General features: G+C 34.5%; 3 protein-coding genes and 2 long non-coding RNA genes across 6 annotated transcripts; 1 reads left to right on the top strand and 4 right to left on the bottom strand.

Moving 5' to 3' along the window:
* The first annotated feature begins 436 nt into the window (after positions 1 to 436).
* LOC128234088 (uncharacterized) lies at positions 437 to 4181 on the top strand. Its single transcript, XR_008260868.1, has 4 exons — positions 437 to 572; positions 2299 to 2392; positions 3349 to 3433; positions 4009 to 4181. It is a non-coding gene; the product is annotated as an uncharacterized LOC128234088 (long non-coding RNA).
* A 35910-nt stretch (positions 4182 to 40091) lies between these two features.
* LOC128235642 (uncharacterized) lies at positions 40092 to 44234 on the bottom strand. Its single transcript, XM_052950446.1, has one exon. It carries the CDS (start codon positions 44232 to 44234, stop codon positions 40092 to 40094), a length of 4143 nt encoding a protein of 1380 aa, XP_052806406.1.
* Positions 44235 to 59756: 15522 nt separating this feature from the next.
* On the bottom strand, positions 59757 to 60859 carry LOC128234087 (uncharacterized). The gene is made up of 2 exons (XM_052948080.1): positions 60477 to 60859; positions 59757 to 60312 (listed from the first exon to the last, which is right to left on the bottom strand). The coding sequence occupies exon 2, from the start codon at positions 60237 to 60239 to the stop codon at positions 59925 to 59927; it is 315 nt and encodes a 104-aa protein (XP_052804040.1). The 5' UTR covers positions 60240 to 60312; positions 60477 to 60859; the 3' UTR covers positions 59757 to 59924.
* A 7742-nt stretch (positions 60860 to 68601) lies between these two features.
* On the bottom strand, positions 68602 to 124844 carry LOC128234083 (uncharacterized). 2 transcript variants are annotated; one of them, XM_052948076.1, is made up of 10 exons: positions 124783 to 124844; positions 89758 to 89836; positions 89197 to 89239; positions 81373 to 81696; positions 79875 to 79990; positions 77718 to 77958; positions 76560 to 76640; positions 73298 to 73377; positions 70394 to 70469; positions 68602 to 69756 (listed from the first exon to the last, which is right to left on the bottom strand). In XM_052948076.1, the coding sequence occupies exons 3-10, from the start codon at positions 89234 to 89236 to the stop codon at positions 69722 to 69724; spliced, it is 993 nt and encodes a 330-aa protein (XP_052804036.1). In that variant the 5' UTR covers positions 89237 to 89239; positions 89758 to 89836; positions 124783 to 124844; the 3' UTR covers positions 68602 to 69721. The 2 variants fall into 2 exon arrangements, with proteins under 2 accessions (XP_052804036.1, XP_052804035.1); XM_052948075.1 differs by lacking the exon at positions 124783 to 124844 and adding an exon at positions 103454 to 103586.
* LOC128234091 (uncharacterized) lies at positions 85215 to 89189 on the bottom strand. The gene is made up of 3 exons (XR_008260873.1): positions 87199 to 89189; positions 85984 to 86960; positions 85215 to 85853 (listed from the first exon to the last, which is right to left on the bottom strand). It is a non-coding gene; the product is annotated as an uncharacterized LOC128234091 (long non-coding RNA).
* Positions 124845 to 144179: the final 19335 nt, after the last annotated feature.

Here is a 144179-nt window from a genome sequence, read left to right as displayed (position 1 = left end):
GCATTTAAAGGGTAGTGCTTGGAAAAGTGGTGTACTCAGTACTGGTTTAACCCAGGAAACCTGTACCCCGTGTATCGGTGCTTTACACCGAGCGCGTAAAAGACCCAAGGGGTCTCTTCGAAAAAGAGCTAGGGTATCGCACCCGGACTTCCTTGTATCCCACCACTGTCTCTTCAGCGTGCTGTCCCTTCAGCAAATACAAAGGACCCTGTTGGAAATAAGTGCTTGCACTTTCACGGGTTATCCTTGACCACAAGGTCTAAAGAAATACATACATACAATGTATATTCATTTCAAACTGCTGAGGTGGTCAAACCATTTTCCAGGCTTAAAAATCTAAAATATACACAATGCTGTTTTACATATTAAAATAGTTTAGTACAGGTTAATTGTTAGTCTGGAGATCCTTCCCCTAACACTATCGTTATCGGGTCAGGCACATTCGGAGCTCCTCGGCCATTTTTTTAAAAAACAACGTTGTTTTCGATTAAATGTCCGAGAAGTTCCGAATGGGTCAGGCAAAGACCAATAATGGCGGCGCCCTGTGAACACAACAACAACGACACTATAAGGTTACCATTTATTTAACTTTTGTTGATCTAGCTAATAAATCAACGGCATTTGAACACTCTTAATATATAGAAAATAATGGCACGTTCTACTTTTGGTGATCACGTTTGGAAAGAAATATTTTGACAAAAGTGAAGTTAACGTAATTCGGACGTTGTGTATTTTCGGATGTTTGTCAATGGGAAATGAATGCCGTATTTGACTTCACCTTCTCTTATAAAGACTGATGGTTAAAATGGGAAGTTTGAATGAATAATGGAACAAGTGAATAGAATTATAACACTGTATTTATTGCATGATTTTGTTTGGTCACTTAAAAAATAAATGGAGATGTTGCTAGTTCTGGCTTCCATAACTTTAATGTTGATATTTATTTTTTTGATGTTTACAACACATTAAAGTTATGGCGTAACCCCCATAGTAAAGTCAACCAGAATCAATTGAGTGTGATGATGCAATGCAATCACATGACCATGATGACGTCGTTGGATTCTATTTACAGTATCGGATTCACATTGTTCATTGAGTTAAATCCAATTGAAGTAAGGCTGAAAATACCTTTTGATAAGTAAAAACAATTGATTTATTCCAAATTTGTTATTAGTTATTCACTAATTATTCGAAATAGAAAAATAACAGCAAAATAAACACTACATTTGTGAGTTCAAATGTAGGTCAAATGGGTATTTTCTGAAAATCTTGGTGTCACGTGATTAAATTTGAACACAACTATGACCTAGTTAAGGAATGCTTGTAAAAGGATTAATTAAAATGCTAATTCAACTATCTTTAAAGAGTTTTTTGGTGTTGAAAATGTGTTTGTGAACTACATTTTACTTCATTTACCTGAGGATACAGTTATTTTGTATGTACAATGCATACAAGTGAAATAACAGCGTGACATAAAAATGTCACGAATTCTGGTAGGGTTTGGATATAGTCCAAATAATTGTACGTTGACGGATTTTTTTAGATTTTTGATATGGCAAATCCTTCACGTACAAATTGTTTAGTATCAAAAGTGGGTAGTTGTTCCGATCAGGATTCCGGGTTAAAGCATATAGCGTCTATATAATATCATAAAAACAAGAAATATTACCAGATAATGTTATTTTACATAATTTCCGTACACAAAAAATAAATATCCAACTTATAATTATGAGTTTGACGGCTTTTCTTCATTTCATTCTGTCAAAACATAACGATATATACATGAAGGGCACCTGCAAGGCTTCAGGGCACAGTTTTAAATCGCTCGGAACATTTCGGGCATGGCCGAGTTGTTACGATTGTATAACGAGGTCTTTCTCGAAGCTTTGTCGGAGGAGGCCGAGTTCTTACGATTGTAACGAGTTGTCCCCCTTCGCATAATTGTTGTCAGTGTCAGTCAACTTTCGTTTTGTTGGAAAGGTAAACAACTTGTTTTAATGCATGAAATGCTTGTTTAGTGCAAAATAACATTTCACTTACATGGTAAAATATGAAAATAACTCTTTATGATCAATTTCAACCATAAAATACTTCACTTAAGAGAATTTCAATATTTTTAAAACACCCCCGTTTTTTGCACATTCCCGTTTAGACGTTAGGGATTGGAAGAATCCCGTATAACACGTCTAATATTTTAGACTAGGTTTGGATACGGCGTTCTCTTCAGCGAACAAACCCAAAAAGGTAATATATAATGTGTTCGCTGAAGTTCTTTAGCTAAGATGTTGCATGTTTTAGATTTCACAAGTTTCCTGTTCTGATGTTGGAAGGCGTTTCCTGCTCATTGACATACATTAGGACAAAAATGGTGGTGCCCAATGGCCACTTTAAGGTTACCATTTATTTTATTTTTATTTTCACATGCACCAGTCAATTGTAACCAGGAATAGCCGGGGAACTGGGCCGTGTTTTTACCTTCCAGGTGGTCTTGCAGTGCCGGGGGTTGAATGCGCTTGTTTTGTTTTTCCTAAATATAGTGGGGAATGGACCTTACCTAGGGTTCCTTGGGTGCAGGGGCATTTGGCGGGGAATTTTACGATCAGTTTGTCTCCGCAGGGATGGTATTTTACCAGGGCCTGGCTGAACGTCAAAGTCCCCGCTATTCCCCGGACCTGGGGAGGCCATGGTTACAATTGGCTGGTGCATTATAATTAAACAATGGTATTTGAACACTTTTTATATTAGGAAAAAATGGCACAATTAATTTTTAGTGATTTCATGACTAGACAGAAACAAGAGCCATGTGATTGTGATTTAGGACTAGTAACAATTCCCCCATCTTTATATATCAGCCTGGGAATAATTTTGCCCTTTTGGAAATGATAAGGACCATAGTGCTGTGGCAAACAACACACCCTGCCCCTGTGATCATTTCATTGACCTGGTTTGGTTTAAATTCCCTCTGGATTAATGTCAATATAAAACAGTTCAATGTTTATTTGTTAAGTGTATTAGTGGCAATGGAGAGGTTAACTAATCATACTCTGAATCAGAGCATCCCGAGTTCGACCCCCACCTGGAGTTTTGTTGATAATAGTTCTGGTTATAACCAATAAATGGTTCTTCATTACATACTCAAAGCAGATTTTAAATCTACACATAGGTTCATTGCTAAAAACCACAGTTACCTAGTATTTAGACAGGTTTAGCTTTACTTAACTATCTCATTTGATCAATTGCAATTATAAGGATAGTATGAAATATTAAAAAATGCAACATTTAGGAACAAAGTATTGCTTATTTCGTGCATCGTAACATACTTAAACACATTTCTTATATTATTCACAGACCAAGAGATCAACCTAGGGACCAAATCGCTGGAATGGGATAGTTTTGATACCTCGTCTGGCCAAAACTGTAGTCCAAATACCAGGTAACTGAGCTAAAAGGTTCTACAGAGCTTAATGCTGCGTATGTTACACATTCTTGACCATCATTGATAATTGTGATCTACATAAACTTGTGTCTATATTTTAAATGCAGTTAAATAAATCTAGATACAGAAGGAATCATATAGAACTGTCTGGTGTCGTAATGCACCTTTTACTGATTTCTGAGCACAAATGGAGACTAGATACAACAGGATGATTTAGTTTTCTTGTTTTATTTTAAGGATTATTATAGGACCAGCAGATCTTTTAAGAACTGAACACATTACAGATAAACATGCTTAAAACTATTAGTTAAAATTATTTTCATTTCTCAATTTTTAATCCAGTTCCATGTTGGGGGAAATATTGTCACTCGAGGTTTTATTTGCAACAGAAAACTTTTATGTCACACCAACCTGCTCAGCAGATGATATTAGGATTTTATTTTTAGATCTCGAGATAAGTATCAGCAAAGGTAATTATGAGAAAAACAATGTTTTTACAATGCAGATTGTTATGGAGATGAATTAACATCAAAATATATGTTTACTCAGATTTGAAGCTATTTTTGTTTCAGTTTACGTGTGCCAAGTTCCGAGAGCTCAGTCAGTGAGGCTATGACCATTCCGATCCAGGATAAAATGTAAGATGACCTTCGCAACTGATGTGGCCGAGCAGACACAAAGACACAGACTCAATCTATTTATCTTACAATGTAAAAATTGTTGTCAATAAAAAGCCTTAATCCTTGTTTTGTCTTGTTGTTTGGTAAAGGTAGTTATATCTTCAGTCATCCTGAAGATATATTTGGCCATAGCATTCTGTAGTTGGCCAAGCTTAATGTGTTTATGGTTACCTTTCTCTTCCTTTAACCTCAAGATCTCAAATAAGGAGTCATCTAGTATCCATGGCCAATCTCATTACCAAGTGCGAGTACCAAGTTAGGCTTGAGCATTTATAATTTTATTATTTCAGCCTTCACAAGCGTTGGTCTACTGACAGAATGACCAACATGTGCAAAGTAATGCACAACAACTTGGTCAAACTTGGGCAAAAATATAAAAATAACAAGATGAGGTCACTGACCTTGACAAAATATGCCCATCCTTATTTTATTTCACCAGGTTTGGTGATTAGCGATGTGAAGGAAAATTTAAAGGGTAGACACTTTGAGGATTTTTTTTGCCAATTCAATGGTCATTTCTCTTAGAGTTGGGAATCAGACAGAAAAAATACTATCGATAATTGGTTATTGAAAACGATCAATGATCGGTTATTAATCGATTTTAATTATCTTTGCTCATCATATTTAAGGCAAACAGATACAGTACATGCATCAGTTTTAAGCACCAATGTTCCCTTACAATATTGTTTGTAGATTTCTTTATATAAATAACATTATTTATTCTGAAAGCAACTATCTTTTAGAGTTTAAAAGTAACAATTACAATACAGAACATGAGACCACAGACTCTAATTATTGTCTTTCATTTAGTAGTGTATACATGATGATGTGTAAAATAAACACAAAGAAAGATAACAATTTCTTTTTAAATTAAAATCAGTCAGTATCAAATACAACAAGCAGTTGAATATTCTATATGTTTTACAAGAACAGTTTCTGTTTTACAGGATAAGTTTCTTTCAGAAAAAAACACTAAATTCTTATATGGTTAGAAGTAAACGGTAACTTGTTTTAACAAGAGCTGTCACAGTATGTGACGAATGCCCCCGAATATGACATTGACCTATGAACAAGGTCAGTACATGAAAAGTTGATCTTGCCTTTATATGTCAAATACATATGGCAAGTCATTTTAAATTGCCTCTGAACATAAAAAATACCACCCATATTTGACAACCTACACTCTTATGACCCTGTATTCAGCATTCCATTGTGAATAAACACTAAGTGTATCTTTCACCTTAGAGATAGGGACATGGGTCTTGCACGCAACACGTCGTCTTGGTATTTTGAACACATGTGGCAAGTTATTTTAAAATCTGTCCATACAAGAAAAAGTTACAGCCCGGACAAGACAACCTATACTCTATGTGTTATATGCAGCATTGTGAATAAACACCTAAGTGTGACATTGACCATAGAGGTCTTGCCTGGGACACGTCCTCTTGATATGTCGAACACATGTGGCAAGTTATTTTAAAATATGTCCATACAAGAGAAAGTTACAGCCCGGACCATGACAACCTAGACTCTATGTCCATATACCCAGCATTTCATTGTGAATAAACACCTGAGTGTGTGCTTGACCTTAGAGGGAGCGACACAGGTCTTGCACGTGACACGTCGTCTTGGTTTGTGGAACACATGTGGCAAGTTATTTTAAAATCTGTCCATACAAGAGAAAGTTACAGCCCTGACGCGACAACCTATACTCCATATCCTTGTATGCAGCAGTCCATTGTGAATAAACTCCTAAGTGTGACCTTGACCTTAGAGGTAGGAACAGAGGTCTATCACGCGACACGTGTCTTGGTATGTGGAACACATGTGGCAAGTTATTTTAAAATATGTCCATACAAGGGAAAGTTACAGCCCGGACACGACAACCTATATTCTATGTCCTTATATGCAGCACTTCATTGTGAATAAACACTAAGTTTGACCTTGACCTTAGAGTAAGGGACACGGGTCTTCCACGTGACACGTTGTCTTGGTATGTGGGACACATGTGGCAAGTTATTTTAAAATCTGTCCATACAAGGGAAAGTTACAGCCCGGACACGACAACCTATACTCTATGTCCTTATATGCAGCACTCCATTGTGAATAAACACTAAGGGTGACCTTGACCTTAGAGGTAGGGACACAGGTCTTGCACGCGACACATTGTCTTGGTATGTGGAACACATGTGGCAAGTTATTTTATAATCTGTCCATACAAGGGAAAGTTACAGCCCGGACACGACAACCTATGCTCTATGTCCTTATATGCAGCACTCCATTGTGAATAAACACTAAGTGTGACCTTGACCTTAGAGGTATGACCACGGGTCTTGCACACGACACGTCGTCTTGGTATGTGAAACACATGTGGCAAGTTATTTTAAAATCTGTCCATACAAGGGAAAGTTACAGCCCGGACACAAGTTATTGAGCCGGACACACGGACGGACGGACGGACGGTGCGATTTTAATATGCCCACATTCGGGAGCATAAAAAGAAAAAAAAATTGTAATAAGTTACCCTAGTGACTTATTGACTTGATACGAGTATGAGTACATAACATAGCAAGACCTTAACATTTCAACATAAACAAGCATTAACCAGAAATAAGAAAATTTGTTGGTAGCGGTTACGTCCCATGTTTCTATATTCCTCCGAAACCCATGTTGGGTATCATATTCTAAATTTAAACATTTATCTGCCGCCATGTCATTTATGTTCTTTTTATATACCTCATTTGCCATATATTATGGTATGAGAGAATAATCATTGTTTGACTTGACTTGATTTGACTAAAATCGATTGTTCAAATTTCACTACCGATTGTCGCCGACGTAGGCCTTTCCGATCACTTGTCCATTATAATCGATCAGTGGCACAACACTAATTTCTCTGGAGGGACAGGGGTGACATGGCTTGTTATCAATGATGAAAGCTTACACACCCAGATAGAAAACTCTTATGACAAATGGAAATAAACGGACACACTTGTCAATAAGAATGTTTAAATCAGGTGATGCAAGTCATTAAGCAGCAAACTTCTTCCAACATCAGAACTGGGAAATCTGAAACATAAAACATTATTTTTGTTATGCAACTAAACAAATCATGCAATAAATACAGTGGTATATTTAAACTTTATGGTTCCATTATTCATTTGAATTTCCCATTTTAACCATCACAGAGAAGTTGAAGTCAAATAAGCCTATAAGGCATTCATTTCCAATTGACAAACATCCGAAAATAAACAACGTCCGAATTACGTTAACTTCACTTTTGTCAAAATATTTCTTTCCAGACATGTGATCACCAAAAATCGAGTGTACCATTATATTCTACATATAAAGAGTGTTCAAATGCCGTTGTTATATTAACTTGATCAACAAAAGTAAATTAAATGGTAACCTTATAGTGTGTTGTTGTTGTTTGTGTGGTGGTGGTGGTATATCGAATTATGGCTTTGTTGTCGCCTATGATCTCGATGTGCTATCGACTTCATTCGTCGTTATCGTCTCGGTGCTATGAATCTCTGTGTTTCTAAACTCTTTACTTTTGTAGAAAAACGGAAAGTTGCCAATAAGTTTAATTGTTGATATTCTTATTTTGTTCTTTCAGGCGTTAATTAAAGTCTGTTTGTATCTCGCAGGAAGTCACACAAAGAAGTCACCAAATCTTGCTTTGCTCCAATAGAAATGTCATGTACTTTCCCTGCCAGTACTCCTATTGTGATGACTGAGCACGAAACATAGAGAATTTCTTCCGTCCGCTGTTGTAGCTTTTTTCTGGCATCTGAGTACTTTAAGCAATGGAAAATGTAGTGATCTGCTGTTTCTGGCAGTTTACATGTGTCACATCAGTTGTCTGTATGTTCCGGAGTGATTTTGGCCCAGTGATCTTTGAGGCGCGTATGTCCGCTCAGAAGCTGATTGATTACACTATACATTTTTCTGTTGTTTTCACCGACACAAATTCTTTTCCCTGGCTCAATGGAAACATCATGTATGGCAACAGATTTTTCTTTGTGGTGGTATTGTCGCGGCCATTTTTCCTCCCTAATTTTGCATTTCATCATTTGTCTCACTGTTTTTCCTTCTATTTTTTTTTTCTTTGGCTAGCTTTGTAGCATCTATCACTCCTACTTTTGCTTGTTGGTCTGCAAGTTCGTTGCCCCTGATGTTTTGGTGTCCAGGTATCCAATGCACTTGCAAAATGTTCTCTTTTTCATCAATATTGGATAGATGTGATTTAATGTCAAGTACAGTTTCAATGTTATTCGTGGGTAGCTCAGTAGAAGTGAAAGCTGTGTGAATTGCGCTCTGGCAGTCGGTGAATATTTGTATTGACCTGTTTTTTATCCCAAGTGAGACTAAGAACTGCAGCGCTATTTCTATACCGACAAGTTCTCCTGTGTAGTTGTTGCTGTGAGTTGAGACACCCTTGTTTAGTGTCCTGTTGTTGTTGTTTTGTCGAATTTTTGGCTTGTTGTCGATTTTGTTCTCTTTGTACTTCGACGAATTTATTCGCCGTTATAATCACATAGATTATTGGCCTTTGTCTGATGTACTGTATGGAATATCAGTAAGCAGGGAACCAGACTAGTTAACTGTCAGATAACTGTAATAATTAGTTTTAAGTAAACTCAATCTGTTTTGTTTACCTTGTTATGTTTATAGTAGGAATCATTTATTTGTACTGTAAATGCTTGTATGATATTCAGTATTAGGTGAATTAATATACTTGTGTTTGTTATTATGAGTTTTTTCAAACATTAAAATATTAAATTTGCTTTGCATTGCCTTAACCTTACTTGTTATGCACCTTAATAATCTAATTGGTGTAGTCAAAGTCATAGTATGTCATATAAAATGAATTTTGCCTTTGACTCTTACTCTTTACCTTAAGAAAAAAATGTACTGCATTAGCAGTTTCTTTAGTTGATAACTTAACTAGAGCCCGTCTAAGGCAGTGCCTTATTTTAAATTATGGAGTTATGTAACCTCATTGAGTGATGGTCCTGAACAACTGTGTGAAGTATTAAGTCAATTGAACTAAGAGTATAGAAGTTATTAATAAATATCCCAACCTGCCCTAAAACTTAAACCTAAGTTCCATAGTCAATCAGGGGCCATACTTTGTATTAAGGGTAATATGGAGTTATCTAACCTCATTGTGTGATGGTCATGAACAACTATGTGAAGTATTAAGGCAATTGAATGAAGGGGACTCCTAAGTGAAAATCCCAACTTGCCCTAAAACTTTAACCGGACGCTGACGCTGAGGCTGGCGAGTAGTGTAGCCCTCCTAATTCTTCAAAGAGTCGAGCTAAAAACTATATTCCAAGGCTTATCATAGAACAAAAAATAATTGCAAATTTGCTCAAATATCAGGCACCCATTCATCTCATATTATAAGAAAGATAAGTGTACCTATTTCAGTCCCTGGTTGATCAATGAGAGCTTCCACATTATCAACATCCACATCATCAGCATCCACATCAGCATCCACATCATCAGCATCCACATCAGCATCCACATCATCATCATCCACATCCACATCATCAGCATCCACATCCACATCATCAGCATCCACATCAGCATCCACATCATCAGCATCCACATCAGCATCCACATCATCAGCATCCACATCAGCATCCACATCATCATCATCCACATCCACATCATCAGCATCCACATCAACATCCACATCATCAGCATCCACATCAGCATCCACATCATCATCATCCACATCATCAGCATCCACATCATAAGTATCCACATCATGGCACTGTCCAGCTGCAATACAAAAACATCACATCACTGAAAAGTGACAGAAGCATCAAAAACAGACCAAGACTATACATTATGGTATTTACCATGGAAGAAAAACTACTGAATACAGTGCAGTGTGAATGACCTCCAACTGAGGACAATTCCAGCACAAACACCTCCAATTTAGGACAAGTTAATACCTTTGGACAACACATAAAACGATTTCTTAAGAGTCTCTAGTATCTTATTCCTTTAACTCTAGGCACTTCAAACAGTTGTGTATCTTAAGACAGGAGGCACCTCTACTGCAAGTATTTTATAGAAAACCCACTGACGACCAATATCAAAACACTGCAACTTTTAATTAAGAAAAAAACTATATTCCTAGGCTTATACTAGAACAAAAAATAATTGCAATTTTACTCCTATATCAGGCACCCATTCATCTTATATTATAAGAAAGATAAGTGTGCCTATTTCAGTCCCTGGTTGATCAATGGAGGCATCCACATTATCAACATCCACATCATCAGCATCCACATCGTAAGTTTCCACATCATCAGTATGAACAGTATCCACATCATGGCACTATCCAGCTGCAATACAATATAGTGTGACACTATTTTTGAAGCGTATCATAGAACAAAAAATCTTCAATCACTTATGCTTTCTTAAACCAGCAGACAATTCAATATAATTTAACAGAGCAAGGAGTTTACCAATTGCACTGAAGGCAAATACAAACTTTCTAGTAATTTTAATTGCAAACAAAACATGTACCGTACATTATACCAAAGAATTACTCTTTGTTTAAAATAAAAATTTACCTGTTTCTCCTAATAAATGTCCACTGTTGTCACCATAATGATAGAGGATCTGATCCCCTATACCTATAGTTCCGTTGGCAAACAGACATATATGAGGAAAACCTTGGAAAACCAACAGCTTTTGTTTGCTGTAACAGTAACTGCTAAGGGATCTGTCTTTTGCATCATTGATGAATCGACCCAACCTGTCTGTCTGAAAGGCATCAGTCCTAAAAAAATAAATAAGTATGGTTGTTTTCTTAACGTGAACTTGAATAGAATACTCAGATACTCATATCACAAAGTGATGTACATTGTATGTAAAACAAACCATTGGTTAGCATCTTATGCTTGTGCTGACCACATCACGAAGATATGTATACTATACATATTATAAAACAAACAAGAGCTGTCACAGAGTCAGCATGCTCGACTATTCGCCACTTTTCAGTGTAATGATTGAAAAGTTTTGGCGAAACATGCATGGATCCCTGTTAGATTTCAATGCAATACATGATGTGCTGAGATATTAACATAAATGTGGTTAACTTTACAAAAACTTTATCGTAAGTTCTAAGTAAAAAAAGGTGCATTATATTGTAGAAAAAACTTGATACAGTGACCTCCTCCTGTACACAGGTTGAGATCTTGATGGTGAACAAGCGTGCAAAGTTTTAAAGCCATAAGTCGATGGACTTTGAAATTATCTAAGGTGGTACGCAAACTTTAACGTAAATTCTAAGTCGAAAAAAGGGCATAATTCTGTCAAAAGGCTTGATAGAGTTACCTCCTCCTGTGTACAGGTTTGGGGCATGATGGTGAACAAGTGTGCAAAGTTTCAAAGCCAGATGACATTTGAATTGGGAAATATTTGAGGTGGTACGCAAACTTTAACGTAAACTTTAAGTCGTAAAAAGGGCATAATTATGTCTAAATGCTTGATACAGTGACCTCCTCCTGTGTACAGGTTGGGGGCATGATGGTAAACAAGCGTTCGAAGTTTCAAAGCCAGATGTCAATGGACTTTGAAAATAATTGAGGTGGTATGCAAACTTCACTGTAAATTCTAAGAAGAAAAATGGGCATAATTTTGTCAAAATGCTTGATAGAGTTACCTCCTCCTGTGTACAGGTTGGGGGCATGATGGTGAACAAGCATGCAAAGTTTCAAAGCAAGATGTCAATGGTCTTTGAAAATATTTGAGGTGGTACGCAAACTTTAACGTAAATTCTAAGAAAAAGAAGGGGCATAATTTTGTCAAAATGCTTGTTAGAGTTACCTCCTCTGGTGTACAGGTTGGGGGCATGATGGTAAACAAGCCTGCAAGGTTTCAAATCCAGATGTCAATGGACTTTGAAAATATTTGAGGTGGTACGCAAACTTTAACATAAATTCTAAGTCGAAAAAGGGGCATAATTCTGTTAAAATGCTTGATACAGTGAACTCCTCCTGTATACAGGTTAGGGGCATGATGGTGAACAAGCGTGCAAAGTTTCAAAGCCAGATGTTTACCGACTTTGAAAATATTTGAGGTGGTACGCAAACTTTAACGTTAATTTTAAGTCGAAAAAGGGGCATAATTTTGTCAAAATGCTTGATAGAGTTACCTCCTCTGGTGTACAGGTTGGGGCATGATGGTGAACAAGCCTGCAAAGTTTCAAAGCCAGATATCAATGGAGTTTGAAAATATTTGAAGTGGTACGCAAACTTTACTGTAAATTCTTAGAAGAAAAAGGGGCATAATATTGTCAAAATGCTTGATAGAGTTACCTCCTCCTGTTTACAGGTTGGGGGCATGATTGTAAACAAGTGTGCAAAGTTTCAAAGCCATATGTCAATGGACTTTGAAAATATTTGAGGTGGTACGCAAACTTTAACATAAGTGGTTACGCCGACGCCGACGCTCGGGTTACTAGGATAGCTCTCATTATTCTTCGAATAGTCGAGCTTAAAAAACATTGGTTAACACCTTATGCTGGGGCATGAACTATAACTTTCTGCGAACAAAGTTATGTCCTCTTATACAAGTAAAATAGGTGAGCACAAATTCAGTGCTGCCTTTCAAGTGATTTTGTTCCAAAATTAAGACCCATTCCCCACTTGAAAGAGTATACGTATTTTCCCCAATTCTGCGACAAAATTTTCCTTTAGGTTGTCCTATTTATGAAAAAACTTTTGATGAAATCAGGTAAGAATTGGCCAAGAAAAAAACTTTGTCTGCAATAAAATAATAAATTATGCCTCCACCAGATTATGTGAATGCAAATGTTTATATAGCACATCACTTACATTTATTTCTACTACGATAATAATGATATTTTGCATTTTTTTATCAATTATGCCCCCTTGTTTTAAACAGTATTCATTAGCAATTGGTTCCTATTATACAATCAATTATTGGTTACAATCAATTGATTAGATATCGGCTGTAATTGGACAGCCGTTGCTATTTATATACAGTTTAACTGTTATGCATAATAGTAAGTCACTGTAAGTTGAATTTTATGAATTATATCGGATATACATGGTAAAGACTGATTTAGACTCTCAGATTAATTTTTTTAAAGAAATAAAACATATAGATTATATCATATCTTGCTTTTAACCGGCTATTGGTAACATTCAATTTTATTTGGAGTTTTTTATAAAGATAAATTTAAACAAAATGTATGCGGTTAAATATGACGTTATTTTGGACTTCTGCTACATTAACAATAAATCTGACTGAAAAACAACCATGAATCTGCTACATTAACAATAAATCTGTCAGAAAAGCACCATGAATCTGCTGCATTAACAATAAATCTGACTGAAAAACAACCATGTATCTGCTGCATTAAACAATAATTCTGACAGAAAAACACCATGAATCTGCTACATTAACAATAAATCTGACTGAAAAAAACCCATACATGTCTATCTGCTGCATTAAACAATAATTCTGACTGAAAAACACCATGAATCTGCTTCATTTACAATAAATCTGACTGAAAAACAAACATGTATCTGCTACATTAACAATAAATCTGACTGAAAAACAACCATGTATCTGCTACATTAACAATAAATCTGACTGAAAAACACCATGAATCTGCTACATTAACAATAATTCTGACAGAAAAACACCATGAATCTGCTTCATTAACAATAAATCTGAATGAAAAACACCATGAATCTGCTTCATTAACAATAAATCTGACTGAAAAACACCATGTATCTGCTGCATTAACAATAAATCTGACTGAAAAACAACCATGTATCTGCTACATTAACAATAAATCTGACTGAAAAACACCATGAATCTGCTACATAAACAACAAATCTGACTGAAAAACAACCATGTATCTGCTACATTAACAATAATTCTGACAGAAAAACACCATGAATCTGCTACATTAACAATAAATCTGACTGAAAAACAACCATGTATCTGCTGCATTAAACAATAATTCTGACAGAAAAACACCATGAATCTGCTACATTAACAATAAATCTGACTGAAAAAACCCATGTCTATCTGCTACATTAACAAAAATTCTGACAGAAAAACACCATGAATCTGCTACATTAACAATAAATCTGACTGAAAAACACCATGAATCTGCTACATTACCAATAAATCTGACTGAAAAACACCCATGTATCTGCTACATTTTCAATAAATCTGACTGAAAAACACCATGAATCTGCTGCATTAACAATAACTCTGACTGAAAAACACCATGAATCTGCTGCATTAACAATAAATCTGACTGAAAAACACCATGAATCTGCTGCATTAACAATAAATCTGACTGAAAAACACCATGAATCTGCTACATTAACAATAAATCTGACTGAAAAACACCATGAATCTATTGCATTAACAATAACTCAGACTGAAAAACACCATGAATCTGCTGCATTAACAATACATCTGACTGAAAAACACCATGAATCTGCTGCATTAACAATAAATCTGACTGAAAAACACCATGAATCTATTGCATTAACAATAAATTTGACTGAAAAACACCATGAATCTGCTGCATTAACAATACATCTGACTGAAAAACACCATGAATCTGCTACATTAACAATAAATCTGACTGAAAAACACCAGGGATCTAATGCATTTACAATAAATCTGATTGAAAAACAACCATGTATCTGCTACATTAACAATAAATCTGACTGAAAAACACCATGAATCTGCTACATTAACAATAAATCTGACTGAAAAACGAACATGTATCTGCTGCATTAACAACAAATCTGACTGAAAAACACCATGAATCTGCTATATTAACAACAAATCTGACTGAAAAACATCATGAATCTGCTGCATTAATAATAAATCTGACTGAAAAACACCATGAATCTGCTGCATTAACAATAAATCTGACTGAAAAACACCATGAATCTACTGCATTAACAATAAATCTGACTGGAAAACACCATGAATCTGCTGCATTAATAATAAATCTGACTGGAAAACACCATGAATCTGCTGCATTAATAATAAATCTGACTGGAAAACACCATGAATCTACTGCATTAACAATAAATCTGACTGAAAAACACCATGAATCTGCTTCATTATCAATAAATCTGACTGAAAAACACCATGAATCTGCTACATTAACAATAAATCTGACTGAAAAACAAACATGTATCTGCTGCATTAACAATAAATCTGACTGAAAAACACCATGAATCTGCTGCATTAACAATAAATCTGACTGAAAAACATCATGAATCTGCTGCATTAATAATAAATCTGACTGGAAAACACCATGAATCTGCTACATTAACAATAAATCTGACTGGAAAAGCACCATGAATCTGCTACATTAACAATAAATCTGACTGAAAAACACCATGAATCGGCTAAATTAACAATAAATCTGATTGAAAAACAAACATGTATCCGCTGCATGAACAATAAATCTGTCGGAAAAGCACCATGAATCTGCTGCATTAACAATAAATCTGACTGAAAAACATCATGAATCTGCTGCATTAATAATAAATCTGACTGGAAAACACCATGAATCGGCTAAATTAACAATAAATCTGATTGAAAAACAAACATGTATCCGCTGCATGAACAATAAACTGGAAAACACCATGAATCTGCTGCATTAACAATAAATCTGACTGAAAAACATCATGAATCTGCTGCATTAATAATAAATCTGACTGGAAAACACCATGAATCTGCTACATTAACAATAAATCTGACTGAAAAACACCATGAATCTGCTGCATTAACAATAAATCTGACTGAAAAACACCATGAATCTGCTGCATTAACAATAAATCTGACAGAAAAACACCATGAATCTGCTGCATTAACAATAAATCTGACTGAAAAACACCATGAATCTACTGCATTAACAATAAATCTGACTGAAAAACACCATGAATCGGCTACATTAACAATAAATCTGACTGAAAAACACCATGAATCTGCTGCATTAATAATAAATCTGACTGGAAAACACCATGAATCTACTGCATTAACAATAAATCTGACTGAAAAACAAACATGTATCTGCTGCATTAACAATAAATCTGACTGGAAAACACCATGAATCTGCTACATTAACAATAAATCTGACTGGAAAAGCACCATGAATCTGCTACATTAACAATAAATCTGACTGAAAAACACCATGAATCGGCTAAATTAACAATAAATCTGACTTAAAAACAAACATGTATCTGCTGCATTAACAATAAATCTGACTGAAAAACACCATGAATCTGCTGCATTAACAATAAATCTGACTGAAAAACACCATGAATCTACTGCATTAACAATAAATCTGACTGAAAAACAAACATGTATCTGCTACATTAACAATAAATCTGACTGAAAAACAACCTACCAAAATGTAAAAGACTATGTTCGAACCCGTGCCGCCAAAATTGAAGTCCAGCGTCTTACTCACTGAGCTACAAAGTCTTATTCTGATCGGGTTAATCTATACACCTACCTCGGTAATATCACGTGATAACACCGACTAGCCAATCACGCATTTAAGGAATGAATTCTACCTGGTAGACCTAACCAGTAATCTTTTTTAATGGAAAAATACGAAATAACTGCTAAACTTAAAGAAATTGTAAACTATGTGGTTCTTCAGTTAGTAAGTTTCAATGCATCGTACACATCGATGCCAAGTTTATGTCAGTTTTCGACAATTTTCTTTTTTTTTTCGCTATTTTATCATACGTGAGACAACCCCTTTAAGGTTAACCCTAGAAAGTTTAGGTTAGTCACTCTACTCTAAACAGCATAATTTTGCATTCACAGTCACCTTAACATAAAAAAACCTAATCGGATCAGGATTCTTTGTCGGGTAGGGTTTGGTTGTATCACAATTTTTTTAAGCCTGGATCAAAGTGATTGCGTCTTGAAAACCTATTCAAATCATATAGTAGTTTATTTTTCAGAGCGCTACGAGTTTGCTAACAGGAGAAGTCGTACCAACACAAACTCGCACCAATACGAAATCGTGCAATATACGGACAGGTCGCCCCACATATATATTATACAGGCGGTATGGGTAGATTCATAAAGGTAGCTTGTCATATAGACTTTATATTAATTTACCATCATAAATTCTTAATCAATAAAATACCTTTAAAAACGATATCCAATAAATATTGTAAAATTTGACAGAAATAATATGTACTATATAATCCATATGCGGGGCAACTTCTCTATATATATGGTGAGACTTCATAGTAGTACTAGTTTGTGTTGGTACGACGGCTTTTGCATGAAGTTCATGCATGATTGTTAGCTACAAGCATGGTTGTATGCTAGTCGGGGTTCGAATTTAGACTTGCATACTCGCAAAATGCGAGCGACATTTGCAAATTGCAAGTGACTTTAATTAAATCTCGCAAAAGTCTGCGAGCGGCTTTTTCTAGACAACAAAATGTTAAAAGGAAAGTAGAATAAACATAAACTTAACTTCGCTACGTAGTCGAGTGTAAACAACCTATAAGTGGCATGTTTACACTACCAGTAAAGAGAAGACAGTACGGAGTCACGCCGAGTTTTATCTCGAATCTTTCCTGGATGCTCCGAGGCGTGCGTAATACAAAGCGAATACAAATGACGTAAACACCTAGCTCACTCATTGGCTAAATTTAGTGCTTTCGCGCACTATATGTTAACCCCAGGACTTCTAAAATTTTGGAACCGCAATCGGTCTGGACCCAGCCACGGTCTGGATCCGGCGACCCCCACCACCCCCCCCCCCCAAAAAAAAAAGAAAAGAAAAAGAAAGGCCTGTTCAAAAGTCCGAATATTTAGAAATGTCATACATTTTCGCGACGTCTTTTCCGTCAATATTTTTTCGCGATATCGCAATTCCTAAGAGGGTTCTAGAGCCGCATAGCCGATTCAGATAGTCATTGATACAAGCTTAATTCAAATGAGATTCTCATCAAGTTCTGCGGCGTTTCTAATAAGAACAATTGCGATCGTAAATAACTGTGGCTGTCGGGAAGCGGTCAGACGACAAAATGTGAAACAGTATTATGTTTTATTTGCTTAATGCATTTACAGTGGGTCATCATTCAACTGATACTCTTGAATAATAATATCAATCTAGATTTATAATCGGGACTTCAAGCTATAAGTGTGATATCGACAACAATTTTTTCATTACTGCGAATTAAAATGACGTAAGCGGCGCACTCAGCTTCCAGACTATGTAGTTAATCAAGCGTGTCGCTGTTGATATCCGATATATGACTAGGTTCGGATTAACAATGACATATGCAATTTAAAAGAACAATTTAAATTTAACAGTTTGGTAATCAACAAACGGATATATCATGTAATGATCGACGACAACATAGCATATTCATATTGCCATGTGAAAATATGGACCGATTTTAACACTTCATCAGGATAGCTGCAAGCACTTAATTAACACATAGTTTATTAATTGTGTCTTCTGCCAATACCAAAACACGTGATTGGACCGATTGCAAGCGTCTGCTAATTAACAGATAGGCTTTAGAGTGTTCAGCGTGGCGGAAAAAGCAGCTGGTCGCATCAGTCTCATGGTAACTAAGACACTTTTATGACCTATTGGGGGTTGTTTTGAATGTGTGAATGACCCGCAAATGTTTGTGTATTACAATTTCTACAACTTTGACTGACTTAGTCGTTTTGGACCGAAATTCTAAAAAAAATGAGAAAATTTGGGACCGATTTTTTTACACTTTTTTTAAACTGTAATCGGTCTGGCTTGGCCAAAATCGGTCCAGACCGGCAAATTGCTGGTTTTAAGAAGTCCTGGTAAACCCTATCAACCTTTGAATATATCTGCTCAACTGTCAAAGTGAATAGACTTCGATATATTCTATATTCCAAAGCATCCACGCTACATTTACTGTTGCTTTATTTATTCTAAATTTATAATGTTATTGTTTTTAATACTTATAGACTTAATCAGTTAATGAAATATGTAGCGTGCTCGCCGAATGGGTATTACCTGATGGCGAGGGTAAATATACCCCCCTCAAAGTTAACAATGTCAAATTATTGGACAGCTTTGTTATCAAAAAGCGGCCAGCATCTGATGAGTCATCTGTACCCCTCAAAAAGAATCTAAGCCATCAACAAGTTCTAGTAGACAAGTCACTCAAGATTGATACTTTTTATATTCATAATATGTCTTAGGTGTAAATATCTACTTTAATTAGACAATATTATAAGGGAATAAAGAATATAATAAAATTGCAAGTTGATTTTTCATTTTGCGAGTTGCCTCAAAGTTAAATTCGAACCCTGCTAGTCTAAATAAATAGACGTTATACGGGATTCTTCCAATACCTAACGTCTTAACGGGTTTGTGCAAAATCAGGGTTTTTTTGAAACGTATTGTTTTTTTGTTGTTTTTTTAAGATACAGCTGTACTGCTTAACATAGACGTCCTCAGCCGAGTGCCCATCTGTCACTGGGTGTTTCGCCCCTTATCTCGGTGGGGCAGGTAGTGGTGATCCGTCACTACCTCGTCTATGTTGGCTTCCAAGTCGGTTCACTGCGTCGTAGCCAGAGCCAACTGGACGCCCTCTCTGCAGCTCTCCCAAGAGCGTGGACGGCAGTCTTTCTGACTCGTCCCTTGATGCCCACAGCTCCCAGCATTTTCCACACTGACTGTGATGGAAAGCCTCTGCATCCAACTTCCACTGGAAAGATCCATGTCTTCCAAACCCTCTCTCTACAAGTGTTTTATTTAGAGAAGAATTTTATGTTTGAAATAGATAAAAAAGGTTTATATTAATATTTTATCATGTAAGTGCAAAGATATTTTGCACAAAACAAGCATTAAATTGCAATAAAAGAAACTTGACTGACAGACTACAATTATGCCAAGCTTAACAACTCGGCCAACTCCGGCAAGCTTCGAGATAGACCTCATAAATGCAATCGTAACAACTTTGCCATGGGCGAAGTGTTCCAATTATTTTAAAACTGTAAACCACAGCCTTGCAGGTGCCCTTCTATATATTGTTATGTTTTGACAGTATGAAATGAAGAAAAACATATCAAACTCATAATAATCTGTTGGATATCTATTTTTTGTGTATGGAACTAATATAAGATTACAATATCTGGTAATATTTCTTGTTTTCATAATATTTTATAGATGCAATATGCTTTAATCCTAGCCACAATAATGCGTGTATAGGGAACTTTTTTAAACATTTGGATTTTCATTTTGTTCCCTAAACGCCACAAGTCGACTGATTTATACCAATGTAAAAATTATTCTTCAATTAAAACTCCACAATATTTAACAATGCATTGTTAAATTAAAACACAAAGGTTGCACATGAATTATTTTAAGACAATACCTTTCTCTTATTACACTTAAGTGTTTCATGAAACCAGTCATCGAAATTAGACTTTTGGATGAACAAGCCTGAATAAAACTTAAACTATTGCTTGGTATTAATTTTTTTAACAAGAATTCAGAATTTTAACAAGCCTGGAAGACATTTTTCCAATGCAGGGGTTGCTAATTCATATTGATCTGTCAACAAAGCATCGCCAATTTTAACTACCTCGCAGGTTTCCTTTATCTTTCCGCTCAATATACTTAGCGCTGGGCTCTGTCATTCTTGGCTAGGAAAACAACAGTTGGGATATGGATGCCAAGAGTCCCAAAACAAAAATCGTCTCTGAAGACTCTGAAGCGAACATTCATCAACTTCATCAACGTACAATAATTTGGACTAAGTTGTATGCTTTAATGCACTGCTTTTGTAGATACATTATATAAGCTTTAATAACTTAAACCATTCAAAACTAACAACTGGCGAATAGCTGGTGTTTAAACATAACAGCTGACCAACTTAAATCTTGTTTTGTTCATTATTACACAGGGTTCTCAATAAGTTTCGGTTGAGCCGTCTCAAATAGTAAAGTAACCGACCAGCTTCTACTTTTTCTACTGAAAATTCATTTAGTTTTCCAAATTTGAACCGGCCCTGTTGCCATTTGAAATGTCCATTTTGGCCGGCAGCCGGTTCTTATTGAGAACACTGTTACAAGGATACATTGAACGTCTCCGAAAACTCGTCGTGTTGACATATAATAATTCTTTAAATTTGCTTTAAATTAGCATAAAAAATTGAAATAAATTTCTCATTAAAAGAAAGGTATATAGTTACTTATATTAACAGCTAATGGGCACTTCATAATTGTAGAAACCATCACTATATCTTCATGTTAATGAAATTTTCCGTTTCCAGGTCAGACATTGCGAAAACATATGACACTCTCAAAATTGGCTACCAGACAAATCGGCCCCTTACAAAATCGGCCCCTAGTTAAAACGGTTACCTTGTCGGCCCCTTACCAAATTGGCCCCATCCTGTAGACGTTTCGGCCCCTGATTACGGAGACGTTTCGGCGCTTATTTTTATTTCTAGATACAAGACCAAAAAACGTAAAATTTCAATTATTAACATACTGTACCAGTATATAGCTTTACAGTACAGTATATACTTGAACACAGATATACATCTGAACAATGACATTTATTCATTTGATATTTTTTTATAAAAATAAGTCTTTAAACTTCAAAAAATATTGAAATAATCTTTAAATGATACATGTTGCTAATATTTACAAGAGGTAAAATGATATGTGTTTAATATCAAGTCCACAGTCTAAAACTGTATCAAGCACCTATCGCCATCCGTAGATGGCACCAACATTTCTTAAAAACTCCTTAGTTAACTCTTTCCTTGCTTTGAAGTAATCTTCTATGGAGATGCTGTTTAAGATGGATAATAATTAATGAAAAAAACACACGAAATCTGATAATTATAAGCCTGTTTTTATTTTCGAGACAGACGGTCAAGATTATGGCGAATCGTCACATTCCACATGCGTTGGAATTTGTGACTCTTTCAAGTTAATTCGTTTACACTCAGGTCACAAAAAAGGCCAAAAAGAACACAGCAACTAAACTCATTATTTTGTATGCATTTTTATATTTAAAATCAAAAGGGTACCTACTTCTTTTAACTAGATTTTTTTTAATTCTAGTCACAGTGTGAAACTTTGATTTGTGTTGAATGTACTACACAAATTGAAATAAGGGTATATTTTATGACAATAGTATACCTCAAATAAGTTCATAATAAATTGATGGTTGAAACGTAAAGGCATACGGAAAAGCAGTTTACCATATTTAATCATTCGAATTTGAAGTTGGCCACGTAGCTTTTAATTTAATCATGTATTATCTTAGATTTATTGATAAGAATCTGAAAATTAAACTTCAACTAAACTGTACATCAGATTCTATCACGTTATTATTATTATTTGTAATAATAAAATAAAAACTACGAAAGAACCCCGCAAATATATATCTTTCAATTTTGATAATACCATGTCAGACACGCGTGTGTTTTATAATCATAAAGTACCGGTTTTATAATGTACCGATGCAATTATGACGACAGCACGTGCCAATGTGAATCATAATTTTTTTAACTTGCCATCAATTAAGCTATAGATCAGATTAAATAATTAACTGTAAGTTATTATTATTATTCATAACGGTAAAACAAAACCCACGAAAAAAAACGCTAATAGACATCTTTCAATACATGATAAATTAAGAGTAGCACAGCAAAACGTTTTAAAGAAATGGTACCTGTCTTGGGGGGGGGAGCTTATTTACCCTCGCCATCGGGTTATACCTATTCGGCGAGCACGCTACGTTTTTCTGTATTTCTACAGATTTAATAACATTTATAACATCTCGTCTTTAATCGTAGCGTGGGTGCTTTGGACTGTATATATATACTCATACACAATATGTACAAACTCTGGTTAAAAATTCAATATTTTAATAATGTCTTAAAAATCTACCACATGTATACGCATTAAAATCGAACACTTCAAATACATCATAGAAATTATACTATATTTTTTTTCTATACAAACATTTTAGGCTCAGCCTACATTTTAAAAATATGTCTAAATTTTAAAATTCTTTACAATAGCCAGTGTTTATATACAACGTATCCTTGGCATTATAACAACTAGCTAGTGAGATTTTTTTTGTAATTGACAGATTTCTCACTAGTTAGTTTCCTAAACCAGGGAGGCGGTATGTGCTGGTTTGCACTGAGGACTATGCCTCAGTGCGTTTGTCTGGATTTTATTATATATATATATATATATATATATATATATATATATATATATATATATATATATTATTTTTTTGAGTGATTTCTTTTTTTCTTGTTTATAATACAACAGCGATATTCAATAAAAAATAAAATAAAGAAAAGTATGTTTTACATGTAAATATAAGTGTCCAACTGTTGTTGTTGTTGTTTTGTTTTTGTTTGTTTGTTATTGGACTAGTATCGCTGTGTAACCAGGCAAACCAGGATGAAGAATATAACCATTCCCAACTTAAGACTCCATCCTATGTTGTAACAATATGTGAAAGCGTTGCCAAGGATTGATTAAATTATGAAATAAAATAGAGATTGGTTGATCCTCCAGGGTGTATTTAAAATATCGCTATTAATATTAAAACCGTTTCCGAATGGTAGTTTAATACTGGCATAAACAAAGACTTTACTAATAGCCCGGCAGATTAAGTCAATATTAAGAAAAATCGTTCAGTTTGTGATACAAACATCAACATTTGCATCTAGGTATTCCTATAAAGTTACTTGTTCGGAAAAACCCGTTAGCCACCTTTGTTTTACAAAATGCGGCCAATTTCAAGATGGCCGCCAATCCCGATTTACAGAAATTATTCTTAATACAAACGTTGACCAAACAGTTATATCTTAATGATTTTTGTTTGTGATACAATCATCAAAATTTGCATTAGTATTCCTATTAGGTTACTTGTTTGGAAAAACCCGTTAGCCATTTTTTTTCAAAATGGCGGCCATTTTCAAGATGGCCGCCAATATCGACTGAAAGAAATTATTCTTAATCCAAAAAATGACCAAATAGTTCTATCATAATGCATTTGGGTTGAAACAGTACATTTGCGTTTATAGAGAAACAAAATCATATAAAACTTTTTTGAAGCTCTTACTATCTCTTACGACAAAGCACAAACAGGGCGCACTGGTAAAACCACTGCCGTCAAACTCAACATGTAGTTTAAAGTCAGCTAAATAATCTCTAGTAAAGCTAAGTGTCCCAGATGCTAAATAACAAGCCCCATACATGTAGTCTTATTAAATGCAGGACCAGTAAGATAATGATTAATACAATGAAAACTACAGCGACAAGCCCAGTAGTTGAACGTTCAAAAATGAACTCTTTTATAGGGACAGGCAAACACCCAACCGACAATGAACTATAGACACAAACATATAAACACCATATACACAAATACAAATTCAAACACCAAAAACAAACTAACACCATATGAACAAATACAAACACCAGAAACAAGCCATACTATATTAACATTGGCCGTCAAATGATTGGAGAACCTTCCTGGAACGGCCAGTGAAACAAAAGTTCACTGGAACTCGAGTCTAACTTGTTGGTATGGACAAAACCTCACTGTTGTCTCATCATCATGTATGAGAAATTACTTAATTAAATATAAAAGCCTCATAGAGCACGCATCAACTTGAAAACAATATAGAATAATGCTAAAAACAACAACATATACACTGATGAATAAATTTCAAGTACTCAGCGACCAGATACCAACATCGTCTGTCAACGAAGCAATCAAACCGTAACAACAGTGCTAGCTCTTAAGAGATACTATAAAGTAATTCAAAGCCAACTATCTGACATAGCTCGCTTTAACAAGGTTATGAATGTTGTCTTTGTCTTTATTTAGTCATATAATGAAAGAATCATTGTACAAACAAGGTGGAAAAACACAATCTACGCATTAGCAAAACAGTGTCATTGGCCTGAAAAGAAAGGTGAAGACAAGTTTGGCATTATGTCGTGGGTCTGCATATTGAGCTGGTGGCATTTCAGTCCACTGGAACCATCAAATTTTGGGATGGATAGGAGCCGTTGATGAGGCACGGACTACTTCCTCAGGACAGCAAAATGGTTTCTTTCTGCTTCAAGTTTCAATAGGACACGGCAAATGCATCAAGTTACAGCTAGCACTCCCTTTAAGCTACTTAAAGCCTACGTACAATGTCAGTGAGTGTTCAGGGGCCAATGAACATATGTACCGTTGACTGCTGTAAAAGGCGCAAAACTGAATGTCCACTATATCAATTTAGAAATCTAATGTTGACAATGGAATTAATAATCTTGTCCCTGGTCTGATCATTCCGTGAAGCAGATTTTACTTTATACTACCAATTGTGCGTGCAGATACCACTCTCTTTTGCAAACAACAATGTGAACTATGAGTGATGGCTCCCAAAACATCTCAGACACATGATGTAGCTTGAGCATGCACATCCTCAGCTAGCTGCAGAATTCCATAACAGAATATCTGTTGTTCAAAAATCTAATCGTCAATTTTTAGCGTAAGCTATTGACCAAGCTCATGAGAAAGCTAGTGATGTTATCGAAGGTGATGGTGGGGCCATTGTTGTGACTGAAGACCCATCCGAACTATGACGGTGGATGGTGCCATGGTGCTGGAGCCGAAGTCAGTCACTTGGTTGCTCAGTATGAATTGTCATTTGAAGGCAAGGATGCAAATAAAAATACCAGACATTAAGAACAGAAAGAACATATACAAAAGGCCTTCTTTGATAAAGTACAGAAGCTGTACACTAAACTGATATGGGCAATGCTACTACTGGGGAGAATAAGGATTTTTTTAGACTGGATACAACACGTTTTGCACATCTTAAAGCTACTGAAATGGTTGCTTCTCATTATGCTCAAGGTAAAACCCGCTTTAATAAGTTCCTCAAAGTGATGGATACAGTGCCAAACAAGAAGAAAACGACAAAATACTTTCGACAAAAGCCAGAGCCGTTAGCTGAGGATTAATTGAGAAAAATCTTGTTAAGGACGAATGTCGTCTGTTTTCTACACTTATTCTGCCTGTCCAGAGAATGTGACAGTTTTTTCTTCAGCATGAGAATTAGTATTTTATCGCTGCACTGACTGATAATGATAATCTCCATAGCTGCCTGAAATCGCAACCTGGGTCAATTCTAGGGGCTGTTGTCATCATGTTTTCCAAATCGACTTAGTATGCATCACTAGAAGTAGTCTCAAAAGTACAGGCACGTAGTTGTACTTACGCGGGATAGATATTTTGTTTGACGTAAACTGGTCCTCTACTTTAAAATCTGAAACACGAACAATGCGAGGCATAGGAGCTAGACGCAGAGTGACTGGCAAAGAAAGTCCTACAATATTGGCGTAGCGTCTTGAGAGATAACATGCAACAAGACTGAGCTATTTAACTTTCTGGTGGATAAATTTGTGAAGATATGTCCAAATAATAGTTAACAGTTATTGTCACTCAAGATGATGGTGTTGTCTGCAATCAGTCAATAAGTCTTGAAGGACACAAACATTGCAAGAGGAAGCAGACACATGAATCTTCTTGCATGCAAAACACACAACAACAGACGGTTACCAGACCATTATGATTAAAGCCAGCTACCGAGACGTTCTTGCCATTGCGGTCAATGTTATGCCAATTCTACAGCTTCTTGATGTAGAAAAGCTGCGGTATGCATTTGGTAAAGAATAATACTTGAGGTTCCATACATGATTTAATTGTGTCAATTGGCCCAGAAATCCAACGGCCTTCTATTTTTCCATACTTTTATTGAATGTGATGTCGTATCTGCATTCTGTGACAAGGGAAATAGAGTGCATGACAAACATGGAATGTATGTTTCTACTGTTTTTATAAAACTGGCCAACAATTGACAAATAGGATCATAATATTCATGAAAAGTTTGTGATAGTTCTAGCGCCACTGATAGTATTGACGAAGCAAGACTGACATTGTTTGCTCAAAAACAAAGGCCATATGAATCAATTCCTCTAATGCAAGAAGCTTTTATTCAACATGTTAAGCGTGCTGCATACTAAGCAAGTTGCATAGGTGCCTATCAACTATATGTCAAATGGAACTTGAAAGCCCTGCTGACAAGGGCTGGAAAAAGCACTGTGATATATGGCAAATCTTTTGGACAGCACTTCCACCAAGTGGAAGTGTTATCGATTTAGACTCCCGCTTACAGCTCTGTGTCAATACAAATGTGCAGGCTTGAATGTATTCAAAGCCAGGACTTGGTCGTAAATAAAAAAGAGAAAATAAGAAAGAAAAAGCTGAAAAAAAATGAAAAAAAACTTATATTTTATTAGTAAAACACATAAAACCATAAATACAAAAAAATACAAAAATATACATCACTACATGGGAAATCAATATTTAATTTTTTGTAAATCTTATTTTTTTTAAATATGAGTTAAATAAATAATTTCTGATCAAAACCCGTTTAGTTTGGCCATGCATGTCAAGCTAAATAATAAAATAATATAAACAGTAATGATTAACTTGAATTTTGAAAAAAATAGCGGCCATTTTTTATTGTACGTGGCTAACGGGATTTTTCGAATAACTAGATCCAAAAGAGTCTCCATGTCAATTTTGGTGCTTGTACTACAATGTGAACGATTTGTTCACTAATCTGCCGGGCTATAGCTATAAGAAAGAAAACGATCCTTTTCAGGGCCACTGTTAAAATATTATATAATAATTTAAAATGTTATACACATTATTTACACAAAAAAGGATTCTCACCCCGGAGGAACGGTAAATTGATACTATACAGAGGCTGGTGAATTATTAAAACAACATATAAACAAACTCCCCGAAACCTTCTTCCCATAAATGTGTGGGGTTTAATACTTGAAAAATAAAAATATAATTAAATGTGAATGCTTGTGCTATTCTACAGGGGTGGCTCCGTTCAGTATTACTATTTTTCCCACCCTGTTTTTAGAAACGATTTAATATATATACTTGAATTAAGACGTTGTTTATATTACTCAAATCTTCTTTAATCAACTGTAAAGAACATTAACCAGTTAAAGACACTTATTCATTTACACGTCTTTGAATGTCTTTTTCACACCCACAACACCAACAGTTTCCCGAAGAATGCATCATTCAAAGACAAATTTTCTTTGAAGTCTTTATTGATCAATTAATATTTCACAGTCACAAAATACATTCTTACATTTTTTAACCTTTTTTTTATTAAAAATAAGGGTTTAAATTTAGACGTTTATGATTTTTTTTATCAATCTTATCAATGTATTTCATGAACATTTGTCTATTTGTGCATTTATAGATCTCATTTACAACTTCTTTTGAAATAAAATTTGACAAATTATATGTTTTCTTTATATTCTAAATAAAAAATAAAATAAAATTTAGGGGCCGAAATGTCTCTGTTGAAAATCAGTAAGGGGCCGAAACGTCTCTAGTCAATTTAATTAAGGGGACGAAATGGCAGGGCCGAAACGACTTAGGGGCCGATTTGGTAAGGGGCCGGTTTTTCTCGCTCCCTCAAAATTCAATTAAAGTAAACAGCGTCTGGTCATTATCGTATCATACTGATAAGATAACACCTTTATATATATATTTTACGATAAAATTTTGTTATAAAGTAAATTAACAATTGAATAAAGATGTTTCACTTACTTGATGATGCGTGTAAACGCCAATCGAGACCATTGAGGTGTGAACAAAAAAAAGGCAAAAAATGGCATTTAACGTACGGTCACGCACTTCCCAAACACTTGACCCTTCTGACCTCCAACTGAGGACAGTCCATTTTTATGATTTTATTTTTCGTTTCAAGTCATAAAACGAACTTTGAGACTACCTTAAAAAATGCCAAATGAGACCGTCGTCAGTTGGCGGTATTGGTCTCAATCGTTGCTGTTATTTTTGAGGATTGTCCTCACTCACTCACTCACTCACTCACTCACTCACTCACTCACTCACTCACTCACTCACTCACTCACTCACTCACTCACTCACTCACTCACTCACTCACTCACTCACTCACTCACTCACTCACTCACTCACTCACTCACTCACTCACTCACTCACTCACTCACTCACTCACTCACTCACTCACTCACTCACTCACTCACTCACTCACTCACTCACTCACTCACTCACTCACTCACTCACTCACTCACTCACTCACTCACTCACTCACTCACTCACTCACTCACTCACTCACTCACTCACTCACTCACTCACTCACTCACTCACTCACTCACTCACTCACTCACTCACTCACTCACTCACTCACTCACTCACTCACTCACTCACTCACTCACTCACTCACTCACTCACTCACTCACTCACTCACTCACTCACTCACTCACTCACTCACTCACTTATTTATTTATTTATAATTATTAGATTTTCTCGTGCGCTTGGTGGTCGTAACACTTACGACTACAAAACTTTAACACTTACCGTTCGGAACGAAATTTTGGTACGCCGCTTTCAGAAACGCTTGTACGCTTGCAGAAAGTGTTTTGATAGCAGAAAATTGAAATAAGAAACGTTCGATTTGTGGACAGTTTTACACACAATGTTATCCAATCATAGATATACCTGTTGAATAACAGCTCGTTGGATGATAATATTTATTCAACAGTCTTGATAAAGCATTTGTTATTTTTAAGTAACGAAACTAGACAAGAACATTATCAATAGACCTCGTAAATAGTAGTAAGGATTTACGAATATGTCATGAGGCCGCCGGCGATTTTCACCATTTTCAATCCTGGTAACGAAGGTACTTAACAATAAGGACATGGATTGTGTTGATACATTGTATGTGAATGGAATGCAATACAACTTGTTATGATGTGCTTTTATTGTTAACAAAATAACGAAAATAAATATTTGATGCGGTAAACATAGCTCATCACTTCTTATTAAGATTTTGACTAATCACAAAACAAGTCAACATAAATGGTTAAATGTTTTGCATGTCAGCTGACATTTCAGCTAATGCCAACTTATTTAATCTGTAAGCTAATAAAATCACTCTCGAATCTGTTTCCAAAGTAAATAACCATTACTGGTGTTTTTTGTTTTGAGGACATACCCATGGTGGGGCATGAACCCACAACCTTGGACGGGATGCGGACACCTTATCCACTAGACCACTTCGAGGGATGAATGCGAAAAGGTTCTAAGTGACATTAAATGAAGAAGAAGAGGAAACTTTTTTATTTCACCCCTCTTCTTGTACCCCTTGAACATTTCAAAGTGCCAGATTACACCAATTTAAAGCTGCATTCTTGCAAATCGACTGTATTAATTTGGCTAAATCCAGAACTGCATTATCATACACATTTTCAAAAAAGCACAACCATATACCTCAACAGCATTTACATACGAACAAGCCAGGAATTCAGAGTTGATGCATTTTGTTGAAGCCTTGTTACCATACTGCCATCTGAAAATAACTTACAAAAACAATGTCTGCCATCCATGGGCACAGCGAAAATGTCAGCATTTTTCAACTTTTCCTGCAACACCACCACTTGATCTTAAAGAATTAACATTGAATGAAAGGTGTGATTGTTGGCGTGTTAGAACCGATAATCGCAGGCTCACTAGCATGATGCTCTATTAGTTAGAGAGCTATGTTAGTAAACCGGTAACCAATTGTGCCAACACCGAAGCTGATTGTCACCGACACCTATAACAGTATTGAAGGTTAAATGTATTTAACAAAATATGTCACTTCTAGTCACAGGTTATATTTGGAGAAGAGAAATATTTTAGCACGGACAAATAAACCATATGTCCGGTTAAATACATCTAATTATAAATAATAAAATTTGTAAGTATACTGAATTAAAAAAAAGTTTAAAATAATATCAATCTATTTACAGTCAGATTAAAGATGCACTCTTACTTTAAATTAAGATGTACCATAATTGTTTTAATTTACCAAAAATGATAATTAAATATCGAAAATAACGGTTCTTATGAAGGATACCGTGTTCAATTTGAAAGAAAGGTGCAGAAAACACTGTATTTCTACCTTATGAGACGATAGTAGATTGCACTCTTTTAGCGCGCCAATCATTTGCTATTTTTGTGTTTTCAGCTATTAAATACACGATTACACTATTGTTATCAGTCATAAATATTTTCAATAAATGTAATTAGTTAAAGGTTTATCACTCAAAATATATGTTTGTGATATATGTGTATGAATTGAATTCGAATAAGAGTGTCACTTTAAAGGGACTGTGTCACAGATTGGCACCAAAAAAAGTTTTTATCTGTAACGAATCTCAGGACAATTATCTAATAGAATGTGTTACGCTTTGATATCATAATTGTAAAAAAAGTACCAAAATGTAAAAAAAAATGTCGGATACCTGGTTCGAACCCGCATCGCCCAAATTGAAGTCCAGCGTCTTACTCACTGAGCTACAAAGGCTTATTCTAACCGGGTAACATAATTAAGCTATACACCTACCTCGGTAATATCACGTTATAACACCGACCAGCCAATCACGCATAATAAATGAATTCTACCTGGTAGACATACCCAGTAATCTTTTTTAATGGAAAGATACAAAATAACTGCTAAACTTAAATAAATTGTAAACTATGTGGTACTTCAGTTAGTAAGTGTCAATGCATTGTACACATCGATGCCAAGTTTATGTCAGTTTTCGACGAAAAAAAAAATCTCGCTATTTTATTATACGTGAGACAGCCCCTTTAAGGCTTATTTGTATTTCAATGAATTAAATAAAGACTTCCTGTTGTTTACACTGGCCACTGAATAATGGAGAAAATAATTTTATTATATAAGCGTCTATCAAGCTAACAGACTTACCCCTTCCACTGAAATTTATTGACATTTCCATTAAGTGCCTTTTTGCACCCTTTATATATTTATATAAACATTTCAAGCATAAAAACACAGACACACAAATATGTGGTAATTGTTAACCCATCATTTTGTATTTGGTAAAAAATATAGCATCGTTGTTTGAACACCTTGTTCGGCCATGGTGAAGGTCAATTATGTTGGTAAATGGCCGAGGTGTAATGACAAGTACATTTTATGGCGTCAAAACAAATGAATGGCTAAATTTTTGTGATTTTAGCGAAATGCTTTACAGGCGGCCAATTAATAAATAGATTTATCGGAAATTCTTTCTTGTAAAATAACTGAAAGGTTGGCTTTATATTTAGTTTTGCTGCATATCTGGACAAGCAGATGTTGAATACAACAAAAAGGTATATGCATAGAATGTATAAGCAATGTTCAAGTATTTGGTGATACTTCAGAGGCTATGGTTATATTTTACTTTGTTAACAAGCAATTTCATACTTTTAAATGGGCTAAGTTCATGCATGGGAGTGAGCTGGCAAGAAATGCTTGATTATTTATAGGTGTTTAAATTTCGTAATTTACGTCAGGGTGCCTTATATATGTTTTGAAGCTCAAAGAATTATTTACGATTCAAGATTCTTAGATATTCGTTCATATTACCATAATCAAATTTTGAAGAGCCCAACCTGTGTAACAAATGCATCCCATGCCAAATATTTGATACTAATGCCTAATCTGACTGTTGGAAAATTCTAAAAAAATTCTAATACATTTTAGACTTCCTGACGGCGATATTTGTTTCTAATAGTTTCATGATTCCAGACTATCTTAAAACACTTGAAATTGATAGATCAATCCTTTTAATAACATACATTATAAACCCACGCCGCTTTGTAGACAACTTTGATCATTATATAAAAATCTCCGTTTTGCCCTCAGTCATTTATTTTTCGTTCATAACAATAACTAGAACATGTACAATTTAAATGTAAAATGTAAGCAGATAGCAGAAGTTAAGTGCATTCTGAAACAATATAATGATTACTAGAGTTATTTCCCTTGAAATAGCATGACGTTCAACAGCATAGAGAAGCGATTGAAAGTTCACTCATGATTGGCATGGTACTGTAGTTTCATGCCAGGCCCAGAATGTAAAGAAAGCGATAGCTTTATTTTGCTAACGAAGAGCTTATTTAAATACACAAGGTTAAGGCATAAGAGAAAACTCGAGAAACAACACGGACAGATCACACTCACACCAAATAAACCTGTATTAAAAATATTTATGAACAATACCAAGCGGTGACTGTTAATTATGTACGTAAATGAATTATTGACGTAGATATGTCGAAGCTTATTGAAAAGGTTTCACGGAAAACACAAATGACCGGTTTTGAGGGATTTCATTAAGAATATGGAATATTTTATGTTGTTCATGCATAGACAAAAAACTAAAGAAAAAAACTTTTGTTTCATATGAGAGGTATTCAATAAAAGATGAGACTTAGGCGCTAAAACATGCTAAAATATTCCACAGTTAGTTACGTTGACGTTTAAATGGACTTAATTAGCACCCGCAAACATTAGCTATCTTTAGCGATTGTTAGCCTTAACTGAACAAAGGGCTGCCTAAATGGAAATGGCGGCGATGATCTTCGAACTGCGGAGGTATAGCACTAGTTGTGCTATAGGAACACGTACGAGCCCTCCTTACTGAATCAAAAGACGGTTCGCGTTAAAAAAAATAGAATAAGTTGATATTTGGCGCGAAAAATGGAAGTAACGTAAGTTTCATTTAATGAGTGTCGCGGCTTTTTGTATATGTTATACAAGCAAAGAACATAGGTTGAACTTTGTACAAATCATAGAAAAGCACCGAAACTTTAACGTTAAACATGAACGTTTATGGTACTTTTTGTTTAAAAATTAACAAATTGTATATGATAAAGAGCATATCAAAGGAGAAATGTAAATGAATTTGAGTTAATTTGTATTTAAATATTGTCACATTAATAGTTTAATGGTGTGCAGAATAGTTATTAATGCGATTTAAGAGCAGCCAGACAACCCAAGCCTAAACTGTCAATCGCGCATGCTATCTATGAAAAAAGCCAACCGTACCAAGTCGAGTAGACCGACAAAATATGACCTATAGAAATAAACGCTGTATTCCCGTCAAATCTGCTCTACATCATATGGCGCTCCAGTAAATGGGGTTAATCCTCGATTGTCATTGGTCCACAAATAAGTGTGAACACCAAATCTTTAGTGCTATCATTAACTAGTTTAAAAAGAATGTAAAGAAAGATATGGTAACTTATACCAAGTCACTCTCGTTGACACCGGAGTACCCGACGAAAACTTTTTTTCCGGCCTGGTGACCACTACCCAAACTCAAAGTGTTTCAATCTAAAGGTTTATGTCTATTGTTTTGGGTAGAATGAATTTTAAAGCAAAGCTATTATTTTGTTTCATTTTTGGCTATCAGGTAATACGGTTTTGAAAGCGTCAAAGAGGTCTAGTTCATGAAATTTGAAATCAAATATAGCGAGAAACATTCAAAGGTATGCTCTTGCTTTTGTTTGTTTCGAATATTGAGCTGCGTCTCAATCGTTTTAAATATAATATAGATAAGAAAACCATCGCACACGACCATTCCTTTGCCAGTTTTATGGAACCTTAAGCTTAAGTGTGTGTAATAACATTCAAACAAATATTTAGAAACCATGTTAAAATGCCCTAAATATGTTGCACGAATTTAAAGTAATTTTAACAGTGATCTACGTTAAAGCCAATTCGGCTATAGGCTCTTTCTTAAAACACTAACACATACTGATTGAAACTGAGTGACTTTATCGTAAAAATATGCCTAATCTTGTTTATGACATTTGTCTTCTATCAACCTCATTACCTACTTTTTGACCCGTCATTCTAACGCATTTGGTGACTTTCTAAAATCTAATTGGCTTACCTCATAAAATTTACGATGGTACAAAACTGTGTACTCCGTCGCAAATTTATATTCAGAATCATTAATTAGCAGGAAATTAATATCCACCGTTGCTTTGTTTAATTTTGAAATCGTTTTTTCAAACGTGCACATCTCCTTAAAGCTATATGTCCATTATCTAAATTATATTAATAAGTCTTAGATTACTATTTTCCTCGATACTAAGTTATGTCTCACTGAAATATTTCCGTTTCGATTGATATAAATATTCTAGTTTTTGTCCATGTTCCGAGTTTTTAATTATATCACTTCAACCAAAAATTGTTCAGGAGAGTTGATCATTACCTCTAGCCATATTCTTTGTTTATTTATTGTCGATACATACTAGATAGGCAGATGTAGCTAAAAATTTAATAGTTATATGAAAAAATACAAAAAAGACAAGTAGTCTTGTTTGTATAGACATATAATCTGTATACTTGTAATTGTTTGAAAAGACGCTTTTGAATTGATTGTTTATTGGAAATAAAAGTTATATGTGTGATGCAAGAATTGAAGTTGATTTTCTCGAAAACAAGGTAACCTCATTTAGACCCCAAAACTCCAAACGCTTCACATATATTAAAATCACCCTCGGATGGAAATAAGGGGTATATTTATTTAGAAATACTCATTACCATCGCAATATCAAATCGATCAGTCAAGTTTAAGAAAATCTGTATTATATAAGAATAATATAAGAAAGAAAAAAAAATACGTAAAAATGTGATGATTGTGGCTTTCTGATTGTTTTCTGAACGATATTATTAAATATTGCTATCGATAATTGCAATATTAAACGCGAAACACATACACAAATCTTCAGCATATTGCGTTTTAGTTTTCAGAACCAATCCTTATTTTTTACATTTGAAGTACAAATCATGCGTTCTTATTACTTTGTAAAAATAGATTTAATTGAAGGCACCAATAACAGCTTAACGTCACATATTATTAAAGTAAAGTGCGAATTTATTCTAGCATATGTTGCTGTCTACACGTAGTGGTATCCCGTGGTTGTTCGTTACATACGCGCATTTATGAATGTCATAGCTCCCTGCATGTAAGTGGTTAATAGTTTCATTTTGCATATTGCATACATGAGTTTTGTCCTTATGCGCTAGATGCTATCCGTTCAAAACAACACTACTTCTATGTTCGACATAAGATTACGATAGTTAGACACGACACCCTAACCAGTTTAATATATTTCCTTACTAAAGAATATGTGACCAGTAATAAAAAGTTGATTATTTTGTACGAAACCTGACCTGTTGCCAGTAGTCAACCAATTTCTCAATTAACCAATTTTAGGTGTCCTTTTTAATATTAATAAACTTCGCCAAAACCTCGACTAATTGAAATAGCTACATTGGCTACTAGTCAATTGTTAATTATTATTCATCGATAGACAAACGTTAAAGCATTGACACAGTCAACAATGCGGTCAGGTTGGCCATCTCATTGTTGCTAATTGTTACCAACCCGAAATATGACAGAAATCATGTCAGTGGTGAACAATAACATTTTTTTGTAAAACAAATACGTATTTATACAGTTTTGAATTCGTTATGAATAATTAAAAAATCCAAATATCTGTTATTTAAATAAGTATATATATATAATGAACCAGAAGAAGATATAATATATGCACCCGATCACTGACATTGTTTAACATCTAATGCAATAACGTGTCTTTGATATTGGCATGACACATTTTGAAATACATAAGATCTTTAAGTGATTTTTATTCAAAGCTAAACGTTAAAGGTTTGCATTCGTTTAACTACGAACTAATTGTATCTATTTTTTTATCTTAAGCTTTGTTTCAATTTTTCTGAAAGTTGTCTTAAAATCTTTTTACTTGACGTTCTTCAACAATAGTCACATCTTTCTTCATAGTGAAATGACCGATCGAAAACGTCTCGAACATGTTTGTGCACGTAACACCAAGTTTATGAATGTATTGCTCACTTATGTCAAAACTGAGTCGCCAAATATGTCACCAGTGATCGTGGAAACAGGTTAAAATATTCGGAAAAAAAATCATTTTATACAAAATGTTTTGTCAAAGGTTTGTCAACTATTTTTCGTAAAATAAATCATTAAGAGTTTCGAATTATTGTTTTTGTAATAAAATGTGCCTTTTAAAGTAATGAAAAAAGTGTGCAGACGGAACAAAGGTTTTTCTGTTCTTAAAATTGCATGTGAGTATTCCAATTATGTTAGAATTATTTTTGCCTCAGAGAGTTTGTCGAATGTTTCATTTATCAATTCATATCAATTAATTGATATCGATGTTTTGTTTGTGTCTCATCTTAATTTATAACATCTTATTTAGAGCATCAACCATATTTCATATACATTTTATCTTCTTTGATTGTAACCCACTTTTAACACTTGGTGTCATAATTAACTGGTATGATAGTAAGATGAATATGGGAGTGATCCTTTAATTAAATAAGTTTAGGTTATGGCGTATTTGCTTATTAAAAGAAAACTTTCAGCTCATCACAACCATGAGACAATCAAGCAAATTATATAATAAATGTAGTTAAAATTATTTGTGTTTTTAATTCAATTACGCCCATTACAAATGTTTTGTGTTTCGCCCATACCCTTGAAATTTGTCCGTGAAACAACATGAGTGCATAATTTTATATTTCATGGTTTGTCATTTCAACACATCTTGTCTCTACCATATTGTTTCGTCTCTCTATGTGTATGTGAAATAATTGTTCACTTAAATATGTTGTGTTTTTAAATTAACATATGTAGGTTGTTATGTTTTTGTTGGCGTGTTTTCTTCAAAAACAAATTTATGGGCGCGTGTTTCTTGTATAACAGGTATGGTGTTGTGGTTGACATGGAAATATATGCATAAATTGAAAATTAATTAAAACACTTAAATACCCCTCCTATAACTGAATACGAATCTTCAATAGGAATAACTTTAAACCAATTTAAATCCTTGTATTCCGTGTCTATTACCTTGGGGGGGGGGTCTCAATAGACAACATTGAATATAATAAATTGCAATGCATACATTTTATGTTTGTGGCACTGTTAGGCTTTGCAATTAATACATTTTGGAATAAGTGAGGGATTGGTACCTGGATAAAAACCCACCAATGCGGCAAAACTAATATGTATCGACATCCCACACGAAGCGATTCTTTAAACAAGGTCAATTCCATTCATATAGTGTCGGCTTATGCAGGCGTAGGTCGGTAACAATTAATGATGTATGCCAGTTACGTGAAAAACATGTAAATCAATCATGAATTGTTTGTATATCTGTTAAATCGTAGCGCATACACTGAAAGCTGGGAACCAAATCTCAAACATAGCTGTCGTGAACGACTGTTATACTAGACTGATCATAGGGCTTGCTAAATAATCAGTCTGAGAGCTGCCCTTAATATGGACGCGAACTAACATAGCACTCTGCAAAAGGAGCCCTCGTTTGTGATTCAAAATAGCGCTTTTAGTTAAACATAGAAAAGGAACCCAATAGATAAAGGTCGGTAAATGTCAAGCCCCGCTTCCAGAGAGTGTATGTGTCTTTTTGCTTTTTCATTTTAGATAGCGCCACTGACAATTTAGCATCTTTTTTACAGTGAGGAATTTGATAATACTTTATATCTGCGTGTCGTTTCATTGGAGAATTTGTATAGCGCTCGAACGCAACGCTTCCCCAGCACTCGGTGAAGGCCGGTGGCAAAAAAGCCCTAAACAAATGGCTCGTGGATATTCGGTGTGTAACCCATCCTATTCCAGATTATTCAGCTGTAGCGGACAATGGTCCTAAAGTCCTACCTTGGCTGTATGTGTAGTTTCATCGATAGAACCTGGACGTCATAAAACTCGGACAAATCGACGATATTTATCCGCAAATCAAACTACAATATAACAGTGCCTGCAATATGCCATGGTAATGTTTTTTTACATAACAACATTAAAATGTCATATTGAACGTCAGAAAAGTGTGCAGTTAAAATGGTCTAAAACTAGAACTATCAAATAGTAGGTCGAGTAAAATTTAGTCACATATTATCCAGTATAAACATATTACTACCAGCGTTTATGTAATAAAAAGAATAATTTCTCTGTTCTAATATGATGCTTTCTTTGTTGTCTCATTTTGGTGCGTGTTGTTTGTTGTTTAGAAACTAGTGATGTTTGCTCAGTTAAAGAAGGTCTTATTCGTGTTTAATACTATGTCGTGTATAAGTAGTTAACCTCATATCTTCAGGTAATTTTTTTCCTTCTTTATTTATATAAACCGCCATTTTGTGTCGGTGCAGGGACTTTTTGAAAACCGATAGTGCGTGACGTCATCGAGTGACTACCTCTAGCAGACGATAATCATTCAAGAGTTATCGACCAGACGATGCTTATACTGGTATATTTACCGTAACATTCGTGTGAGTCATCGGAACAGGGCTGTGGGCAAGTTCTAGAGATTTGGAAAACCAGTTTTATTTTATTTTCCATTCCTGTTTGACAATATTGCGCCAAAACATCATCTTCATCTCAAAGTCGACAAAAGAAGTTTTAAATCGTTGAAGTTTAAATATAGTAGACCGTTTCAGTTAAACAAATTATAATTTTTACATGGGCCACACACAGAAATCATAATAATTTAAACCCGACAGCCAGACGATAGTTTGTATAACGCGTTTAAACCTAGCAGACGACACTGGGTTTATATACGAAAATACCTCTCTCTAGTTATGTATGATTATTAGTGGACAAACGGCTATGAAAGTATCGAGTTACCGAGCCTGCTTAACAGATGTGCAATCACATAAGTAAATACATATAAAAACAAACACTTGTGGGTATACGTTTAGAGTATATTTATTGTTCAAAGAGTATACAAATATATACAAGCACATACATTCATCATACAATCAAATAGTTTAATGGAACGATATAATATCAATCTGCAAAGACACATATTTATGATAACGTGAACCCTAGGTTAACATATAAACTAGTGCACAAAAATAAAACTCACAATGCTCTTCCTAATATCCATACGGATATGAAATATAGTTCTCTCGCAAGACACGTTTGTCAAACACTAATTTGTAATCCTTCTTTTCTGATACTGTGAGCAGCTGCGAGTTGTCTCTGTCTCTTGTGATTTTATGGGCATTTACCACTGAAACTGATGCATTAGGACGTTTTGTCACAAACTGTTCAAGAACGTTAAAATTGACATTTAACAAGTTTTTGTAGTTAAGAGTGATTCCTCTTATTTTACAGTGTGTGCGATCGCCATTTTTATCTGGGTATTGTAACTCATATCCATAGTTTTTGGGCCCCCCTGTCACAAACGTGCGAATGCGATTATTTGGAACCTCATTTGTTAAATCCCCAAGATAATCCCCGAGTATAGGTTTTAAATCCCCGTGCTTAGAAGAAAAGACAACTGAGTCCGTATCTGCATACAATGCCCTTGTTCCTAAGTTCTCCAAGTACGAGTATAATTTCAAGCGGGCCTGGCTTGTAGTGTATGCTGCAATGATGACATTAGTTTTTGAATTCGTTTCTACAAAGTCCTCTTTGTACTTCCAACGCATCTCTACAGCTTCTTCCGATACAAAATTAACGGAGGTCACCTCCTCGCGGTCAGATGTCAACTTGTCAAAGTATGTCTGGGGGTCGTCAACAATATCCACTTGTTGCATGTTGGACCTTTGACCAAATTTCCCCCAAAATGCGTTCAACATGAGTTTGGCTAAAGCTCTTAGACCAGGATTTTTCTTTATTTTATGATATTCCAGGCGAATGCCTTCTTTTTGTTCATAAAGGTCAATGTACGCACGTCTGTCTGTCTCTGTCTTACACCAGTCAGGCCACCCGCTGGCTTCCTGTTTTATCTTCAGGAAAGTATTGACATACTCGGTAAACAATCCACCCGTCTTGGTGAGAGGATCGTACCTTGAGATGTTATCAAAATGCCAAACCTCGTACAGCTTGAGAACCCTATATCCCAAAGAGATAGCCTTTTTCGCTTCATCTATTACCCATGTCCCTACGAAAGCTCTCTCTTTATCTGTGTGTGTACATGACATTTGCTGCTGAGTATCAGCGCAGGTTTTACACAAATGAAACAGTAACTTCCCGTTCGTTTTGCTTGGCAAAATTGGATGGAATAGTTTTCGTGGTGGGAGTATCTTACACTTGACAAGACCCTCATAATCGTGCAGTTCCTTAAAATTTTCTGTGATAATTTCGGGGTGTCCTACTGGTATTTTTCCTGTCTTGTTGACCCAAGGGTACAATGATGTCACGTCATAATAATCAATATCCTCGTCTTGTGAAGCCTTTTTGTACATAGTGTAAGCCTCTGTGCGACCCCCGTAAAACGCATCGCGCGGTTCCAGTGGAGTCACGAGTTCAAGATTTTCAATATATGACCTCATGTCGGGATTTTCTTTACACTCTTGATCAAAATCAGATTCCCATATAGATCTATATAGGTATCCAAAGCTTTCCAAGTACCTTTTCTTTTCAAGTGTTTTGTCATAAAGTTCCCCCATGGTCATCTGATTTACGGGATTCATGGTGGAACGTGAATATTTTAATGGATTCCCATGCCAGAAATCTCCATGAAATTCTAGCACCACCTTTCCACCGCCATCAGTTTCGTAATAACCATCAACCAAATAAGGACCAATTGTCTTCTCTCCGCCATTTCTTGCATGCTGGATTTTGTGACCTTGTACGTATGATAGATACTTAATCCACTGAATGGCCTTGACTGACTGTTTTTGTTCAGGATTGTAACCGTGTCTAGGAATTAAGGCAATGGTCTCAGGCTGCAGAAAATTAGTCCTGAAAACCAAGTTACAGGCCGATGGTAAAGTAATGGACTTATTGAATGGATCAAGTCCTGTCACGTCCATGAAATTTTCTCTGAACTTTAAACAGCAACGCCGTAATATGTCTACATCTGACCTGCAGTATGTTAACAGATCATGTTGCAAGTCAAAAGTGTCATTTTTGTGCTCATTGTACCATGTTAAGAATGTTTCTCTATCACCTGGTTTCATACCGTCGGGATTGTAGTACTGAATGTCGGGTAAATGATTCATGACAACATTCTGATATTCTTTGCGATTGAACAAATGTGGGAAGTAGCCTTTTTTCAATTCTTCAATTCCAAACATAGAAGGTAGCTTTGCCAAGGCCATAGGGAGGAAATTTATAGAATCGATCATTTTGAGTTTGCAAGAGTCTACGGTTAAGCTCATGATTTTGGCACCATTAGGTACAATAGTGGGAAGGATTCCACACTTGTACAGATACTGTACTATGGGATATGAATCGTAACCCTGAAAATTGTGGCATAACACGGTGGTGTTGTAATTTTCCTCAGAAAACAACCACTGGCAAAAATCGAATACCGTTTGTTCACCTCGAAACACACGCTCACGCTGCCCACAACTCTCACACGACTCTTCTGTATTCATACACAGTGTGCATACTTTTTGCGCAACACAGAGGTTAGGTTTGTGTTCGTAGGAACCACAAGAAGACTTAACACAATGTAAACATTTCCCAAACACATCCGGTGTATATCCCATGTCGCACTGAACCAGGTCATCCTGTGTACACTCAAAGTCAAAAAAGATAAATGTTTTAGCATTCTCAACCTCATCTATTAATTCTTCATCGATAGACATTGGTTCACTGTCATTTTCTTCAGGCATCATATAACATTGGTGCAAGTCTGGGAAAAAGTCTTTGCAGGTGTGACAATAGGTTTGCCCACATTTATGAGCTTTGTCAATTCTTCTGTTGACTGTCTTCCCACACTCTCCACAACGATAGATGGATTTGCAGGTTGAATTTCCTTTCATCGTCAATTTCTCATGTAAATCAAAACATGCTTGACCCCGAAAGAACCGATTACACGAATCACAATGTAGCCAGTCCATATCTGCGGGCTCGTTGTGTACCTTACGACAAGCGTAACACACATTGTTGCACTTGTGATCTTCTCGGTGGTCGTATCCTTTATTACACTTTGTACAAAAATAGTTTCTGGATAGAAATGCCGGCATGCTGGTAATAATGTCATAATGTTCGTTATGAAAATAGAGATATACTTTCAGTTCTGTCTCCGGGCCGCTATAAATAATGCCGTTAAAATGGTCGCCCGAAACGACGTTTATTTGGTAGTCAGTAAGAACTGATTGGAATTTCTGAATTTCTTCTATGCCACATTTACCGGGCACGACACATGCTTGCTCATGTAACTGAATGGCCAACTTTTCCTGTAGTTTGCCCCCTTTCCTTATACTCTCCCATTTATGATGCTTTTCAATTCTCGCTTTAGCAGTAACAATGGCTCTTGCACGGCACAAATCGTCGTTGTTCTGTATACGAATGATACACTTCTTGTTTTGCAGGAACTTGTCTGTATTGACAAAGTGGCATCTTTTCTGAGCCCCGCCTTTGGGCATCTCGACCATGGTTACCTCAAACAGCAGCGATTCGTCGATGACAAAGTCTTCGTTGGACTGTAGCACTCGCTCGATTTCGGCCATAAATCTATCAACAGTCAGTTGCGGTACACGAATAAATGGCACCACAATAGGATAGTCCAATGACGGACTTTGTACTGTCAGTCGTACAAGGTCCTCTGATTTGGACCCCTTGGTCAAATCCATGAGAATGCTGGCAAATAACTTTTTCATTGCATTCAGTACATCTTCCGTCACCTCGATGTCTTTGAAATTGACTTTGTAGGTCGATGCCGTGGTTTTAAACTTAGACATATGCTGTTCCTTTATTTTTGTCACGGCGTAATACTGCCTTGGGTCATCATTCTTCCTCAGTATTTTACTGACAGGTTCATCTTGTTGATGTGAATCCTCAGCTGGTCGTTTCCGTCCTCCAACTTGTTGGTGAACCTTTTCCTTATGTCTATTCAATGTAAATGGACGGCTAAATGTCTGACCACATTCGTCACAGTGTACATTGTTCTGTTGTTCGTGTTTCTTTCTATGCAGGTCTAAATTGTCTTTTCTCGTAAACCATTTCCCGCATATGTCACAGGAGTGTTTTGTCCAGTGATTTTCAGTTCGTTGATGCTGCCTTAACTGGCTTACTTTGAGAAAGGTAGTCCCACATTGCTCACAAACGTACTGTGGCATCTTTTTAGCCAGCTCTAAAATAGAAAGATAGATGTATATAAATAATTAGAAAGGTACAATGGTCACAATTACAATTCCAAGGTCTAATAAATAGAATAACTAATGTGACTTACACGATGAATAGTAACATGTTATCCAACTGAGATACCGGGCGAGAGTCTAGGAAAAAAAGCCAGGCGAGACTACAAAAAGCCAGGCGAGACATACCTTTTCAACAGTTAAGTAGCTCCAATCTATTTTCTGATGCACTTTAATGTCCGCTATAGGCTGTTCTCAAACTGGAAAAGAAAGATTGTAAAGACAGTGTCAACTTTTATACCAGATTGTCGGTCATACGCCCTGGTTAATTGCATTTGATTGGTTCATGAAAACGCATTTTGATTGGTCGAATTAGCTGTATCGTGATTGGTGCATTCAGAGATAAAGAAACAATTTGATTGGTCGAAAATCCTTCAATTTGATTGGTTAACGTTTTCTAGGTTCGGGTATAAATATGTGGATTTGTCACGAACGTGTCATTTATCAGTTCGCCGTCAGAGAGTCAACATGTTTAAGTGCCAAGAATGCTTGATGGGATTTACGAGGAGCGATAATATGAAGAGACACTGGACGCATATGCATGGGGGAATCAGTCAAGCGTATCCTCCACAGGGAGCGCCTCCTCCTCCTCCTCCTCCTCCTGGAGGACATAGGGAAACACAAGGAGCGCCTCCTTCTCCTCCTCCTCCTCCTCCTCCTCCTGGAGGACATAGGGAAACACAGGGTGCGCCTCCCCCACCTCAATTGCCACCGCCGTCGCAAAGCATAGATGCGCGAAGGCCGCCAACAGGAGAAAAAAAGAATGTTGTGTTTCAACACCCATTCACTATGATGATATCTGGACCAACATCGTGTGGAAAAACGACGATGGTGAAGGACATGTTGCAAAATCATACCTCAAAAATACAGCCCGGTATTGACAGGATTGTGTGGTTGTACAAACGGTGGCAACCATTATACGACAAAGTTCATACATCTGTACTGCCTCGTGTAGAATTCATCAAGGGTATTCCAAACGATCTGGAAGACGACGAGTTCTTTGATCCCAATGTAAACAATTTGCTTATATTGGATGATCTCTACTCAGAATCCGGCAAGGATAAACGCGTCACAGATTTATTCACAGAAGGTTCACACCATAGGTCTCTATCCGTGGTTTCTATTAATCAGAATTTATTCGGAAACAAAGACCCGACTCAGCGCCGAAATTGTCACTATCTGATATTATTCAACAACCCAGTCGACAAACAATCCGTCATGACGTTGGCAAGACAGATGTACCCGGGGCAAAGTGATACATTGTTGAATATGTTCGCAAAAGCGACAAAACGTCCTTACGGATATCTGTTGGTGGATTTGAAGCCATTTACGCCGAATAATCAGCGGCTTACATGTATTGAACCCGAACAGTATGTGGACGAAATGTGTGACTTAGAACGTGAGCATCACGTGACTGTTCCAAAAACTATAAATACGGGGCAAATTCCAACAAATCATCATTCTTCAATTGGAATTCAAACAGTGCACATCGTGGAAGAAAATATGGATAAAGGACAGGCTTGTGACGATTGTGGACAATTATTCGAGTCCGGTCATGACGTGCAAAGACACGTAAAAAGTGGCTGGTGCCCAGAAAATAGGGAACCTCCGGCTAAAAGGGCAAAACTGGATGAGAAAATAACGGATGAGGAAATCACGGATGATAGTGTCGAAGATAACACGGGTTATCAACATATATGGTATCTCGCTAGGGGCTATAGTATACCCAAGTTCAACAACCTATACGATCAATTCATTGGCGATGGAGAAAACGAAGATGACGCTGACGAATTGGCGAACGAACGTGTGAAGCCCTACAGGGAAAAGAATTTCCTTCAAAGATACCAATCGCTACTGGAAATATATTGGTTTCCATTATCGACCAACGTTACTCATCGTAGAATAGTGCAAGAAATAAACGATCTGGGCAGAAAAGGGGTCAGTTTAACATCGGCCGTAAAAAGGGTCTTGAAGAAAAATAAAAACGCTTTTGGAGACTTATTTGAGTCGGAGGACAGTGATGAAAGTGAGGATTCCGAAAGCGATGAAGACAGTGACTCGGAAAGTGTATAAATAATGTACTTTGGATATAACTCGTTATTTGTGTTGTGGACATAGAGCAGTGAACATGGCTCCAGTGGAGGATTATTTAAAAACAATTTATTACGATGCAAAACATCCCGGTGGGTTTGCCGGACCACAAAAACTATATAAAGTGGTAAAGAAGGAAGACAAATTTCATATTGGTATGCACAGGATACGAAAATTCTTGCACGATCAAGAATCGTACAGTCTACACAAACCCGTGAGAAGGCGGTTTCAGAGAAACCATGTAGTTAGCGCCGGGAAAGACGACCTATGGATGGCGGACTTGATAGATATGGTTAAATTCGCAGACTCGAACGAGGGTTTCAAATATATTTTACTGGTGATCGATACGTTCTCCAAGTACGTTTGGCTACAGCCGCTCAAGTACAAAACTGGCGAAGAAGTAGCTAGCGCATTCAGACAAATATTTACAGCATCGAAACGATCTCCAGCCAAGCTTATCACGGACAAAGGTACATATGATTTCATGTTAATTTTAATTTCATGGTAATCTTGTCGAAATCGTGATCATAATACTATTATACATTTTCAAATACTACATACGCTGATTTTATACATTCAGGCCAAGAATTTAGAGCCAAAAAAGTCCAAGATTTGATGAAGAAAGAAGAAATTCGTTACTTTCCAACTCAAAACGAAACCAAAGCTTCCACGTCAGAGAGGGCTATTTTGACGATCAAGACCAGACTCATGCGCTATTTTTCGTACAAGGAGACGAGTTCATTCCTGCCAGTGCTACAAGACATTGCGGAAAACTATAACAATACCTATCACAGAACAATCGGTATGACACCCGCTAATGTGAATGACACAAACCAGGAGGAAGTGCGACTAGCCACCTTTTTTGCGCAAAATCCAAAAAGCAAACAAATACATGCAAAACTCAGACCGTTCAAGTTCAAAGTTGGCGCGTATGTACGCATCAGTCATCTGAGAACGGTGTTTACTCGAGCGTACGACCAAACGTATTCCGGTGAAGTGTTTAAAGTACATAAACGTTACCATAGAGGAAGGATCCCGATCTATAGACTAGTTGACTTACAGGACGAGGAAATCAAAGGAACATTTTATGAAAGTGAACTTCAAAAAGTGAACTTTAACCCAGACCAGAGTTTTAAAATCGATAAAATCTTGAAGACAAAAGGGAAAGGACACCATAAACAATACCTTGTGAAATGGAAATATTACCCTAAAAAATTCAATAGCTGGATCAAAGCGAGTGACTTTGAGTGAATGTATCATTGCAACAATTGTGTAGTTTGCTCTGTATTTTCTTGTGTGAATACCATTGTAAATATGTAAATAAAAGTGTAAAAACTTGTGTTTTGCTCTTTTCTTTTCAGAAATTAATCAACACTCAGGAGCCGTAAATAATACTGTGGCGTGTGCCACTGACATGTTCTGTTTTCATACATCATCAGATCCCGTATAAAATATAATGGAAAACATTTTACAGACGAACACTTAAGAGAGCAGGGTCCACGCACCATTGATTTTAAATACAATTCATAAGATATTTACCACCTACTTTTTGTCGTCTGCTTCACCGATAGAAAGTTGATACGATGTATACGCTCCGTAGTCTGGATTGAAATGATACAATATCCTTGTAGTTAATAAATATCATACGTAACCACGCATTCTGATTGGATAACAGATGTAAACATGTCTTTACTTGCTTCGCGGGCCGCTTGAAAATATACAACGACGCGTGCCGCTGATGGCATTTAAACCATTTCGCAAATTCAGTTTTGTAGTGTATTTTCATATAGATTTAATAAACCATGTTTAAACCGCGGATTTTGCGGTAAACGAACCCAGTAGGTTATAAACGTAATGTTTAACACTTATCACCTGGCGTTGGGATGATTTATAGTTTTATATGATGACTCAGGGTATTAACATAATATGCGTAGTATGTTAGGGTTAACTCATTGTAGAGGCTTATCAAATATACAGTACAAAAATACATATTTATACATATATCAAAAAATAACAATATATAAATAACTCTATAATGAAAAAAGGACACCTAACACTAATTTCGTCTGCTATGTTTAAGTCCACTCGAGATCTGTATCAAATACGTCGTCTGTTAAAGGTTTAAGTTTTGTCAATACACATTTTCTAACTCCCATAAGAGTACAAGGAAAAACCAAATGATACAATAAAGTAAAACTCATATTGTATACAAAAAAGGAGAATAATTACATGCCTTGCAAATCAGTGCTTAACATATATAATTAGGTATTGACTCAAACAATGGTCGTCTGTCCATGAGCACAATTAAAACCTCGACTGAAACATTCCGCTGTAAACAACGGTAGCGTACACCGTTAACTTCACGCACTAACGATTTTCAAAAAGTCCCTGCACCGACACAAAATGGCGGTTTATATAAATAAAGAAGGAAAAAAATTACCTGAAGATATGAGGTTAACTACTTGTATACATAATTTTGTGTTTTTAAATTGCCTTGACAGGAGAACGTTTTATTGTTGATTGATCTTGTTAAGTAGTTATGTAGTTATGTAGTTATATTAATATCTTTGTTGTGACTGAGTTTGTGTTGTGCAAGAAGTATTCATGGTTGAAATAATTATGAAAACGATACTTTGTGCGATTTATTTCCTCTTTTTTTTTACTTTCTCTGCAATCAAAGTGATTTATTCGGGTAGATGCATTCAAAATAAAGGTTATAATTATATTTATAGAAACAGGCCAAAAACATACATTATTTTGATTAAACGGTGCTCATACATATCCGTACAGGGAAAAACAATATCATATATAATACATGACATTAAATATCATGCAAAAAGAACACTACAATAAACTTATATACACGAGACACTTTGAATTACCATTTTCAAATAAATACACGCAGTGTCTATATGCTTAAAGAAAAATGAGCACAAATTTCTGTCTTTGATGGTTCAACTCTTCTCTTCACAAATAGTCTTAGCTGGTTTAGTTCATACGTTGAGCGTCCGCTGTAGACACTCGCAACGTCCGTGATGAACTCCTCATACGTCACCTCCTGCGTGGATTTCGTTGGCATCAAATGTCTCCATTATACCCCCATCCATTCATGTTTTGATAATATACGCTTCAACTATAAAAAATAAATTATAATAAGTCAATATATAATTTTCGTCGGATGTTGTTGCAGAGGAGTTTTTTTGTAAAATGTCTCCAAATGTTGGATGTGATACTTTTTATCTGATCGAACCACATGCATATGTTTGACTGAAAATTTCATATATTATCATCATTTACAATATATACTGTTTCTATGTTTATTCATTGTTTTTCAAATCCTTTCATCTTCAATGTTATACGCTTCTAATTAATTTACCTACATATTCAACAGACAACACTTCCGATTGGAAAAATTGCTATTTCTAGTGTTTATGAATATGACAACCATACATTTCCTTAAAAGTCAGATCAATCCCAATGGATTAAAATAATTGAAAGGTATGTCGCGATTCTTCTTTGAAAATTAATTCAATTTGAACATTTGAACCATTTATTTCTCAATGAATCTATGTTGCATCAAGCCGGAAGTGCTAGTTCCAGCAAAAAAAGAACTGAGATATTTATTTCTCCTAGTGCAGGTATTTGACTGAATCCAAAATTAGTCAACACTAATTTATTTTCATCACTCAGACATAAACAATCAATATGGATAGAGTAGCCTGGACCACAACCTGTTATTTTGGAATTAGTTAAAACGTACATTCTATGACTTAAATAATTACCCTCTCTCTCTCCATCTCGATCTCGATCTCGATAGAATGCATTTTGTATTATGTGTTTGCTTGGTTTCTTTTCAGAATAACCAGTTATGTTATCGTAAAAGCATTGAAAATTTGACGTTAGTCGAACTACATCGAGAAGTCATGTGACTCGGTTATCTTTTACTAGTTTCCAAAGTGCTACTTTTGTCGTTTTCCTGACGTTAGCATACGCAAGACGAAGTAATTTTTGTCAAAGTGTAGGCTGGATAGGTTGTGTGAATGTTGGGTGCGGAGACGAGGGAGATGGGGAATGCATCAATGTTGGATATCTACCGCATAACGATCGTGTCTGTGTTGTACGATTTCCGGAATAGCAGTACGTATTGGTATTGGAATAAACGTGCAATGTATTTAACTGATATTTTGCCAAAATCAGTTACTTTACGTGGGCCAGGATGAACTCAAAGTATTCAATCTCGGACGTATGGAAGTAAGATACATATCCGTAATCTATTTCATTTGCTTTCGGAGATCTTAGATACATGAGGCTGAAAAATAGAAACAAATATGTTTTAATAATTCTGTTTCAAGACAGCAAGGCAAAATAAATCAGACAACACAAATACATCATAGAGCAATAAAAGAAGTGTTCATACCAGACGCTACCAAAAGGTGCATTATTTCAACAGCCGCAATGTCAAACGCGCAGATTAACATTTGTCTCGCTACCTGATCAATTTATGATCTTTGTTATGTCTAAAACGGACACATTATCCCTTTAAAACACATGGAAATATGAATCGATTAACGTACGTTAGAACAGATTTGTATCATGCAAAATTTTATGTTGAAGTTGTGTTATGACAAATTATTCTTAATTTGTCACCATGTAAACTTAATGATGAAATAACGATTATGACAGTGATAAAAATAAGATACATACGAGTTTTGACAAAATTGTAAAAAGGGAAGCAAACCGAACTTGTTACACTTTTTTACCTGTTTGAGTTGTCGGAAAAATGACCTTGATTTTAAATATGTGAACATTTAGGAAAAGGAACTGCTATGTAAAAACTTCTTTCGACTGAAGGCTTTTGCTGATATAATCTCAAAAACAAAATTTGTATATCGATCCAAGAACCAGTTGAACCAAATCCATCCTTTGATAAGAAGTGTTCGTAAAAGCATCATTTTAGTTTCAGAGGTAGACGGACGAATATTGCGGTAGCTTTGGGGTTCACCGTCGTCATCTGTGATACCGGTAAAATCTTGACCATAACTCAAAAGCCGTTCGAAGTATTTCCATGAAACTGTATACGCATGTTTGCATTGTGTCAACAGACGCAATGTCAAAAGCGCAGCTTCACATTTGGCTCACTAATATATATACATTATCAATAAATGATATTTTCTCGGTCTAAAACGGAAACATTATTTCTTTAAAAAAACATCAAAATATGAAGTGATTAACGTATATTTGAATAGAGCTGTACCATGCAATGTTTTGTGCTGCAATTGTGTTATGACAAAATATGAAGTGATTTGTCACCATGATGTAAACCTAATGATGAAATTACGAATAAGACTGTGATAAAAATAAGGAACAGATGAGTTTTGACAAAATTATAGAAAGGGAAGCAAAACGAGCTTGTTACACAATTTTACCTGTTTGAGTTGTCGAAAAAATGACCTTACTTTTAAAAGTGTGAACATGTAGGAAAAGGAACTGCTATTTCAAAGCTTCTTTCGACTGAAAATTTTTGCGGATACAATCTCAAAAAGAAAATTTATATTTTGGCATGTCGATTCAAGAACCAATCCATCCTTCGATAAGAGGTGTTCGTAAAAGCATTATTTTAGCTTTAGAGGTGGACGCACAAATATTGTGGCAGCCTCGGGGTGTTTTCACCGTCCTTATCGTTGTTACCGGTATGAACATTGGCCATTTCTCAAACGCCGCTCGAGATAATCCCAAGAAACTGTACGAATGTTTGCACAAAAAGCCTATGTAAAGCACGACCCATTTTTTCGGATTTCATTTACTATGGATGTCTGACCGTTTTTGACAGACATTAAACGCTCGCATATTTTTGATTCATCAAACAATCTATATGGGCTACCTTTCTCTAGCATTTAAGATGTAAGAACCCAAAGGGTTCGCACCCCTCCCCCACTTATGTTCATTCCTTGAACCGGTCATGGATAATGTCTAGTAACTGTCCGAAGAAAAAATGGCATTCGTACTGAGATTTGCTCTTACATGTAGTTCGTTTTCAAATAAAATATTTTATTAAACTTACAGGGAAATATTGATTGCCTTTGTTTAATCAAATTGATCAACCCAGTTTAAGAAACCATACATCATATGACCATATTTTGTCAATCAAAATGATATTGATGTTCAAAATTGATAATTTTGGTGCATGATATAACTCAATCTCATTCATAAGAGGTTCGATCTTGATAATTCTAACCTCTGATTCAATCGCTGCATATATCGAGTGCAAAAATATAAATATACCATTTCTCTGATGTCATCGTCAACCAATCAAAACGCTCGTTACATTAAACACACTTTACTATTGCGCACTGACCATTGATACGCAGTTTTGCCGCTAATTTATTATTCATAAATTTTGTCAAGTTAAGCAATCTGTTTTGATACGAATATATATTTTTTTTTAGCAAATTACATTTTTTAGTGAATTACAATTATCACACAATGCATTCAGGTACTTAATTTTACTATGGAAACTATTTAAATGAAGTAATAGTTTGTTTAAATGCGAACAAGTCAATCATCAAATATTCAAATAAATTTACGAACATTTTATTAATCTTAAACAATAAATATAAGGTGCAAAGAGTTCACAAGTGTATGTTTTATGAAGCAAGAAGTTTTAAGGTCAATATTATTTATTTTCTTACTATTTTATCAATTAGGCATATTAACTTATAAAAAACACTAGTTAAAACAATAATTGTGCTAATCATAAGTATAACCCTCTCAATGATTTCACACATGTCATACGATGGACCAATATTGCATAATTTGCCTAAAAATGTAAATATAATATGAACTTTAAATAAGTATCAAATCAATTATTTTCCTATCAGCATCACAGGAATAGGAAAGATATATAATAATAAATAAGTTACCCCAGTTTGAATATTTTTCTTCTATAAAGATCAATATTTCGTCGTCGCCGCTATATTGGACGTACTGGAGATATACGTACACAATATGCGGTAAACATGTCTTTAATCATCATTCAAGAAGTATGTAAAGCTTGACTGTTTTCTCAAGGCGGTTGTCATCAGGATTCCTAATTCTTATTGTCTTTGTAAGTTTTTTTTTTCATTGGCTCATAGGCAATCGCCACGGTTTGCCGACTCCAAGAGAATCTTTTAATAGAAAAAAGCAAAACGTCTCTGATTGGCTGACAAGTTCGCTGTTTGCACTCACAATCGGGGCGATTAAACCAGAGTGTGGTACGCATAGCATCATCACTCTGGTGAACGATAATTAATATAACTAGGTTCACGGAAATCATATGATAGTTTCGTGGCCTTGTACTGCTGCTTTTAATAGCGCAAAATATAGGTTTAAGCAAAACTATTGATTTTAATGCATTCTCATTTTTTACTATATTTTTTTTTCAATATTAAGTACGTGGTCACAGATCCCCCTGTTAAAAAGTGCAACAATATCATTATAATTGCTTGATCTATACAGAAACCGTATGCTTTTGTTTTTGTTTTGATCATTAAAGTCAAATGAGTTAAACATACCAATGCATTAAGATTAAAAATATTTTTTTGCCTCAACCTATATTGTGCAAAATAAACCGCACAGAAGGACACGAAGTTTTCAATGAAGTATTTAACAAGGAACAATCCTAAAACTCCAGGATCAATCCTTATTTTAAACAAATGTCGTACATACGAATTCTCATTACTATCCAAAATGGATTCAGTTAAAGACATATGACAGTTTAGGTTACATTTGAGACGCGCTATTAAATGCTGGGATGGTATATATAAGTATGAAAATGATTAAATTCAAACATACGTTGCTGTCTGGCCGGTGTGATGACCCGCGGAAGCTCAGTACATGCGTTTACTTTTAAATACATGTGTACCTTTATCAGTGGACGTAAATAGTCTGTAGGGGTGACTTGGTGCTCTTCATATGGATTATGGTATCCGTCAACATAAACAAGAACAGTTCAGATGTTTGCTATTCTATTACCTAGATGCCTTACCAAATTTAATATACTTCTTACATACAGGCAAAGTGAAAACAAGATGAAATAATTTTCTTTGGCGAATTGAAGCACACAATTTGATAATCATGTTTAATTCGTAGACGAACGTTGGGCGTGGCTACAGTCAACAACGCACGGTTCAATGTACGATCATTATGGCCATTTCAATGAAAAGACCGGCGACATTACAGCTTCAAAAAATAGCAAACAGGTAGTTTTTAAAACAAGTACAAATTAAATGTACAGAAAGGTGGTACATGTATGAACCCGGTCAGCGATATTTTCAAAACAATTAATTGAATTAAGTGTTTACTATATTGAGCTGTTTTGAAATCAATAAACTAAAGATAAAAAAACAACTTTTGAAAGCTGACTCTTAGAAGTTTCTATGAAACAAAATATTTAAAAACAAATACTATCTTATTCTTTGTTTTAATTTTAACGTTTTACTTATTAATAAGATCTTAACTTAACAGCATGGTTCTTGATATTTAAGATACAATTATGAAAAAACTTAATTGGCATTCAATGGCTTCGCCTATCTGTATTTATGATCAGGATACATCTTCTTTTATGACATTAATTTCGATAAAATCGATTACATCGATAATTGACATATGTAGATGCACTAGTTGGCATGTCGTACCACTTTAGCGAGTGTCATAAACCGAGTGACGCAGAAGACGGATATCACGGGCCAACGCATGGAGACAATGCAGATGATCTAGGACGATCATAGTTTTGATTTTTTTTTTCAAAAATGAAATACCACGAATTCAAGTGACCACGAAATTGTATTTTTTTCGGCAAATTACGAAATTTCATACCAATGAATATAAATGATTTCACAGTATTAAAGATTTTAGAATAATTAAGGCATTCAATTCATGACTTTAGATGTAATGGAAAAATTATTTTGCCGATGCGACGAAGTTATATATTTTCTGCATGTACGTCTTGTTAGTAATTTATTCTTGTCTAATTTCGTCCAAGGTTTCTAAAAAAATTTTGCGGAATAATTAATTGATATATAATTTGAATTCTGAAATTTATATTCGTTAAATTCGTTTTTGAGATACATTGACTTTACTTCATTTCAGAAAATAACCCATATTTCCAGCCAGTGAAATTGCAGATTGGCAATCATTAGGTTCCAACGGGGGCGTTGTTGTCATCGTGAAAAGTAGTTAGAAATGGAGTGGAGCAATCATCGTTTTACGATGTTTTGCTCTGATAAAATGGAGTTGAGCAATCATCGTTTTTACGATGTTTTGCTCCTTAACGAGATTTTGTCCTTGGAAAGGCCCTTGGGAGGGGGCAATACTCCTATTGTATACTGTGATGGTCCTTTACGATATAAATAAACGAATTGACAATAATGCGAGTGTGTATAAGTGAACATAAATGAAAATTGTTGTAGAACGATATTGTTCTTTATAGTATAAGGGAAACAACTGCTACACTACACGACGTGGAAATACGGAGAAGCGTTATTCTTCTTAATCACAGTCGCTCGGTTGCGAGAATACTTTAAATTAGTACTTGATGTTGCTCATTCCTGATCGTTTGTTTATATTTAAAGCCGAGGATTATAAAGACCCTTATTTGTAGCTAAATGCTCATTCGATGGTAATTAAGAGAAAGATGACATTTTAGAGCGATATTATTTTGATGAGAAAAATCCCGCTGCTTACGCTAGTGCGCAGACACTGTTTCGTGTTCTTGATGATAAATATCCTGGAATATTTACTTTTTCCTACGTTAAGTAATGGTTAAACGATCAGGGCGCTTACTCGCTTCAGAAACCGAGACGACACAAATTTAAGAGGGCGAATGTGCGAGTGACGGCTATCGGCGAACAGCTGGGCATTGATCTTTTGTCGATGTTTAACATAGCTGATAAGAAAGATGGTGTGTGTTTTTTGCTTTGTGCGATCGACATTCTTTCCAGGAAACTGTTGGTGAGACCATTGAAAAACAAAACGGCAAAGGAAGTTTTAAATGCTATCAAGGACATGATGAACGACATTCCTCCGATAGAAATTCGCAAGGTTCGAGCGGATAAAGGTAGCGAGTTTACTAACCAATGGTTTAGAAAATACATGAAGAATAAAAACACCCATTTTTTAACTACCAATAAATCTCCGAAAAGTAATTTTGTAGAGCGAGTGCAGAAAACTTTAACAGAGATAGGATGATGAGACAAAAGAGAACCTATCGATTTATCGACGATCTACAAAACATGGTCGCGAGTTACAATGCAACTCCTCATCGATGTTTACACAGTTTAGCTCCTAATGATGTAAACAGAAGAAACGAAGCCGATGTGTGGGCGCAAATGTATTTGAAGAAGTCCAACAAGCCAATCCCGAAACGTGTATTTTTGAGGAGAGCAATACTCCCCTCTTGGGGAAGTTCTGCTCCTCAACGAAAATTGTGTCCTTGGGAGGGTTTTAGTATAGTTTACAACACAATCGCGCATATACATTTTCCGTACTTGTATTAGGTTTTACAGATAAAAGTTTAGTAAAGTGTATATGCAATGTTTGTCCAATAACTCACCAGAGCTTAAACTATCCCCGTTTACGTAGACTTTAAAAATGCCTTATTATACCTATTCTCTGCGACTGACGCAGGATAAACAATACTAGATACAACAAGGCATTCTTTTCTTTTCCTCTTCCGATTAACTCAATTATTTTTTCAAATCCGAATTAAGGTCTCCAGATTTCACTAATATTTATTGCTAAATGATTACTTTATTATTCAAACATATTTGCTTTATTTTGAGACAAGCAAAGCTAAATTGTGGTCAATCGAATTAAACCTTCAGTCACTAATTTTTTTTTAAATTGTGTAGTATGTTCACTTTATTAACCCTTTTGGAGCACAAAAATAAGTTTATCCGAAGTTTAAGCCACTTGTAGGTCATTCGCTTTTACATTCGGAACTCCTCGGCCATTTTTTCAAAAACAACCTCGGATGTATGCCGGTACATCTGTTGAAGTAGTCCGAATTTTTTTGAATAAAAGCATTAATTAAATGTTGTGTTTAAGAGTTGTATTCATTGCTCTCAGTTTAAATTGATTGCCAGTGAAGTGTATTATTGCAAACATAATTACGATTCCCAAGAGTTAAGTCATAAATTTTAACTACTAAATAAGATTACTACGCGATCTATTTGCAGCGGACTTAAACGTACCACTTTTTAAGTATGTAAACCGTCCATATACATCCGAGGTTGTTTTTGAAAAAATGGCCGAGGAGCTCAGAATGTCGCTTTTACTGTCATTTATTATAAAATCGTCCGCTGCATTACCGATATTTTTTTCTTTTCCTTTTCACGCAAGCAATATCGAATTGATTTAAATCGCTGCAAACCTTTTGTATCCTTTAATCATTTAACAGTTTTAGTTTTTAAACCTTAATAAGCGATCACGAAAGGTAATTGACTTTAGTAGCAGTCAACAATGGCGTTTGATGCAAATTGACAATTGACAATTTCCTACTGAGTGATATCCCTTTTCGAACAGAGAAAATCTGTGACATCGCGTAAGACAACTAACTTGATTTGAGCTTATTATAGGTTTATTTTTGATAAATAAATATTTTTCGTGTATTAATGTAATATTGTGTTTAAGTTTTACGAAAGAACTTTTTACAGTAAATAATACGAAACAAAATGTATAAGAAAATTTAAACTTTAAACTGACTGTTTCTGGGATTATCAAATACTCATAATAAGAAAATCACTTTGCAGTTTTGGCTTTTGTCACTTTACTTATAGGTTCTTGTTCTTTTTCAGAGTCTTCTCCCACCCAATCAATATGTACCTCAAATTTAACGGGAGACAGGAGGGATTGAAGAGGACACAGGAGGCAGGGAGGAGTGCTGAGAAGGCTTAAATGAGTTTCTAGTAGTGTTTTCACAGCATTTGAGAAACGTGAGGGTTGAATTGTGCGCATTCCTTTAACAAATATACTTGTGTCGAATTAAAGTCATTGTCCGGCGATATACCGTTGACAGATCTGCATTTATAATGGAACGAAACGAGAACGAAATTCGTCTATATTCGTGCGTCAAATGTAGGTACTTTTTCTTTCCCTGGAGAAATCTGATTCCATTTACGAGTATGGAATACCTGCGCGTATTATTCCTACACATGTATATGCTGTGAGCAAACGTTTCAGGATTGAAAAACATTTTTGTTGCATTTGAATAAAAGACTTGGTAACAATCCCGCGCGGTTAATGATGCTACTATAAAATCAATTGTCATGCAGTTTTCAACCTCAGTGAGTGTTTGCATTATAAGTAGTCAAGTCGTATATTAGTTGAAAAAATGGATCTATTGGATACACGAAAAAAATAAGATGAAGAGGAAATTGAAAAGCAGTGCGTCTCGAAAAAGACATTACCCTCTCTCCAAAATGTATATACGGCTGGTTCTCCCGGCTGAACAGACGACAGCTATCGCCAAAAGCATGCTCTACCGTCAGTCAAAACCTAAAAGGAATTGGATTGACTTGGAATTACAAAGCATGAAAGAAGCCAACAGAAAACGAAAGGGCAAAGTGGCCAGTGCGGATGTTATCGGTAATAAGGGCAACAAGAAACATAGAAAGGTGGCACCATCTAGACAGAAAACGCCGATACAAACTTCAGGAAAGTCCGAAAACATCGCGCATTCAAACGAAGACGCTATGTCTGACGTAACTGACCTAGAGGATATTTTTTGGATCTGTTGATGAAAACGAGTCTGATAACAGCGACGACGACATGTCTGTGACCTCTTCGTGTATTGATCCTTGGCAAGAGGTTTTCGATGAGGCTTTTCAAGAGTGTCAATCTCAGTATGAGGAGGAAGTGTGTGAACTTATGCAGGAAGATACCGACTTCAGTGAGAGCGAAGCCAAGAAGGATGTTTTGGAGGATATGCGAGGTACTTACAGAAAGGCCCTGCTGAACATTTTTGAGGACAGACTGACGTGGTTTGACGCTATCAAGCGAGATGCCATCTATAAATTCATAAAAAAAGACGTGTTTGTTCAATTTATAAATGATGAACGCTCTGAACCATACATTGAAATAACACGCTGTACGATGTCTCTGGTGTAAAGGCTACTTCACTCGCTTACCATGCCAGAGGTCCCGGTTCGATCCTGGGAGCGGGTAAAAAAGTAAAAGTTATAAAATGTGTTCTTCCTTCAATATTTATCAGCAATATGCGATTATCAGTGATCTTATAAATACAACGACCTGAAAAAATTCAACAACATCTCCGTTTCTTAAAAGACATCTTATTGTACATCATTAAACATTTCTTTTACTTTAAAAACAAGTACGTGCTGCAAAACTATCTGATACAAATGTGTTATGGAATTAAATGGCATCTGCATTCCGCATTATGTAAGACATTACAAAAAATAATCCACGATACTCTCAAGCCCGCTCCAAAGTATCTCTCAGTGATTTTCACTGTCCTGTTTCTTTTTATTTCTCTGCATCCAACTGAGGAACGTTGTAACTGTCTAATACCTTATCGAACAGAAATCTCCGCTTAAGGATGGCGTACTTTACGGCTTCCTGTTCTTCATAGTTCTCTGTGTCTTTTAATTGATTAACTGTCTTTATAGCGTCAAACCACGTCAGCCTGGCCTCAAAAATGTTCAGCAGGGCCTTTCTGTAAGTACCTCGCATATCCTCCAAAACATCCTTCTTGGCTTCGCTTTCACTAAGGTCGGCATCTTCCTGCATAAGTTCACGAACTTTCTCCTCATACTGAGATTGACTCTTGAAAAGCCTCATCGACAACCTCTTGCCAAGGATCAATATATATTTTATAGTATGCCATACTCGTAAATGGTGCAACAGATTTCTCCTGGAAAAGAAAAAGTACCTACATTTGACGCACGAATATAGACGAATTTTGTTCTCGTTTCGTTCCATTATAAATGCAGATCTGTCAACGGTATGTCGCCGGACACTGACTTTAATTCGACACAAGTATATTTGTTAAAGGAATGCGCACAATTCAACCCTCACGTTTCTCAAATGCTGTGAAAACACTACTAGAAACTCATTTAGCCTCTTCAGCACTCCTCCCTGCCTCCTGTGTCCTCTTCAATCCCTCCTGTCTCCCGTTAAATTTGAGGTACATATTGATTGTGTTTGGAGAAGACTCTAAAAAAGAACAAGAACCTATAAGTAAAGGGATAAAAGCCAAAACTGCAAAGTGATTTTCTTATTATAAGTATTTGATAATCCCAGAAAAAGTCAGTTTAAAGTTTAAATTTTCTTGTAACATTTTGTTTCGTATTATTTACTGTAAAAAGTTCTTTCGTAAAACTTAAATACAATATTACATTAATACACGAACAATATTTATTGATCAAAAATAAACCTATATTAAGCTCAAATCAAGTTAGTTGTCTTACGCGATGTCACAGATTTTCTCTGCTCGAAAAGGGATATCACTCAGTAGGAAATTGTCAATTGTCAATTTGCATCAAACGCCATTGTTGACTGCTACTATAGTCAATGACCTTTTGTGATCGCTTATTTAGCTTTAAAAACTTAAACTGTTAAATGATTAAAGGATACAAAAGGTTTGCAGCGATTTATATCAATTCGATATTGCTTGCGTGAAAAGGAAAAGAAAAAAAAATATCGGTAATGCAGCGGACGATCTTAAAATAAATGACAGTAAAAGCGAATGACCTACAAGTGGCTTAATTAAACTTCAGATAAAATTATTTTTTTGCTCAAAAATGGTTAATAAAGTGAACATACTACAAAATTTAAAATACAACAATTGACTGAAGGTTTAATTCGATTGACCACAATTTAGCATTGCTTGTCTCAAAATAAAGCAAATATGTTTGAATAATAAAGTAATCATTTAGCAATAAATATTAGTAAAATCTGGAGACCTTAATTCGGATTTGAAAAAATAATTGAGTTAATCGGAAGAGGAAAAGAAAAGAATGCCTTGTTGTATCAAGTATTGTTTATCCTGCGTCAGTCGCAGAGAATAGGTATAATAAGGCATTTTTTTAAAGTCTACGTAAACGGGGATAGTGTAAGCTCTGGTGAGTTATTAAACAAACATTGCATATACACTTTACTAAACTTTTATCTGTAAAACCTAATACAAGTACGGAAAATGTATATGCGCGAACGTGTTGTAAACTATACTAAAACCCTCCCAAGGATACAATTTTCGTTGAGGAGCAGAACTTCCCCAAGAGGGGAGTATTGCTCTCCTCAAAAATACACGTTTCGGGATTGGCTTGTTGGACTTCTTCAAATACATTTGCGCCCACACATCGGCTTCGTTGCTTCTGTTTACATCATTAGGAGCTAAACTGTGTAAACCTCGATGAGGAGTTGCATTGTAACTCGCGACCATGTTTGTAGATCGTCGATAAATCGATAGGTTCTCTACTGTCTCATCATCCTATACAATTTCTCTTTTAAAGTTCTTTGCACACGCTCCACAACATTACTTTTCGGAGAGTTATTGGTAGTGAAAAATGGATGTTCTTATTCTTCATGTATTTTCTAAACCATTGGTTAGAAAACTCACTACCTTTATCCGCTCGAACCTTGCGAATTTCTATCGGAGGAATGTCGTTCATCATGTCCTTGATAGCATTTAAAACTTCCTTTGCCGTTTTGTTTTTCAATGGTCTCACCAACAGTTTCCTGGAAAGAATGTCGATCGCACAAAGCAAAAAAACACACACCATCTTTCTTATCAGCTATGTTAAACATTGACAAAAGATCAATGCCCAGCTGTTCGCCGATAGCCGTCACTCGCACATTCGCCCTCTTAAATTTGTGTCGTCTCGGTTTCTGAAGCGAGTAAGCGCCCTGATCGTTTAACCATTGCTTTACGTAGGAAAAAGTAAATATTCCAGGATATTTATCATCAAGAACACGAAACAGTGTCTGCGCACCAGCGTAAGCAGCGGGATTTTTCTCATCAAAATAATATCGCTCTAAAATGTCTTATTTCTCTTAATTACCATCGAATGAGCATTTAGCTACAAATAAGGGTCTTTATAATCCTCGGCTTTCAATATAAACAAACGATCAGGAATGAGCAACATCAAGTACTAATTTAAAGTATTCTCTCAACCCAGCGACTGTGATTAAGAAGAATAACGCTTCTCCGTATTTCCACGTCGTGTAGTGTAGCAGTTGTTTCCCTTATACTATAAAGGAACAATATCGTTCTACAACAATTTTCATTTATGTTCACTTATACACACTCGCATTATTGTCAATTCGTTTATTTATATCGTAAAGGACCATCACAGTATACAATATGAGTATTGCCCTCTCCCACGGGCCTTTCCAAGGACAAAATCTCGTTAAGGAGCAAAACGATTGCTCCACTCCATTTTATTGGAGCAAAACATCGTAAAATGATGATTACTCCACTCCATTTCTAACTACTGTGAAAATGTATTGAAAATGGAACATTAAATTAAGTTGTTAAGAACTACTCCCATTACTGACTACAATTAGGTACATTTCATGATAAGTGTTCAGGCGCTTTCGTCACAACGATCAGACAATCTCTCTCGTTTAAACTTGTATTAGCGGCAAATATCTGGATCATTCAACCAACAAATACGGCTTGTAAAAGGATGATCATTATTGAATTGAAAATTCATAATTTCAACCATATAATTTCAAGAAAATACTTTCTGTCACGTTTATGTAAAACGTACTTGACGTATACTCATCAGGCATTCCATAACTTGATCGGCAATAAATTTCAGTATGTTGTTAATTCGATTTCGACTATTTCAAGCCATATGTAGGTATATATATATATCGAACTATATGTGGCAGTATCAATCACGAATAGTGAGCATGATTATTAAAAAAGAATATACATAATAAAAGTTTGTATATAACATTATGCATTTCATGTTAATCATCATGTCAACTATATTTTCTTACCATTCCTGTATACTGCTACCTATATTTCAATCCAATAACCCCAAAACGTGTTGATCGTCGTTGCGAAAATTGTGTTCCCTAATCGGTGAGAGTTATAAAATGGTATAGGACTCCGCAAACAGTACTGGTTTTTACCAAGGAAACGGACTGTTTAAACATTATTTTATACTTTCACTGTTATCTTCATCAAATATTTCAATTGAAAACAAAAGTGTATTAATGTTAAGAAAATTGAGGTAATTTAAGTACATGTATTGACAAATTAAATCAGCGAAGTTTAATTTAACAACATCAATATTCTATTCATTTGAAAATGCTAAAATCACAATTATTTTACATACAGGTGCTTTATTTTCTTCATGTGAAATATTTGTTAAAATTCTTAGTATTTTTCCATTCTTAGTATTTTTCCAGTTGATTGTAAAAAAGAACAGAAGCTCCATTTGTGGTCGAAACAGGCAACTGCCAAGTACTGTTTAAAGTTATGAAACTATTGTTATTTCTTACATTTAACATACAGTTGTTTGAAGTTAATACGATATTTTAACTTACTGTGAATAATGCTATTTGAGTTTATTAACATCCTTATCTCGTGTGACTTGTCACTTGTTTCCAGCACATTCCTTTGTCGACAAGGAAATTAATCATGGTTTATTGATTCAACTTACGCGAAGCACACACAACACCAAAACCGCATAGGGTTGGGTGACAACAAGGGTTGTTGTATATATACATGTATGCGATGTTGCGGTTAGATGGTCCAATTTCTGAGCAGTATGACCATTTCAGAATTGCCTTATAGTGTCCATTTGTTCGAAACAATATATAAACATTAATATAGGTGTATGACAATATCAGTCAGCAATAATATATACTTATGTCACGGAAATTGAAAATCAAGATTTATGTACTCAAGACTTGGCATTCAACATAAATAGTTTGTCCTTCAACTATATAGACAAACCTAGTTGGTACTTGACATACCACAAGCGCCAAAACAGACATAACATTTAAGATATCCCACATCCATACAGTAAATGACTAGTCGCGAGACAGCGTAAATGCATTCATTTAAAATGTCAAAAACATAAGAGGACGTACTTTTTGTCATTCATTAAAGTAATGCAAAGAAGCATTTATCACTGAACGTTCGAATTCTGTAGGCGGGGCTTAACCTTTCCAGGCCGTTTTCCTATTGGTTAACATATTATATTTTAGCATTAACCGTCTTTTGATTCAGAACAGGGGGCTCGCATGTGGTCCTATAGCATAACTAGCACTTTTCCTTCGCAGTTGGAAGATCATTGCCACCATTTTGCATTTAAGCAGCCCTTTGTTTAGTTAAGGCTAACAATCGCTTACGATAGCTAATTTCTGCGGGTGCCAATACAGTCCGTTGAAACGTCAATGTAACTTAAATGTAGCTAACTGTGGAGTATTTCTGTATTTTATCATGTTTCTAGCGCCTAAGGCTCATCACATATTGAATGCCTCTCATTAGAAACAAACGCTTTTTTATTTGTTTTGTCTGTACATGAATACCATAAAATGTTCCATATTCTTAATGAAATCACTTAAAACCGGTCATTCGTAATTTTCCGATTAACCTTTTCCGACCGTTAAAATAATAAGTTTTGACAAATCAATAATTCATTTACTTAAAACAATCACCGTTTGGTATTGTTTATAAACACTTTTTTAATACAGTTTTTTTTGGTATGTGTGTGATCTGTCCGTGTTGTTTCTCGAGTTGACTCTTAGACCTTAACCTTGGGTATTTAAATACGGTCTTCGTTAGCAAAATAAAGCTATCACTTTCTTTATTTTCTGAGCCTCGCATGAAACTAAAACGCCATGCCGAACATGAGTGAATTTTTTAATTGCTGCTCTTTGCTGTTGAACGTCTCGCTGTTTCAAGGGAAATAACTCTAGTAATCATTATATTGTTTCAGAATGAAGTTAACTGGCTGGCTGGGGTTTCTAATATATGTTATTAGAAGGATTGATCTATCAATTCCAATTCCTAGTGTTTAAAGATATTCTGGAATCATGGAACTATTAGAAACATATTTCGCCGTCAGGAAGTCTAAAATGTATAAGAAGTTTCCTACAGTCAGATCAGGCATTAGTATCAAATATTCGGACTTGGGATGCATTTGTTACACAGGTTGGGCACTTCGGAATTTGATAATGGAAATATCAACGTTGTAAAATATCTAAGAATTTTAAATCGTAAATTATGCTTAAAGCTTCAAAAACGTAACCTGCCGTAAGTTACGAAAATTAAACACTTATAAATAATTTAGCATTGCTTGCCAGCATACTCCTATGCATGAACTTACCCCACTTCAAAATAAACTATGTGATTGCTTGTTAACAATGTAAAATATATCCATTGCCTCTAAAGTATCACCAAATACTTGAACATTGGCTATACTTTATATGCATATATTTTTTTAATAGTTCGTGTCGTATTCGACATCTGCTGATGTAGTAAAACTAAATATAAAGCCACCTTTTAGGTATTTAACAAGAAAGATTTCCCGATAAATCTATTTAATAATGCTCCGCTTTAAATAGTTCGCTAAAATCACAAAAAGGTGCTGTAGATCGGTTGTTAGCGAATGTTAATTCGCTTGACGTCAAGACGATAAAATACAGTTATAGATGGATTGATATATCATTGACTTTAAAACATGGCTTTTTTAGTCATTCATTTGTTTCGATGTCATATAATGTACCAATCTTAACTTCTCGGTCATTAACCAACATAATTGCCCTCAGAATTATTATGAGTTTTCAGAGAATAGTCCACCATGGCCGAACAAGGATATGTTCAAACAACAATGCGATATTTTAGATCAAAAACAACATGATGGGCTAACTATTAGCAGATAATTCTGTGTAAGTGTTATTTTTTATACTTGAATTATTTTATTGAACTTTAAAAATTGTACAAAAAGGGCACTTATGAGGAACTAAATGGAATTTAATTTCACTGGATGGGGTAAGTCTGTCTGCTTGATGGATGGTTAGATAGTCAAATTAATTTATCCAGTGTTCAGTGACAAATGTGCTTACTAACATAGCTCTCTAACTAATAGAGCGGCATGCTAGTGGGCCTGCGGTTATCGGTCTGAAAACGCCAACAAAGACACACTTCTATCAATGTTTAATTCTTTAAGATCAAGTGGTGGTGGTGCAGGAAAACTTGAAAAATGCTGACATTTTTGCTGTGCCCATGGATGGCAGACATTTATTTGTGTATGTTATTGCTATTTTCAGATGACTGTATGGTACAAAAAGGCATCAACTCTGAATTCTTGGCTTGTTCGTATGTAAATTGCAGTTGAGCTATTTTTTATTTATTTTTTGTCAAATTGTGTATTATAATTCAGTTCTGGTATAGCCAAATTAATACAGTCAATCTGCAAGAGTGCAGCTTAAAATTGGCGTGACGTAAAAGATTTTGCGAATACTTTTAATGTGGCTCTTTGAAATGTGAAAGCGTACAAGTGGTCTAGTGGATAAGGTTGCCGCCTCCCGTCCAAGGTTGTGGGTTCAAGCCCAACCATGCTTATGTCCACAGAAAAACCACATCAGTACTGGTTATTACATAGGAAACAGACTCGAGGTCAGCTGAAATAAATTTTCATTAGCTAAAATGTCAGCTGACATGCAAACAATTTAACCATTTTTGTTGACTTGTTTTGTAATTAGTCAAAATCTTAATTAGAAGTGATGATCAATGTTTACTGCATCAACTATTTATTTTTGTTATATCGATAACAAAAGAGCACATCATATCAACTTGTATGACATTATGAGATTGAGATCTGGAAGTTTGTGTGTAAATGAATAGAAGACCATCCTAATATTTAAATGCGAACATACTTTGTAGTTACAATTAATATCTTTTCTGAAACATGCACATTCAATGTATCAACACAACTCATTTCCTTATTGTTAAGTACTATTCAGTGGGCCTTCTTGACGCGGATTGAAAATGGTGAAAATCGCCGGCGGCCTCATGACATTTTCGCATATTCTTACTATCATTTACGAGGCCTATCCCGAAGCTTTCCGGATATAGCCGAGTTGTGTCGATTGATAATGTACTTGGTAAGTTTCGTTACCTTAAAAGGCCAACGCTATATCAACACTGTTGAGTAAATATTGTCATACAGCGGGCTGTTATTAAACAGGTATATCTACTATAATTGGCTAACATAGTGTGTCTATATCAAGCGCACGAGATAAATGGAAAAGAGTCACAATTTTTGACATTTTTTTTACAATTTTGTATTGATATGGATGTTGTTTAAGTGTCATCAGAAACACGACACTTCTTACCAAACGTTACAGCCCTACGTCCCAGTAATGGTATGTACGACTTTCATTAAAAATGCGCCGTTCCTATAATTCGTTCCGATCAATAACAACAATTTTGTATTCAATTAAAACGATTTTTTAGTTATTATTAACGTTTAACAATTTAAAATAATCAGCGTTTAAAGACAAACGTTTAATGCATAAACTTTATATCCATGATATCATCCTTGGTAAGTTAATGCAAAGTGTATATAAAGTTTTGCAAGTGAAATGTTTAATTTTAATTGTGACACTCACAACATAATAAACGGAATTCTCAAACTAAAGATTTGTTGTCGTCCGACCATTGATAATATGTCGTCATATCTAGCTAGGCTTTATGAAACATATTGAATTTTTATGATTATCATGATTAACCAAAATACAACAATAATTCTTGTTACAGCTTTATGTATCTCACTGTCACCAGTACATGTTTACTGTTAGTTTTTTTTTTTTTTTAATTCCGATAACCGACCTGATTCACGTCGTATCCGCGTCCTTTAACATTTGAAAAAATTCTTTTCACGAACAATAGTGACAACTCTCCCCTTCTAACGTTCTGATTATTGTGTAGTAAGCAAATGCAATTGGGTTGAATGTACGATGAAAAAAGTACACATTAAGTTAACAAGAAATGTCGAACGATTGAGAAAAACCTACCTACAGCGTGGTTTGGTTTGAAATGGCTTTTGGACTTAAACATTGAAAATTTAAATCATTTTACTCTAAATGAATTACCATACTTTTTTTAATAAGCCCTGTCTGTTCCAGTTATTTGGAAAGGTGGCGCAAGCATTATGACATATTCTAAGCAAACACATTGGATTACTACCTTTTTATTTTAATGTATACAAAAATAAAATAAAGTACGCAAAAGAGCCGGGTTAGACAAAAGTTCTGTACAACATTTATAATGACTTCGTCATTAGCACATGTGATTAGTCAATACATGGCGTAGTACACATTAAAAAACAAAACAAAATGAATACATGAAAACATTCGAGGAAAATAAATAAGACGAAAAGGAAAGAGAAAAGGATAGACTGTATCTGACAGGCTGCCCTAAAGATGATCCACAGTCGAAAATGATTGTAATAACCTGCAAACATTTTGGCTTTACTATGATGAACTGTTTGGTTATTCTGTAAATGGTTTATAGAAATGGATAATCGCTCAGTTTATCAATTACAAATTCATAAACTTCTGTCCTTAAGTAAAGGGTTACTAAATACAAAGCTCACTACACTTGTTCCGAATACGAGCATGCATTACTGAGTATAAATTTTGTCCCAACAAGTGCTTTTTCTCTTCTCTTCCCCAAAAGTACTTCCATTTTTTGAAATGAGCAACAGTGTATTCAACTCGTTTAGTCACCCTTTTATTAAAATGTACTACAATTTAACACATCGCAAATTATTCGATTTAACAGAATAATAGTACATACAGGAGTAAGTACGGGTTCCGTATACAAAATAAGAGAAACAAATCCCTTTAATTATAAAGAAAACCATACCATTTACTTAATACCCAATAATTAGGAAACAAAACCAGCCCTAAGCCTAAAAACCGAAGGATTTATATTATGTACATGTTTTACTTGAAGCCAAGCAATTCTGACTCTACATATGCAAAAGCACTGTAAGAAATATTTACAATATTAGTTAAATGTTACGAATAACATATTTCATGTTCGTATAGACTGCAATTTGAATGTGAACAAAAATTAAAAACTGGTGCTGTACAATGTTAATTACAAACAAATTTGTTGTTAAGATTTAAAGAGAATATGTATAGACTTCTTTCATATAGACTAATATTTTACATATGACGAGCAACACCTTGTACTTGTAAGTTCATATTAAAATGTCAAAGTATGAATGTCTCTTTCGTCCCTTCTTTTTCCTGGAACGAGATTGTTACTTACGTTTCTGTATCATCTTTCAAAACGTTTTCCTCCTCAGAGAGATGGCTCCCCCTAAAATGAATACAAAACATGTGCAAAGCAAAAAAACAGTTTAATGCTAAAATACAAGAAATTATTTTTATAATATAATCAATTTTGATAAATGCTAAAATACAAAATAATATTTTATCAATGTTGAACAATTTCATTAGCTTTGAGTAGCTTAATTAAGTTGAATGTATTATTTATGTACTGATATGTTTTTACTGTTTGACGAATGGCGAATCATTTAATGAGATAATTTGCCATCCAATTTATTATCATTTTTATATTGCATTTTCCTCTATAATACAGTTTCTTAGCCAAAACTTACAAAAATGAGAATATATGCCTGAAAACTGTATTTTTCTAAGATAAAAGATCTTCACAAAGATAAATTGGAAGGTCGCATGAATATTTGATTCTGGGAACTATTTGTTTAATGCTCTTATTTACCACAATGCATGTGTGTTTTATCAAACTATTTTGATTAAGTTAGGATATGACCCGATTATCATTGAAAAGAATTATTTCAGATGATTTTGTTACAAATATAACGTGCGATGATAAGATTGAAACTGTAACATTAATTTCGTGTTTAAATAGCAAAGCAATATTGAATGGGTATTTCTCATAAAAGTCAAATTGCTAATATGATAGGAAATATCACCTTCTGTGTTCTTCTTGTCTCGGTGTAGGTCCTTATTTCCTTCACCCCCAACTGATAAAAGCGTAGTTTGCGAGTCCTGAAAATTAAATATTAAACGGATCTTGTACATACTTATATCACTCACCAAACTTTCAGAAGTTAATATGCATTTTTTCCTTTATACATGTTTTAACCAAAACCTGCCAAAATTGAGAATAAATGATTAAAAACTGTATTTCTATAAAAGCTGGTCACGTAGATAAATTGGAAGGCGGCACGACTGTTTGAAATGCGGTGCGGTTTATTTAAGACTGTTATTTACCACATTGCACGTTTGTTTTTTATTCAACTATCTTTTTTAAGTTAGGATATGACCCGACTATCACCGAGAAGAAAGTGTTTTAAATCATTCCGTTACAAACATAACGTGCGATGATAAGATTGAATTTGAAATTGTAACTTCGTGTTGAAATAACAAAGCAATATTGAATGGGAATCATTCAGAGAATGCGTTCATACAGACTAATACAGCAGAGGAATCGAAACTAAAGTTTTCTTTAAAGTGACTTTTAAATATTTCAAACGATAAATAACTGAAATGTGCATCACGCTTACAGATAAAATAAAATGAATTCTGATTCGTATATATTTTTTAATTCCGGGATAAATAGAGTATATTTTTTAATTTCAACGTAAGATAGTATTCTTTTTTACGAGAGTCTTACAAAAACATATATAAATATAGTTTTTCTACGATCTTACACTGAAATCAACAAATTGTCTGTTTCTATTAGCTTATGACGGAGTAACAGTGCATGGATACATGACCAAATTACTATGCTGCCATTTATTGAATGAATCATTTAAAGGTCGAACATGTTAGCAAATGTTAGCAAATCATTTGCGGTTTCACGTTGGATAAATCCCCCATATTTTCTAGGGTTTGATTTTGTTTCATGATTCATTGGTATTCAGTCATCCCTCACTGTCAGAGACAAGTCTGATTAGCTTGAAGACATGTCGTCTGACAGGTAAGAGTCAAGACCACGCAAGGTCCTTGACAAATCTTCAGGTGTGGTTTGGGTACAGAAATCATCAGTTAATCTGTTTATGGGAGTGTAAATTTTCCGGGAAGTTCGTAATACAAAGACAAACATTTCAAAAAGATATTTGATCGACGATATACATGTATTTACTTTAGAGCAGTTGTTTACGTCTGTAATTTGTTTCGAATGAAAGCAAATGTTTGAACATTCAGCTTCAAAAATAAATAAAAACGTCTGAAGAAATGATAAACATTTTTTTTTGAAAAAAAAGAACACATATGGATTTTTAAGGTAGTTCCTAAAGTCAATATTTTCACTCCTTAGTTTGCAGTGAAACTATCAAATTGACATGTTCACTGATGTTATTTCAAATTGACATGTTCACTGATGTTATTTCAAATTGACATGTTCACTGATGTTATTTCAGTGAAAAAACTCTGAAAGCATGAACAAAATAATTCTGATATTGAAGATCAATTAGAGGTTTGTAAGTTATTTGTCTAAAAGCCCTGAACCCGAAGGTGAACCAGTATGGTACATCACATATACGAGTGTGAGATATGTCCGAAAGTCCAAACATGTCGTAAAACCTAAACCAAACATTCTAAGTCAATAATCAGCGATAGCTTGTATTGAGGATCAAATGGAGTTATCTACCTTTATTTCCTGAGAGCCTTGATCTCTTGTATGGAAAGTCAATAAAATTGACAGATTGTTTTTGAGACATTACTTTATATTCTCAACTTGCCTAACCTTCGCACTAAATTGTCTGTATTCAAAACATCATATATATTTTTTGTCTTAATTGTATGATGACCTCGAACACTAAGGTCATGTAAATATATCAATTTCACAAACGATTTTGATATACGACAAGAAATATCCATACCTGCTGAAAAGTTTTAAGTCGACCAGGGACTACAAATTGCAGTGGGAAGCATGTATTCATCTTAATTGTCTTACGGCCCTGAACACAAAGGTGAAATAGTATGTCAACTGCATGAATGACAAGTCCCACCTTGTCAGATATATTAATAAGTCAATCAGAGGCTGTTAATTGTATTTCCGATAAGAATTATAGAGTTTTCTTATTCAATTGTCAGTATGAAGTAGCATACCAAATCAACAATTATTAAAATATAAAAATCCAAACTTGCTGAAAATCTTTTACCGAACGCGCACGCACACGCCGATGTCGACTAGTAAAAAACCTTATTTTTTCCATAGTAGAGCCAATATATAACACATGTCGCTGACAACATATAACACATGCCGCTGACAACATATAACACATGCCGCTGACAACATATAACACATGCCGCTGACAACATATAACACATGTTGCTGACAACATATAATACATGACGCTGACAACGTATATCACATGCCGCTGACATATTAACTTACCTTAAGATAGGGGTAACAAAATGACTATTCAACTATGTCGACACGTGCCAATATTACTTAGCATTCACATATTTGCACGGAAAGTATGTAGGGTACGTTTATTTAAGGTTCTTAAAGTCAGTTGGTCCACAACGCAATCGCATTGACTATAGTTCTCACCATTCAAAAATTGCGGAATGTCTGTATACAATGGTTTATACGTTTTGTTTTAAGATTCATCTGTAAAGATTTTAACACCGAAACATTTCTTTTAAACCGTTTATAAATGGCCACTACAACGCACTTAATTGGCCACATAGTGGGCATTTTATCAATCGGAAAAAATATTGTTTAATTCACAACGCGTTTAAAAATACACTATCCGTCACACAATACATTAACACTTTGTCAAGAGGCCTCTATATTGTTTTTGAGGAGAGGCAATTACATTTCAGGACTGAATATACTACATGTAATAAAAAAAAACGTTTACTATAGAGGTTGTGTTTCCACATGTCTCGGTGTTGGTGTTTCTTTTCCTCTTGAATCTGATAAGAGCATATATCGCGAACCCTGAAAATCAAATTAAAAAAAGGATCATGTACAGGCCTATATCTTTCTTCAAATTTGCAGAAGTGAATTGCATTTTTTTTTTTATACATTTCTTAACCAAAACCCAAATTGAGATTGTTTTCTTCTTTTTGGAACTGCTAAAGTATAACAGTCCGTTTATTAGATCATAAAAGGAACAATGTCATAGGTAATAAAGTAATACATAGACAAAGATTAAAAAAAAAAATATTCAAAGTATCTATTGAATGCACTTAAGGTTTTTTATAAAGTCATTCAAAAATCGATAATTGACATTTTTATTCGTAGGTATGTTTCTAAAGCAATCAGATCGTAATATAAATAAGACAATATATTTATGGGCGTCATTCTCCGGTCGCATATAAAGTATGTTTTATAAATACAGTAACTTATTTGACTTAAAACAATATTCACGCAATTATATTCTTTTTGATGTATCTTATATCCTATTAAAATATTTTTGATGTCATTAAGCATTTTCTTTATACCACATTTTTTAAATAAGGCATTTATCATTTGACCTTATTGTTACCGATAATAAAAATATAACATGCGATGATCTGATTGAAGTTGAAATTGAAATTTTGTGCAGAAACAACAAAGCCATATTTAATGGGTTTGTCCTACGCAATTTAAGTGCTAGTATGATAGGAAGGAACGCTTATTTACATTTACATTTACATGATACTAAATAATCACGTAAATGTGGATCTCAGTGATATAAAACCTGCTGAAACAGCAAACTTATTGCAAGCATAGATAGTTCATGAGAAATAAAGTGCTGTCTCTACGGGTGTATAACTTTATTGCCGGAAACGTCATAGTTTTTCTAACGACTACAAGTGAGAAATAACGGGAGTGAAAGTGAAGCGTTTGAAAGTCTTTAACACCTCTTAACACCAGCAGTTTTGCTGCAGTTGACAATTTATTGAATTTATACACAAACATGCCAGTACTATTTAGGCATTAATAAGTGACAGAATTGTGTTATTATTAATCTGATGTGGAATAATGATGCATTTAATGAGTAGAAATATACAACATATAATACTGCAAGTAATGCTATTTCCCGCGTTGCATTCATTGTATAGTTTATATGTTCATGAGGGCATTTCCTTTTTAAACACATTTGAAGAACCGAATGTCTTCAAAATGTTTTCACGAAATCTAGACAAAACAGCAAACTTTCCTCATACGATTTAGATGGAAACTGTTCTTCTGTATATGAATAAATCTTCATCATAAATACCAAATATGAAATAATCGTATGCCTTGTGACAAATATTGCCAACTAGGCATGTTTTCAAACATGTGGAATGATATTTTTTGACCAATAGAAATAGGGCAAAGTTTTATTATAAGAAACTGTTATATTAAACCGGAAAGAAGGTATGGCTTGTGATAAATGAAACGTATTTTATGATTGTTGATAAAACATCCCGTTGATATTTATAATATAACACCAACTTAAATTAAGGTAGATGACTCTATTTATGGCCGCTGATAAACCATGGAAGCTACAGGAACAAGCCCTACAGCCATAAGTGTATTAACATTATTATATAAGTATCGATAATTGATGCTTGATGATCCTTGTCTTAGCTGTATCTTAACCATGCATTTTAGGATTTTCAAAAAGTTTGCCATGAAGGTTCACTTTAATGAGGTAGCGTGTCGCACAGAAACCCAGATCTGTATCTCAAAGGTCAAGGTCAAGCTGAGAGGTCATAGTTTTAAATGATGCAAGGTGTCGGGTTAAATCAATCTAGTTACCAGAAAGGCTAGGTAAATGGAAAACCTTTTTTCATAGTAGCTGAAGAATAATAGAAAACAGTGCAGAACAGACATGAACATGCATATCCTTTGTATGTGTCATCCAATTATAATACAACTTTGTGGCAGTGTTTATGAGCATAATGTATCAGTCCAGATCGATATGTATGTAAGTCGGATAAGTAATGCCGATTTTTTGTTAAACATCAGTAGTGAATATTTTGTGGAATCATTAACTCAATTTTTTTAAACAGTCCAATCATAAAAAATCTTCAGAACGTTTTTGTAAGCACATTGTCTTGGTCATCTTCGACCATGAGTTAAATAGTATAGGTAACCCTAGAGTAATGCCCCCTTAACCCTTTTAACGTTAACAAGTTATTTTAGTTAAAGAAAAATATATGTAAAGTGCATACAAAAACTTAGTTACTTCAGTAATAATCATGATGAAATTAATGTGTTTGTAAGCATGCTATCACGGCTTATTCCGATTGTGAGGTTAAATTGCATCAGTGATGCCCCTTTATTTTACTTTTAATCATAGGTGTATGAGTTGTGAAGACAATAACTTAAGTATTTATAATTTAAATGATGACGAAACTGAGTGACAGTATTTGTTGGCATATTCTCGGTAAAGTTTATTTATTGGTTATTTTTTATTCCCAATTGTTATTACTGTATTCAAAAATATATACATATGTAAGCACTTTTTCAACAGTCGGAAAGATATGGTATATAAATGTTTTACAATATCATACAAGATGGTGAAACGCTGAAAGTACAAGCACAAGTGTCGAAAACTAGAACTGAGACTTTTTTACAAAATGTATATTTTAAAATTTATTTAAAATCAAAATAAAACTAACTTTACGGTTGGCAAGACCAAATAATAAATCATTAGAAACAACATGGTTTTGAACTAATATGTTTAGGCAAGTATAAGCATATTACGTCGTGGCCAGTCTCCATGTCCAGGTGTCTTTCAGAGTTGAATTACAAATGAAGAATCCATTTATATCAAAATGCAGCAGTGTTTCAAGAACTGTGAATTTATGAGACAGTCAAAGCTTGAAATCACCTTCACAGTCGCATATTGTTACTTTGCGCTTATATACATCAATTCAACGAAAGATATTGTTACCTTGTATGTACACTTTTGATAAAATTCGTTTACAGATGGTTTGATGTTATATCTTCTTGTTTAACAAGCTCATATATAAAGAAGATCGAAAGTCTTTACATGACTGTGTTCCTATCAACTTGATGAAGAGTTGAAAGGCATATGACACTTCGAAATTTTTGACTAAAAACTGCTTGAACGCATCATTCAATATTAAGGAACTTACTATATGATATTACATTTCATAAATGGATATGGTTGAAACACATACCAATTAATACAGTCACAAAGACTACAACCAGTACTTTGACGGTCATTAATACCCCAAATATTGGTGTCTTTGGACTGCTCTCTGAAAAATAATGAACACTTGTGTATATATTCATTATATTACTTACAATTAGTTGGAAAAAAACAACATCTTTAAGGCTTTTAAATGCAAACTGAAAAAAAGACAGACTGTATTCGTATTGTTCTATTACGGTTAAACTTATTTCTTTTCAGGCTTAAATATGTAAAGACGTTGTGCATAGTCATATCAATTAACGACATTGTTGACAAAAAACCTCGGTCACTATTTGTTTAAATCTGCCTTTTTTTCAGTGCGCTATATTGCAAAAGTAAATGTTCAGTTTTAATTTTATTTACCTTTATCAATGTTCCCGCTGTATATAAGTGTTTTTTGTGCTATTGCCATTTAATAACAAGATGTTTTAAAAAAAAAAAAAATAAGATCATCACACTGTTGCATATTGCCTGTGTCTTAAAATGGCCTGTTTAAAATGAAATACATATAGCCTTATGATTTTAAAATAGATTGAACAAATCGATAATACTCATAACTGCCTACTAATACTACTAATACTACTACGACGACTACAACGATTACTACTACTTCTACTACTACTACTACTACTACTACTACTACTAATACTAATACTACTACTACGACGACGACTACTACTACTACTTCTACTACTACTACTACTACTACTACTACTACTACTACTACTACTACTACTACTACTACTACTACTACTACTACTACTACTACTACTACTACTACTACTCCTCCTACCACGACGACGACGACGACGACGACGATGACTACTACTACGACTTCTACGTCTACTACTACTACTACGACTACTACATTACTACGATGACGACGGTGACGACGGCGGCGCCGACAGTGGCGGCTGCTGCTGCTGCTGCTGCTGCTACTGCTACTACTACTACTAAAATACACTAAACAAACATGAAATCTTAAGACATTATATATATATATATATATATATATATATATATATATATATATATATATATATATATATATATATATATATATATATATATAGCCATACAGTCTCATATATAATATACAACCATCATTTGTAATGTATTATGGCTCGATTCGCAATAGCATTACCTTTAACACGAATTTTTTCTGAAGACCTCCAGGTAAGAGGTTTGTCCGTATAATCGGGATGGAAGACTTTGGTTTCTACGAATACATTAGTATAGCCCTGCTCTTGGTTAGTGATATTCAGTCCAAAAGTAAATCTATAAGCAGAAAGTGTACCACATTCATCGGAACAAACTGACGCGCTGTTGAAGGGTGTCATTGAATGTCCCATTCTTGTCTCATCGAGGAGTTTTAAAGTTGTATCCTGAAAAAGAGAGTTTCATCTACCTTTTTCAATCGTTTAAATCTAAGGTCACAAAATACATTTAAAGTATTTAAGGGTTACAATGCTAAAATATTGATACAAAAAGTGAAACAATTTTGAAACTTATTTTTCTTTAACTTATACATTTTTTTACCTTGTTGTCAACACTTAAATATCATTTTTAAAGACGACAAAAGTCTTCTCAGACCTCAAGAATAGAAAATAGTTTTAGACGGTGTTTGGGACGACACATGCACTCCAATGCTGGATGACTATCCCTTCTAAAGCAGTCACCCTAGCACTTCAACATATTGCTACATAAATGCTGGTGTTTGCTTTCCTATTGTCATATTGGCGTAGATTCCTGTGTTGGATTTTGTCGAGCCCGTTTGCAATGAGTTGGTTATATTGAATTATTAAAAAGACGGTTCAACTAATTTGCTTGTGTTCGATAGGCCGTGAGATGTTGTTTGGAATGCAAAATGTTATAAACTATTTTGCATTGGTCGTCACTTTGAGTTTATGGTAGGAAGAAAATATTTTTTAAATGTCAAGATCAAAGTTAAAATTTGGGCTAATAGTCAAGTTGTCTTACATCTTAACTTGTACGGACTTCCGGACTACATCCACGGATACGGATTGTACGTTTAGAAACATAAATGATGAGTTGTCTACCGAAAGTCCGGGTAAGTCTTATGTCAATAATATGGCTCCAATGAAACGATTACTTTGGCTGTTACTTGCCGTGAGCCACCGTACCGTTCCCTTGTTCAAATGATCTAATAAAACTTGTTTAAGCATGTTTTAATGTTATTTTTTGTATACATATACTCACATCAAAACAGTACCAGTTTTTTAAAGTTATATTTTAGCCATTTATTTTCTGCCGTACATCTGCATTAACCTGTCGTACTAAATCCGTACACGAGACTGGTAAAGTGAATTTAATTTCAGTTAATTACATTCATTAACATGTTTGAAATAAAAACATACATTTTATTGCAGTAAAATACTATTTAAATGCGAAAATTAGAGCGAACGTTACGGTGGTACGGCGGACCAGGTTTTAGTAATAACTGATTATTATGCTATACATATGTTTAGTGTTGAAAATCCACCTAAGCAATTCAAACCGTTATCAAACCGTTATCAAATCAGCTTTCATGAATCAAACTGTGATTATTCTATTATGTTTTCATTTGGAACAATTTCAAAATGAGCTGTGCTTTTTTCTTGTCTGTCGTCAATCCAAACATCTTCCCTAAGCTTTTACTTTTGTACCGACCTAAGACGTTTTTTACCGGACCAAGGCGGTAACACCATTTACCAATCGCTATGTAATGTGTTATGCCTTGTGACGTTATATGTTTCTTGTTTGATTACCCTTGACCAAGTCTTATCCCTGTATTGCTGACCCTCTTTCTGACTGCATTTCATAAATATAAACTGTACTGGTTTTGTTAAAATAATGCCAACTTAGTGGATTATGCAAGCAGGTTGTTCTAATATTTGTTTTATTAAAAAAGGCGTTGATGGTTATAGTTCCACCAAAAGCCAAAGTGTTCAGTTATTATATCAAAGTTGTTGAATCTTGTCACCTTGAGGTTTTCCTGCTTAAGAGAGCCGTTAAATTACAGTTAAAAACGAGATGCATCAAGATGGTCAAGGTACAACCTATATTTTTACTGATTATGTTTAGTCAATTAAAGGGGCTCAATGCCGATTCAGTACGCAAATAAGCAAATTCTTTTTACACAATTACTTTAAGGTACTATCTGAATTAGAAAACGCTGCAGTTTATTGTATTTTTTTTCTGTACCATTTATGTTGTGGTAGGTTTATCACATAGCAGATAGGATATAAAAAAACGATGCAAAAATTGGTATTGTTGCTGATAACTTAAATAGTATACTTACATCGTAAGTGTACCAAACTATCTTCATGTCTGATAAAGAGACATGAAAGATGCACGCTGTTGTAAGGTAAATTGTATCTTTTTCCTCAGTAGCATTATATGTTTCATTGTCAAAGCCTGTTAAAGAAGTTTACGAATACATTGAAACATATAAAGCATTGCATATAAATCACCATAACGTTCAAAAAAGATAACTACAAGTATACATTCATAATTCTTTTCGATATGTTCAGCCTAGCATCAATACATAATTGATTCTTATTTTCAACTAATACAGTCGCAAGCTGGTCAAAGAATGAAAGAGTTAGTTAATAATTGAATGTAATAGGATAGAAATACTGACTATAAACTAAATTGAGACTTTCCTCTTGATAGAAAAAGCAGCTCTTACGATTACAAAAATCTAAATTATTTACAAAGTTGCTTTATCTTACAAACATATAGTTACGAAATAAATGTTACTTTTCATGTAAATTTAAACCTCCTTAATACATTAATACAGTGCATAATGTTACAGAAACAAATTGCAAGTCAGAATGAATAACGAAATTGTCAAGATATTTGTTATTGATTTTTCATCCATGTTTATACATATTTGAGAGGAACGTTGAGTCAGGACATTAACGTAACTTGTGCTATTAGAATTTACAAAAGAAGAAAAAACGTATATTTTATAGATGTTCATTCATGGCGTAGCCGGGCCGTTGTGTAATAATTGGCCCTCGTGCTCAAAACGTCCCTCGACTTCGTCTCACGCAATATATTAACCACTAAATAACATACAACGCAGCATATACATAGGCCAAAAAAACACACCTGTGATTCCGGTTACCCGACCGACCCTATTTTTTCCTCATTATTTTTACTATTACTATTATACGAAAATAAGATAATTAAAATAAATCCATATCCGCGTTAACTTGTTCTATTTTTAACCTACCTCCACTTGAGGGCCATGTTTAAGGAGCTCACTGTTGACAAGACAATCGGCGATGTTCCTCAAGGAAATTAACAAATTTAGTTGATAATTGACTGTTTGGGTAGAACATTATCACAGATTTGTAGAAATTTGTTCTGGAAACCGATCGCGACTTATAAACGAGTATTGTATACAAAAAAACACCAGATTTCATGGGCAAAATTGGCGGGAAAATACGGTAGTGGAAGGTAAAGAAATGATTTCAAACATTAAACAATGCTGTTCTTCTCCGACTTTTTGCAAATTATGAAACGCTTAGATATAACACAAATGATCTGATTCAACAGAAAACTGCATGATTTGAAAATTGTAAAAAAAATCCGACCGACGACCCTATTTATTTTCGCCATGTTACCCGAAACACAGGTATTTTTATTTTCGGCCGTACCAAATTCAAAACATCACAGTCATACCACGGATCAGCAGTGCCTATTCACCAAAGGTACGATACAATTATTTAAAGACGGGCAATTCAACATTGATAACCTTTTGTCATAGTGGTTTACAAGTCATCACTTACCTTTTATCGAAACATGAGCTGAATCCTTTTCTTTGTTAAGCATGTCATTACACTCATATACGCCACAAAGATCAGTGTGAATAATATCTTTAGATGTCAAAATATATTCGTTCCTTTTTGCAGATTCGAAGTGCATAATGTTAAATCTTTCGTCTTCAATAACGCAGCCAAAATTTCTAAAACAATATGCAATTACACTTTGTTGATGTCGAAACTTAACATCAGAGGTCTTGTCATTTGTAAACGTAATCGTGAGTTGTTTGTCGAACTCGATGGAAATATCGTTGCCTTCAATTATTTCAGCCGTTGCACAACACCTACATACTGGAAGTAAAAACGAAAAGTAAAAAAACAACAAATAATGTTTTGAAATCAAATAGTTGTTTTCGTTAAAAATAATGTTATCAATAGGTATACCTTTCATATTCAACTGGATACATTTTATATAAAAAATTCTATGATTTTTTTATGATAAGTTTGCTCAATGCTTGTGTATGCTTAATTGTAGCATTTTCTCTTTAATTTTAATGGCTAGTAGCACATTTTCAGTCACTTTGGTTAAGTCAATTATACGTACTGGTAGTTCATTTCAAGTGTCATTATTCTTTAACACAGCGATTCAAAACCAGTAGTTGGTTAAAAGTTAAAACTTAACAGTACAAATTTCCTTACGAATGCTTTGCTTCTATATAGGTATGATGCTAACATCTGCTCTTACATATATTGTTTATATTGGTAAAGATTCGAATTTATTTATTGTAATTCTTGAAAGCAAAGTCATTTGATATCTGATTTCTATATTTATCTAATGAAACAGTGTTTACAATAAACTTTTTAGGCTTCAACAAACTAATATTTTGTACTTCGGGTTTTTGCCAAATAATTTTGAACGAGCAAGAGAAATTTACAATTTTGTCAGTTTTCATAAAACCCGAGAGGAGCAAAGAGCAAATATATATATATATTTATTATTTTTAATAAAATATAATTGCCTTATAACCCATACAATATTGAACTAAATCTCTACAGAACAATGGAAAAATGTTTGAATAGATATACTATTTCATCATCCGTATTTAGAAAGCCCAATATCTTGATAAATCAAAATTTCTAAAATAATTATAACATATTTAAAGTATAATGAGCATTCATAATAAAAAATCCCTGCTTTTATAAAAGGTCTGAAACAACTTAATATGAGCTTAACAAAATGAAAAATACCCCCATTGGATATATATCCTTACCTTAATGTTTGTACCAATTTTATTGTAAATCATAACCATTTTGTGAAATTATCTTCCTTTTGTGATATTTTTATTCAATCAATCTTTAGTTAAATAACTTAGTATTTTAAATATGTTGAACTTAAAATGTAATTAATTCCCAGATTATGTTGTAAAAAACAGAATTAAGGTCATGAACTTCTGTAAGGCTTGCCAATTTTTCGGTCTATCTTGACCAGTGTTTCATTTAATACTGATCGCTATTTGTGACCAGCTATTTGTTCCCAATTGTTCTGATGTTGTTTTTGTCAGTACTTGAACAAAAATGACTTTGAATCATAATTTTGAACCAAACAAGGACACTCCTGCAGAGTTAAGCTGTCGTCTACAGCATCGACGTCATAAGGCCATATCCTAGTGGCGAGTAGCATGACTTAATTCAAATAATAGAGTCTTTGTTCATCAATTTCCATCCAGTAAAAAGTGACTTATTGCGCAAAATTGTAGCTACCAGTATCAGGTATTAAGTATAAAGTTGTGCATTGAATTATGAAACATTACTTCGGGCATGGAAACAACACATTAATTGTCAAAAAATAAATACTAAATAAAAATTGTCTAAATTTCGAGCCAAAGTATTTCTACCGGAAACCGCCATTTTGATTGAATTTTATTGAAACCAAATGCTACACTGGTCGATATACAGTATAAAACTCCAACCATCGGTTACTTCCCTTTACAAAAACACTTAAACTGCATAGGAGAATTGAAACATCAATTTGCGGAGGCCTTATTCATTACTATGATTACATTCCAATGCCTTCTTTCACACGAATCTACTTTATTTAATATACTGTTTATTTATTCATTTTAAGAAAAATGACAACTCCCGGTAAACATGTTTCGTAATTTTCAAACTGAGATGAAATGTTGTTTTATCACTGAAATGAAAACTTAACTTCGAATTTATATTTTAAAAAGGCAAATTATCTCTCAAAAGTGCTTATCAGTTGACCTTCAATTGTTTGTCATGATGATAAAATCACCACGTTGTCGCTTGTCCAAGCGTTTTAATGTTTTAGAATAATTTTGCTGAAGAGGCTATTGTCTTTTTCAAGTCATGATACTTATAACATTTTATAAATGGATAAAAAAACACAATCATACTTAATGTCTTAAAACAGTTGCGATGTAAAAGTGATAAAAAGTATACGCAGGTAAATTGTTTCACACCTTTTCTTTAAGCAATAATCATCTTAGAGATTTAATTGATCAATTTATGTGTCATATCAAAACAATTAATAGTAAATAGCTCATATACTGTATTGTCGAATAGAGATTAAGTTCAAGATTTTGTCCAAATTTGGTTAAATGGCAATGTTCTTATGTCGAAGAATCAATTTCTTTCTGTTGATTTAATGAAAAAAAACATTTTTCACTCATCGCTCAGTGCCGTTTTTTTATGAACTATTAAAATGACAAAATTGTATGTATTGTTTTCGCTCTCTCCAATTGTTTTGGCAAATATCCGTTAAACAAAAAATAATTCAGTTTGCCTACGTGTTAAACAATTGGAAGGAGAAAGAAATAAACACAAATCAACTTTATTCATCGTAAATTAAAATAGTTGTATGATTTCCTTTGTCAGTGACAAGCTATTTTGTATTGTAATAGTAGTCAGTGGCATGAGGATAGACCACTTTTTTCACTATATGTCTATATAAATCCACTATCTTGGACGGAGTAGAAAATGAGGGAATTTTCGGAACGGCTCGGGCGTAACATTATTGATCCGGTGAGGACCGATTAGCAGACGATAGTTTTTTTTTTATCTCCGATAGTCCACCATTATAGCGGGATAACAGTTTGCTCTAATATTGGCAAGCAGACGACATTTAATTCATAAGGCGCGACCATATTAGCGAGATAGACCCTGAAGCAGACGATCTTTTTAAAAACATCTGACATTTTAAGCGGGATATCGCCAGACAACGTTTATTCGGTTCCGACTGGTTTGCCTAAACCAGTACGGGCACGTTACACCAGCAGTATATAAATGGCATTTCGCCATTATTTAATCATTCCCACCGCTGACAGTCCGTGTAAACCTTTCAACATTTAGACTAGCGAGACCAATATTCGGTACTGGATACCCTTGAATACAATTATCAGCGAGAGAAAACTTTCCATAATTTTGGTAGGTTTAATATCTTATTTTGTGAACAGCCAATCATAAATCAACATTTCTATCAGAGCATAGTATGTATCCCAGTTGTAGTTTGGCCTTTGGAGAATGAACATTGCTAGCCGTTGCATAGGTATATAGCGGGGCAAGGGTTAAATCAGTATAGTTCAGATCACTAGTTTATCAGTCTGTGTACAGATTTAAACAAGCAGACGATATTTAGGCGATCTACTGCTTGATAAATGCTTTATTGTTCAACGTTTAAATTAAGAAAAGAGAACAAAGGCAAAAGTACACTACATTCATTTTATTTACAAGTTACAGCGTTACATTACAAATATGAAGAGTTTATTTAAATAATGTTACATACACATTTTAAAGAAAATATACAATATATATTTTTCATGAAATCAGTCAAAATCACCAGCGTTTATCTATTTGTTAAACTTCTTTGGATAATATTTCCATTTCACAAAATACTGTTTATTTGCTCCTTTGCCTTTTGTTTTCAATATCTTCTCGATTTTGAATGCACTGTTTAGATTATATTCTGTTCTCTGGAGCTCACTTTGATCAAACGTTCCTTTAATATCTTCATTTTGTAAATCTCGTATATCGGTAATGTACCTCTGTGATAGCGTTTGTGTACTTTAAACCATTCACCTGAGTATGTCTCATCATACGCTCGAGTAAACACAGTTTTTAGATGACTGATGCGGACATAATCACTCACTTTTAGTTTGAACGGTATCAGTTTTGTGACTTGTTTGATGTTCTTTGGATTGTGTGCAAAGTATGTTGCCAATCGCACCTCTTCTTTATTCACGTCTTTAACGTCAACAGGTCGCATTCAAATATTTCGATGATAGGTCTTGTTATAATTGTCAGCAATATCTTGTAGCACGGGTAGAAATGTTGCCGTTTCCATGGATGAAAAATAGCGCATGAGACGAGTCTTGGTGGTTAAGGTGGCCCTCTCTGATGTAGACGTCTTAGTTTCGTTTTGAGTCGGGAAATAATGGATTTCTTATTCAACATTAGGTCTTGGACTTTCCTGGCCTTAAATTCCTGACCTGAAAATAAAATGTTTGTGTAGCAGTTGTCAACAATGATTTTAACGTACAAGTAATACATTAAATTACAACTTTCTTGCTTAATAATTATACACAGAAATAGACAACAAAAATACTAGTGTAAGCATACCTTTATCAGTTATCAACTTGACCGGAGAGCGACTAGTCGTTGCAAAGATGTTTTAAAAGGCTTGCGCCACTTCTTCGCCAGTTTTGTATTTTAGCGGTTGTAACCACACGTACTTCGAGAAAGTGTCAATCACCAACAGGATGTACTTGTAACCTTGATTCCAGCCCGCAAACTTCAATATCGATTAAGTCAGCCATCCACATTTCGTCTTTTCCCGAGCTTATGATGTGATTTCTCAGAGATCGCCTTCTAGTTGGCTTGTGTAGACTGCAGGATTCTTGATCATGCAAGCATTGTCGTATCCTATGCATGCCAATGTTAAATTTTCCTTCTTCATCGACCACTTCATACAATTTCTGTCGTTCTGCAAACCCCGCAGCGTGTTTGGGGTCATAATAAATTGTTTTAAATAATATTTCCAATGAGCCATGTTCACTGTTCAGAGTTCACAACATGAATAAACAACTTCAAGCAACTAGTATCAATTAATACATTTTTTGTTTCCTCTACTGACGTCACCATCAGATTCCTCCTCTTCATCGTCGGTAAATTCCATATCAAATAAACCTTGAAAAGAGTTCTTGTGCGTTCTTAACGTTTTTGTCACGGCTGAAGTGGTACTATATCCTTTAGAGATCAGTTTATCTATCTGAGGCATAATTTTTGTATGTAATTCACTGTTTCTGAGTGGCAGAATGTAGTTATCTATTAAACCAATTTATAAATCAGTCAAAACATACACGCGATCATGTGTGTTGAGAGACTTACTGTAAAACGAGTTTTTCGCAGAAGGTCATCAGTGTTACATGCAACAGGCAGTAGACCCCAATAATATGGCTGGCAAAGTGAAATCAAGAGACAAAAAGTACATTATCTTCGATTTTGAATGCACCCAAGATTCTCTTTAGAGTGTGAATCGGTTTACCTCCAGGGTGTCGACAACAAGTGTACCAGTTGAGAAAAGTCGTGTTGTGGAGCTATGGAACATAAACCAAATATGTGCGTTGTACGGAAAGTTTGCAGTTTCTGTATGAATAAAAATATATCGCCAACATCTGAGTGCAAGACATGTGGCACAAATGAGCAAATATTTACAGGATCAAATACCAACACCCTTTGGTATTCTGCAGATGGCTATTTTCAGAACAAAATTTCGGCGCAACCGTTATTTGCCATAACTTCAAAGGGTATGTCAGTTATCCGGTCTTGAATTACCTTCATGAGAATGCCATACTTCCGGAAGTCATCACAACAGGATCGAAGTACATGTCTATCACGGTGCCATCATGTAGGATAAGAATGATTGATTCAATTAACTTTATACCAATGGTTTTGTCTGACATGCCAAATGCCTTTGGAGAAACTGAAATAGCCAAATAATATTTTCCACACCTGTTCAATCGTGAATGAAATCAACATGCCGTAATTGCGAACCTTTCTGATATAAAGTACTACAACTATGACAATATGAAAACCAAAAGCCGAGCAAAATTTAACACCTGGTATCGTGACCACCAGTTCAATAAAATAATTAAAACTTACGAAGTCAGTGAAATATCACAATGCGACAAAAGTCTAAAAAAAGGCGGCTTTTTCACCGAATACGTCAACACATTTTTAAAGGTCAAGCAAGAAGCCAGCGGGTGGCCCAACTGGTGCGTTTATGAGGAATCGAAACAGACGTACATTCAGCAATATTTTGAAAAAGAAGGGATCTGTCTTGATTTTGACAAAATACAACAAAATCCAGGTTTGAGGTCCCTAGCGAAACTGATGATAAACTCATTCTGGGGAAAATTCGGACAACGCTCCAATCTTACGCACACGCCGTACACTGACGATCCTGCTTTGTTTATGGATAATATGACATCAGATAAAAAAAAAAAACAAAAAAAAAACGTTCGATTCGTAAATGACCAGGCAGTACAATAAGATTAGATTCATGGCCATGACTTTATTGAAACTGCTTCTAGAACCAATGTGGTCATTGTCGCATAAACCCCAGCCCACGCAAGACTCAAGTTGCACTGTTATTTGAAGCCTTTAGGAAAACGTGTTTTGTACTGTGACACTGATTCAGTTGTCTATACCACTCGTCCTGGATACTAGGAACCTCCTCATGGCGACTATTTAGGTGACCTCATTGATGAAACACCGTCAATGGTCACGTGCGGAACCAAGATTGACTCAGTCACTCTCGTCGATGAAAACAAAATTGTACGAAACCCTGAAAAATGCTGTATTGTAACAAAAAGTGAAGCAAAGGATTATATAATTGTTTTCGACAAGCGCTTCATCACGAATGATTTCCAAAAAGTACCCTATGGACTATAAATGTTGGTACAAATCGTTAATATGCCATGTCTTCCTTACAACGATCATGAGTCGATACCATGAATATGTATGCAATATTCACTATATGTTTTATTTCACACCATTTTGCTATGACTAACGCGTGTTTTGTGGTAGGTATATTTTAGCATGTATTGATTTATACAACCTGACAATATACTGTGTAGCACATGTATATAAAAAGTATTTGAATTTGAACAGCATCTGCTTTATGTAAACACATTTGTTGTATGTAAATAAAATGTATGATGACTATTGAAACCAAATTCGCAAATATCGTTTGTAATCCCATAGCGTTACGCCCTAGCGGTTCCAAAAATGCACTCTTCTTTCAAAATGGCCGATTTATATTGAATAATAAGGTGTCAACGCTTTGAAATAGTTAGCTGGTATAGGTAACGATTGCACAACGATTAAAATACGTAAACTGGTTTAATCCGGCAGTGGACGCTACGAGTATAGAAAACGTCTCCTCTGCTAGACTCGAATTATCCACATGTAAAAAAACTATCGTCTGCTGATCGGTCCTCACCAAGATGGCGGATTTATATAGACATATAGTAAAAAAAACGTGGTCTATCCTCATGCCCCTGACTACTTGTAATTTTGAATACATTTACCAACGCTTAATAAAATATAAATGTTGACTTAATTATTGATTGATGAAAATTAGTTTATAAAACTACACTATTTTCTGAAGCCCGTTTGTTTGCAAGTGGACATTTATCTGAGGCTTTAAAGTATGTGGGTCAGTTTAATCATGAAACCATGAACAAATATGTGGCATAATACACTATAATAAGTCAAATGGTTAGGTAATACATGTTAAAGAGGATTTCGTAGTAAAACAAAAATACTGACCCGCTATTGCAAAGAAGAGAAACAAAATCGTTGACTGCATTTTCTGAAATTGCATATGAAGCTTTTTACTTTAAAGATTACATCAGCCACCACAAAATACATGCTAAAGATAAATTAAGCACTATAACTACTACTCTTGTTAATGTTACATTAGAAACAAGTTACTTCTTTTGAGCTAACTTGTTTCTGATCGCACTTTTTAAGCTGAATTACAGTTGTTATTAATTAGAAATATTTTTTCTTACATTACTAAAATTTATTATTATACACTTTCCCATTAAAAATACCTTGGAATTCAGCCTTTAATTATCTATATACCTGAGTTTCAACACTCAACCTATAGGTCGGTTTCCGTTCAAGTGTAACACATAGAACGAATATTATCATTTCAGTTGGGGCTTATTAATGATCTCTTCTTTTTGTTTCATTTGTAATAGATAAACTATAACCTATACTTAAACTTCACTGCATTGATTATTATACTAATAATGATCTACTGACTACAGTGGTTTTGAACACTTGGACTGGTTTTTATGCACACTTGTATTTGAAAATACTTACTTTTCAAGCTTTAGTTGTTATCCTGATGGACAAATATGAAGTACATTTACTCAATTTAGGTCTCACTGGTGTTGGCGCGCTGAAATCAAGTAAAATAGAAGGGCTAATAATGCGTCCTAAAGTTTGCATATCAATTAAAGGGACTAGACACCAGATGATAAAACTGCAATATTTGTTTGTCAAAAACCTACTTAAAATTGATATCGATGAGCACAACGCCTTGATTCTTACTTTCTTGTGTTTCACATTGCTTTCCGACCAATGCATCTTTCGCAGCTTTTGCGCATTTGTCCTATTGAAAATGCACTGGGGTTGTAGACCTACCACGTAAAATCCATCAACTTAAATAGCGTCGACTTATTTATCTGTACCCATCACGTGCCTTTCACATGCTTATTAAACACACAAGGTGTTCGGGGAAATAAACATTGCGCGCTTTTAAAACTGGGAAACCATTATGCGCAATGTTTAAACGGGTAAACTCAGCGGAAAAGCGATTTGATTGTTGCGTAATTAATTCCTTTAAGGTAACACACCCCTAATGGGCACAATTTCAAGCTATGGTCAGCTTGATAATTTCTTAATGTGTATCATTTCCTGGATTCAAAAACAAAATTTAAAAGAAATTAACCTTCAAATAACAATTTTATTTTAATTTGAATTACCCTACTCCCATTTCAGAATCACCAGAGAGACAAGAGAAAACCTTTATTTCATTTATTTTTCAACATTTTGGTAATAATTTGTAATCAGAGTAACAAGAATTATATTTGCTTTCAGAAATAATACATTATTGATCACATCACCAACAAATATAATCATATTGTACTGAAATAGCCATATGTTATTTCAATTTTAACATTCTGTTTTGACCGCGTAAAAATGGAACAGCGACGCTTAAAGCATAATCAACAAATTCTAGAAATACTCATGACCTGTTCTTTATTAATAATTATCTTTAATCTTTTGGGAACATTATGCCAAAAAATTAAAACGTGTTACCGTCTCATTTAAAAAATAATAAAGTTTGTAATTCCCAACCACCTATTCAGCCGTGCCTGCAAATTATAAAAAAGGTTAGCTAATGAAAACAAAGAAAATAAAATTAAAAAAATATATTTGTGCTTCTGGCTGGATTCGAACCACTACATTGAAACCCTTAAAAGATGTGTCTTCCTGTGCTTAACAAGATAGCATAAAGCATTAAAATTGAAGAGTTGAAAGTGGAGGTTTTCTTTAGGGATGTGCTACCTTGATTATTTAAAATGATGCATTATCGGCTTTATACTAGCTCACATTGGCAACTCTAGGTTTATTTTGAGAAAAAACTGTATTAGCCGATTTTGGGACGATCTGGTGTTTAGTCCCTTTAAAGCTGACATGATTCATATTACTTGAATATATTTTGTGTCAATCAATGCCAGCAATAATGCAATATCGTTTCAATTACAAATGAGATTACAACATTACCATAAAGTTCTTTTCGCAATGCATGCTTATCTGACATGAATTTATCATAATTCGATGGAAACTACAAAGAAGAGCCAAGTAGTCAAACGTTTAGATATTCATAAACCAGGGCTGTTTGGGGCCTTGCAGGGTTTTAACATAAAACGAACACATTTTTTTCAGTTTTAAACTATCTAAACATTTAAAAACCAATCGCTACAGTATGAAAATACCATAATTTGAAACAGAATAAGTTGGTGCTAAAGTATGTGTCATAGGTGTCATGTCTTTTTCTGTAAATTTAAGACGTTATCTTATTATTTTAAGCATTGATGTCCGTTCCGAATCATTCCTTTATTGTCGGCAACAGGCGTCATTGAATAACGCAGTGTTGTAAAGTTGAGCGCGAATCTTAAAAAATCCTAAGCGAAGACACTATAAAGTTAATAAGGGATTCAAGCACTAACTAAATATTGGAAGACGTTTGACTGCAAGCGGGGTTACATGTATAAGAACGGCAGACTGTCAATTAAAGATGGTGTAAAAATGGTCGGCCATTCACCGTAGTGGCTAAAATCACAAATCCTAGCCAACCGAATATTTTTCTTCTTAAACAGATCTTTACTAGTAACAGCTTAAGAAAACTTTTTCTTTTCAGAGATTATTGTCTAGACGTAACACTTATTTATACATGTTACCACGTATGCACATAATCATGATACCAAATTATGGTGCTACTATACTTTGTAATTTTTTGCAACACTATTAAGAACGTTTTGACCTGAGGCTAGTATACATAGCTTATATGTCATACAAGAAATCTTGACAAAACGTTTGATGAACTAAGCCAGTTTTCTCCCATAAATGTGACATTGTCAACTCAATTTGTTCTGGACACCAGAACAACCTTTGTATTATCTCCCCCCCCCCCCTAAAATTCCACAATCTTACAAAAATAAGTATAAATTTATACGAAAATATACAAGCGGTTAGGATTTATTGTAGTTTTATATAAAAAATATTCTATCATGATAATGTTAACAACTCTTAATTGTTCGTCCACAGTTAGAATGTGCAAGTACAACCTGCCACCCACACACAAAATCAAACAAATAAAATTGAAATGGTTCAACGTCGGGCTATACGTTGGGTTAAACATGACTTCTCTCCTCTCTCCAGTGTTACAAACATGCAGGAAAGTCTTGGTTAGCGCTCACTTGAACAACGTAGACTAGATTCCCGACTTGTTTTACAACATATTCCATCATCATGTTGCTATTACGCTGCCATCTTATATTCAAACACCAATAAGAATTACCAGACTAATGCACCCACTATGTTTCAGACAAATTCAAGTAAAAACTGACAATCACAAATTTTAAATCTATCCTCACTCGGTTGTACTTTGGAAAAGTTTGCCAAATCATATTGTCACTATCCCCACCCCAGACAAATTCAAGGTGGCTGTGGCAACCCTTAAGCATTAGATAAGCGAGCAGTGTTTATATTTTTTTACCAGTTCACCAATCACTTTTTTATCATGTTACCTAAATTGTGTTATCTTGTATACCCTAGTTCTCACTTTTCTGATGTGATTTGCCGTATCAGTGTTTTATAATTTTTTTCAATAACAAGCCGACGCGCACCGTTCATGTCAGTAACACTCGGAAAAGGAGTTGACATTAAACAGTGATATATAGATAATACCTATCCCGCTAGCCCTTGCAGACAATATTGCCGTATTTTATCCAGTCCTGCTTCCAATACTTTATTATTATTTCCGTTAATTCCTAGTAAACAAACATGGATGCGGTCACGAGTTCGAGTCTAATCAGAGTATTTTTGTTCTAATTCATACGTCGTGCAATTATCAAATTAATCATAGTACATTGATTATGTGCGTGAAGTTAGCACCGTAGCACCGTATCACCATATCACCGCGGGGATGCGGTGCTAGCACCGTATCACCATCAAAATCAATAGAATAATAGCATTAATCTCGAGGAAACGTGTAAAGCTCATTTCGCAGAAACGAGCAAGGGGACCATAGGGACCTATGTCGCTGTGTAGCCGAGACCTGGCCCTAGGTGATGGCACATGTGAATACCCTACGATTTTAGGCAGGCTATGCGGGATAGGGACAAACTGACCCGACTATTTTACATAGGGAACATAACGTTAAGTGTAGGGATGAACTAGGCCACGAGGCTTACATTATGATCAATTTATATCGCTGGAGCTGTTGTACTGAATAGCCGAAAATAGAGCTCGAAAATCGAAATTTGCTGCTGCAAAAGCCATTTTGGGGACGGACTGACCCGATTATTCGACTAAGGGGTCCCTAACAGAATGTGTAGTGATAAACTAGGTTCAGGGCCTATATTGTGAACTATCGATAATAATAATACGCTTTCATGGCTCATGTTCTAGGCATTGACACGTTTGCTTTCAATTATCATGGCTATTGCCACTATGCTAGAGTGGTCTGCATTTGGAATCTCTTCAACTTCAAATATACCATTGTATTCGGAAAAGTCTGGTTTGAGCACATTAACACGTGAGCATTGCCTTATGCCTCAATATACTGTGATGGCTCATGTTCGAGGCATTAACGAGTTTATGTTCAATTACCATGAATATTACCAGAGTGGTAAGAATTTGGAATCACGTAACCTCACATAGGCCATTGATCTGGGAAAACTCTGGTCTGAGCATATTAAACGAACACATGAACATTCCTTTATACATCGGTTAGGTGTATGAGCACACAACATGAACATCCCGTGTCAATATAAAAAAAAACTTTATTTGGGTAAATGAAATGTAAATTATTTGTAAATAATTAATTTTATTGTATTTTAACAAAGGTTTGGTCAACACTACAAAAGCGAGAGGGAAGAAAACGCACTTAGACAGTATGTATAACTGCATTCCAGGCATATGCAGTGATCTATTCTGCTTGTTAATGGAGAACACTGCGTTGGAGATTGATTAACACCGGGTTGCAGACGTTAGGTTTAAAGCTGCACTCTCACAGAATTACCGTTTTTTCAAAATTGTTTTTATTTTTTGTTCTTGGAATTGGAAAACATTGCGTAAATATCTGTTAACCAGTGATTAAAGACTGCTGACAAAAAATTAGATCGCAGATCTTCATATTTCCATTCCAAATTTAATGTTTTATGGCTTAAACTAACGGTTTAAGAAAAACGCATAAAACATCAATTTTGGGACGGAAATATGTAAAGCTGCTATCTGATCTTTTGTCAGCAGTCTTTTATCATTGGTTTGCAGATATTTACGCAAAAAAATCTAGTTTCAAGGCAAAAAATAAAAAAAAGTTGTCAAAACATTCAATCTGTGAGATCGCAGCTATAAAGCTTAGCTTCAATTTGAAATTGAGGGTGTTTCTAGCACAGTTTCGAATTTAAATTGGCCCTATATAAGAAACAGTCGTAACATAGTACCTGTTTAACAAAAACAATATCTTTATATTTTTTAGAGACAGATATTTTCGAAATTTACCTTCAATGCCTTATAGATAGAAACTTGGGATCCCCGATTCGCATCTTACGATAAACAATCGAATGATGACCAAACCATTGACTGCTACCGAACATCCGTATTAACGGGGGGTACACAGGGGTAACATTTTGGATGGTATAAGAGGTCCAGGAGAGAAAACAGTGATTACTTACAGGGGAAAAGAGGGCTTTTCGTTCAGCAATGTTGTTGAGTATCCAATGTGTTTACTTTTAGATAAAGATAAGTAGCATTATCTTTATGTTTAGGTCTATAAACTTATGCTACATATATACAATATATTTCTTGAATAAATTACATTTAAAAATATGGTAACATTTTGTAAACTTATGAATGTGTAAGTATCCTATCCTGAATGTGGCCATTTGAAGCGGTAATTTATCAAAGCCTTTCATTAATAAGCATACATCAAGTATATAAATATACATTTATCACAAATCAGCATTGCTCTCCGGGATACGACATTATGTAACGGCAAACATCTTCATCGTATTCCGGGATAGTTCCAAGCCTCTGTCATGTGTATGTATTACAAAATGCACAGTTTTAGAATTATTTTAGCCGCGCATTTGTTTAGGTGTTAACATATTTTAGGCTAACATGACAGACGTCACATTCCCAATGTGACGCCATAAAATTAAAATTAAAAAAAGAATATGAATCAAATATGCATTGGGAGCCTTTTCCATGTCCCTATCTCGCATAGCATACCTAAAATCCTAGGTAATTCATATGTACTATCACCTCGGACTAGGTCTCTGCTGCATGCTGACAAAGGTCGATATGGTCCCGATGCTCGTTTTAAGGTTTCTGCATCATAACATGTAATGAATATGAGGCAAATATACATTGGGAACCTTTTCCATGTCCCAATCTCGCATAGCCTGCCTAAAATCGTAGGTTATTCATATATACTATCACCTAGGACTAGGTCTAAGAAACACGCTGACAGAGGTCGGATGGTCTCCTTGCACGTTTTAAGGTTTCTGCACAATAACATTTAATGAATATGAGGTAAAAATAGGCATCGTGAGCCTTTTCCATGTCCATATCTCGCATAGCCTGCCTAAAATTTTAGGTAATTCATATGTATTATCACCTAGGATTAGGTCTAAGCTACAGGCTGACATAGGTCGCTGGTGTCCCCTTGCTCGTTTGAAGGTTTCTGCACCATAACATGTAATTAATATGAGGCAAATAGGGATTGGGACCCATTTCCATGTCCCTATCTCGGATAGCCTGCCTAAAATCCTAGGTAATTCATATGTACTATCACATAGGACTAGGTCTAAGCTACCTCTTGACATAGGTCGCTTTGGTCCCCTTAATTTCTTTATGCTTTCTGCACAATAACATGTAAAAAATGTGAGTCAAATTGGCATTGGGAGCATTTTTCATGTCTAAAATCCTAGATAATTCATATGTTCTATCATCTAGGACTAGGTTCATTCAACGAGCTGACATAGGTCGCTATGGTCCCCTTGCTCGTTTTATGGTTTCTACACCATAACATTTAATGAATGTGAGGTAAAAATAGTCATTTGGAGCCTTTTCCATGTCACTTTCTCGCACAATCTGCATAAAATCCTAGTTAATTTATATGTACTATCACCTAGGACTTGGTCTAAGCAACGAACTGTCATAGGTCTCTATGGTCCCCTTGCTCGTTATAAGATTTCTTCACAATAGCATTTAATGAAAATGAGGCAAATAGGCATAACGGTCCATTTTCCATGTCCCTATATCGCCTAGCCTGCCTACAATCCTAGATAATTCATATGTACTATCACCTAGGACTAGGTTTAAGCAACGACCTGCCATAGGTCGCTTTGGTCCCCTTGCTCGTTTTAAGGTTTTTGCACCATAGCATGTAATGAATATGAGGCAAATAGGGATTGGGACCCTTTATCATGTCCCTATCACTCATAGCCTACCTAAAATCCTAGGTAATTTATATGTACTATCACCTAGGATTAGGTGTTAGCTACACGCTGATATAAGGCGCTATGGTCCCCTTGCTCGCTTTAAGGTTACTGCACCATATCATGTAATGACTATGAGGCAAATATACAATGGGAGCCATTTCTATGTCCCTATCTCGCATAGCCTGCCTAAATTCTTACGTTATTCATATGTACTATCACCTAGGACTAGGTCTCTGCTACATAGTGACATAGGTCGCTTTGGTCCCGTTTCTCGTTTTAAGGTTTCTGCACCATAACATGTAATTACTATGAGGCAAATAGGCATTAAGAGCCTTTTACATGTACGTATCTCGCATAGCGTGCCTAAAATCCTATGTTTTTCATATGTACTATCACATAGGACTTGGTCTCGGCTACATAGTGACACATGTCACTGTGGTCCCTTTGCTCGTTTTAATGTTTACGTGCCATAACAAATAAATGACTATGCGGCGAATACATATTGGGGCTCTATTCCATGTTCCCCTACCGCAAAGCCTGCCTAAATTCCTAGGTTATTCACATAAACTATTACCTAGGCCTAGTCCTCGGCTACATGATGACACAGGTCGTTATGTCTCCATGCTCATTTTGAGGTTTTTCGCACCATTGATAGTTATACCATTTCAAGCGATAAATAGTCATACGGAACCTATTTCATCTCCTTATTCCGCATATTCAGTTATAATCCTAGGAAATTAACATGTTCTATCACCTATGTTTTGGCTACACGGTGGCATAGATTGCTATGGACACATCCCTGATATTAAGGTTTCCCCTGTATACGAGTTACTGACTATGTGGCAAATACCATAATGTGCCTTTATCCAAATACGGCATTGCCGGCCTAAAATCATAGATTATTCACATACAACTTTTACCTATGGCTAGGTCTTGCCCCCCACAGTGTAATAGGTGTCATATCCAGAAATAAGAGACTCTTTATACTACAAGTATACTGATATGACAATATATCGGTGGTGATACGGTGATACGGTGCTACGGTGCTAACTTCACGCACATACATTGATAAACTATTTTACAGTGAAGATAATAATGATTGTTTCATTCCCCTTTAAGGCTTTTGACCAAAGGTAGTCTGCAACAAGGTGACATCGACAATGGCGGGAGCCAGTGCCTCTGCATAGCAATGTCGTTTCTAGCTAAAGATGGGATTCCGAAATGCACACCTGATGTCGACGACATACTCCATCAAGGAACAGCTTTGTTCAACTTAATATGCTTGAACCAAAGTGGCATGACGATACAAGAATTCCCCACAAGTGTATTCATTTTCAATAAATCTTACACCTGCTCTTTTTATGGCCCAAGAAGTGGACTCATATCTCAAACATCTAACGATGCTGAGAGTTTAACATTTTGTGTTATCTCTGCTTTGAATGATTGCTTTGAGGAAACGTCATCATTGATCTTGACACTAGGTAATTCACCTGGGGCTACTATCGCACCAAAAAAAGTGAATAACACGTTCGTTGTCTTGGAATCCCATAGTCGCGACGACGCTGGAATGTGCAAACCCGAAGGAAGAGCAGTAGTACTTCAGTTCTTTAAAATTAATGACTTATTCAAATATGTAAAAGACCTTGCAGGGTCTATCTCCGCAGACGCCAATATGCCATTCGAAGTAACAGCTACATTAATCATTATAGAAAGGTAAATATGTAAAATCGTCATACCATTCTAATAGAAATCATTTCAAAGGAAATAAAATGATTACGTGAGAAATACATAAATAAATAAATCATATCAGCTATTTGGTTGATACATTGTACTCAGTTGCTGTCATATATATACTCTCTTATAATACTAAAACAATGCAAATCTTTATTTCAGACAAGAGAGCGTTCTTTCACGCAAACGGGCAAGACACGCGTTTACACCAGATCATGTCATCATATGAACCCATGACATCCGCCAGTACAGCAGAGCAGATGAAAAGATACTGCTGTAGGGAATAGTTTAACAAATTTGACTTTATATGTTATTATGAGGAAATGGACGGATTATTTTGTCTTGCGTGTTTGGTTTTCCTGGACACTGCACATCGTCGTCCCAACTTATTAGTTAAAGACGCATATCGAAATTGGAAAGACGCTGTTACTGATTTAAAGTCTCACACAAGTAATGAATACCACATTAACTGAAAAGCAAAGTTGACAGCATTTATAAAAAACATTCTGTAACCCTTCAGCAAGGATTGACTTGAATATTGAAGACTGTAATGCAGAATGAATAAGTTAAAACAGGAACATATTGAAATCAATATTAAAATGAATTGAGCTGTGCGGTCGTCAGGGAATTTCAATGAGGGGTCATCGTGACGATGACACAACCAAAAGTTTAAACAAGGGTAACTTCAAGGCTCTGGAAGATTTTCGAGCTGACTCTGGGGAATCAACACTTAAAGATCATCTAGAGAACTGTGCAAAAAAACGCTTCATATACTTCTAAAAGCTCACAAAATGACATTCTTGATTGCATGAAACAGTACTTGCAAAAGTGTATTGTTGATGAAGTGAACCAAACGATTGGACCTTATTTTGGTTTTCAATGTGATGAGGTCACGGATAGTTCAAATTGGGAACAGCTAGGCATATACGGTATAATAGACCAGTAGAACGTTTGCTTGAATTTGTAGAGTGTGAAAAAATAACCGGCGCGGCAATGTGTGATAAAATTGTGAAATCCTTGATGGACGCTTGTCTTGATGTTCAATTGTGTAGGTCGCAAACAATGGATGGTTCTGGTAATATGTCGGGAAAACAGACCGGATGCGTGGCACAGTTTAAGTTGATCTCACCAAAGGCAAACTACCATTACTGTTCAAGCCATGATCTTAATCTGGCATTGTGCAAATCTTGTAAAACAAGAGATGTTTGTCAAACATTATGCCCCCCTGAGCGCCATGTTGTCAGGATTATATGGACAATTGAATGAAATATGCATGGACCGAAATGACAGCTGATTTGTTGGCAGTTTTAAGATTATGACCATTAAAGTGTGAGGATAGAGTGTGTTATGACCATGACCTTTGACTCTATGAACTCAAAATCCAGAGTCATCAGCTGGTCGCCAGAATCCTAAATGTCAAGTTCGAGGGCCATGGGTGCAGGCATTGTCAAGTTATCACACAGACAAGTTTTTTTCGTTCAAGGTCACTGTGACCTTGACCTTTGACCCAATGACCCCTTAAATCATAAGGGGTCATCTACAAGTCAGATGCAACTCCAAGTCAAGTTTGAAGGCCATGGGTTCAGGCATTGTTGAGTTATCACTCGGACAACCTTTTACCATTCAAGATCACTGTGACCTTGACCTTTGGGTCTATGAATCCTAAAATCAATAAGGGTGATCTACTGGTCAGGCTTAACATCCATGTCAAGTTTAATGATCATAGGTTCAGGCATTGTTGAGATATCAGTGGGAGAAGATTTATTAACTTTTTTGCGTTAAAGGTTACTGTGACATTGACCTTTGGCCTGATGACGCCCAATGTCGATAGGGGTCATCTACTTGGCAGGCCCAACCTTCATGTCAAATTTGATGACCATAGGTCCAGGAATTGTCGAGTTCGCTTTCAAGGTCACTGTGACCTTGATATTTGACCCCTAAAATCAATAGGGGTCATCTACTGGTCAGGCCCAACCTCCATGTCAAGTTTGAGGGCCATGGGTGCAGGCATTGTTGAGTTATCACTCGGACAAGCTTTTATCATTCAAGGTCACTGTGACCTTGACCTTTGGCCCAAGACCCCTAAAATCAATAGGGACCATCTTCTGGCCAGGCCCAACCTCCAAGTCAATTATGAGGGCCATGGGTGCAGGCATTGTGGAGTTATCACTTGGATAACTTTTTACCATTCCAGGTCACTGTGACCTTGACCTTTAGCCCAATGACCCCTAAAATCAATAGGGACCATCTTCTGGCCAGGCCCAACCTCCAAGTCAAGTTTGAGGGCCATGGGTGCAGGCATTGTCGAGTTATCACTCGTACAACCTTTTACCATTCCAGGTCACTGTGACCTTGACCTTTGGCCAGATGATCCCCGAAAACCATAGGGGTCATCTCCTTGTTAGGCCAATTCTCCAAGTCAAGTTTGAGGGCCATGGGTGCAGGCATTGTCGAGTTATCACTCGGACAACCTTTTACCATTCAAGGTGACTGTGACCTTGACCTTTGGCCAGATGACCCCCTAAAACAAAAGGGGTCATGTACTGGTCAGGCCCAATTCCAAGTCAAGTTTGAGGGCCATTGGTGCAGGCATTGTCAAGTTATCACTCTGAAAACTTTTCACCATTCAAGGTCACTGTGACCTTGACCTTTAGCCCGCTGACCCCCTAAAACAATAGGGGTCTTCTACTGGTCAGGCCCAACCTCCAATTTAATTATGAGGGCCATGGGTGCAGGCATTGTCGAATTATCACTCCGACAACCTTTTACCATTCAAGATCACTGTGTCCTTGACCTTTGGCCTGATGACCCCCAAAAACAATAGGGGTCATCTACTGGTCAGGCCCAACCTCCAATTCAATTATGAGGGCCATGGGTGCCGGCATTGTTGAGTTATCACTCGGACAACCTTTTACCATTCAAGGTCACTGTGAACTTGACCTTTGACCCGATGGGCCCCAAAAACAATAGGGGTCAGCTACTGGTCAGGCCCAACCTCAAAGTCAAGTTTGAGGGCCATGGGTGCAGGCATTGTCAAGTTATCACTCGGACAACCTTTTTACCATTCAAGGTCACTGTGACCTTGACCTTTGGCCTGATGACCCCCCAAAACAATAGGGGTCATCTACTGGTCAGGCCCAACCTCCATGTCAAGTTTGAGGGCCATGGGTGCAGGCATTGTTGAGTTATCACTCGGACATGCTTTAAAATTATTTTAACATTAAAGGTCACTGTGACCTTGACCTTTGACCCGATGACCCCCAAAATCAATAGGGGTCATCTGCTGGTCAGGCCCAACCTTCATGTGAAGTTTGATGACCATACGTCCAGGAATTGTTGAGTTATCACTTGGACAAGCTTTGGTCTACCGACGGACCGACCGACCGACCGACCGACCGACATACCGACATGCCTGTGCAAAGCAATATACCCCTCTTCTTCGAAGGGGGGCATAATTAAGGAAATTCAATTCATGCTTGATACACTTAAACAACTTGGTTTATTTTTCAAATACTCACCAAAACGAAGAAGTCGGTTAGAGGAAGCCATTGCCGATGTCAATTCTAATGTGGCAAAATCTGATCAAATTACAAAATCGAAATTTCATGTTTTTTGTGAAACTAGATGGGTAGAAAAAAATTATACTTTGCGTGACTTTCACACTATGTAGAAGCAATTGGACAAACTGAAACTGGTTGGGATACAAAAGCGACCACTGATGCGTACGGCCTTTTGAAGCGTATCACTGACTCGGGCTTTATAATGTGCTTCCACACAGTTTTACACATGTTCGGATATGAATCTGGGTTAAGCAGTAAACTGCAGGGCTCAACACTGGGCATCATTGAGCGTATAAAATGGTCAATACTGGCAAAAGAGCTGTATCTGCTGCCAGAAATACCGATACTGAAATCATATTTCAAGAGTCGTCTAAAAACGCACAGAAAGTAGGTCTCGTTTGCCTTCAAATGCCTAGACGGTGTGGCAGACAGACCCAGAGAAATAATGTCCCAGCTTACAATACCGAAGAGTACTTTGTTAGAGTCAGTTTTAACCCCTTTGTTGATTCACTTATTCAACAACTGGACATGCGATTTAATACAATGACAATGGCAAGCATGTTTGGCTCTCTGTCTGTTGCCCAACAACATCGACAAATTAACGGAAGACTCTGTCAGGTCACTAGTAACCCACTACCAAGATGACATGCCGCAGCCGGAAACATTCCAGCAACAGCTGAAGCTTTGGAAACGGACTTGGGGAAATAAAGACGAAAAGCCGGGAACGATAACAGAAACGCTTTCGGAGACGTGCAATTTCATGTACCCGAACATTATGAAAATTCTAACGTTGATGATGTTAACATCAGTTACATCTGCAAGGGTTGAAAGATCAAATTAATCGTTGAGATTTATCAAAAACGCTCACAGAAGTACAATGGGACAGGATCGATTCAATGCGTTGATGCTTCTGTTTATTCATAGAGATATTAACTTATATTTAGAGCAGATAATAAATATGTATGCCAGAAAATATCCTCGCCGTATGCTACCTCTAGATCCTCTATCAGAATAAAGATATGCTTGTATATGCACTTAAGTTATTCATCGACGAAATCGTGTTTATACTTTACTGTTCTCTCTCGCTCGCTCCAACGCTGTTTAGTGTCCAATAACTTAAACACAAAGAATAAAAAGCTCATAATAGCTGTCCTATAAGGCTTGAGCAGCATCTACAAATGGCAAAATGTTACGCCCCTCCCAAGACCAAATCCTGGATCCGTCCCTGCTTAGTATCATATTAAATGTGCTAGCGAACATAATAACCTAATACTGACCAAGGCCACAGATGTATGGTCGACAGTTTTATAACCTTAAACCACTACACTAAAATAATCAAGGTCATCAAACGAATGTATTGTTAATGAAAGTTCAACAATAAACATACAATGAGAAACAAAGTTAGCTCTGTTAAAAGTGATCACATTATTGTTTTTCCTTACATTAATCAACAGTTAATTCAAAAGTTGCTAAGACAGTTTCACTTACTGTACACAATGCTATTACAGTATATTTAATATCCGTGTCCCATGTGCATTCGCAATTGTTTGGAGCGAAAGCCAGGCTACAAGAAAGTAATCTGACCGCAGAATGTTCACGAAAGAAATGAGTGACATAAGCATTGCTTTTAGTACTCGACGCATGCGCGTAAACCCATATCTAATTTTATGTACGTGCTATCAGCGATATGTTTACTTCGTGAGAAGGCTTAATTACCCATACCAGCTGTACATTTCGTACATTTAGTGTGTCAACGTAAGTCGTCTACTAGTCAGACGATATTGCAGTCATAATTTAATGTGATTTTGCATGATTATACTTTTGAGGTTAATGCTATTTCATTTTTTTTTGTATCGAACTATTTGCCTTATTTTCTATAAGTATTGGCAATCATTTTTGGTTCTCATATGTCATTTGTAATATTTGGATGATTAATTATTAAAGCTTAAATAACAAGTTATGTATTCATATATACGATTGTTTATATACTTAACATCGTATTAACTTACTACTACTACTACTACCACTACCACTACCACTACCACTACTACTACTACTACTACTACTACTACTACTACTACTACTACTACTGCTACTACTACTAGTGCTGCTGCTACAGCTACTGATAATGTTGTTGTTGTTGTTTTTGTTGCTGTTGCTGTTGATTTTACTGGATTCTCAAAATAGAATTGTAAATCATAACTGCGCATATTCTTGTAAAACCAACGTGTCATTTAATAGCATTATCATACTGCAATACATACTAATAACCATAGTTACCTTACAAAGATTCTGATCTTTAAAAACGGATGTTTACTTTATATGTACAGGCAATATATCGATCTTAGAATCTGACAGTATTTTCGAAATGAATGTCAAAGACATAAGTTAGTCATGCAATCTGTACGTCGTTCTAGGATCCATGATTAGTCGCCGACTATAGTTGATATACCTTTAGAAATATTACAACTAAGGGACGAGTTCATAAATTGCAGAACAATGCTTTCAATAGTTTCCACGTTGCATGATAAAATATGAAGTTTAGTATGTTTTGTAAAACTGTACACGTTAATTGATAAAGAAACCTTAAATTATAATAGCCCTGCTTATCATATTGAAAATTTTGATATTAAATACCAACTCAATCATAACAACTCGGCCATCTCCGAGATAGATACAGGCCGAGGTGTTCCGATTGATATCAACTTCCGCCCAAATAGATGAAGATTACACGATACTATTACAATATCCTTTATGTTTGTAAACCTCCTACGCAGAAAGCTTTCTTGGCGACAGCAAAAATGCCGAGTTTTTAAAAAATAACATTGAGATTAATTGTTTGTTTTAAAAATGTCATTCGAAGGAATGAACTCCAGATAATATCCGCTTGATGTATAGTATTTTTATCCCCGTTCTTTATACTCGTATGAGTGAAATGTGTTACAAAACTTATACAATATATAAATCAAGGAATTCATATAACATGCCGGTACAAATAAAAGGTGAATTCCATGGTATTGAAATCTATGTATAAGTCCATTGACTCTATTTCTTCAGAAAAAACGTACGTATATTTTTGGTATAATTTAGTTTTAACCGGAGGATTAGCTTGGAAAAAAACAGAATATCTATAATACCGGGCTATTGTAACAATATTATTAACCATAATGTCCTTCGAACATATATACACCCAACAAAAAAAATATTATCATTGAAATAATAACCATTTTTGGTTATCTGCATGCACGTTTTTCTTCTAATTTCATTGCGCCGACTTGATGCTATGCATCAACTTTTTTTCTTGTTTTTACGTACGTACAGTTCTTAAAGTTTTACTGGCATCAAAACTTATATCAGTAATCGCAACACAATCACATTTGAAAAACGTTTTTGCTTAACAATACAATTTGCAATTGTGGGAAATATATGATAAGAAAGATTCCTTTGAACGTGCCTAGTGGAACAAACAAGTACATCTGTATTATCACTGATGGATATATTACGAATGCGAAGTTATTTTTAAAGCAAATTTTCAGAGGGTAGAAACTTAAGGTTTTGATTGAATACTTATTTTATACATACTATTAGAAAACAGTGACTGTTAAACTCGACTGTTTAAAGCATATCAATATTGTACATGTATTACATTACCAATCTTGCTTTCTATACATATACGGGGTCAACATTGCCGAGTTCGTTTCCATACAGGAGTTCGAAATGCATAACAATCAAAGGTTTTGGGTTAAATTGAGTAATGTTCTCCATTTACAGACTTATGAGACCTTTTAATGAGGTTAATTTAATGATAATCACAATAATTTGAAAATTAGTTTTGTTTTGTAAAATCAATCACTTGGCTCAATGAAATATGATACTAAAACGTATTTTAAACATTTTTAGATATGAAGGCCTGTGTCAGTTTGCACAAGGCATAATTGGTTATTTACCTAACGCTGATAAATAACTAAACCCGTCCCTGCATTTTTTATGAAAAACACTTTCGATTAGTCCTTCATACATAAATACACCCAAAACTAGCTCAGCCTGATAGTCTGTGTCAGGTTTTCCAGTTCCACTGCCTGTCACCCAAGTGCCTGTGCGTCTGTATTTTCTAAGGCGTTTTGGCCCAAAATGCCATTCTTTGATGTTTTTCAACTGAACCTGGACTCAACTGGCATTCTACACATCTTTGCACACATTTTAAGTTCTCGCAGTCAAATTTTCACCAAATTTCAGTGCTCATAACATTGCAGACGACTCAATTTTTAAAATAAATTGGGAAAAGTTGTGAAAACCAGGAAATAGCATATTTTGATCAACCGGACGAGATAAATGCATTTAATTGTGAAAAATTGCCAGAAATAGTGAAATGCATTATATTTCTTGCCAAAAATGACACTTTTTAAACAAAGCAATTTGGTCCCTTTTAGGTTACACACCACCATTGTCATTTCCTCTATAATTCAATGTGAAATGATTATTTTTAGACAACATTTAAAGGCATTTCGAGCGAATGCAGACTATGATAAACATATATATTCTTAAAGTACAAGCTTTAAATTACCTTTTAAGCCAATAAAAAGGGGGGGGGGGTCAAGTTATTCCTAAGAAAAATCTCTCCACTTGAAAAACAAACTCTAAAAATTGCACAGTCCGCCATGACAGTTCTTCCAAAATGACCTTTCAACTATAGGGCAGCAGTCTATGCTTAAATCTCTATTCTAAGTGATAAATCAAGCAAGTATAGATACTCAAGATATAAAAGTTTCAGGAATAATGATATTTTTTATTTACAGTGTATTGAGCATGCGAAAACATGTCTATCAGTCATAAGAACATTATTTGTTTATTGAGAATTTTCCACACAACGGAAGTACATATGACGCAATGGTGACGTCATACCTAAAGTCGGATAATGGCAGATTCCGATTCAAAAGAATCAAGCAAAAATATTATGATGCTCATATCCAATCCGTTTACACAAAATAAGATTCATCCAAAGCCAGTTATAAAACACCTTCATCCCTTTTAATTCGTCTGTTGGCGGTAGGAATTGGATGAGGGGAGAAATGTATTATATACACTATTTTAAAGTCATTTTGTAAACGAGTTATACTAATGAAAGAATTTGTTGCAAAATATGAGTATCAATACTGTTCACTCTTTATAAACTGTGTCGGCGCAATTCAGAATATGAACAGTTTAAACTGATTAAAAAAAATTCACATTACTGTTCCCCATCATGGCTTAGTTCTGCAATCTCATGACGTGTTTGTGTGTTGACAAAAACAGGGCGCCAATATGACGAATACCCCGGGCCAAAAAAGCTTCGCAAAACGACGCTTACAGCTTCGCAAAACGACGCTAAAAGCTTCGCAAAACGATGCGGTATTAGCCAAAGAAAGCGCAGCTTTTGCGAAGCTTCTAAATTGTTCACTGTAAAAGCGCAGCTTTTTAAAAAGCGCAGCTTTTGCGTAGCTTCTTCGTGTTTACCAGAAAAGCGCAGCTTTTGCGAAGCTTTGTGCGGTATTGGCCAAAAAAGCGCAGCTTTTGCGAAGCTTTATGCCACAAAAAGCGCAGCTCTTCGCTAAAGCTGCGTTTTTTTTAAAAGCGCAGCTTTTGCAAAGATCTGCACTTTTTGCGTGAAAAAAACGCAGCTTTTGCGAAGCATTGAACGGTATTGGCCAAAATAGCGCAGCACTTTGCAAAAGCTGCGTTTTTTGGTTTAAAAAAGCTCAGCTTTTGCGAAGCTTTGTGCCTTTTTGGGGAAAAAAGCGCAGCTTTTGCGAAGCACTGCGTTTTTACTAAATATATTTTTTACTAAAAATATTTTGCAAACCTTTGTGCAGTTTTAGCCAGAAAAAAACAAACAACTTTTGCGAAAAAATCTTTTCTTTTTTTTAATGCAGCTTTAAGTGTTTTTTTCAGTATTTACCCACACAATTGATGTCTTCCCCCCTAACAACTTCTGATGTTATTAAAATCTAAACAGAAAGATTGATTTTAATAAAGATAGATCATATATACAGCAATCAAGTTTACTCTCATTCCTTTTATTACAAAACTTCCCAAATAAAGAATAAAACAACAATATATGATCTTTTATTGCTATGTTAAAATGTGAAATTGTTGAATATCAATTTTTATTCACTGATACTTTAGTCTCTATTAAACCACATGAAAGCATATTCTAAATGGTTGATATCAATATTTATACTTCATATTGTTTGTTTTTGTTTAGATCTTCTAATTATTTACACAATTTGTTGTAGAGGCAATTATAAAAACCTTTCAGTATGATCTAACCTAACCTATATTGTAAACTATTTTTAAACTGTCAACTACATGAGGAAATGACTTTTTCAATACTTTGCCTTATCATTATGTTGCCTTTTTGTTAAATTTAGAGGCTCCTAACAGCTCTGCAATTAGTTATTAGACAGTGTGAACTAACAGATTGTTAATTAATACTTTACATATTTGATCAATCCAATATTCGGGTCCTAACTAAACACTGCAAAGCCAAGCAAAGCCTAGCAAAGTCAAGCAAAGCCTAGCAAAGTCAAGCAAAGTCAGGTGTGTTTTTTAACAAAGTCAGTTTAGTAGCACTTATAATCGTTATTTAATCCCGAAAAGATGATTTTGTCGTATAAATGGCTTATTGAGAACGAGAATGAGGCATATTTGCATGATATTTGCATGATACAATATCTGAGTCAAGCAGAGTCAAGGAAATTGAAGCAAAGTCAGTTTTACTTTGAACAAAGTCAATGAATTAACGCGCATTAGTACTATTCAAATACTTATATATATTTTTTAAAGATGTCTTTGTACTCTCTGCGTACTTCTGCTTGAGTCCCGAGTATCATATAAAAACCCTTGATAAGTATGTTATGCACCAGTCAATTGTAACCACGCCCCCATCTCCCTGGTCCGAGGGTGTACCGGAAATAGCCGGGGAAAAGGGCCGTGTTGCTACTTTCCAGGTGCCCCCGCAGGGCCGGGTGACCGCGGTGGTTTTGTCATAGCGCCAAATTTAGCGGAGATTGGGCCTTATATAGAGTCTCTGGGTTGCGGGGGCATTTGGCCGGGGTTTAACCACTGGCACTGGATTTTTAAACTTAATCATTTTTTTTAAAAAGTCCAAAAAAAATAATCTTATAATTCCTTACTAAACATTATTACACCGAATATGTGAAAAAATATTGATTTATATTGATTTTTTTTAAAATATTCTCTTTGTACTGTATAATACATACTAACATGGTATTGAACGTTTCTCTACCCGGGTCACGTATTCATCTTATTACTCAGTTCAAAAGAACTTCTGTAGATTAACAGCCATCGGAATTTAAGGATATGATATCTATCTTCCGAACACTCCACCTTAGCCCGCGAATAAATTTGCCTATCATACGTTGTTTTTTTATTTTATTCCCATTTTTCTGTTTTCCTAGATTTTTTATACCACCCTTGACCTCCGTTTTCAGAGTAAGGTTTTATAACGGCTCATGTCATTGGTCCATGAACTCCGCGAGACATTTCGCGTACAAGTGTCAACAACTGTAATATTTGGACCGAAAGTGTTAATCACAGAGAAGTCTTGAGCGTGCCTATTTCGGGTCAGACTGGTTCTGGAATTACACATACCATCAAAGCCGAATATGAAATTTCATGAGACAACTGAAAGTGGCTTAATATGCACCACAGGATTGACTTGTTTCCTTGACAGCGATCTCATCGCAAAAACGTTTCACAGGTAAGAAGTGCAAAATGTTTTATTTATAAAAAAGAGCTGTTTACCAATACGCCGTGTTAAATAATAATCTATATAATTGTAGAAACATGCATGTATTTTGTGTGTATACATGCGTTTGGTTCATCTACACATGTATATTTATTAAGTAACATTATATTTATTTATATTTATATATTATACTAATTTTCTTTCATGGAAAATTGTGGAATATATTTTAAATGACATATATTCACTATTTTGAGGCCGAAAAAAATACATTTTGTTCGGGTTACCCGACCCTACCTACGGAAAAGGCCGAACCTACCGTTTTTATAGTCAGTTTGAAAAAAAAGAGTAAAATTTAAAAAAAATAAAATTAATTGCTTTTTAATATGTAGTTAAAACCTTAAATGCTAATACTGAAGATAACTTTAACACCATTCTCCAATGATGAAAATGATATTCTCATATAAAGCATTACAAAAAAAAAAAAAAAAAATATCTTACCTACCCTTCCTATTTTTGAAAAGGATGTAACCCTAACCAAACAGATTTTTTTTAGGCCTGACCAAAATAAAAAAATAGAAAAATATCGATAATAGAAAAGAAAAAAGAAATGTATTACTGTATCCAGGCAATGTGACGAACACCTTTGATTAATTCATTTTGTAGTTTAACTTAATAGTCCTCTGTTCATCCCAGGAACATTCCCCCCACCGCAGCCACCCTCAATCTTCATCTGCAAAGATGTGTGATCCAGTTGTGGATATGGAGACACGCCACTACAGCGCAACACAATCTTCCTCCATTTACCGACTTTGGATATGAAATAGACGAAGTTGGGTTGACACCAAAAATGATGAGTCAGCCAGCCGCTGCACCGGAACTCTTGAACGACCTCGTTTGCGGATGCGAAATATGTAGCGAAACATGTGTTTGCTTTGCAAACAGACAACCATGCACAGTGGCATGTTCTTGCACAGGAAATACTAACACAGACGACATGATGTGCACGAACGTTTACACACTTGAATCCGTCTTTGTCGAGGACACTGAAAGCTCTGACAATGAATAAAAAGAATGCCACCACTTGTTTCCAGTGTAATATAACTATAACGCATTTCTTAAATAACACGCGTTATTTATAACTCAAGTTCTGCAGTTAGTACTAAATTACTTTAAAACGTAAATTTTACTCATATACTGCCATGTGATAATTAAATCTGACTTTCGGTGTCATTTCATACACATTTATAAATTATTTGTTCAGGAAAACATTATACCTGCATACCCATATTCTGTATTGTCATTTAAACAGAAAAATACAGATGTTTGTTTCAGTCTACATATAAAAATGCTAACCCAAACCCCTATTTTGCGCATAATTAAGCATATTTTAGCTTAATAAATAAACAAAAACGACAAAAATAGTAATAAAATACACTTATCTTGCATTGGTTATTTACCTACTAACATATCAGTAGATATATGTTATTGAAAATTCAAATGTAGTAATGGAAATAGGCAAATACTAATACTCGATATTTTTTTTGATTTGGCGGCCATCTTGGACGCCATCTTGGATTTCTCAGTTCTGCATCGGTCTTGAGCCAAATGATTAACTATTCCAGAAACTACATACCATTGCGAACATTTTGGTATATAAAACTCCTTGTTGGCAGACATAGACCAGTTAATCCTCTAAATATGCATGTAATGTGATCTGATTTGCAGCACTATAATGCTTTGTTGTTTATGCATTCTTACAGAGATGAGTGCCATCTCAATTTCCTTTGCAATTGCCAAAATGCTCTTAAAGGGACTTGGTCATGTTTTGTGATAATTTTTTTTATTTCCTTAAACCGAAAATGATAAATATTATTATGCATACATTTACCTGTATCACAATCACATATATATTTCAATGTTTTATGTCATAATTCTATTAAAAAAAAGGAAATAAGTAACAAAAGAGACTGATCCCAAATTTGATTCGAGTCTTCTTGTGGAAACCAGTAAATTATTAGGAAAATGGATAGACCACTCACTTATACAGGCACTTACCCCAGCTTTTGCTGAAAAGTTGAATATCAATAAATATTTTCAAAACATTTATTATGATGCAGATGCTACAAGTCCATGTGCACATTGTGCATTAATTAATATATTTAAAATGAATGTACAGTTGTGGCTAGGTTAAAATAAACCTTTAAAATCAGTTTTTTTTATATCTTTGCAGGGAAGTGATGAATGGCAACACTAGTATCCGTGGCGGTCATATGTATTGAAGTGTAGGCTTGTGGGCTGCAGTTCCACAGCGTGAGACACACCGGCACTTTCTCCTATCCCAAGGCCTAGATCTGGGCTCAGTGGAGATGTTACATTGCGCTGTTAACATATTTAACATGATACCATTACAACCTGGAAACAATGACTTATATAATGACAATCTGCTGTCTTTATCTTTGCAAGAGTTGGGATTTTGTCCAGCTGTGTGTACTTTCTCTGTAAACGATACTTACAGTGGCTGAAATAGTATCTTTAGAAATGCATGAAATGTTATTTAGGAATAATGCTTTGTAGGTATATACATGTATGTATTTCACCTGAGCTCAATATAGGGATAGTAAATGTTTAGTTTCTCAGACCATTTTGTAACATTTTAGTAGAGAGCACATAATGCTATTGTTTTTACAGGATAATTGCTTTCAATTTGTATTACCAGTTTGGCTTTAGAGCTGCACTCTCACAGTTTGACACTGATATGAAATATTTGGGTTTTTTTGTCTCAGAATACTCTCATGTTGGCATTAAAGCCTTCAATTCAGTTATCAATATAAAGGTAACTTACAATAGAACAAATCTCAATTGTAAGAAAGAACGCCAAAATCTTAAACAAAATAAGCGGTAATAATGCTTTTTACTATAAAACATCTATTTTCTTACATAAATATGAAAAACTACATTCAAATATTACCATAAAACATCAGTTTTCTGAAAAAAAAACACCTGAAAAACTACATTCAAATCTTTTGTTAGCAGTCTTATATTACTGTTTACCAGACATTCACTCTGTAAGAGTGCAGCTTCAAATCACTATAGAGCAAAAGCGTAGCTGCCTATACGCCAAATACACGGCTGAGTCCACATGATTCTGACAAAAAATAAAACAGTTCAGCCAAAACTACAGAATCACTATGCTTGTTTGAGTACATGATGTAACAGGCACATGGGCATTGCCATCGGGTATGTAATTATACAGTTCAATGGAAAAAAGACAGAAAATTAGACTTCTGTAAGACAATCTGAGAGTTTTTCACATTATCGAACCTTATTTGTTTGCTATTTTGTAGAAAAGACCTGCCAAGAAAATAAATTTGTTGATTTATTATCCTTAAACTGTCCATTTACAAGTACTAAAGGACCTAAGAACGCCCAGAATACACCAGATTGCTCCATTGTTTTCAAAAATTTCATACCTCCCCCCCAGCACGATTATGAATCCACATGAGTAGAGGGCTAGCTACGCCCCTGGAAACCAGTACTGTGTACGTTCAAGAGGTCATCATAATGTTCCATTTGTCACCAGGTTGGATATAACCAAATAACTCTTGGATTGGAGGCAGACATCTTAATCTACCAAACCACTCTCACCCTTTTTGACTAGTACTTTGGAAAAATTATCAGAAGATGAATCTCTAGAAAAAATATATGCAATTATTGGAATATGTATTTATTTTAATTTTATTTATTTATTTTAAATATATTTATTATAGTTTTTTATTTATTTATTTTTTAATTTTAGATTTCTTCATTATATTTATCGATTTTACTTCGTTTCGGACAGTAAGAATTTAGCAATATATAAGAAAGGTATTGTTATGTGTGGCAGAGTGAGCGTTGTTTTGTTATAAATATGCCTTAATCTGTATAACCATTGCATTGTATCATTGCAACTTCATATTTTATGTGGACTTTCATTCATGATTTGCTTGATAACGGAGAAGAAGAGCCAAAATGTTAGAATTTCAATTTGTTATAAAACGATTTGAGATTTTAAATACGCCGCCTTTTCATTCGACCAATCAAATTACATGTTAAAAACTGGACGAAAAACAGTAATAATACCGGAAGTCAAGGGTGGTAGAAATCTAAATATCAGAAAAATGGGAATAAAGTAAAAAAAATCGCATGATTGGCAAATTTCTTCGCGGGCTAAGGTGGAGTGTTCGGAAGATAGATATCATATCCTTAAATTCCAATGGCTGTTACTCTGCAGAAGTTCTTTTGAACTGAGTAATAAGATGACTACGTGACCCGGGTAGAGACACGTTCAATACCATGTTAGTATATCATACAGTACAAAGTGCATATTTTAAAAAAAAATCAATATTTTTTCACATATTCGGTATTATAATTTTTAGTAAGGAATTATAAGATATTTTTTTTTTAAAAAAAAAAAAAAAAAAAAAATGATTAAGTTTGAAAATCCGGTGTCAGTGGGTTTAACCATCAGTCCGTCCGCACAGGGCGGGGATTTTACCCGGGGTTGGCTGGACCGAAAGTCAAAGTCCCGGCTATTCCCCGACCCTGGGAGGGCCGTGGTTACAATTGACTGGTGCATTACGAACAGATCAGTTACAGTCACAACCTAGCTTTTTGCAATATGACGTCAAAGATATTAATTACACAGACCACATGATTATTTTATAGGGAGTCGGAGAGGTGATGGTGATCTATTGTATGAAAAGGATTAATTAACGGTATCTATGAGTAAAAATTAGTGAAGGAACGACTCGCACATGCTGTCAATATTTCATGTAATTTGCTACATGTATATGAAATTATTCTCGTTCACCAGAGTGATGATGCTATGCTTCTACATTTGATTTAAAATGATTAAACCTCCCATGAATGAGAATTTATGAATTTGGTGATAATAATTCAATAGTTTAGAAAATAAAACATATTTGGAATTTTGAAAAATAAAAGCCAACTAGGAAAATACCACCATGACTAATGAGATGCAATGTGCCAGGCCGCAATAGTTATGAATGTTATATCAGTGAATATATTAAGAAAATATTATTAAAACATGTCTCAGTCATAGCTAAAGTAAATACAACGGGGTAGCTCAAGGAATTTGGTAGAAGCACTTGCGGTTTTAGATGGGGGCGCACCCGGCGTGTGCCCCTCTAAAATCATCCAAGTTTACTGTTTTCATCAATATGAGAGAAACGAAGGTAATAAAATAAGCTCATAATGCACCATTTCCTACTACAAATTATAAAAAAATAATAATACCATGCATACTGTTAAGATTTAGCATTCTCAAACAACTGTTGATTAGGATTTTTAGCTGATAGCTATTTTCTATTTGTTTGAAGTTGATGAAAACCATAAGCTTATAATGATAATCAACCTCAATTAAGTCGGTTTCCTAGTCTTAATTTTAAGAGGCTACAAAAAATATTTCAGGTGGGGTTCAAACCTACAACCTTTATGCTGAAAGACGGACACAAATACATGCATGCCATATTTCTGAGAGGCTTGGCAGGGGATTTTGGTCTAAATTCCAGGGGATTTGGGTCAAAATTCCACCGGAAATTGGTCTAAATTACAAGAGATTTTGGTCTGAATTCCAGGGGATTTTTGTCTAAATTTCAGGGGATTTTGATAATAATAAGATATAGGGATTAAACAGAACTGAGCACAATATCAACATTTATTATATATGACTAAATACAGAAATCTGAATGCGTTTTTGCTTATATTTATTTAATGCTCTAGTATACATACATTAAAAGAATAAAAAGTATATTATGAAATAATCATCAATTGTCAATTCATAGGATAAGTATATCATTCATCAGAAAAACAAGACAGAACTTATACAAATTTTACTTAACACATTTACTAATTATACCGGTGATTAGTAAATTATTATAGCACTGAGCAAGATAATATTCTTTTAATTATTAATTTTATCAGCCATGAAATAATTCTAGCAAAACACTCCAATTACGTTGTTGGTTTACTAAGCAACATGGTCTTTGATGGTATAAAGAAGCTACAGATTGTGTGTTTATTACATTTTACACAATTTTAATATTATGGATGCTTACCACTACTAAATCTTAGCTGATTTAAATAAAATGCAGGCGATATTGATCCCCACTGGGATGGTTTGGGATTGCGGAGGATTTTGACTCCTCCACCCCCCCCCCCCCCCCGCTCGGCTAATATATGGCATACACAAACTTACACTCTCACTTGTTTGAAATGAACATTTCACATACATTTCTTTCATGAATCCTTTATGCCATTTCAAAAAGCCACCGCATTATTCTTAATTTTTACATACATGAAATAAAACTAGTTCATGCATTCATCTATTTCATTTAATTAAAAAATTCATTTGAAATCAATATAATTTAGTTCTAACAAATCATGTAAGTAATTTCACTTTCATAAAAATTAGAGTTAATAAACACATGACATATTTCTTATATTGTACCTGATATGTCAGATGGATAGCTATATTTAGGATACAAGTGATGTTTGTTCTTGCATTTGAGCTGCCAATTAGAAATTTTGCATTCAATATGTATTTGGGTTAATTTCGGGTTATAACCCCCCATCCTGACAATTTTGAAGATAGTACTTAAGAATAGTTATTGACTCTCAGACTGGTTAAGAAAAAGAAAAAGTAAGGAATATAGGCAATGTAATCTTTACAGATACACAAAATACTGTTTTAAGGTCTAGTAAAATATCAAACAATATGTTTATAACACTTATGAGGCTTGTATGTCTAAGCTCCTCTTTATTTTGATCCTCAAAGGTTTTGTTTAAAAACACTTAACAAAATCAAAAGGGGTCATCTGCAGGTCATGATATATGGATATATTTTATTATTTTGGAACACTTGGAAAAATTGCCCCAAAAGAAAGGTACTATATAAGTCTGCATATGTTAAAAGGGCTGTCTCACGCATGATAAAATAGTGAAAAAAAAGTAAATTGTCGAAAACTGACTTAAAGTTGGCATCGATGTGTACAATGCATTAAAACTTACTAACTGAAGTACCACATAGTTTACAATTTATTTAAGTTTAGCAGTTATTCCGTATTTGTCCATTAAAAAAGATTACTGGATATGCCTACCAGGTAGAATTCATTTGTTATGCGTGATTGGCTAGTCGGTGTTATCACGTGATATTACCGAGGTAGGTGTATAGCTTAATTATGTCATCCGATTAGAATAAGCCTTTGTAGCGCAGTGAGTAAGACGCTGGAGTACAATTTGGCGACGCGGGTTCGTACCCGGTTTCAGACACATTTTTTTTTTTTACATTTTGGTACTTTTTTACAATTATGATATCAAAGCGTAACATATTCTATAAGATGATTGTCCTGAGATTCGTTACAGAAAAACCTTTTTTGGTGCCAATCTGTGACTCAGTCCCTTTAAGTATCTAATGATATAGTTTCATAGTGCATCCTTCACTAAAAATGATTTATCATATAATTCTATATTTAGACTTATCAACATTTTAGTAATATCAAAAGGTTCTTAAAAATTATTTATAATATTATTCTTCATATATGTATACACAGTATAGTACTGTTTCAACAGTATAAACAAATATGTAGTTACAAATTAAATTTTGCTGTAATGGTAAACACGTTCCATCAGTACTTATATTAAACTGGAACCTTAGATCAATCCATTAAGAAATGGAGTCTAGTAACTTCCCACTGGCCTGCCTTCTGGAACATCTCGGTCATGCTTTTACCAGTTAAGTGTTCTTTTGGACCATGTTGGTCAGAAATGTAATCTAACAAATCAAGACTGTCCGTAACTGGAATGTCGGACCAGTTTCAATATATTATGAGGCCGCACTTTTTTTATCATACTCCTTCAAAATGATGGGCTGTGACATGGAAATTCCTCAATCCAACTTCTGCAGTGACTTCAGTTATTCTTTTAGTCAAATATGGTCAGTGTGAGCAGTTTAGACAGTTGACTCATGTGTCAACACCTTTTACTGTAAAGAATGTCCAACATAGCTATGTTTGTCATCTAATGTAGCTGACAGTCTGCTAAGAAGCTTTTCCACAGCCCTATTTGTGTGGCCAGTCATCCATTGTCCCCATTTTAATCCCATGTACATACATATATGTATATTTATAATATTATATCCGCTTCTATACACTTTACTCCTCTAGGATTTTTAAACAGGCTTGATTTGACCAGACAAAATGTGAAGACAAATGAACAGTGAGATTACTACAAGTATATTGAATTTTCTGTCTGATTTAAAATGATTAATATAAACATGACAGGTGAAACTTCCTATTTGACAAATATCTCCCTTCAATGTCATTTTTAAGCATTTTTTATTTTTGATTATTTAATATTTCACAAATTTAATACAATTATAACCATATATATATATATAACAAGTCATTATAAATATTCACAAATTAATAAGGTATTTATACTTCTGAAACACTGTTGCACAAGCCACTGGGCACAAAGAGGTTGATGAAGGTATTCCTGATGTCCTTTGAGGTTTTCCCATAATAATGAGGAAGAAGACCTCTAAGAGAGACGGTGGTTATTTCCTGAGACATTAATATTTATACATGGTGTACATAATTTTCAAAAAGGGCACTTGACAATATAAAGAACGCTATATATAAAATAAGTCCTATAAATAAATGCTTTGGAAAAATCGCAGAGCGTATAAACAGCAAAAACCAAAACCTCTTGAGTCTTTTCTCAATTGGCTAAAGGAAGAAGTAAATTATTGTTGTTTTCCGCCTGTTAAAAACGTAGGGGGTGTTTAGCCAGCATTTCAAAAATGATGAGGTGGCTTTGATACATCTATTCAAAAATGAGCAGGAGGTGTTGTATAATTATTTTTCTCATACAATTAATAAGTTACTATTTGATGATGATTGAATATGAACAGCATTGACAAATTGATCACACTTCCCCAAAAACGTCAGTCTGACAATTTAGCTGAACAAAAATGGCTCTAACTGTAAGGCTTTTAATTTTCACAACCCGGTAACTGGATTAATGCATCAGATATATTTAACACGTGTTTTTAATTGTCACTTTCAGCACAGTGCCCTTAGAAAAAAATATTGCTGTGCTAGTCATGCTCACAGCAAATATGGCATCCTTACCATTTTATAAGGTGCTGAGTTGTGCAAAAAAATATCAATGACTGAATGACTAAAACCTTCTTTTATTGACATGTGCATATACCTTCTGAAAACCGATTAGTCTTTTAAGAACAAAAGTACTTGATCAGAAGATTATCTGAGAACACAGGTACAGTGGAACCCATTTGGCTGGAACTTCCAGGGACCGGTGAAAATTCGAGCCAAGCGGAATTGATTACCCTCAGTTCGAAGAAATTAGCCCTTTACATCTAGTTCGAGCCAATTAGGAATTTTAGCCAAGCGAAATCGAGCCAACGGGGTTGGACGGTATTACTAATTATACTATTTGTTGCCATCCCAAAAAAGAAAAATAATATTAATAATAATAATAAAATAATAATAATAATAAATAATAGTAATAATTATCATTACTCAGATATTCATATGAGTGAACATGTTAGATAGAATGTGACCATTCTAAATTTGAAACTTTCTACAAAAACTATATACCCCGATATCGGTCGGTTTGGTATAGAAATCCAGGTTCTCAAAAAAGGTAAAGAGAAAAAAAGGATGCCTACCTACCGCCCTTTATTGTTTGGCGATGTAAGTAGAAACAAAGAGCATTTCCCGTATCGCCATCCGCTCTCTTTATTTGGATTAAAACGATGGCATATATGTTTTACATACAGTATTATTATTTAATCTTGTTAAAACTCAAAGGAATAAATACACAACTATTCATTATCGGCTCTGCCATAAAATCATGTTTGTGTTATGAACCAGCACTATGGTACAATATAAACGTTAGTGCAAAATGAATACAGTAGCAGCCACCATCAACAACGTGAAGTGTCTTGCGTATGTTAAGTGTTTCAAAATGAATATAGATTATTAAGATATCTTTGATGGTCTGACTTGCGGTTTTTAAGTATTATTTCCATAAAACAGAAACCATAGGTAGCAATAATATGCATTTGAATATTCAACATCTTAACACAACCTTTAATTCGCTACAAAGAGCCATTTATATGAAAAACAACTTTAAACTATAGAGTCATTTCACCTTAAAAGAAGGCAAATCCTCCATTGTGTCAACATTAAAAGAGTTAAAAGAAGTCTTCTGAAGTTCACGTCATATCGATTCTCTTAAAACTGTATACGGTAGCATTAGACATCAGCGAATAACTGCCTATATTTTTGTGACAGGCAATGTTTTATGTTTTGAAAGAAACTGCGTTCACGTCCCAAATGTCGCTTTGAAGATATCGTATTTTTCGTTATTTCAATTTGTTTAATACTCTAGCAGTGTCAATTGCAGCAAGTAGTCCCCTTTAAAGCTAATATATGGGCACAATTCTGACGACCACATGGAGGAAGTAGAGGAGGTGGCACAGAAAATGCATGTGCACACTCAAAAATAAATGCAAATGTAAATTGTAATATAATTAAATAAAGTCCTTATAAACTGCATGCGGAAATAAGTACGGCATTTTCCATGTGCACATAAATACAAGTCATGTGTTCAAGCAAATGTTTGTAATTATAATGTTCTGTTATCTTTCAAAGAAACTTCATTTTTCTTATCACATATATTTAAATATCAATATCGTTGTATTGTTTGACTTCTTAATCTTTGATATTATTTTGCAAAATATTTACTCCTCATCTTCCATTCCTTTAGTAAACTGCGTTTGGGAAATTGCAACTTTTTCGATAAATGCAACATCTATTGATATGTTCGGCTCGACAATCATCGCATATTAATTCTAATTGAATTTTTTTTATCTTTTAATTGTTTGTATCGTATTGGCAGGCCACGAACAACTTCAATCAACATGTTGGAAAGTGTTAGTTTATGCTATGTTAAATATATTATTGTCATTAGCGTTTCAATTTTACGTTAAAATTGATTTAAATTATCAACTGTTAAATCATTGAACTTTTACCTCGTTATTGTGAAGACATATGATAAACTCTTTCCAGTTTCGGTCGGGAGATTCTATTCACATATTTGGTGAGGAAAGATACTGTAAGGTTGTTGTTTGTTAAATAAAATGAAGTAATTTCTAACTATTCTGGAAAGAAATATTGAGCTATTGGTATAAATATGTATATATGCAGTTACGAATAACGTGATTGGTGTAATTATCGGGGTTATAACGCATTTGAACTGGTTAAAATGTGTGGACTCCGCGCGTACTTAAAGCAGCCCAACTGCATTCTTATCCCAGATAATGGCACCAATAACGCAATTCAATCCTTAAAAAATTCAACCTCAGAAAATGCATGTTAAATGACTAAAACAAACGAAAATTTTTCCAAAGGTTTGAAAACTTAACTATTATATCACTATTAGTTCGTTTAGTTTTCTTAAAAAGCAAGTTAAAGTCATATCCTTGATGTCCTTCTCGTAAACATAGTTGTCATATTTATCTTGCTTAAAAACTATGCAAGATATTCACAGTGCATGATGTACACTGCTACCAGTGACAGTATGCAAAAATGTAGCAAGGCCCATATCTCTGGCTCTTATAATTAATAATTGCAAAGCAGTGCCTAATACGGAATTACTGTTGTTATATTTGAAACGCGTTTTGACCAGATATATAGAAATGCGTTGTGTTTAAAGTAAATGAATTTGGCCACAACGGCAAAATGTTGCGAAACAAACGTCATTTGAATCAATGTGTTAAATCATGTGTAAAAATGATGTGATGGATATTCAGATACTGTATTATCGCATACGGCTTCGGACAGGGCGGTGGGGATAATCCTCCGGTAATGTTTTCATTGTATATCGAGGACCTAGAAATATTTCTACAAAATAGGGTAAACCGTGGCTTAGATACAAATTATTTATGTCTCATTTTTTCACTTTTTGCTAACGAAATGTGTAAAGACGGCAGTGACCCCAAGATCATCAATCCTTGTTAGATATAAGTATTTACAAAAAGAAGTGGTTTTAGCTGACGTTTGTTAAACTTATGTTTTGTTTGTATTGGGTGCTATATCGTGCACCATATCATACATTGGGGTCTAGGTATAAGGCAAAATTAACTATTAATCATTGTCACTTTATACCTTGAAATATACATTTTCATTAGTTTTGTAAAGTATTTAAATGTGATTGTTGTGAAAATGCTGTTGATGTAATTTGAGGAACATGTAATCAATATAGAAACAGTCATGTGTTTTTGAATGATCTACACAATGCGATAAGTTGACTACATTTTTGTAAACGCGTGTTTTTTGCGTAATCAGCTTTGATCATAAGTGAGTTATCATGCACTTCGCATGTAAATTTTCATTTCAAAATTGTTAAAAATCATTTTTCTAAGGAAACTGCATTTATTTACATACGCAGGTCTTGTAATTGTATTACGGATAAATAAATCATTAAAGCGTTTATATTATATCATTTATATTCACCTCTTAAGCCGTAAAGAAGTTATCAGGGAAGTATATCATGAAAGGATGTCGAATAACAAGCTGTGAAATTTAAATTGGTGTCGCGCAAATTTGACACAAATCATTGTTTGAACCCCGATATTGACAATATTAATACCGAAATCGGAAATTTTCGATGGAAGTGCTTCTCCGATTAAATTACGTTTTTTTAGATCAAATTCAAAACATTTGTTTAAATATGTTGATCAAACTAATACGGGCACAAATTTATTCAGGCAATATTTTAAAAATAGATCAGGAAATACAATATCGCTAGTCATATTAATTGATATATCTTAGTCGGTGGTCTTCCGATTCGGAATTGTCAATTGCTTTATTTACGAATAAAGCAATGGCAACTCCCTGGACAAGCCAACCGAACTGGGCCTAGTATCTTAAAACACATTAAGCCGTATGGCCTTCTTAAACGAAAACAGCGTAATTCAATGTAACGTAAAGGGTTCCTGTAACGTTATAGTCAGCAACATACTGCATATAAGTATATTTGTTTTGAGAAACAAATTCAGCTTTCAGTAAAACTGTCATGCGTCGAAATACTGATTTACTGATAACTAAAAATCCAACAAGTTTATCTATAAGTCGATGAGCTCTTATGAAAAAGTGTTTGTTTCCAAAGTGTTAAATTATCAAGTTCAACGATTGGTGCTAAATGTTTCTAACTTAAGCCTTGTGTATATAGTTTGTATATATTAAAAAAGGCATCCAAGACCTTATTATTCCAACTGTAGGCTTATATTTCTACTCAAAAAGATGATTGTATCGTCTCTATCTGCGGCCGCATTGACTATCGTTTTCGATGTAATGCACGAAAATGAAAACACCGTACCCTGTATTTACGATCAGACGAATATTGGCCTTCATTTTCGATAGATTTTGGTGTGCTGTTTTGAGACAGGTGTTTAGAAATTACTCATACTGGCCCTGAGAAATTCGGTCCCCACCAGGGGGTTTTCACTCTACCGTGTTTTTGAGAATTTTGAAAAAAAGAAGATATAGAGTAAATAAATAATTTAAGAAATGTCATACACTTTACTTTGCAGTCAATCTCAATAAGTCGAGAGACACAACTCTGTTATTACTACAAAATGCATATGCATAATATTATGCTGCATAATATACGTATTTCAGGTTTTAGAAAAGGCTATACATTGTGTTATCGCACTTTTGACAAACAAGGCAAACAGTACAAAAGCAATTAAAAAGTGATGTTGGAAATCAGCTTCTTACATTCCAATCAAATTTTAAAAAAGAAGAAGATATAAATGAGAAATAGCGAATGGTAGACGGTTACACGAAATAATGCAATTGAATAAGCTTAATCATTGTATTGGGTAAGAGGAACGCATGTATTAATATTTATAAAGTAAAGGGGTGCATTTGATATAAGAAACAAAATTTTGACATTTTATCAATAAATAAGAAGTAAATCATAAAAAGACTATATTAAAATCTGAAAAATCACATACATTTTCATAACGAATTATTAATATTTAACCACTTCTGAACCGAATAACTTTCACATCATTTGTTAATCATTAAAACTTCGGATTTATAATCATTAAGGAAAGGAGAAAACGGAAAGACTAATATCTCCATACAGTTCAATCAATACTGGAACAAATCCGTTTTCATATTTTACTTTTTAAACTAATATAAAACCTTTAGGAAAACATGTAATCATAACACATGTTTTGAGATAACTGTTTATGCGATACTTAGGATGTGCATATACATTTAAAATGTGTCTGAAGTTACGATACATCAAAATGTTAAAGAACAGCAATTTCATTTACACTTGAGTTTCTTATTGGTGTTTCTCAAAGCACGAATCTTTATGAAAATCACAAACAAATTAAGAAACTTCGGCTATTTACTCAAGGTGTCGCTTTCAATTTACTGCTTGAAAGGTGTCCGAATTTTGTAATAGTAATTAATTTACAGTTAATTTATTTAAAATGTATGTTATAGTCAATTTGTAATTTAATTCCAATGCAAATCATGCAACACAAATTAAGATTAAGTTGCACACAATAATGAATAACCTTGTCGTTGACTATTCAATTAATATCGTTCACAAAACACAAACATTACATCGTTAACCCACTTATGTAAATTTACAAGATAGCAAATAACAAAGGAATATGTTCAACAGTTTCCGTCATACCATGTATTATTATCATGGTTTTGATTTTTATAAATATTTTATTTATTTTTTTAATCAAAAGTTTTTTTCTGAAATATAGCAGACACTGCTACAAAGTGTTATAACAACCAGAGAAAACCAAAAGCAGTATTTGGATTGCTATACCTTTCGGTTTCCCACCTAATTCCGTAATGACGTATGGCTATTTATCTATTCAAAAACTTAAACATATGAACGATATGTTATGTCAGTAAAATTGTAAATAAAATACGGTTATTGTACTTACTGTACTGATTCGATCATTACATGTATCCACGTTCGTTGACGCACAGAAATGCCGCCACTGATTTAAACACGGAAGTAAATAGCCCATGGTGAGATATTGATTAAACATAAACGAGTTTAAGGTGATACATAACCATCTCAATGTTTCAATGGTTTTTCGTTAAGGTTAATTCGGTAAATATATTAAAGTCCCATTATGTTCAAGTGATGTTTACTCAATTTTGTTTGTATATCCATATGGCTTCCCTTAATCCCTAGAATGATAAAAAATGCAATTACAAACTGCGAAAAAACGAAAGTAAATTATAAAGTTTTAGTATGATTTAAATTTAGCGACGTCATAACGAAATTTGCATATCACGTAATTTTCTGAATACCTAAAGTTCTTTATGCTTTATTTACTCATGCTCTGCTTTTTGATTTTCATTTTTTAAATACTTTCCCCAAGAATGCATTTGAAAGAAAACACTTCTTGTGTCATTATTTTACTGTAATACAAAACAACACAGCATGAATATTGTCGTCTTCAAAGACGATATTTGAGTAAATATCAACATTAGCTGAAGGGTTCTAGCGTTAGGTATCTAAGTTTTAACACTAAGGATTTGCCACACGTTATTTCGGTATATACGAACAGTGCATTTTACAAAAAAAATGAGCGAGTACTTATTTGCAATTTTTCACTTATCAACACTGATGCTAAGCGCCATCCACTTGTTTGCCTCATTAGCATATAGTAAGTCAGTGGACTAGTTTGGATTTTCGTTGGAATTTCCCTTACATTTCTTTTGATAAAGCATCTTGTGGACCTCGGGAATTAATCAGACATTATATCATACTCTATCATTTTTAATACTCGTTCTTATTTATTTTCTAAATAATTAATGTTTAGTGGCAATGAGTCTTTAACATATGAGTTAAAATAAACCTTAAAAGCTGATATTTAAACAAACCAAAGGTGGTGTAATACTTAAAGGCCCATTAGCGACTGTTATTATGTAATGAAATGTGTTTGTAATTAGTTCAGGCAAAAATCTGGTTGGCAAATATAAACATCTATGTGTCAGATAAAGCAAAAGGGTCTTTTTTGCATAAAAAATGATTACCATTAGTGGTGCTATTTTGTAGCATAAAATAAATTATGTCAACATTTTAATATATGTTGTCATTGTTAAGAGTTGTTTGAAAAATACGTTTGAACAAAATCATGTGTCTTTACTTTATTTTTTTATGCTTCTATTAAAAATAACTTGATGACAAAGAATTCCAAAAGGGGTTGTGTTCAACGAAAAGCGGTCTAGAAAATATTATGGTTTGTTGTGTCCTGCCACAGTCAACACAATTTCATTTATACCATACTAATAAACTTACAGTAAAGTAACTACAAAGAGCTACTGGCTTGCATACATTGCGATTTTACTCAAAACTATAATACAATTCTTAAATTGTAATAAATTAAGTGTTATGTTGACCAATTTTATCTTAATTCAGTTCTCGTTTGTTTTATATCGATACACATTTTCTGTAGAGAAGATGGGACTTTTGTGGAACTTCTGCAATTAATGATAAAACAATGATCATATAATTGCAATTTAGTCGAGTTTGTATTAATATCCATACAATTGTTTTTTTGAATTTTGTGAGACATCATTCCATATATATAAATAAATCTGAAATATTGAAAGATTTACACTAGAAATGAGCATAATAGTATCATATTAATTCGTCAAAGATCATGGTTGCACTTCTAAATAATGGTTTTCTTCAATTGTAGGATTATTATTTTAGCTTCACGTTTCCTGACAGTTTGTAAAATATACTTATTGAAATCATATGCAGAAACTCTGGGTATAAGATATATTTAGTGATATTATTAAATAGTACCATACTGATTTTATTTTATACAGGGAAACAGTTAATCAAAGAGATATATAGCAGCCTAAGGTATCATAGTCATATCGATTCATTCAGTATTACCTGTATTTGATACCTTCGGGTGTGTTTTATATCATTAAATCAAAGATACATGCATTTCAAGTTGGAATAGCAACTATTGGTTTACGCCCACAACATTGTTAACTTATGGGTAGAAGTCTGTACAATATTGCAGGCCTCTCGACAATAAAGTCAGAGATACCAGGAGAATGATTTATTTTGAGGATATCATAATCATTGCCATGGTTACAAATGTTATTGAAACCGTAATGGTATGTTAAGAATACTGAAGCACCCTACATGTCATAAATGTCTTTCGTTAAAAATCAAAGAATCTAGTTTTTACTTAGCAATAATTTGGAATAATAGCGATGTTTTTAAAGGTGAGCATTCAGTCTGATATCTATGATTTTCTTGTTAAGCTTTTCAAAATATGACATTATTACATAAAGTACATACCATGTCTGACTTACTCAATGTAGATTTTTTATTCAATATTACATTGTGCATTTAAAAGTCATTGCAAAATTTAGTAACACAAAATTCACCGATATCATGATACTAATTGTTTATTCCGAATAATATAAAGATCAGTTTGAAAATATGTGTTTACTGTCTGATTGCAGAGAAAATGTTTCAAACATTAGCCAGATGATCGTGCTGCATACGGAAAGTGTAATGTCAAACTTGATCCCGTTGAGGAGTATGCTGATTTTTATAAGGAATTTCACACGACGAATTTCATACGAATCTTACATTTTTTAGCCAAATAATAACGATAGTTTCTTACATTATGCAAGAACATTGTGTCTGTTCGTGTTCTCTTTAAAATGTAGGTTAAACCATGCACCTTTTGTTCAAACATTTATTTAGTAAGCATGCAAACTACAAAGAACTACTGCTTTGGTATAAATACGCCTATTTGTAAGGACACAAAGGCAATAGACTTCTAACTGAATCAATCTGATTTTATCTTCCTGCTTTGTAAATGGCATTTATTGTTTGAGAATACTTTAAATTTTTGAAATAGATTTGAATAGGACTTGAATGTCATATATCTTATATATGCAATACTGTACTAAGTAAGATATTTGATACAATTCCCCATTTGTATATTGATTTGTTATTAGGTATTGGGAGATATGTCTGAATAAACATAACTTCCTCGTGAAGTTTCGTCGTTCCTATAAGTACTTGCTTATGATTTCTGATATTTCCTGCTGTGTGATTGTGGTTTAAATTTTGGGCATTCTTAATATACTGTACAATTAAACATTTAAATATAATCTGCACATCTCTTGATAGTTCTGCGAAATATTAGACTAAAGTGTTTCCATCAATACTGTACAATCTCGTTTATATCATACTATTATATTAGCTTTTTGCTACAGATTTCCATTTGTGTATCGATTTGTACTCTGAATAAAAATATCCTTCCTCGTTGGAATTGCGTCATTTTTATGAGACACTTAATAGAAAGCAATGCTGATGTTTCAACAATTTGATCTTATCTAAATCGACCATATATTTGAGCAAAAAATGCATAGAACTTATGTTAGTAATAACGAAAGGCATGTTTTAAACATAAACCATCTACATGTTTCGACAGCTTAGAATAAAACATATGTGAAATCAAGCATAAACATTGATTTATCCAACCCTTTAAAGCGTATTGTAAAACTGATCTTAAGAGGCGTTTGCATTTACCTCTCTAGGCATGACTCATGAGCCCACAATGACATTTTGATATCAACCTCATCTAAGCGCAATGTGTTATACGACACAATTATTATACAAAGGGAGACCAATATTGAATCTTGTAGTTTGTCTATATTTAGTAACACATCAATACGCTTTAATGAGTTGTCTTTTCTTAGTCAGTACATCAATTAAGCACGTTTGATGGTACGGCTTTGTCTCTGGTTATTCGATGCGAGTACCGTTTACTTACTGCCAATCGTGATCTACTCATATGCTGTACATACTTGGATCCCATATTCCACATAACGCAGTAACCAACGTCAAATGTCCTATAATATCGTTTTATAGTTTATCCACTTTTTAGAAAAACAGGTCCACATTCTATTCTTAAGGTGTTAAGACTGTGCTGTGTGAACAATATGAGCATACATAACAAGAAATGTTTATGTTATTGCCTTTGAACTTATTTCGGAAATATTTTAATGTTAGATTAATAAATTAAGAATAAAGGCACAATAAAACAATCAGTATTGCCGCTATTTTATGAAGTTGTATGGTATGTTATATTTACAAGCATGTGCATTTTCTTAACAGATCAAATGATCATGAAGACATGACATAAACTATATCGTCATCACAAATGGATACATATATTAATTTTGTATTCAGTTTTATAAACAGTTTTTAACAAACAGTGTCTTTAGTTATAATACAAGGGAGAATAATCCTCAATCTTGAAATTTGTCTATATTTAGTAACCAAAAATATTCCCGTATGAGTCGTCTTTCTTTGTACCTGGCAGTCGGTACAGAACAAGAGCATCCCAAACTGCACCTTATTTAAAGCTTAGATAGTTGTACAAACTGTGTTGCATCTGCTATGGCTTTGTCGTTTGTTTCTCGAAACAAACATCTAAAACAAGTTGTTATAAGATGAATAACATTAAATGACAATGCTTCATTTAATATTTGCATTCATTAAGTAGCAGTTGTAATGTTATTATTAGAAACAGGAGTGATAATAGTATTCGTGGCAGCAGTGATGGAAGTGTAACTTCGTCTAGTTACTGTACTATCTATTCAGGTGTTATTTACAGTATATCAAAATGTCAATTCTGCAAAACAAGCACATTTACAAGTGACACTGACACAAACAAAGTTTAACTAATATGTCAGTATGGCAATATTAATATGTTTGGACTCGAATTCCATTGCTTGAATAAAACTTAAATTTATATTAAACTTATTGAACTTCTGAATAATATATAATCAATACGAATATATGAAATATTCCACTGTGAAGTTATGGGAGTGGGCAAGACGGAATTGATTAAATTTTGGAAGTAACCTCGATCAGAAATACTCGAGTAAGTTTAATAAGGATCTGATGGAAAATAGCTTCAGACACTTGTAAGTGCACATAATTAATTTGGTAAACATTTGACGAAAAAAAGGCCATAACTCCGAAGTGAAAGTTTGGTTAAGATTGTATGTTGAATGGTCAAGTTAGAGAGAGGAAAATGTCAAAAAGGTAACATGTCGATATTTTAGATGTCAATGGCTTAATACTGAAGTACCGGCCAAGTAACCTTCTTAAAATGTTCATTTTGAAAGTGCAAAGGAGCTTTGCTGGTTATCGCACCAACAAAATAGCAATGCTGGTGTGTGCACCAACATAGTAGCTTTGTTGAAGTGTTCCTGTTCCTTTTAAGTGTCAGAGTTGCCCACTAAGAATTTGTTTTGTCAACAGACGTTGGTTTGTCACAAACAAAATAAAATTTCTCCTTGTATGCATAAGCGACAGCATATTTTCGACACAGGCATTAGTAAAGGTGGATTTTTCATCAATGGTGGCTTGGTCCATGAACGCATGGAAAATGTGAATTTTCTATAACTTCATTAGGAAAGGCAAATGTATGTGCAAATGAGGCTTGGTTCATGCATGCATGGACAAAGGAGGCTTGGTCTATGCAAACATGGACAAAGGTTGGTTGTCTATGTATTTGTAAGGAAAGGATGATTTGTAAGCAAAGGAGGGTTGGTCTATACATGCATGAACTAAGGGTATGTTTAAAATTAAAGTTTGTATCTATACTAAAACATACCTAATTACCTTAGATTTAATGACTTCTACTCAAACATTGGCTGAACCAAGAAAGGTTTAGTGAAACTGTTCGTTCTATATTTAGTGTCTTATTCCGACTTCAGTAAATAATCCGATAAAGAATTTCACACAGATAAAGGCTTTATATTCGTATTTGTTCTAACACAATAATTTTAGGATTGATTCTTATTTTTTGTGCATTCATGATAGCGGGTCTTAAAAAAATCAAAGTCGCGCCGTGCTGCAGGAATGCACACAAAATAAAAATTAATAATTATATTTGCAGTTTTCATTTATTTTTATTTTTTTGATTCTACCTAAAATACTTCGAGAAAACTTCCCTTAGTAACAATAAAGAGAACAAAACCCGAGAGCAAATTTAATTACTAAGAACACTTGTCGTCCATGATTTTTAAGCTAGGAGTTCTTTTTATCATTTGCATAATAAATAGTCCAAAAAAAAAATCAGAACAAATATTCCAAGACTCTTAACAATTATTTAGTAGCTACTGTAATATATATGGTGGTGATAATGATTTACTTTGTAATATTCTTGTTTAAGTCAAAAAAAATATCGATAAATTTTAACTCATGTTTTACATATGCATCAACAATGTTAGTGGGCATCAAAAATGTTGTCACGATGATTTTATGGACTACGTTTAGTTTAACAGTTTAATAGCGTCATTATTTTTTATTTTTGTTTTGTTGTTTTTAAATGTTTCCATTAAATTGTAGTTCAATGATGCCCAAGTCTTCTCCAATTGACACTTTTAGACATTTGTTCATACTCGAAAAATACATGACACTTTGACAGGTTCCGATCAGTTTTGCAAATTTAAAATATTCTTCTTTCATATGAGAGATTAACAGATACCATTATATCATTCTTATCAAGAGAAAATGCATTTCGACATTATTTGACGTGTCAAGATTTTAAAACTGGACACATTTGTGAATCTCTACGCACGGTGATTCACCAGCGCCAAATCAGAGCGTTGCTTTCTTGCAAAACTCTGCCTACAAAGGTCACAAATGGTCGACCGGTTGCTTCAAAATGAACACAAATTTTATCGTTCAGAAAAGAACGAATGTAAATATTTATAAATGATGGTCTTTGCAGTTGGGAGTGTACTAGAGATGTAGGTTGAAACGGTGTATTAGATATTACGACTCTACACTTGCAAAACATTATACAGACTTGCTATCGCAAAATATAAGAGTCCGTGTGATGGTACTAGGAGGCGGCAAATTGATTATTAAATTCTCAACCTCACATTTCTCCCGTGTATTCAGACGTGTTGAAACATCCTTAATATCACAAGTATTTAAAAGAACAATATGATTCTATAATCATCAAAATTCATACATTTTATGATCAAACCAGTTTAACTCACTCGTGCACAAACAAATACCAAATACTCGTTTCGAAAGAAAGCACCTATTTCTTCAGAAAAGAAAAAAAATATTTTTATTTTTTTATCACTTGCGCCCGCACCATCTAAAAAAAATATAGTTATTTTCTTTACGGGCGTTAATTTGTTTAGTAGAATGTAGCCTTTTCCCTTATAACCGTGTTTTACGATCGTAACAATTATGTAAGCAGCCGCTCTTATTAGAGTCATTGAACGATATAGACCTGGATACAAGCGTCTAGGTAATCGAGACTAAATTAACAATTGCACTTCCTGATTCTTGAAAATTACGTCAACAAATGACAATTTTACCACCATTTAAAGTTTGGACAAATGTTTTTGTTTTAATTTAGCTCCCGCTAAAAGTTAACGTATATATACTGTGCATGAAGTGCTGAATTTTATCGTGAATGACAGTGATTATCCAAAGTATGAAATTGGTTCGGACATGTTTGACGGGAATTCGGATGACCGTTACAGTGAAAAGACGGTTTCAAATCGGTCATCTTTACATACTACACCTGTCCAGGTAAAAACTTCATGTGTGTATTTTAAATTATTTGTTATTTTGATGTTAATATAGCAAATATGATGTATTTTTTGTATTATTTGTTGCCTTCAAAAATATACATTTAATGATTTATGCATGTTTGTTTTTTATTTTGCTACAGATCAGAGTATAGTGTTGATTTAATTTATATGCAATGCATGTACAGTAATAGAAAAATAAAGTGTGTCCAAGAAACGAGCACCACATTTCTTGTGTTATCATCAAACTGTTTCAGTAATGCATACTGCATTATACTACAATGAACATTTATGTATAATATTGCTTATTGCTAATTTTCAGATTCTCAGATGCAGCGGATCATGAAATTCCTTTTCCCATGAGGCAACGAGGGCGTGCTCGTGGTGGAGGTCTTGGTCGCCGATGAGTCAATGTTCGTTGACAGTAGGGTGACGCTAAAAATTAACCTGACTGACATTCCTATGTGTTTCTTGCAATCCCATGAGTTTTACCATTCACAAAAAAAAAACATCAAACAAGCCGGATTGTGTATATTTTGTAAATATTAGTCAAAATGGATAAAAAATAATGGTGTCAGACTGTGTGATTGGAAAAAGGTATTAATCACACTTTGTGTTGCGAATAAATGTTTGTAGATTTTTAGATGTTCATGTGTATATTTAAACTATATATGGAAATCATTCAAGTGTTAAATATTTATGCTGATTGGTTTTTGTCTATGAAAAAATATTGCATATTGTTGTATTTTCTTGAAATATTTTTTTGCTATATAAGAAAATTGACACAATCAGTATTTGCAGTACAAAAGAAGTAAAAGTGTCTTTTGTATTTCTATTTCTTGTCCAAATTTGAACAAGATATCTAAAAAAATAAGGAAAATCTGCAAGTTTAAAAAAGATAGACGTTAAATTCTGAGAAAGCCTAAAATCAATCTGGCGCTGGCTGGACTTTTCTGTGACATAATTGATGTGCTGAAATGGTTTACAATACGGTGTAGGATTTTTGCAAATTCTCTTCCAGAACTAAGATGGCTACCAAGGCCTTTCGTGTAGTCATGGCAAGAGTGATAGCTGTACTTAATATTTGATTGCAAATGCCTATATTTTAATTTTTTAAGTCACCTTGTCTAGTCATTTCCATGGCATGAGATATGACAATGTATTTTAAAAGAGAATTGTTTTTAACCAAGTTTTCCTAAGGAAAGGTTGAAAACCTAGTTAACAGATTTGGAAATGCCATTGTGCAGGCAGGTGGCTGTGACCATTGGCGCTTGTGTCATGGCTTTAACTTAACAATGCATTGGGTATTTTGAAAAAAAAAAAAAAATTCAGAAAGGTTTAAAAAAAACTGGAAAACTGTGGTTTTAAGTTCTCTCATTTATTAATTATTTTTAAGAAATACATTTGCTTGATCTCAAATAGCATTTGTTTGATCTCAAAACTAATATTTGTATAGAATTGTCTTTTAGTGTTATCATTCTTTCACTGGATGTTATTCTTATACTGTTTACAAGATCATTGTTTAGTTAATAAGTGAATAAAATGTGAGCAAAAGTGAGTTAAATGACTATATATATTTGTTCGCTTTTCGCTCGCTCCTCTTTTTTGCTAAATGCAAAACAAATATTTTTATTATTAATTCGCTCGCTCGCCCCGTTATTTTTTGTTAAAAATCCGATGAACAAGTTATCAATTTGGTGTGGCCTAAACATCCTTTGCAGTCAACATTCATAACCATCTAACTTGATCAAAGTCTATCATATGCGAGGGTTAAGATAAAGTAAATGTATAAGGCGTTTTTAAGCTTTGGTAGATTTTGAAAGGTGTCTTCTTTATTTAATCAATTGCATATAGCATATCCGTCATAAAATAGTCTAGGCAACAGATGGTTCTGAAAACACAGTATTTCCTCAAAACAAGCATAGAGTTGTCAATACGAGCTTGTATGCGGCTAATGATATTTTATTTTACATGTTTAGAAAAATAAACGCAACAATTATGTCCATGTTTCAGTTAAAATAAACTGTTTAAAAATAGCTCAAAATGGTTTCCCACTTTCAAAATAGCGCCTAATTTTTCAGCGTATCACGTCACTTTATTAGTTAGAAGGTTTAAGCAAATAAATATTCTATTTTTTATTCACGAAGTTAGTAAAATGATGCTTTACATTATAAAATGAACTATGATCATTCAGTTTTTAATCTTGTATATACGCAGGCTACGTGGGATTTTTATCGTTTCAAACACTAACTGCATCATATCTTTGTAAAGGTCTTTTGCATTAGTAGTTCAGTTAAAATTAGGATCCCATATCATAGAAGACGTAGGGGTTCACTTATAAAATTATTAATACATATCTTTTTCTTACGTTATAACATACATTGATAAGGTTTATCAGTTACGTTGTTTTACGATGGAGGTTGTGCACACAAACTATATTAACCCCCCAGTTAAATTTCGTTTTACTGATCGTTCCATGGAGTTACCTAACAAGGACACCCCTTGGTTTATATATAATATATGTTGTATGTTGTATGTTGTCTGTGTAGCTTTGTTTGGTTGTTCCGTGGTTTTGGTTTGTAAATAATTGTTTTTCCTATTTCTGTAATCGTTGCCACTGTGTCATTGAACGGGGTTCATGTTCAAACTAACGACTGCTGGACTTTCTGTAGTTTGTCAAATCAATATTATTTCAGTTATTACAGGCGATGAGGTGTACAATCATCATCTAAGGATGCCAATAGGGGTCATAATGCAAGTTTTAAAGAGGTCAAATTCGGGTTTGGTTAATACAATATTGTTTTAATACATGAACATTTTTTCAGTTTGAGCATACTTTTGAACATAATCAAAGTAAACAAAGCCTAAATATGTTATGCATTGAAAGAAAACATGTAAATCATGAACAATGCATGTAAAACTTTTTGTTCAGTTTTCAGATGTCCATTCTCTTTCACCAGAGTGATGATGCCATGCGTACCACACTCTGGTTCAATCGCCACGATTCTGAGTGCAAACAGCGAAAATTTCACCCAATCAGAGACGTTTTGCTGTTTTCTATTTATAAATTATCTTGGAGTCGGAAAACCGTGGCGATTGCCTATAGCCAATGAAAAATCCTAACAACAACCGGCATGAGACACTTTAAGAGTCAGGCTTTTCATACTTATTGTTTGATTATAAATGACGCGTAACTACCTTCTTTGTAATTCAATCTTCAATCCATTAAAATTCCAACGTAACGGCAAGGATTAAAAATTGCCAAATATAATTATTTGGCTCGTACACAATCCATAAAGAAAAAAAACCGACGAAGTTTATTTATAACTAGTATCAATTTATCCAGTTCCTGTGTTACATAATGGAAAATATTTCATTTGATACTTTTTAATTTTCATTTGATATTTACATTTTGGTCCTTTTTAAGGTTTATTTGAAAACCCTCGATACATAGGTATCAAGAAGTGACAGATATATATATATATATATATATATATATATATATATATATATATATATATATATATATATATATATATATATATATATATATCTGTCGTTCGATATTCTTACACGTGGTCAACAGGTCATGAGGGGCAAATCATTACTACAACATTTGATAGTGATACTAACCTTACGTGTGAAGTTTCTAGATCATTATATACAACTGACGCCAATAGTACACAATCTACGACCGTTTCAAATCGTCTCCAAATAAATGTTTTGTGTACGTATGCAATTGTATTTTTTTCAAAGCATTTTTGTAACGTTTAAAATATTATAAATTTGAATTAATTGTTGAAGTAGTAATGGCTCATTGCAGAATAACAATATATATTTTGCGGGTTTTGAGTTTTAATGGGTATTGACAGCTACTCTAGTCTCTCTAATTTCTGTGTTGGTTGTCATCATAGTAGTTTTTTTTATAAAACATCAATTGTTTTATTCAGATCCGCAAGATATTCCTGTCTTATGGGTTAATTCAACTTGCATGAAAAACATTACTTTCGAACAAAACGTTCTACGAGTTTTAGAACTTGATCGGGTGAATGTTAAATGTGTTGCGACTGGAAATCCGGACCCAAAATGTCAATGGACCAATCATTCAAAATTGTGTACACTCGATATTTTGAAGGTCTCTAAAAATGCAGGAACATATGTTTGCCATGCTTCCAACACAATGAAAACGTCATACGGAAGTTCGGTGGTGGGACGAAATGCTTCATCGTTTTATATTGATATATTATGTAAGTATTTTCGTTCAAAATGCCCAAACTATAGTGATGAAAGAAATGAGGACATTGGAAATTGCATCCGCACATTCACAAAATACATATTGTTTAGATCCTTTAGTAAGCAATAGCGTAATGAACTGTGTTTGCACAGCAAATGTTGGAAGTATTTGTTTACGTACACATAACTCCAACAAGACGCCAATGCGGCAACGCCAACTATTTTATTTGTGTGAGGAAAAATCAACATTTTATAATTACATTAGCTCCAATAATATCTGTCCCAAAGACCTAGTTTTTGACCCTAGATGACACACTTCATCATCTAAGATTTCATTCGGATAAATAATTCCTAAGATTTGACCTAGTGACCTAATGAACAAATGTTTGAGACAACATGTAGACAAATATTATGACCAAGTTTCATAACGATTTGAGAAAAAATAATGAATTTTTATGAACGTGGAATTCTTTTTCCTAAGATTTGACCTTGTGACCTAGATTTTGACCGGGGATGATATCATGTAGACAAATATTCTGACCAAGTTTCATAAAGATTTGACTAAAAATGTTGAATTTATGACGTGGAAAGATTTTCCTAAGGTTTGACCTAGTGACCAAGAATTTGACCCAGGATAACCGATTTGGAAAATAAGCAAGATATTATGCAGACAAATATTCTGACCAGGTTTCATCAAGATTTGAAAAACAATGTTGAATTTATGACTTGGAAACTTTTTACTAAGATTTGACCTAGCGACCTAGATTTTGACCCGGGTTGACCAATATTAAAAAATATGCAAAATATAATGCAGACAAGCATTCTGACCATGTTTATCAAGATTTAAAAAAAATGTTGAATTTATTACCGTGAAATATCTCTTCTAAAGTTTTGACCAAGTGACTTAGTTTTTGACCCGAGATCACCCATATCCATATATGTTCAAGATAACATGCTGACCAAGTTTGATAACCATTGGATAAAAACTACATAAAATGAAAACTTTAACGCAGATTTGTTAACGTTCGCCCGATAAACGCCCGCACGCCCCCCCCCCGGTTTTCGCCATTCTATAACCCGTAATTTTTCGTTGACAAAATCGAATTGCTGAGAAATATGAAAGACTACGCCATAGAAAGAAAATCAATAAGAGCGCATTACAATGAGTCTACTTTGAGTAAAGTAAAGAAAGGAAAACGTGTAATATGGAACCAATTCTTTTGTAACAGAGTTTTACATTTAAGGATTTAAATTCGACTTTTTGCATTTTATTGGGGTATGGTATGCAATGGGGCTGTTCAAAATGGGTGGAGTCCGAATAACCCAATGAAATGCAAAATGTCGAATTTTAATACTTATATTTACATTTTTTAATAAATGCACATTTCTGCTAAAATCAATAATTATTATTTAAGAGCATTTTCTCTTTTTTTTCTTTTTTTTTCGCTGTTTTTAACGGTGGGTGAATTCAAACAGCTACAGTAACCTTAATCTCTAAAGCAATGAATGCGCAAAATGTTCCTTATTCATGGGTTTAATTTCTATATTTTCAAGGAAAATTATATTTTAACAACGTATTTTATCTGTATTACAGCTAGAAAAATACAGCTGGAGTTATGAAAAATTCACAATACCAAGAAAACAACAAAATTATCGCCACCTATAAAGTTATCATTATATCTCGCGATAATATGCGATACTAGCATTTGTTAGTCACGAGTTTTCAAATTGGAGAGAATTTCCAGTCAATTTACTTGTTGAGCGATATGTTGAAGTATTAGTTGGCGTATGAACCATGTTGCAAAACGGCGTTGGACAAATCAGCAAGTGCATTGTCATTTCTTTGGAAGTTAACATCGGATGAAACGACAGTGGGGATGGGTAGGGTAACGTGTTTAGCAATGTGAACTTAAGCGGAAGAAAGCCAGAGGACGCGAGAATACTTAGTGTTGAACTCATTCTTCTGGACGTTGCTGGGTGCACTACAATATGCTATTGTTTGATTTCCTCGAGTTCATGTTTTGTCAGATGCTTTTTTTACCAAATGTCAATTCCTAATTCCGAAATAAGTCGTCATCATTGTCATTTAATACTTCTTCAACTGTTCCATCCATCATGAAATCAAAATCTACATTAAAATCAATCAAATTATCGGTGCTCATTTCAATTTTACTGCTTTACTGCAGAATTTAGTTTTGCAGGTTGCCAATAATTTGACTACGATTTTATTGAAAAAAAAAGTTCCGTAGTACATGTAAATATGCCCCGCCCATTAGTATTATTGCGCCCAATGACAGGACAGAAGTATCGAACAAATGCACGCGATTTCGATGGGAAATGCCATTGCACTTTATTCAGAAATAATATGAAATTGATAAACAACAACCATCGTTAAGGAATGAAGTGTTAATATAAATATTGATATTTTAAGACATGAACTGATAAATAGTATGATTTAAAACGACATTAAACATAAAATAGTCATTTCACTATAGCAAACATAAACAACTTGTGTATAACATCCAAACACATTTTAAAATTAAAGCGTAATCTTTTAACATTTAATGTGTTTTGTTCTTGTTCATTGTTTTTAACATTTTTCAGATCAAAGCTATGATGTTTTTTCACTGTTTTTATATCAGGAAGTAGGGTAATAAGATTATTCCTTGTGACCGTATTCAACCTGCGTATAAACAAAATGGCCGAACTAATCCGTACCATTCTACAGTTAATCATAAAGTTATTAAACGTTCTTCTTTCTTGAAAAGTGGTACGTATCCATTTGATAAGCCGATCGAATGTAATTTCGAAAAAGATGTGATTTTGGTATATATTTTCAAAAAATATATACATATCCAAACTACAATACCCACAACAGTTATAGTGTGAAACATTGAGCAACGTGTAACGCAGGTAAAAAGTTAGCACTTTTACGAACATTATCTTGCAAAATAATAACAAAATACCAACTATAAGTGCTAATAAAAAACGATATATCCTTGTTCACCTACGAAATGAACATGTTACAGAATAGTTATTTCTTAACATGTGTGATGTTCTTTTAATACTCTCCAAACAGTATCATTACTTAAAGTGTGTTGAATAATGTTTGTTTATCTTTCAGATCCACCGGAAATAGCAAACATAAACACAAAAATTGAGGTCATTGAAGGTGTTATTTTAAGTTTTATTTGTAACACGGAATCGGTAAACCCAAGTGAAACGTCATATTCTCGGTCAAGTACAAAACAGCCTGAAAGAAATACATTTAATCAATATCTTAACATACATTACATATCTCGAACCGACGAAAACGTGTCTTGTTTTGTGAAAAATAGTATGTACCCAACTGGATGTTATGAAGTACAAGGAAGCGATATAGACTACGTTTATGTGGATGTCCAGTGTATGTATGTTTGTTTTATACTTTATCTAATGGCATAAATTAACGGATCAAAAACATACAGAAAGGTTTTCACATGCGTCGAGAAAAACTGATGTCTAGAAAAATGAACTTAACTGTAATGTATATCTATAGTTGGTATAGCGACTCCAGATTTATGTAACATTTACATTAACCATTTTGTATCCGTCACGTAATCACTTTTCATAGAATATTAACATACAGCGATTACTTATACCTCTAACATGGTTTCATTAAATGTTTGCCATCCATAACGTACTTTACCATTTTCTAACATTCCAGATAAGGCTTCAATCAAAACGTTTACTGTTCTAAATGATACTGTTTATCATGGGGATCAATTTATGCTTTCTTGTGAAGTCGATAGTGATCCACCTTCTGATATCAGCATTTTATTACCATTCTTAATTTTACGCATATAAATATTCAATTAAAGTACTACAAGAACAGTTCGTGCTTAGAGGACACCGGTCAGTTTACGTGTGTGTCTGAAAACAGGCACAATTATGATCAACCCGACAGGATAAACGTTACAGTTAACGTCAAATGTAGGTGTTTAATACCGATTCTGGTTAATATGCACACAACAATAAGCATACATTGATTACTTAAGGCAATCCATTTGATAGGGCTTGATTACAGGAATGACCGGTAGACATGGTTACGTACTTGCTCCACATTTCATAACTCTCCTGAATTTATGGTCTTATTATATTGATTTTTCACTAAATTAATGCAGCAGGTATTTTCTCGTTGGTTATGCACAGAGGGTTTTCATGCATATAAATACTTTCCTTGATGACCACAATATTCATGTATCATTATATGCAGGTCCACTTATGTATAGGCATAATGAACAGCCAACTACAGTCGTGACTACCACTCCAGAAGGGAAGGCTGCGTTATACCTTACAGTATTTTCGAACCCTTACCCAAGCTCTATCATATGAAGAAACCTTACAAAACATACTATTCTCGCAACTGATGACGAGTTGGCCAGAGTGACCATCAATACCACTGATGACAACTTAACATCTGTCGTCACAATAATTAATGTTGGAAATTGGGACTCTGATTACTCTGTTACTGCGGAAAACGATTTTGGGATTTTACGAGAAACGTTCCGAATATCATTCAGTGGTAAGTTTATATATAACAAATATATACAAAATATTTCGTGTGTATTATAAAGCATATAATCGAATGCCAGTTGTCATAACCATTTTCGTTTTTGTCTCTGAAATAAACAACATGTATAAGCACGAAGTATATAATTCATCCCCTCTCCTGTATATTTTTGGTATGTTTCAACCGACCCAGTTACGTTCATACCCCACAGAAGGCATAACAATTGACGGTCGGAAAATACCATGACTTTTGTTACACAATCAAACGAGAAAAACAAAATGTCGACCAAACACAATCCTCGCGTTTCACTTTTTGTTTATTTCTTGGCAACAGACATATAGGGGAGCTAACTTTTGTTCGCTAATTCATTATCTGTTAATCACAAACAATCAGTTTAGTGTAACCGCCGGATGTTGAAGATGAGTTATGCTGGGGTTGGGGATAGTTGGTATGGGATATATCTACCCAGCTACTAAGAGTGTAACGCATTAAACTCAAGTCAACATTTTAACAAAACCGAAATTACATAAGTCAAATGAAGTTAAAAGAGTTATTATGAAGTATTAACCCATTCTGTGCGGTGTCACGTCAAATGCACGTATGTCCATCCGTGAGTCAATACAACAATTGAGATTAGTTTGGCAGTCTAATTAGCCTCACACTTTACCTAGTTTTACAAACAGCATAAAGGGCAAAAACAAAAGAAACACAAAGCATTAGACGAATCGTTACCAAACAACAAACATTGAACAACTGACAAAGCATCGTCATTGGTAAATGTTAAGTAAATGAACCTGCCATCGTACAGAAGTACAACCCCGCTGGATGTTTAAACCGGATTACGAGCTACACACTCTTTCGAACATTTGTTCGAACAAGTCATATACGTCTTAATTGAGGAAATGAAACACAGAACAAAGACATTATACCAACTACTAGATAAACTGCAAATAGTCAACGACCGAATACAACGATTAAATCGTGTCAGAGTAGCCGTGTTGAATTCTTCAAGGTAAAATGACAGTTATTTGGCACCACAACCTGTTCATGAACACAACACCGTTCACTATATCCAGGTAACTTCACCAAGTATAGCAAATGATATTCTAAAATGTGAAAAAGAGGAAACATTTTGCCTTAAAAAGCTACCGTAAGCTAGGGAAATGCATAAACCATCGTTACGGTAACACGGTAACACTCTGATGAAAATCCATAAATACGTTGTCGACATAAAGCCCTAGCATGATTTAGATTGGTGATCAGATCCTTTGACCTATATTTATCTCACCATGTATCAATACCCCAAACTCTGACTTGTTATGTAGTGGCTTCCTTTTGATTTAAATTTAAACTAGCATGTCCTAAATTTATGCAATTAATTTCTTATACGTATAAAGCTATTCAATGTTCAGCGTAGTATGGTCTTTGCAAACGCTCTTTATTCTGACCTATATATTTTTGGTCTTTCAAATTGATTTCTAGATCACTCTGGACTTGATGATAAAACGTTTATCTCATCAAATTCTGACAATGCAACTGGACCAGTGGTAGGAGTCACAATCGGCGCTGTGTGTTTTGTGGTGATTGTAGCGGTTCTATAATTGCAATGTTTGTTTATAGAAAACGGCAAAGTGGATACGGTGAGTATAAATATACGACATGTCTTTGGTGTGTTTTTGTCACGAGTCTTCTTCCAAGTTTGTTAAACGTTTTAGATTAGACCTTACACACGCCCATGGACTTCGATTTGAATTAATTTAAAATCTCTCTTCTAAATATAGTAAAAACATGCAAAGTTTTGGTTGGGGTTTAGAAATAGCGTTTCGCATCTGCTACGATCTTGCCCCTAGCATAACAGTGGTTCGTAAGGTTTATTAAGAATAATTTATGATATAAAATTAAGTCCAACTTACTATTTCGTTAATTGCTCATAGACTGTCAACAACATTTGCATTTGAAAAACTTTTCGCATTGTTTCAAGGATACTACGTGACCTGACATGCACTATTCTTGGATTGACGCCTGAATGTTTTCAATGGTTGCGGTTATTTGAACCATATAAAACCATATTTCTAAAAAAAAACTTAAATAAACTTTTTGTCTAAAACAGGATTCATTGTCAATAACCAATAACCATATGTGCTGCATAAGAAAGCGCATGTTCCTATTTAAAACAATGGTTAAATACATCTTATTTTGAATACCTCGTCTTTGTTTGGAATCTATTATTTTTGCATTTTAGAAAATGACAGACTGAGGGATGAAAATGGTTCGAAAGATGATTCTCGGTAAATTATAATGTTCTAAACGTTTATAAACGCTAAGGTGCATTACAATGGTCTTTAAAATCCATTTTTACATTGATTACTCCAAATGTAACCGATATTTGTTATTTAAGGTACGTCGATATTGACATGGTTGACATAAGGACTGCTACTGAATATAATAAACTTGGTATGTATGAGTTTCTTTTCCATTGGTACGACGATTGGTACGAGTGTTGAAATAATTATTCAGAAACTATATTTTGTTTTCTTTCATAATAAGTAAGCGTCATTCTTTTCTATGTTAACTTCTTTTAATACAATAATGTTCAGTATGAAGTTATTCACAAAATTCAATTGATTCCCTTAGAGCTACGGCCTTTACTAATAAAGCTTAGTATGTAAATTTTAGTAAACTTTAAATTAAGCGAAATAGGGCTATTCGATTTTTTGGGCAAATATTTATTCCAAGGTAAACTTGCTCTTATTTTGACAAATTTCTTTGACTGAATTTACATTAAATGCCGAGTGCAAATGACGAAGGTATCTACAATGATTATAAAGTACCTGTCTTACAGTTTAAAACTTGCGATTACGGTTTCGGAGTTACAGTTTTATATAAATGCCATATAGATAGATTGAGGACTGACGTAACAATTGCCAACCT

Source organism: Mya arenaria, chromosome 5 (assembly GCF_026914265.1).
Source record: "Mya arenaria isolate MELC-2E11 chromosome 5, ASM2691426v1".
NCBI classification, from domain to species: Eukaryota; Metazoa; Mollusca; class Bivalvia; order Myida; family Myidae; genus Mya; species Mya arenaria.
Note: the sequence above shows the minus strand (reverse complement) of the source record. Positions and strands in the feature narration are given on the sequence as shown.

What these genes read in the sequence shown, in the direction of transcription:
- LOC128235642 (XM_052950446.1), bottom strand. Translation starts at nt 44,234, where the DNA reads ATGCCACAGTACGTTTGTGAGCAATGTGGGACTACCTTTCTCAAAGTA.
- LOC128234087 (XM_052948080.1), bottom strand. Translation starts at nt 60,239, where the DNA reads ATGAGGCTTTTCAAGAGTCAATCTCAGTATGAGGAGAAAGTTCGTGAA.
- LOC128234083 (XM_052948076.1), bottom strand. Translation starts at nt 89,236, where the DNA reads ATGCAGTCAACGATTTTGTTTCTCTTCTTTGCAATAGCGG. An exon ending in AGCTCATGTTTCGATAAAAG is followed by an intron (nt 79,991 to 81,372) that starts GTAAGTGATGAC and finishes CTTCTTTAACAG; the next exon opens with GCTTTGACAATGAAACATAT. An exon ending in TAGTTTGGTACACTTACGAT is followed by an intron (nt 77,959 to 79,874) that starts GTAAGTATACTA and finishes TCTCTTTTTCAG; the next exon opens with GATACAACTTTAAAACTCCT.